Source organism: Vipera ursinii (assembly GCF_947247035.1).
Source record: "Vipera ursinii genome assembly, chromosome: 3".
Classification (NCBI taxonomy): Eukaryota; Metazoa; Chordata; class Lepidosauria; order Squamata; family Viperidae; genus Vipera; species Vipera ursinii.
In genome coordinates, this window is record NC_139516.1 from 166665488 (window position 1) to 166809666 (window position 144179).

The following is a 144179-nucleotide window of genomic DNA, read 5'->3' on the forward strand; positions in this document are numbered from 1 at the left end:
CTTTCACAAAACAAATTGCTAAACTGAAAGAGACCCACACTATAGGCTGTAACAAAATTGCTTAAATGACTTGTGATTACATGCCAGGAGGGGTGTTTGCAGAATATGATGAAAATATTCAAGGTGGCAGCCACGATGGTGTGATCAAAGATCCACTTGTTTTTATGTGTGTTGGATGTGTATGAAAATGGATGAAACTTTGATTGCAGCATCATAGTTGCCCTTTCTGATTTATTTTTTAACCATACTCTGCGAACGTGCCTACATGCCAGGAAATGTGTGAACGAGATAAATTTGCAAAACTTGTATATTCTGATTTTGGAGTCATTGGCTGGTTCCTTCAAAAGCCTCAGTTTTATAGAGCCCACAGTTACCTGGCCATGGATATGCTTCTGTCACCACGTCTGTTCTGAGATGCATTAATCTTGCAAGCAAAATGGCTGTCTGGTATATGAATAGTAGCTTCCTGCTCCAACCACCCATGTATTCCCACTCCCTCTATTACTTTCTCCATATATATACCTTCTAGAAGAAACCTCTTGTAAACATGAAAGTTATTTTTATATTAGATTATGCTGGTGATGAGAACAATCGCGACTGTATTTTATGTAATCAGAATGTTTTTATATTTTAAAGCTCGGAGGCATGATCTAATGGCAATAATAGACAAAGCATCTCATAGCTTAATATATATTTTAAGAATTTTACCAGGGCAGATATATTTTTGTTGTTGATACTTTTTACTGCATCGGTGAATAACTTGTCATTTTAGATTGTTTGCTATGATATACTATAAGTCTCATTTATTTAATTTTTTTAAAAAAATATATTTCTGCTCAGTTAAATTAAAACTTGATATTTTCATGTTTCAATGTCTTGCAACCAGGATGAGTAACATGATTTTCTTCTGTTGTTATTGTCTTCCAGCTCCCATCAGCGATAGCTAAGAAGGGTAATTGTGAGGGATATTGGGAGTTGCATTTGGGGGGGAAAAACGGGAGGGCCCAAGATAGACCACTCTGGCCTACAACCAGATAGTTTTCTGATTTCAAGTACTGCATGTTTTTCAGGGATTAAATATGAAGCAGAATTCTTACTTGTGGCTCCAATTAATGTTGCACAGGATAAGCATAGAATGTATCTTAATACTGTAATAATCCTTGTTTAATGCAGCAGAAGAGGCTCTTTTCAGAATAGAGGAAAAGAAGGGAGAATATATTGGAAAAAAAATCTGCTTTTCCTGATGCTTTTTTGACCACGGGAAACTATTTGAACATGATAATGCCTCCTAATGTATTGGTAAAAAAACAGCAGGGGGAAAGATTTGGATCTGGGAAATCTCTCTCTCTCTCTCTCTCTCTCTCTCTCTCTCTCTCTCACACACACACACACACACACACACACACACACACACACACACACACACACTATTAACATATAAATCTCAATTCTTCAGAACAGTGAGTAGACCCAAATTGCTGAGATTTCTGCTGAAGTGGTAAACTTAAGCCTAGCTGTTTAACTTTAATTCATATGTAGGGGATTTGTGTGATTGGATTATTCTTCTTCTAGGTAGAAAATTGTTTCACTATAAATGGTTTCTAACAATAGCATACTTATTCATAGTTTTTTATGTACAGCCAAGCACTAACTGATCATTTTCCTGAGAATTAAACCAAGTTTCTGTTATGGTTCTCTATGTTTAGTAGATATATTATGTATGCTTTATTCAATAGAACTTACGTATGACCATCACAGCACAAAACACATGTGGTATCAATTCAGAATAGCTCATTTATTTAAATTGTTAGCTTTTTAAATATACAAAAATATTATCTTTTTCCTGTAACCAACATTGAGAATGATGTAGGAAATCCCAGCTACTTTAATACACACATGCTATTTTCAGTTGATATTCTGCAATACACTTGGGTGCTGGATACTCAGTTCAAAGTTTCAGCTGTGGACAAGAGTAATTATACTTTGTTTGCTTCCCATGTATAATCTGTATTTTTTTAATGTAGTTTTTTCTGTTTCAGTTTTTCTCTGGTGCAGACTTGGTTCTGCTATTTTCAATATTATATTTATTCTCGACATTTGTTTTTAAATAAAATCTGTAAGAACTTCTTTTGTCTCTCCAGAAATGTATTTTAATTCCTGTGTGTTGGTAGAAGAGAAAGCAGTTTGTTTCTTTAAAAATGAAAAGTTACCTTCATGCTCTACAACCATAAATAATAGGGAAGAGGGAAGAGGGCTTTAAATGTTAATATTTCATAAGGATTCTACAGAAGGACAGTTAATGTGAACATTAACTAAATTTTATTATTTTGATTGCCAAAACCCAAAATATAATAAAGAGGCTATTTGGAGACAAAAGGTATGTTGATCTATTTATTTTATTTATTAAATGTATAAGGCCACCCACCTGTAATATAAAACAATTTAAAAATAGAAACAACAAGGGTCTGGAAATCTCTAAGAGAGCCATATATTGTATCCCAGGAAAAGGCTGGGTTTTAAGGGCTCTTTTAAATAAGGCCAGGAGAATCCCTGGTGAAATGTTCCTGAGGACTGGCATCGCAATAGAGAAGATATACTTCCTGGATCCCACCAGTAACATTGTTTGCATGATAGGATTTGGAGCATGCCAACTTCCTGATAATAAGAATGGGCAGAAACTACAGAAGGCAAATGATCCCTCAGATGACAGCTTCTATGTCATTTATAACAGAATTGGATACAATTCATAAATTGTAGGCTCATTTGTGATGCTTGAGGTATGTTTCCCTTCCTCTTTCAGAGTGGAAGTACAACAATATCAAATAGGGATTTGAGTCGTGTAAGTTGCATCTGTAATATAATATGGTCAGTTATCTTTTGTAATATGGCTGCTGGTTTTAGTTGATATTTGGAAGTATTTCTAATTAAGGGGCATATTGAGGGGTTGAATGGTTGGAGATCATGCCCTAAGTCTTATTTGTACTTGGCATATATTGTATTGTGTAGCTAATTTGTCTTTATGGAATTAGTAAATTAAGTAGTTTACTCTGGTTCAGCATTCCTATGGAATGTATGAGTTGACTTGTGGGAGTCTTATAAGCAACTTCTGTCTAAGATTTAATGCTGTTTATGTTGAATATGGAAACCTGTGATAAACTTCTAAGGAAATTTAATGGCATATATGTAGAACCCATTCTGATTTGGAATTCACAGCTATCAGAATTTTCATCTGGGAATTGTATACATGGACACCCCCCCCCCCCGTGTTTGCAGAGTTCTGTTCAAGATTCTCCTGCTCAACACTCACATGACCTGTATCCAGGAAAGAAAGGAATGTGGATTGGGTTGCATATTTAACTCACTTTTGGTGCCTTCTTCCTACTAAAAGCAGGAACAAGTTGGCATACTAGATCTATGCCTTTCAAAATTCAAAAGCAGCTAATTGCATTTCAGTCTTCATAGTCAGCATCTGCTATGTTCATATCCTAATAAGCAGGCATATACATAGAATGAAGGCTACTGCTAAGCTTGTAAGCCGCCCTGAGTCTTCGGAGAAGGGCGGGATATAAATGGAATTAAAATAAAATAAATAAATAAAAATCCTCAAATAGAATATTCTTTTTCTGCATTAATTCTGGCAAATGGAAATTAACAGATACAAGTTATTTCTATAAATGGATCTATAATAATTCCAACCAAGTAAAATATACAAAGTATTGCTTATAGGAATGTTAGTATTTTAATATATGCACACTCCATTTACAGTTGTTTAATTATAATCCCCATGTTAACGTTGAACACGCAATTGGCAGCAGAAACCCCAGACAAACCTTTCACAATAGGACAGAGATGGGGAGAAGAAACTATTCACAATATCCACTTGTTAGTATCTGGTACTATAAAATGTACACAAGCTTAAATGTTCTCAGAGGCTCATGGGTTAGCTTCATTGCTAAGTTTACAGGGAATCATGTAAAGAGAACAAGTTCTACTCTCAAGAAATCTGAAATACTTTTTTTTTTAAAAAAAATACATTTTTATTTAATAGTATGCTGTCTTCAGTTAAGAGAAATTGCAGCAGTTGCTCTAAAAACTAGGAGTTTTGAAGATCGTGTCGCCTGGAGATTAAGGGAACTAAAGTCCAAAACTCCATCAAGGATAATAGACATTCCCATTGTTTGTGCATAAGCACGTGAAAACATTGGGACGAACTTAGATGTCTTTAAGGCGGATCATTGGATCATTGGACCAGCAATAGCCGGACTTTGTGACCTCATAAATGCGTGCGCTCTAGTCCCGCCCACTAAGAGCCTATCCGTATAAAAGGTCCTCGGGGCTCTTCTCTGACTTCAGAGGAGGCTCCGGCAAGGGGCGAGAAAGGAGCGATCTTATCGCTGACGAGCGCAAAATTTTTTAAAAAGGAAGATTGGGGAATTTTCAGGTCAACCGCGGGACTGTAGTAAAAGGCTTCCTCGGCCTCTTACGCCTGGCACGGTATCGGAAGCGGGGAAGGCAAGTGTGAGAGTGAGGCCCAAGCCGCGGGACCCTTTCGGGTGGCTGTGCATGGGCGGAACAGGGGAATGTGCAGCAGCAGACATAAGCGTCACCCGAAGCCAGCAACATAGACAACGGCTTGGAAACGCACAGTTGCCAAGGCCAGGCGCGATGGCTCTGGTGACTTGGCTGATCGACGTCTATTGCAGGAGTTCCCGCCTTCGCAGTTTAGCAATTAAGTAACGTTGCGCGTTTTGTACATTTTCCAGGGCAAAGACCCTGAAATCGTAAATGTTCTTCCCATCAGTATTCTGGAGCCCATCACTGCTGGGATAAAAAGCTTTATATCTGAGGCAGAAAGCTTATTGTAGTTGCAGGATAATCTCTGTGTGTGTGTGTGTGTGTGTGAGAGAGAGAGAGAGAGAGAGCTTTAAGAAGGATGTACTCGCTGGAGTTAAAAGACAAAATCCCAGTGTTTTAGGAATACGTGAGTGGCAATTTCACTGCCCAAAGACGTTGGATACAGAATGGGTGGCAAATTCATTTTATATTTTCACATTTCTTGGAAGAGTTTTACCTCTCATGAACACTAATGGCTCTAAAGCAGTGGTTCCCAACCTTTTCTATACCCCGGACCCCTAGAACGCTTCTGATATATTCTCGCACCCCTTACATAATTCGTATATGCAATTTAACTATGCATATGCACTATAATTTTGAAAACCCAAGTTTTCGTATCATCTCACACCCGCAGGGGGTGTGAGCACCCCTGGTTAGGAACCCCTGCTATAAAGGGTACAAATATGGTCCTCTGCTCCAAGTTGTGGTTTATATATATATATATATATATACCAGAGTTAGCAGTTCTAAGAGCAGAATCAGAATGGGAAAAGAACATTTAAACCACTGCATTCAACTTTGCTCCAGGCAGAAATCCAAATGAAAAAGATCCTGACAGATTGCTCTCTAGTCTCTGCTTAAACACTTTCAATGAATTGGACCTCAAAACACTTTTGAGTGGTTTCATTGTCAAACTGTTCTTACAAGTAGGAAGTTTTTCCCCCCTATTCCAGGTCTTATCATCAGGGATGAAAGAGTACATTCCTATCCTTTCAGGTACTTGAAAATTTGCCATCATATCCCATCCACTTATTCCATCTTCTGAAGGCTAAACATTTATAGGCCTTGGTGAATTTCAGTCATTCTCTTGCAATGAAATGCTTGGCGTCATGCAGGTGTGCAACTGTCAATAAGCAGAAGTATAATTGGGCTGGTCTACCTTAAACATCTGATCAACTTCAGGGGAAATAACTTCTGGGCATGCACTGGGCATGCACTGTACGTGACAGGAACTACTTTTCCTGAGCCAAGGACCTTTATTGCTCTGCTGCATTGGTTAGAAGCAGGACACTGAAGTGTTTGAGCAAAAAGATTTGCATGAGTGCTTTGCTCAAATCTTCATCAAATCAAAGGACCTTTTCAACTATTCATTCAGCCCTACTTAATGTTCCATGTTCCTTTAATCTGCCTTTATAGGATTTTGTTTCTAGTTTATCCTCTTGACTTTTTGGAAACGATTCTTTTTTGTATGCATCCTTGTCAAAATAGAATAACTAGAATTTTGAGTCAGTGCAGAATAAAACTTATTTTCTGTGATTTGTACTTCTTTTCATGTAATCTAAAAATGCATTTGCTTTTTTTTTCTTCAGACCCATCATTCTACTGACTCATATTTATTTTCTAATAAACTACAGTTTCAAGATACTATTCACTATTGTCAGGTCAATTATTCCCTATCCTGTCTGTACCTGTGCATTTGTTTCCTGGATGAAAAGCTTTGCATTCATTCTCATTGAATGAATTCAATAAATAATTATTTTATTTACAGTCCATTTCTTTAACAAACTAAGCTTATTTTGAAATATCTTTCTTTGAATATTAGCTGTCCTTCCCAATTTCCTACCATTTTGAAATTTGATAAGTATTTCTACCATTTCTTCTGTCATGGTTTAGAGCACAGAGGCCCACACTTAACTAGCTTGCTATTGCAATATTGTGGAATATTTTGCCAAATGCTTTGCTGAAACCAAGAAAGTTTATGTCTGTAGTATTTCCTCACTCTGCTAATGAAGTTATCCCATCAAAATACTAAAATTAATTAAATTAATTAAAATTAATTAAATTAAATCCAGACTAAACTCTCAAAATTACTGCATTATTTTCAGGCCGCATATATAAAATTGCTTTATTATTGCTTTAGAACCTACTGTCAGATTGAATACTTTAATTCTTTTAGTCCTGTTTCTCTTTCTTAGAAGCATTTGCCTTATTAATTCTTCAATTCTATGTCCTCATCCTGCTCTTTAAGATGCCTGATGAAATCTATAATATCTTGCTGGAGAAGACTGAGCCAAAATAAGAAGTAACTAATTCTGTCATTTCATTATTATCTTTTAATATTTTTCCATCTTTGGTTTCTTTTTATTTTAAAGAGATCTGAGGTGATCTGTTTTGTTGTTTTAACATCCTTTGTCAAACTTCAACACTTTTTGAGTTAGTCATTCCTCTCAATCTCTACAATTTTATGCTCGCTTTGTACTCTCCTCCTTGATAGCCTGGCCCTCTTTTTTATATCCTATGTGGTGTTTTTTGGGGGAGGGGGGATTTCCAGTAATCTTTTTGTAGCCATAGTGGCTTCTGTTGTCTTTCGTTTTCAGTACCTTGAACTATTTGCAGCTGTACTTTTAGGAGAAAACTAGTATACTAATTTGTAGTTTCCCTTAAAACTCCAACATTACATGATTGCTTTCCTTTAATGTAGCTACTGTTTCATTTATCACAAACTTTTCCCTATCCCCCATTGGATAGTATGAAATCAATTTCATTTGATGCTCTTTTATCTTCAACTGCTCTTTAAAGGGAAAAAGTTTTCAGCAAAACAAAGCAGGAATTTCCTGGAAAATCCATGCTTGACAGAATTCGTCTTTCAACAGATACTGAGGCATTACAATCCTCTATCTATACAGTATTGTTCCATGTCTTATTATTGGACTATCTGCTGTTTCCTTTTAGAAGGCATAATCCACCTCCTTGGTTAAGGAGGTAATAGTAGATTGCAACAAGAGTATTGTTTTTATTTATTCCTCTGTTTAAAATCTGGATACTCTACACAAGTTAATTAATTAATTTGGGTTTCTAAGAACTTACAGAGCATCTTACGGTGCAATTTCTCCTCATTCATTCTATTGCTTTTCCTCTAGAATACATTTGATTTCTGTATTCCAATAAGACTCATCTCACCAGGTCTGTGATTATTGTCATATTTTGCTTCTTATGATAAAAAATCAAGCTTTTTCCATTCTTTATTTTTCATATTTTGCTTATTAGAACATAGGCCTTAAGTTTTACAAACATTTTCCTCTCATTTTTCACTTTCTGATTTAACTGATTTAACTACAACATCACTCACAAATCCTTTTAAATTGTATACCTTTATTTAATATCCTAACTTCACTGTTGTTTTTCTGGATTATTTAATGTCCTCCTGATTGAGTTCCATGTACTTCAGTTTCACATATTTTAACTGATTTATTTGCAATTAACAATTATTTGCCATTTATTTACTTGCAGTTTACTGCCATATTCAGTAGGCACCTATTCCTAAAACATGGGAATAAGATTGTACCAAAAGTAGTGAAACATTGATTTTAAAATTCTGATAGAGATTCCAGCTAAGCATACAAACTAAAAGCTTAAGTACTAATGGAATACTTAGTACTTAGACATAGTAGTGGAATTCTAAAGCCATTGAAGTTGGTCCTGCTGAATTGTCTCTTTTGTTTAATATTATATACAGTTTCAAGAAGTAACATATTCAGTTTAAATCTGATATAACTTTTGTAAATAATGTTCTGACATCAATCAGACAATCTGAGCAAACAGATTGTTTGAGAGCTACCTTATGTCTCATTATGACCTTTGAAATGATTTTTTGGATGATGACACAACAAATTTCCACCCAAAGTTGGTATGCACCAGGCTTTTTTTCTATCAATCAATTCAGTAGTCAGTAGAAGAGATGCATATAAATCCACATGAAGGCAACTTGACCGGATTTGATTCATAAATGCCTTTAGGATAAATCTTCAAGCTCTATAAAGGTGAATCCACAAATGCTACAAGGCTAGATTGATGTTTCCTGATTTGGTACCTTCCAAATATGTTGGACATTCAAGACCTGTAATCTTATAATCAACACCGGCAATGCTTACCCTAGGATTATAACAGTTAAAATTGAACACATCTGGTGCCATTGGATTGGGAGAGGCTGAAGTTGGGGTGCCCCAATCCTTTTTCATCCCTTTTCTTTCCTTTCAGTTGTGAGTTTGCAGTTTCATGTTCAACTGGCAACAATGCATACTGCAAAGCCCAGGATGGTGGTCCCATATGGTCTCAAGACTCTACTTGAAGGAGTGAGCAGAGCAGTTCTCAAAGCTAGTCCCTCCAACATCACTGAGTTTGCTGCTGAATATTTCAAAGAACTGATAGTTTTTCGAGAAGGTTTGTTTGTTTTTTTGTTTTAAAAGGTTAAATATTCATCAATATAAGCAAACCAACAATCACTCAAACAAGTGTGTCCTTATATTAGCTCTGATAGGAAATGTGTTTCGCATGTCAGTTTTGTACAAGCAGAGATTTAGGTTTATAAATTGATTGCCTTTCTCCGTCTTTTCTTTCCAGAACATCCTAATCTGGATATTAAAGAACTGGTGAGAGAATTTCATGTGATAAGAGGTATGAGATTAAAGTACTAAAAATGAATTGTTGCCAGGGTTGCACATTATTTAATGTAATGTTATTTAATTAAACATTATTTCATGTTTCTTTTGAGGGGAGATTTTAAAGAAAATGTAAATGTAATTTCTGACCCTGCGACTGAAAGTGGAAGACAAGGCTTTCCTCCCTGACATTGTTTTTACACTGAAAATCTTCCGTCCATCCATCCCGTTCATAACATCCATCCATAGATTATAAATCTGAAAAACCAAAGGTGACTTATATTTATGTGAATTAAATATAGCAGAAAAACACCTGATTTTAAAAAAAACCCAACTGGGTTTTCGTTTGAAATAGTAGTAATGTAAAATTCTTGATTCAATAGATTTGCGTATTTGCCAAAGCCTAATACTTTTGTTCATGGAAATGAGAGGCGAGAGATTGGGTAAGCAGTGAACGTAATTTTAGTGCAGTCCAGGAATGTCCTGAAGATTGGAACAATTTATTGACAGAATGTGAAAGGGTTAATAAGCAAAAGGAAAGATTTCAAGTTGCTACCAGGTCTGAGATTGTACTGTCTCAGTGTGGGAAATATGTGTTAGCATATTCCTCATCAGTCCACAGTTATCTGGCTGGGAGTTAGGGAGCTAGATGATTAAAACAGGGGAAGGATGCTAAGAATGCTTTCATTTGGATTCCATCACTGTGCAGGGGATCAAACTTGATGGCCTTGCTAAGCACCCTGCAAATCCAGCACTGTGATTCTTCTATGTTTCCAAGCAGTTTTTGAAAGCCTCTAGCTGTTCTGAATTTTTCATTTTGACTGCAACTCTGAAGTTGCTATGCACCCTCCCACATTTTTTTGAAAACTAATATTTTTACTTTAAGTAATATTTAGATGAGTATCTGGCATGCCGTAAAATAGGGACATCAAATCTTCCTTGCCAAGAATGTCCCTGGATTCTATATGGGCCCCGGAAGCATTCATCTGAAACAAAAAATGATTAATTAGGGCAGGTTCGAGTCCCACCAGGCTCAAGGTTGACTCAGCCTTCCATCCTTCCGAGGTAGGTAAAATGAGGACCCAGATTGTTGGGGGCAATTAAGCTGACTTTGTAATAATGCCGCTTGGGGGTGTGTGTGAAAGCCCTAATAAGCAGGCATATACATAGAATGAAGGCTACTGCTAAGCTTGTAAGCCGCCCTGAGTCTTCGGAGAAGGGCGGGATATAAATGGAATTAAAATAAAAAAAAAAAATAAAAATACAAAACTCCAAAAAAATTTAAATAGAAAAAACCAAAAACCTAGCAAAACACTAGAAAAGCACATTGAATAAGAAAAGAAAAGAAAAACTAACAACCCCTTGTTGAATACTGATTAATACAATTACTACAAAATTAATTTCTCATCCCTTGCGAAACAGGCCCAAAAGAATTTAAACTACTAAATCCATTTGCAAAGTTTAAAGAAATTTTTTTAAAAATAAGCTCCAAACATTTTGCAAGTTAATAAAGTACAAAAACCCTGTGGGGAAAACCTAACAACGATGTACATCAAAGCACTTCCAAGGACACACCGGGTTTCCATACAGAAAAGCAAAAATTATTCAAAACAACATAAATCAAAAGGAAGAGGAAAAAAACTCAGATAAAATCCAGCAATGGGTTAAGTTGGGTCAGCATTCAACCAGTCAGTCAACTTTTAAAGACAAAAAGCAAAGTGAAGCAATAAATTCAAAAAGTGAAAGTTAATACCCAGGCATGCTTAGAAAAGAAAATGCTGAAGGGAAATGGATGCCTGACTTTCTGACCGCTCCCAAAGGGAACGAATCTTCAAGACTCCCCTTCCCAGATGGGTCCATGGCTGTCCAAAATTTATCTGGCTCATTCCTAAGTGCTCTCATTCAAATTCAAGGAGCACCATTGCCAGCGAACCAATTCTGGCAGCAAAATCAGCAGATTGTTGGTGAGAGAGAGAATAATTCCTACCATGGGGCTTCTTTTTATCTCGTCGTGCATTTCTCACTTCACTTCTCAGCTTTCTACACTGCACGTATTCTCTTTTCTTGACTACTGTGCTGGTGACAGCTGCCTGGTTCCCACAAAACGCCAGGCAAAAATACATTTGGCTCCTTTGTGACTCAAGGTAGCTCTTTGGCACAGCATGCCTACTCACAACTTTTAGCCAGTTTACCCAATCAAATATTTCTGATTTACACAACACACAAAGCATAAATGAACTAAAAATAGCATGGTGATATGACAAATTAAACTAGTTTGTGGTCTATTGTGCCATGCAAAAATAGCACTTGCGATCTTGAATTTGTCTTTTACTCTATTTCTGATAGAAATTTCTGGATATTTTTACAGGATAGTCTGCATAATGCAGTAGCTTAAATAAAAAAAATGTTTTATAATTCTTTGATTGGCTAACCTTCATGTCTGCAGGCTGCCTTGCCTCTTTGCCTTTTTCCCTCTTCATAATTTTTTCAAAAAACAAAACAAAAACCCTCTCTCCCACCACCAGAGGGCCATCAAGTTAAGTTGATCCCAGATGTTTTCTCCTTTATCTTGTTCTGCTCCATCATATTATAAAATCACTTTCTCCAATTTGTTGCTCTTCAAATATGTTGAACTATAATTATAAATCCTCTCCTAGTTCAATGGATGGCAGTTATGAAAGTTGAACTCCAATACATTTGAGAAGGCAGCCAGTGGTAAAGGCTGTTTAAAATACACACAAACACGCACACGCACACACACACACACAAACACACACACACAAACACACACACAAACACACACACACACACAAACAAAAGCCACTGAGAACTATCTGAAATTTTAGGCATGATTTTCCACTCTGAAATCTTGTTTATAAGATATTTATCTTTGCTATAACTAAGTACTCATAATTGGGCTTAGACGTGGCAATACTTATGCTGGGTTAGATAGCAAGTCATTGATGTTTCTGTCTTAGCATGATGTAATTTGTAATAATCACTAATAATGGTTTAGTGACATTGTGAACTTCTTCATTTTAAGTTGAAGCCTGATTAAAGAAAACATGACAGTCGGCAGTGTGAACCTGGTTTATAAGTTGACCCATAGAAATGAGCAGAGCTTAAATGAATTATAACAAACTTTCTTATTGATTTCAATATTTTTCCTTAGTAAGACTAAATCTGAACCATAATTGAGAATTATAGCAGGTGGAAGTACCTAACTGACTCTAGCTGACCTTGAAAAAGCTAAGTAGGGTTGGCTTTGGTTAATAGTTGGATGAGAGACCAGGATGGATTAACGCTATGACAGACCACATCCATAATATTTCCAAGAAAAAACACAGGCATATCCTTGAGCTCACTAAGAGTTAGGACTTTAAAAGAAGCAATTAATATAATTAAAATTGAATTCCCCAGATGTGATTATCTTCAGTGTCCAAAATTTCTGGTCAGAATATGTTATGGTGATGGTTGAGAATTCTGGAAAGTAAAGATCCACATAGTGGGATCACGCCTAGGTTGGCAAAAGCTGTTTAGAATCAACTAAAAAAAACCCCTTTTGGACTCTCATTTCCCTCTTGCTGATAATATTAACACGTTCTCCTTTTGTCACACTATATAGCATATTTTTTCATATTTTTCTTTGTCATTTAATTTAGGAACATTTGAGTTGATTCAGCAAGTGCTTCCAGTATAGCTCGTTCTCCACTAACTTAGTGCCTTCTGAAAACAAAAGTACCTTTCCTTTTTGGGTATCACTCGTTTGCTTCAATTGGTGCTTCCAACTCTAGGTGATTAACCAAATCAATTCCAGGCTGTAAGCATTAGATTAGGAAGAGTGATTTAATGAGTGGGGGAATGGAATGATAGAAAATAATAAATTAAGGAGAGAGAAAATGCTGAGCAATTTTTGCAGGGCTATATTCATTGCTTATTTACCTTTTGGATTATCTAGTGGTTTTATTTTCTAGAAGGGTTTCCAAAATCCTTAACATCCTCAAAATGTGCAGTGTGTGTTTTGGGAATGATGCAAAAATAGGAAGGATCATTTATAAAGCATATACCTGTGATGTATTTTCTTCACATGAAAATAGCATTCAGTGCCTTTTCTTGGCAGGCGGATTGTAAATTTTCTTCAGCTGCTGATTTCCCCAACCAGAAATGTGTTATAGCGTATAAGTAGCTGTGATAGCCATCCTTAAATGTGAGGCATATGGAATGTGTGGCAAACCTAAACTTGGGGTCACAGGCCACAGACCATCATTGGTAAGAAATTCAGCCTCTCCCAACTCAGTAGATTTTGGCCGTGCTAGCTGAGATTTTTGGAAGTTGTAGTCCTAGCAATCTGGGGATGGATAGAGACTCCAACTGCAAAAGCATTCTTGAGAAATTCCTGGTTTTTTTGTCCAATCTGTGTTTAAATGTCTCCAGGGAAATATTTTTCCACCTGAAGCATAAAATTTTTCCACCTCAAGCACACAGGTAAAAACAAAATTCTTTTCTTTAAACAAAGCAGTCAATTTTGCCATCTCTGCTAACTCCATCAACTTTTGCAACCATTGTGGGAATCAAAGTATCCTTCCCTTTTTGTGCATAAAGTATTCTTGCTGCCATCAACATATATAACATCACAGAGGCACAATGTTATTTTGAAAGAATTTAGCATTTGTATTTGTCAATATAACCCCAGGTATTTCACTTTTTTCTCCACCTTAAAACCCTATATTTTAGTCAATATTTCATAATCCTGAGAGGTCATATTTTTAACAAGCATTGCTCTTTTCTGTCTATTTATTATGAAGTCCACTAAAGCTCCAAACTCATTTAATTTCTTCATCAGATATTCTATACTGGGTTTTGGATCTTGCAAAAATATAACTAAATTGCCAGCAAATGCTCTCATTTATAAACTTCCTTTTTGATATTTATACCTGCTATTTTCCCATCTTGCCTAATATCCCTTTTCAAAACTTCCAACACCAGAAAAATGAAATAAAAGCTGAAAGGGTGTATTATCCAAAGCATTGCAAAGGAGAAACTAACTGTAAAGCATAATTTACACAGGAAGAGCAAAGTTCAACAAAGGGCTGCAAATACAGGAGAAAATCTCAATCTTGCTCAGTAACTGAGAGCCCTTCTTCCTTAGCAAAGATATTCCTTGGATTAGTCTGGCTATAGTTGCTGGCTATAGCACCTTTCCCATATAGGTCTGTACTGAGCTCATCTCAGGTAAGTTTCCAAAACCCTATATAATATGCTATAGCAATTCCTCCTCCTCCTATTAATACACATTTCTTATTTATACTTCTTGTCCAATAGTTGTTACACATTTGTCTGTGGTAGCACCATCTTAGTCATCTGCCTCCCTGCTAGGCATCAGGCCTTGGCAAAGCAGTTCTAGAAGAAAAAAATAATCATCTGGAAGTAAACTGCAGGAGGAAATAACCAGTGAAATGGGAGGAGTTTTAAAAGCCTTCATACTAAAGCTAAAATTGCTGTTGACCAACTGTCAGAAAAGATAGAAAAGCACGGGGGAAAACTGAAGTCCACCATTTCAAGCTCCTCCTCTTCTGCAATAGCACAATGTATGGTTGGTCCAATAAATATGTAGGATCAATCTGTAACCTCTAATGACAGGACACAGTGAGAAGTTGTTGGTCAAGATGGAAAAACTCTTTTAAGGTTTCCAGGGCACATAGAATGTGAGGCTCCAAAGATGTTCCATTAAGAACTTTAAGAGGTTTCCTTATGCCAGATTATGGAATATAAACATTGTGGTGTTTTTCTTAACTGGCAATCTCTCTAGGTCAGTATTTCTCAACCTCAGCAAGGTTGACAGGTGTGGACTTCAACTCCCAGAATCCCGCAGCCAGCAAGTCAACACATCTAAAAATTGCTAAGGTTGAGAAACACTGCTCTAATTTTTAAAGAAGGTTTTTTTTCCAACCTACCTCTTAGTAATAGGCATTAAAAATCTTCTCTAGGAAAAAGTTTGCACTTGCAGCATCTTATTTTTCTGCTTACAGCTTTTCTATACAGCATTTGAACAGCTGGTGGTTAGATATCAAATCTCTTCCCATGTGGTTTTTTATGTATTTTGACTTCTTTTTAATGATGGAGGTTTAATTTTTGTTCGTGTTTACTTCTCTGCCATGCCACCCAGAGTCACCTTGCTTGAGTTGATTGGCCTTATAAGTGTATAAAAGGAATAATTTAACAAATATGCAAACTGAATATAGGAAATGGCCAGCCTGGCTTTGTGATGGATTATCACAAAAGCCTGCAGATAATTTCTCATCTGCAACCACAGGCCAATGTGTGCAGTTAGATGAACCGAGTAACCTCGGGGTCCACCAATCATGTACAGCCTTGGATTAACCACTTATTGCATGCTTTTCCTAGTGGCAGACAAAATGTAGATATTTGACTTCCAAAATTGACTTGGAAGTCAGTCACTTTCTTTGTGTTGATGAGGCTTTTTTTTACTCATTTCCTATTTGTCTTCCTGCAGTGGAGAGATGGGCAGAAGGACCAGGAGCAGCAACACAGATGCCCCGTTCTAAAAGGGCAGATGTTGGAGATGCATTTCGGCCAGATCTTGACACAATTCCAATTCATGATGAACCCAAACGGAAGGAGAAATCAACTGACACAGAAGAGGACCAGATAAGCGAAGAGTCTCATGAACTGAGCACCAAAACTACTCAATTCCCATCTATTGTTGACGAATTTGTAGAAAAGTCTGGGGATGACAAGGGAGCAGGACTTGCCTATATCCCGGCCGATCCAGCTCAGCTAGCAACACAAATGCTAGGTAATGTTGAAACGATGGGTACTGAGCCTGAGTTGAAGGATGTGGCCATCTCTGTGCAGACCCTTCCTACGTTGTCCCTCACTGCCAGCGAGGCAATGGCCGCGATGGCACTTGGCCAACCAGCTGCTCCAGAACCTGCCCCTGAGCCTGCCCCCAAGCCTGCCCCTGAGCCTGCCCCTGAGCCTGCCCCAGCAGAAGCAGAACCTGCTGAAGAAGAAGCAGAACCTGCCCCAGCAGAAGCAGGACCTGCTGAGGCAGAAGCAGAACCTGCTGAGGCAGAAGCAGAGCCTTCCCCAGCAGAAGCAGAACCTGCCCCAGAGGAAGCAGAGCCTGCCCCAGAGGAAGGGGAAGCTGCCCCAGAGGAAGGGGAAGTTGCCCCAGAGGAAGTAGAAAACAGAACCTCTGCACCTTCTCTCAGGGCTGGATCAGTCACTCAAAGTCAGAGCTCCGTCCAGGAGGAAGTAGCTACCTCGGGCAGCCAGGGGGAGCAGCCACCTGCTGACCTAGTAGAACAAGCTTCCTCAGATCCCTTGCAGGAAGGAGAGCCACCCCCGCCGCTACCACCACCGCCTCTTGATAAAGACCTGTTGCAGGCAGAGGGTTGCCCAAGTGAAATTGAGCTCACATCAGACATACACATCACACCCGTGGGTGATGATGACCCCAGCGCTGGTGGAGAGCCTGTACCACCACCTTATGTAGAGCAGTTTCCACAGCAGATAGTCATTCCTTTTGTAGACAAAGTAGCCTGTCTCTTAGATCCGCTAACGGCTTCACTAAATTCAGGCCAGTTTACTAGTATTCTAGATCCATCTGCAGATGATGCAGAATGTGACCCTGACAGAATGGATACTACAGAGCAACTGAAATCAACTGACCCAGGTTTTATTATGTCAGGTAAGAAAGTCAAGATATTTCTGAATCCTTCCTATTCCAGATTGTAATATTTTAGCTCTGTAAGTAGTAATCATTTCCATCTCCTTGGGTGCATTTATGTTGGTAAGAGCTGACAATAAATTAGCAGGAAAGGGGTTAGTTCTCCAGCTATAGCTGAACTAGAACTGCCAACAGTCCCAGCCATTACAGTTAATACTGAGGGTTGTTGGGTGTTGCAGTTCAGCAACATCTGGAAGGCTACAAGTTTCTCCACTCCTGCAATGTAGCTTTGGCCAAGAAAGTACCTCAAGGACTGGAACTTTACTTGTTTAAATGCAAATAGCCATGCCAGTGCAGGGTTGAAGTAAATGATGCTTACTTTTGTTTTGGGGTGTTACAGGCCCACAGGACTTGTCAGGCAGAATGTGCATGTGTGAAATTTTTGCCTGTGGGATCCTTCTAGATGTGCAGTGGATTGTGAATAAGTCCTAAAGTTTTCTTTGCACAAGTTTGCCCTAGTTTCCTGTTCCTGTATTATATTCTTTTTGTACAGAGACGGAGAAGCAGCATGGGATGAAATTCAGCAAGGGAACACTGGTATAGAAGATGCTTGGCCTTACATTTTCCTACCAGAAGACTTGCTCACAGTAAACTGCACAGCTTGAATCAAAATTGCATACATGCCCATGGCAGCTGGAGGAAAGTGAGGTGGTGACTGTGACTAATTTTTTAAAAACATAGTAGACTCAACTGTGGCGTTGACATGGTTTTTGCATTTAAAAGAAATGGTGGTGGTTGCCTTCGCTTGTCCCATTAGGTCCAATCTTCTCCAGATGCCTACAGAGGATGGAATAGTTGCTTTTTACTTAGAAACATGGGATTGTTGCAACTGGAGGCCTAGCTTTCCTCCCTGGCTGGACTTCTTCCAAACATTTTCTTGCCTCTGTAATAAGCTTCTAAGCCATCACTGTTCCCAGCTGGAGAATGATTAATGGTTTTTATCCATTGGCCTCTGATTGCAAAATCTCCCAAGAATCACGTTATGTTAGGTAGGTAGGTAAGAAACAAAAGCATGTTACAGAAGAGAGAATGCTGAAGGGTTAAAAGGATACTGAAGCTTGTCATGGATGTATTTTTTAATATCCTAAGCTGCCAATCATTTGAGTTGGAGTTTTATCATCCAACAGCTTTTGCATTGACTCACTGGAGCTGATGAAAATGAATTCATACAGGACCCTAAGGCTTCACCTGTGGGGCAAGCCTGTAAAATCTGACTGACTGATGTTATGCTGACAAAGGACTCTCACACATGTTGAATATTGGCAATTTGGCAATTTCTTGTAATTAATGAATGATTTGAATCAAAAATGTGCTCTGTGCATCTTTTTAAGCTGAACTGCAGCTTCATCACCACAAGGCACATTGCTATTGTCCATCTATTTTCAACATACCAAGGTGCAACTTTTTGCCTTTACACTCTCTTCTTTGTAACATGCTTCTTTGCGGCATAAAGTTGTTTGTAAAGATATGCATTATGACTGCAGTTCATACATCCTAGTAGATGGTCTTTCATGCCAGCAAATTTTTCTTTAAATTTTTATTTTATAGCCATGGCAACAAGCGAACCAGGACAGCCACCACCATATTCTAATGTGTGGACTCTCTATTGTCTAACTGATTTGAAACAACAAGGTCGTAAGTCACCACCACCTCCACCACCCCTTCCACCTGTTGGAACTGGTGCTACTGTTCCCCAAGCAACCCTATTCATATCTAGTGGTAAGGACCAACCGCAGTATCTACAGCCGCAGATGATACAACAAGGTCAACCACCACAAGTGTCCTCTCCAACTTATGTGATGATGGAAGATGGGAAGAAGGGAAATGCACCACCTTTCATTTTAGTGGGCTCTTCTGTTCAGAATAAACAGGACTGGAAACCTATCCCAGGCCATGCTGTTCTAACACAGCCGGACGCTAATGGTACTGTGAGGAGGTTCGCTACAATCCCCGTACCAGTCGCCAGGGCAGCAGATACAAAAACGGCCAACCCCAATTTTAACCCTGCACAAGATAGTGGCAGGCCTCCAACTCCAGTTTTTCTTTCAGTTGCCATACCTCTTGAAGATGTGATGAATGGGAAGATGGGCTCAGGAGCTGGGGATAAAGCAGCTTTTGCAGGCAGTTATGGTATAGCAGGAGAAATCACATTTACAACTGCCTCTCTACGCAGGACAGAATAGCAAAACGGTGAGTGGATGTTCAGGGTTTGGTAGAGGCCCTAAAAGCTTGATAATGCTTTAAACACACACCTTTCAAACCTGGTGTTTTTCAGATATGTAGCGTTCAATCTAACTGGTCCCATCAACATGGACAGTGAATATGGTTGGGATTAGATGAGAGATGAAACCTGACACATTTGTCTAAAGTGGGCTCATAAGATGTTTCTTGGTATAGTTGCTCTTCTGCCCATATGATATTCTTGATGGTTTGTAGCAACCACTCCCAGATATCATTCTAAGGGCACAAGCCAAAGATCAGTGTTAAGCAGAGCAAGCAGCTTTTATTTTCTTTTGCAACTGAATGGTACTTTTTTTCTTTGAGGGGGAGCAGGGATGCACAAGATTTGACAGGGTGCCGACACGGTATAATGTTGAGTTCCTTCATTTTTCTCTTCTTAGGGGCAAGGAATCAAGCAAGTGCAGCTGCTTTAAGATGAACAAATATCAAAATACAGTGAATTTAGAGATAATGCCTCTTTTCCAGAAAGAAAGTTATAAAAACATTTCTAATTTTATTTATATCCCCACTTTGTGTAAAAGAACGCAGGGCAGCATACGTAATGCTCCCTCCTCCTATTTTTCTGACAAGAATCCTGTCAGGTAGGCTGGGCCAAGAGAGACGGTCTAAAGCCACCTCAAGAGCATCCATTGGATCAGTGGACAACTGATCAGTGGATAGCTTTTAAGATGTGTGGATTTCAACTTCCCACCTGTATCTTAAAGTTGCCATGGTTGAGATTCCTGCAATAGATTAGTACTAAATTTCTTAAAATCTCATCTTATATATATAATTCATGGAAACAAACAAACCTAATGCTCTTGCCTCCTAATTTCCCCACAACTCTTAACTTGGGTTAATGAGAGACAAGAACCAGGGTTTCCCTACTCCTAGAGTCCAGGGGTAGGCAACCTCGGCTCTTTTATGATTCATGGACTTCAACTCCCAGAATTCCTGAGCCAGCTATGCTGGCTCAGGAATTCTGGGAGTTGAAGTCCATGAGTCATAAAAGAGCCAAGGTTGCCTACCCGTCCTAGACCATCTTTAACATTATTCTAATGGCTCACTAAAAACCCAAGAAGGATCATATTAAAATGTTCCTTGGGTTTGAAGGTGCATTGGTTTGCAACCTATTCAAGCAGCCATACTCTTTTCCTGATATCACAGGCTGCCTTCTCCAGCTGTGCTCTGAATGCAGGAAATAAATTTTGGTTGAGTTGCAGAAGAGTGCTCTATTTGGGCCTCTCTTCCCAGCCTTTTAAAACTTTGGCTAAATCTGCCTTCTTTCAATTAACAAACATGTGAGCTAGCTTTCAACAGCAGCACTTACATACAAACCCTTTTGGTGCATTTTTATCATTGCCTTCCTTTCCTTTCATGCATAGTGCTATTTATCAGAATTAATGGCAGACCCCTGAAAATCTGCTTGTTTCCAAGTTGTAATAATAAAGAAAGCTTGATTTTCCTGCCACTTACAGGTAAAAGAGAGAAATAGGGTTGTTTGTAAAATTGACTGAAAACCCCAGCTTATGGCATATTTCTGTACCATATTGATGGCAATAGTGTTCTCACACATTTATAGCACATTGAGGTTATGTCCAACTGGTGTGTGTTTGCTGTATTCAAAACATTCAAGCCATACTTGTTCAAAATCAGTACGTTTTTCCTGAAAATACAATTTGTGATTACTGATTTCAGGCTAACTATGAATCTTGTCATTCAGTAGCGTATGTTTTATATATATATGTATTAGACTGAAGATGTGGTACACTGGCTAAAAAGATACAATGGAAATTTGATTATAAAGCAGTGGTTTTTGAAGTTCAAAGCATTCCAAAACCACAATTAAGGTTTAGTAGGTTGAAATGAATGTTAGATGGAAGAAATGGTTTTTCACAAAGTGTTTGTTACTGTCATCAGCTAGACTGGTGGACCTAATTTTGCCTGTATAGTTCACTGAAACTGATAAAAAAATTTTGACAATATAAAACTTAATTTGTTCCTACCACAAATAAATGGTTGACAGCAGTAATGAGAAGATAGTGATAGTGACCTATTTAAAGTCATGAGTAGTAATCATGGGCTGATTAAAAGGAAAAATGCGTCCTGATTTCACTCCTCTTCTGCTCCTATTAGTCTAACTTGCTGAGAAGCAAACCTTGGATCCAACGTATTATGTGAAACTAAAACATTTATTAATATCTTCATAAGACATTTTTAAAAAGTCTGCAGCTTGTTCCCATCTTTTCCCCACTTGGAAGAAATGTCTCTAAGGAAATTTTTAAAGAGCCTTGGTGGAGCAGTGGGCTGATGCCTCCTTAAGTAACACCAGCTGCCTGCAATTAGTGCAGGTTCGCATCCCACCAGGCTCAAGGTTGACTCAGCCTTCCATCCTTCCGAGGTAGGTAAAATGAGGACCCAGATTGTTGGGGGCAATAAGCTGACTTTGTAATAATGCCGCTGGGGGGGGGGGGGCAAAAGCCCTAATAAGCAGGCATATACATAGAACGAAGGCTATTGCTAAACACATTGGTTTGTGCTTAAATTGTAAGCCGCCCTGAGTCTTCGGAGAAGGGCGGGATATAAATGGGATTTAAAAAATAAAAAATTGCAAATAGTTAACTACACATGTGAATAAGATTCCACCAGGAGCTTGTGAACCTCTACAATATATGTTCTACTGTGTACAATTACCAGCATTGTTATATCCCTGACTAAACAGATCTCCTTGCACCAATAATTCAGAACAGGCAGAGATTTGTTCCAAGCCCCTCCTTGTATATGCATTTACCTATAGTAAAAAAAACTACTTAAAGCTTAGTGAAGTACATCCTTTCATTTCATCTATCAGTAGATTTTCCACATTATAAAGTTGTGGATATCAGTGACTATTTTCACCAACTATACTAAGTCATAGCTTGTTTCTTCCATGGTTTGCAGAAAAGGCCATCATTCCTGGATTCCCATAGTACTCTAAGCCAAAACCTAATAAGCTGAATTATGGCTTAGTACAATTGAGAAACCCTGTATAGTAGGATAGGGTAACCTAAGAGCAGCCGTTGAAGTGCAACTCTGTTTACTTTTGGAGGCTATCCAAATTTGAACTACACACTCTTGTATGAAGGGTTTTGTCCTTTGTAAAATAAATTCATCCAAGCTTTTGAGCAGTATGAGAAAGCCTGAATGTTTCCAGGGGTTGTTGGATTCTAAATCCAATGACTATTATCTCGAGTCAAGACCAAATCTAAAGATGCTGCCTTTTTATGTATTTTTGTGAGAGGTAAGTGACAGCATTGATGCTTGATACTAGAAATGATGTATTTTTACAGTACTGTCCAGGAACCATTGCTAAATGTACTGAGCTGATGTTTTTTTCCTCCAGATTGAGAAGAGGTGCTGTCCAACATTTCACCCCAGAATGGAAAGCTGCATCTTTAATTTAAAATTAACTACTAGTACAAGCAATAAAAGCAGTACAATGAATCTGAATCTAAAGACATTTTTTCCCTATGGCTTAAGACTGGTAGCCAAGTAGCATAAAATTATAAACCAGGAGTTTCCTTAAGTTGATTTTCTATACAAACTGAAAATTTAAAAATGATTGCTAGCAAAAACATGGAACTTCAGACACCTTCAGCAGAAATATATTATTAGACCATTTATTAGATTGGTGGAAAGTTTTGAAGCCTTGTGTGTATATAATTTATCAGTAATACTTACAAAAAAATCTACTTTGAAGTAGCAAAATAGAAAACAGTGTTTCAGGAATGAGAAAAAAACCCCTAGATGGAACCAGAACACCAGAACAAAAAACCCTAGATGGAACCAGAACACCACTCTCAATGCCGTTGTTCCAACATTGGGCCAAGAGACAAAAAAGGGATTTTGCTTGTAATCTACTGAGAGCAAAGAATCAAACGGCACCTGTCACGACAGCAAAAGCCTTTATTTAATAGCAATAAAATATTCAGTTAACACTATTTCCAAACCATAGTTAAATTATACAAGACCAGCAGTCCCTCTGCAATTTCTGTACCCCATATTATACAAATATATAATTTCATAAAGGTTAAAGCACCTCAAACGGGCAAATTTGCTCTGTACAGTAGTCCCTCAAAGGCTTTTGAAATGTACACTCTTTCTTCTAGTTTGTTGTGGCACCATAGATCCAGGTGCTTCTCGTTTCTTTGTAATGTCCAAACTTAATCTCATAGAACACTTCTTTGTGTGGATAAGGATTGTGTGGCCTTCCAGAGGTCGAACCATAGCTCCCATCATTCTTGACTGCTCAACATGCTACCAGGGCTGAAGCCCAACAATATTCAGACAGCCTATATTAGTGCACTGCAGGTTTTTTTTTAAATACTTATCTTAGTTCAAATTAAACTTTTAAAGATTTAAATGGCTCTTAATTCCTTAAAAGATAGCATGGTAATAAAACATGAAAGAGAAAATAAAAAATATCCCACTAAATAGAAAAGACACTGCTAAGTGACTTTATGCATTAATCCAATTTTAGTTAAGTAGTAGTAGCTTGGTGCAGAGAGTAAAATATAAAATTATAAATGAATTACCTATGATCCTGTATTTTATTAATTAATGGAATACTGGCTTCAGGAAGTTGACTAATTCTTCCCCAAATTGTCATGCCTTTCTCATGCTTTAAGCCACAGAATATTGTTACAGATGATCATTTGTCACTGGGTTGAGAAGAAATGCCATGTTTTTCATTATATGCTATTATAATTATTATTCACCAAAGAGAAAGTCAAAATCAAAGGCATTTTTGTTTTCCATTTAACCTGTAATTGATCTTTAGTTCACAAATATGGGTAGCAGTCTCCCTCTCTCTCCCAAGTACACCAGTGATTAATCTATGTGCAAATACATCTTGCATTCTAGGGAGAACAGCCTTGAGCTACACTGCGGCAGGAGCACCAAAACGTATTCAGTTGCAACCTGTCCAATTTTAATTTTTTCCCCTAAGAATACAGGTATAAAGAAAACACTGAAAACTGATTTAAGACTTCTGTTAGGCTCAGAATTTCCAGCGCATTTTAATAGATATCGGGCAAGTTGAAGTAGTTTCTGTCCCAATAGTTGCCAGAATAAATCCAGTCATGTCCACCAGTGTGAGGATTAGGACCTTGATGAAACCACCTGAAAGAGAAAAACTGCTTATGGAAGGAAATGTGTATATTCTGTTTATGAGGAAATTTAAACTCCCATAAGCCCTGAATAACCAGAAAATTCACTAAATAATCGTCATCCTGATCCTTAAAAAGGCTTCCTGAACTACTTATTGCTATTGATCTGTTGAAACAAAGGTAAGGGAAAAGACAAAGGAAATCTGAGTGGCATTTATTTTTAAGGAAAATGTGCAAATGAACTAACGATGTATTGTGGTAAAGATAAAAAGCATTTGAGGTAGTCCTCATTTAGTAACTGCCTTGGATAGCAAATGATTGGAAATACAACAGTAATAAACTATAATTATAAATTTAATTTTCCAACCAAAGCAGGCATTTACAACAAAAGCTTTCAGTGTGAAACTGATTAAGGGCTGGTCAGTTTCAGGCACAGCAGCGGCCAGGGGGTTCTAATGAACTAATTAAGTCCATAGAGCTGAGCTTGTTAATTTTGGGTTAATGCTTTGTGGGAAGCCTGGACTGTGAAGAAAAGCAGCGCAGGAAAAGATAGCTTGTTTAAGTAAACTCTGCCTTGTGAGGAGGCAGGCAGGCAAGCAAGCAAGCAAGCAAGCAATAAATAAAAATAAAAAATAAAATAAAAAGTGAAATAAAAATAAACAGATAAAAAAGTTATTTAAGCACAGGACACTGTACTAGAGAACTTAATCTAAACAATCTTTGCAGTCTCTCAGTCACATGTTCACTTGATGACCACTTTGCTTAACAACTGAGTTGTAGGAACCAACTGAAATCACTAAAGGAGGGGACTACCTGTATTTTATCAAGCTGGTAGGGAGTGTGGGAAGGAGGATAGTTTGGCAAAAAGTCTGTTGTGGAAGAAGCTGGTTTTACTTTTCCTTCTTATCCACACACTTACCCAAAGAGCTAGAAGGGCAGGGCAAAATGTCAGCTCTGAAGCCAGAAGAGAGGCCACAGAAGCTTTGGAAACTGACTGAAAAAGCCCATCTCTTATCTTAGTCCCCCTTTAATCGTGGCATATATGAGACCAACTAGTGAATTTTAATCTAGTAATTCAGTGGAAACCAAAGAAGTGGGTGTCTTCTCACATTTGTGAGAACAGAATCTGGTTTCAATAAAAAATGCATCCGTTATTAAATAGAGAACTTGATAGGACAACAAAGATAATCCTCAGAAGAAATAGAAGGACTAGTCAATCGACAAAGAAAAGAGCTTCACAATAATCTCGGCTGAATGGAAAACAACCAAATTTGATAAAAGGAGCTTTATTCATACTTATGGCATCACTTGTTATTTTTTAGGCACCGCAAATAATTTTAAGTCTTCAATGCAAATCCAAACAGGTCAGCATATTAATAAAAATGCTATTAAAAGAGAGTCTGTGCCACTGGCTAACGTTTAGAAAAAAGCAAAACATAATACACTGAATTAACAAAGTATTAATAAACAGCTAAGAGTACAGCATGTCGAGAGAAATTCATGCCAACTTTTTAATATGGCAACATTTTTTTTAATATGAAGGCAAAGTCAGAAAGGCACATGAAGCTATTAAATTGAAATTAGGTTCTGACATGGAAATAAATAGAATAACATATAGAGGCAAAAATATGTTCAAGAGTGTCTATAATAGATTCCTAGTATATAAATCAGTCCATATACTAGAAAATAAAAAGAAGACATGCATTCAGCAACTGTATTGAAATTTAGATTCCTACCTTACTTCTTGATAAGCCTATTTAAACTTTCAGGATCAAACGCTGACCTGCAAGGTTTCTTGGTGCCAGGGGAGCTGAAGCACCAATGTCAACAACCACTGTGGTGGTTGTAACATGCTGCTTCAGCAATCATATTTTCTATTTTCAAGCCAGCAGCAGCACTGCACGTAACATACCCAGCATAATGTACAGTATTATGGACTGAAAGAAAAGGGCCAATTTCCCAGGCTTAATTCCAACATGTTTGTACAACGTCTGTAAACAGATACGCTCTGCAGCATTATGAAGGATTAAGAAATACCCTAAAAAAATACATATTAAGGAGTAAGCGTGCAAGTGGAATAAGCAGGGCTTTTGGAAACCTTAAAATGATAAAGCCATTAAATTTCTTTGCAGATGAGGGCACGAACCTTCGTTCCCGTCTCCCAGCCCAATTTCTCTAGAATACTTGGCCCTTTGCTGGAGATGACAAGAGAAACCTACAGCACAATCAAGTAGTCATGTTTTTGTGAATATCAACAATGAATCATTGTTTTAGTTGCCCCCTGACTCATTGTAATGACGGTGGACTTGTGTCCAAGCCTGAATTATATCATGCATCACGAAGAGTAGCACAAAGGCCACATTTTTGAAAATCATGATGAATGCTTCTCTTCACCAAAGTAAAAACCTAAGAGTATCTTCCACTGCAAAGGTAAAGAAAGGAAACTAATTTCAAAAGAAATGTTGAGTGCCAAGCGTGGCACTGAATTGCTAAAAAAAGCATTTGCCATATGATGTTACTTTCAGTTGTTTTGCAGTTAAAACTATTCATCCCGTTGTTCTTTGCACACAGCCAGGATTATCCTGATATATCAGTACTGTTTGCAAGCAGTTAACAGGCTGCTGAAGGATTGAAGGAACAGCAATATCACTTTCAAGTCCAAACTGAAGCCACTTCAAAAATGGAGCATGGGAAAGTATTGGAAAAAAAAAAGACGAATGGCCCCTCTTTGGTTCCCTAAAGATTTACTTATTTTCCCTTATTTTATATGGATCAATATATTTCATACATGGGGGTTTACCAGATAACTCTATGACTTTATCCTTGTAGCATCTCTGCAGAAAGAGATTTATGTTTCTGATTTTAAACTATGTGATCCTCCTAGATTTCTGGAGAAGATTCAGATACTGTTTTGTAGCCTTTTCTATTCCTTACTGCACAGAGGAAATATTAAGAGCTATCAGTCTGGTAACAACCCTAAACCAGATTTGAATAAAAATGCAATCTGACTGAAATATTTTATAATCTACTTTATCCATAACAGCAATATTAGAGCAAAGGCATGAGCAAATTGTGTTAACTGTATAACTGAATTTTTGAAAGAAATCTTAAACTTTGATTAATATTAAACTTAATATTGCATCTTCCTAGTGAAAAATGTAGGTAGTCCTTGCTTAAAGACTGCCTTATTCAGCAACTACTTGAAGTTACAATAGTGATGAAGAATAATTTTATGACCGATGCTCACATTTATGTCCCTTGTTGCATCCTCAGTCAGGTGATCAGGATTACAGTCAATATACATTATCCCGTGATTGACTTGTTGCTTTTCTACCTCTCTCTTTGCAAAGAGGAGTGTAGGGACTGGAGAGGAAGGGATTAAGAGAGAGTAAGTAGGCACACAATAGGGAATGCACTGGGCTGTTTGCCTAGTGTGCTGGTGGCTACCGATGCAACCACATTCCTTTCAATGTGTACTGTTTGTCTGCTTACTCTCTTATAATCCTTCTTCAATGAATGCTAATGCAAACATTAATTCTCTTCTTGTTAATTATCCCAGTATAGGGAGTGATTAGGGGGCACACAAAAGCCAAAAGTGTGAAACTAACTAGTTTTGTCAGTTTTGAGCCAGTATTGCTGGGTAAGTATTCAAGGGGCAATAGAACGGGGGAAAGGAAAGCATAGTCTGGTTGCTTAATATCCAATTTAAGTGACTGATTCACTTAACAATAGCACTGCTGATCTAAATGTGGTTGCTTAATTTGGACTACCTGTACCTCAGATGCTTAAATACACTGTTTAAATATAAAGAACATTACTGGAGTGGTACAGAGATTCAGAAGTGCCTCTTCCAAATACATGTGCAGCCACCTGAGCTCCGGCTGGTGTACCTGAATGCCAGGTCCATTGTTAATAAGGCTCCCCTTGTCCGGGATCTGGTTGAGGGTGAGCATGCGGACCTGGCTTGCATCACGGAGACTTGGTTGGGCCCAGAGGGTGGTATTCCTTTGGTTGATCTTTGCCCACCAGGTTTCTGGGTGCTACACCGGCCTCGGGCTCAAGGTAGGGGCGGGGGAGTGGCGGTAGTTATTAGGGAGACCTTGTGTCCGCGGGAGACCACCGTTCCCCAGATAGTCAGGTGTGAGTCTCTCTTTTTGAGATGTGGTCCTGGGGTGCAGTTGGGCTTGCTGCTGGTGTACCTTTCGCCTAGTCGCGCAGCAGCAGCCCTGCCTGAGCTACTCGACATCCTCTCGGGGTTGGTGATTGAGTTCCCCAAACTTATAGTTTTGGGAGACTTCAATCTACCATCCCTAGGAGGATCATCTGAGTTAGCTCGGGAGTTCATGGCTTCCATGACGGCCATGGACCTGACGCAAGTAATTCATGGACCGACTCATGTGGGAGGCCACACCCTTGACTTGGTTTTCTTATCTGGACGGTGATTAGATGATCTTGGTGGGGGCTCCCCAATTGTTATGCCCCTGTCATGGACTGATCATCATCTCCTGCGGCTGGTCTTCCGTTTTGCCACCCCCCGCCGTGGGTGTATGGAGCCAACTAGATGGTACCGCCCCAGGCGCTTAATGGATCCTGATAGGTTCCAGGCAGCGCTGGGGTCCCCACCTGCCTCCGTTGCTCACAACTCGGCGGATGCCTTAGTGGAAGCCTGGGAAAGGGCAGCCATGGAGGCACTTGACCGAGTTGTACCCTTGCGGCCCCTGACCTGGTGCAGATCCCAGCGAGCTCCATGGTTTTCCGCGGAGCTTCGGGAGATGAAGCGTCGGAGACAGGGCCAGAGAGCTGTTGGAGGTCCAGCCGATCCGAATCCGACCGATTGCGACTAAGAACCTATATTAGGTCTTATCTCACAGCGATAAGGGCGGCGAGGTCTAATTACTTCTCCGCCCTTATCACGTCCGCAGATAACTGCCCGACCGCCCTGTTTAGGGTGACCCGCTCCCTCATCAGGAGGTGAGGGAGGAACCCTTGCAGGGTCGTGCCGAGTTTAGTCAACATCTGTCGGACAAAATCGCTCGGATTCGGACCGGTCTGGACTCCAACTGGGCAGAGTCTGATGATCAGGACACGGGCGGTCTTGTCGATGTTATCTGGGAGGAGTTTGATTCTGTGACTCCGGAGGAAGTGGACAGGATTATGGGGAGGTTGAGCTCCACCACATGTTTATTGGACCCGTGCCCTTCCTGGCTGGTTTATGCGGCTCGGGAGGGGACACGAGGCTGGTTCCAGGCGGTTATATCTGCCTCTTTGAGTGAGGGTAGTTTCCCCGCCGTCTTGAAGGAGGCGGTGGTGAGACCTCTCCTCAAGAAGCCTGCCTTGGACCCAGCTGTGTTAAATAACTTTCGTCTGGTCTCCAACCTTCACTCTCTTCCTGTTGAGAGTGTGGTGGCGCATCAGCTCCCTCTGGTCCTGGATGAAGCGGATTATCTAGACCCGTACCAATCGGGTTTCAGGCCCGGGTACAGCACGGAGACGGCATTGGTCGCTCTGGTGAATGATCTCTGGAGGGCCCGGGACAGGGGATATTCCTCTGTCTTAGTCCTATTAGACCTCTCAGCGGCTTTCGATACCATCGACCATGGTATCCTGCTGCGGCGTCTCAGGAGATTGGGAGTGGGAGGCACAGTTTTTCAGTGGTTCTCCTCCTATCTCCTGGGACATTCGCAGTTGGTGTTGGCAGGGGGGCAGAGGTCGACCTCGAGGTCTCTCGTTTGTGGAGTTCCTCAGGGGTCGGTCCTCTTGCCTCTCCTGTTCAACATCTACATGAAACCACTGGGTGAGATCATTCGTGGTTTTGGAGTTGGGTATCATCAGTATGCTGATGATACCCAGCTTTTCATTTCGACCCCAAACCACCCCAGTGATGCCCTCGACGTGATGTCCCGTTGCCTGGAAGCGGTTCGGGTCTGGATGGGGAGGAACAGACTTCAACTCAACCCCATGGGGGGTGAGCTATTACCCCCCGTAGATAGGGCTCGCAACTTGGGAGTCCTCCTAGATTCGCGGCTTACTTTGGAAGACCATATAGTGGCTGTGACTAGGGGGGCCTTCGCCCAGGTTCGCCTGGTGTGCCAGTTGCGGCCCTATCTCGACCGGGATGCCCTGTGTACGGTCACTAATGCGTTCGTGACCTCTCGTTTGGACTACTGCAACGCTCTCTACATGGGGCTTCCCTTGAGGACCACTCGGAGGCTCCAACTGGTACAGAATGCAGCCGCGAGAGTTGTGTTCGGAGTCTCCCGATACTCCCATGTTACACCTCTGCTCCGCGAGCTGCATTGGCTGCCAGTTGTCTTCCGAGTGAGATTCAAGGTTTTGGTAATGGTTTTCAAGGCCCTACATGGCATGGGTCCGGAGTACCTCGGGGATCACCTGCTGCCGGCGTCAACTTCCCTCCGCCCTGTGCGTTCCCACAGAGAGGGCCTCCTCAGGGTGCCACCGGTCAGAGAATGTCGTCTGGTGGCCCCCAGGGGGAGGGCCTTCTCTGTGGGCGCCCCGGACCTATGGAATCAGTTGCTGGTTGAGCTCCGGACGGCACCTGACCTTCACTCCTTCCGACGCGATCTGAAGACCTATTTATTTGAACAAGCCGGCCTGGCCTGATGGGGGATGTGTTGGGGTTTTTTATTGTGGTTTTACATTATTATTTATTGTTTTAGCTCGGGCTCTGTATTTAATTCTCTTTTTAATTTTTGTACTTTGGATTTTATATGTGCCCTGTTCACCGCCCTGAGTCCTTCGAGAGAAGGGCAGTATACAAATATAATAAACTTAAACTTAAACATCATGGATTGAATACAGAATAAGATAAGTTTCCCAACAGAAAGCTCTTAAAGTGGTACCCAAATTTGTTATTTTAAGCAATACATTATGTAAGCAGATAGTCTTGTTACCCCCATAATCACAAATCAATTATAAATTAAAAACCAAATTTTAATTTGTATGATTGTGTACAATTACATAATCATACCAACTGTCCAAGCTCAATTTTATTTAATGGACTTCACAACTAAATAAGTGTTATTTTCTGATAAATGGCAATGAAATCCAAACTCTTCTCCATAGAATCTGAAATCCATTGAGATCCAATAAATTTAGATTTTACAAATTTTCGTAAATTCTTGAGTAATTTTACTAGTAAGTGATTGCGTATTGCTAACCAAAAAGCTAATTCTTTTCCTGAAAAATCAGAAGGTAATGCTAAATCAAACCTTTTGAAAGCTTTACATGAAGCAAGAGTTACTATACAAAGAAGCTCTGAATCAGATGAGCAGAATATTGGCCAGCTATTGTACACTCTTCAGTATACTCCGAGTATTGCCATTTTTTAGAATAATTCTAAGAGCGCAGCACCTCACAAGCAATTTATCTCTCAATGATAATATTAAGAAAATTTAAACAAGAGGCTACGTTCAAAGCAATTTTGTCCATTATCTTATCATGAACTTAATTCTGTTTACTAACCTTGTCTTCCAGTCTTCCTCTGATTTAGACCTGTTTTTACGAGCAGTTCTTTGTTTTTCTTCAAGCCTTTTCTTCTCTTCACTGGCTACATCTACCAAAAGTTTTTTTTTTAAAAAAAGGGGTGCGTGTAAAACAGGATGTATCAAATTATAATACAGTAGAATAATACTTGAGTGGTAGCAATATATAAATTTAGAAAGAGCCTTGGTGGAGCAGTGGGCTAATGCCTCCTTAAGTAACACCAGCTGCCTGCAATTAGTGCAGGTTCGCATCCCACCAGGCTCAAGGTTGACTCAGCCTTCCATCCTTCCCAGGTAGGTAAAATGAGGACCCAGATTGTTGGGGGCAATAAGCTGACTTTGTAATAATGCCGCTTGGGGTGTGTGAAAGCCCTAATAAGCAGGCATATACATAGAATGAAGGTTACTGCTAAGTTTGCAAAGCCGCCCTGAGTCTTCAGAGAAGGGCGGGATATAAATGGAATAAAAATAAAAATAAAATAAAATAAAAATTCAATGATAATAATAATTCATAAATAAATTTTTGATTAGTATAATTTATATAAGATTTCTGCATATTTCCACAAACTTTACTATGCAGCAGATTGATCAACAATAAATTAACCCTTTTATATTCTATGCTCCAAATAAATGAGTTGCCTAATTTGCAATATTTGGTATGTACTCCTCTTTTCAAGATTAAATAACAGCTTTTTTCCTTTATACATTTGCAATATTTTAGTATAATATGCATATTTGTTTATATAAAAGAATAATTTTAACAGCATTATTGTTACAAAAAAATTAAACAATCCCCAATACAAAATTCTGTTTTTCTGTTTTCATGAGAAAGGCAAGCTACAGCAATGTTTCTCCAAGTCGGCATCTTGACTCAAAAGCTGAACTCATCTTAACATTGCAAAGTTTGAAAAATACTGAAAATTTCACCAAGGCAGGCAACAGTTGTATCATTTAAATAGAATAAAAAAAAACAAGCTGCCTTATTGTGACCTGGAAAGATCCAATGCAAAATATTCTTAAACAAGGTTTCAGTTATTTTCTAATTAAAACTAGACATAAGGCTACTGCAAATTCTTTGCAGGGAATGTGTATAAGCATTTTTTTAAAAAAATAATTAAAGCAGTTGTTTTTTTTAGGCTTATGTAATTACTTCAGAAGTTGCTTCCAGCTGCCTCTGCCAAATGCATGTATGGGGAAACACCTAGAAGCAGCTGTGTGAATTCAAAAAAGATGTGGCTGTTTCAATTATTTGAAAAGAAGTGCCTTGTGTTCCAAAGCACAACTTTATTGTACTACTTTTTTATTTACTAACGCATGTGTATCAACAAGTTTTCTGTAAAACATGATTGCAACAATAGTCTTAAATATTTCAACATTCTTATGACAAGAAACTTTAAACCGAGGCTATTGAGTTACCTATTTCACCATTTTCCATAGCTCTTATATCTGGCCTTAGCCTGCAGTCAGTTTTGGGAATAATACTTTCCATTTCCTGATCCAATTCATTCAACATCATAGCAAAGGTAGTAAAGTTGTACATCTAAAAAATAAAATAAATAGCTTTAGAATGTTCCTTTTATAAAGAAATATTAGTTGTTAGTATGTTTGCAGCCTCAAAAGAAAGTATCCAATCAAATTGTTGATGAACCTTTTTCTATATTTCATTACATTAAAGTGGGCTAGAGCAGGGGTCCCTAACCCCTGGCCCACTATCAGGCCACGAGCCATTTGGAACCAGGCCACAGAAGCAGTAAGCAAGCTTGTGCACATCCCTACTTGCGCAAGCAGTGAGCGAGCACTACTCACGTAGAATCATCCCCTCCCCCCCCACCAGCCCGAAAAACTGGAAAGGCTGGGGAACACTGGGCTAAAGGAAGGAAGTGGGTCCTTGTTTGCTTGTTTATATTCTTTATTATTTTTACAAATAAGATGGCAAACATAACCAACATACTCTTCCTCCTCCTATTTTCCCTTCAACAACAACCCTGTGAGGTGAATTGGGCTGAGAAAGAATGACCAGCCCAAGGTCACCCAGCTGGCTTTCATGGCTACGGTGGGACTTGATTCATCGTCTGTAGCTTTCTAGCCTGGTGACTTAACCATTATACCAAACTGGCTCTCTGTTTCTACAGTACGCAATAAAATCAAAGGTATTGAAGAGGCACTTGAACCGTAGATATTAGATATATTAGATGAATATTAGATGAATCAGAAACTGGTAGCAAGCATTTACCAGAATGGGGGTGCCCTCTTAAAAGAAAAAAGTGGGTGGAGTTTTAACTGCTTTCAATTTGGAGAAAGAGCTTTTTGTATGCATTAGAACCCAAACAAAATATTTTCCCCTCTGACCCCCAGTTTTATTTATCTTTCAGAAAACTGCATCTTCATTGTTTTCACTCTGGAATTTGGCAACACAATTTTGGGAGCTCCATCAATAAGGTTCAAAAGTAACTCCTGGACTTCTCACAAGTAAAGAAGAATGGACTTTCTTGCATAAGCTGCTGTTACGATATTAAAAAAGTAGAATCCTAGTTAGTACTAAGAGGAAAGAAAAATAATTCAAGTGATAATCTTCAGGCAAATAGGCTACTAATGCAATTCTACTAGTCACTGCTTCCATTAAATAAAATAATTATGTTTAGGTTTTTTTCCACTTTCTTCACTGTGTACTTTCTGACGGTAAAACTGACAAAAATGTAGACCAATGTTTCCCAGCTGTGGCAACTTAAGATGTGTGGACTTCATGTTCCAAAATTGCCTGTCCAGTTTGCTGACTGGGGAATTCTGGGAGATGAAGTCCATATATAAATTGACCAAGGTTGAAAAATACTGATGTATACCATTGAGTGTAAGGCTCCTCTCACCTGTGTTGAGTTTGAAGGCCTTGGAGCTATTTTCCACAACAGCACACTTCCAGGGATCACACACATACTTTCACATTCTGGCAGGGGCATCTCATCCGGCTCATCAGAATTGCTTGTCTACAATATAGTGTGAAAAACAGCACATTCTACCCAGAAATAACATTTTAGTGCAGTTCTGTAAACATAATGCAGCTCTATGTACAACTATATAAAAAGGTAAAGGTTTCCCATGTTCAGTTGTGTCCGATTCTAAAGATTGGTGCTCATATCCATTTCCTAACCTAGGAAGCTAGCATTGTCCGAAGATGCTTCTGTGCTCATGTGGCTGGCATGACTATATGCTGAGGCACACGGAACACTGTTACCCTCCCACTGCTGTGGTATGTTTTTATCTATTTGCATGCTTTTGAACTGCTAGGTTGGCAGAAGCTGCGGCAAGAATGGGGGTTCACCCTGTAACTGGTGCTTGGGCCCAGCACCTTAACCACTAGGCCACCACACCCCTGTACAATTATATAAATAACTGCTAAAAGAGCATCTAGAACTTGATGTCTTAATTGTTTTATCGATACCATGTTTACAATGACAAACCTTTTAAGGCAAATGTGTAATAAAAATGAATAATTCTGAAGATTTGATAATAAGACCCCTCTGAGGAGGCATGTCCAAGTTTAGAGATGTTTCACTGGTTTGGTTGCACTATTGGATTATTCACTTTGCCTCTACTGGCAAATACTGTTGTGATTCAGGGTCAGCCTGTGGGTTCGGCAGTTGGGTCGGACGACTCAGAGGAGGAGGAGGAGGGGAGTGTTGAAGAGCTTGCTGATGATGGCCTTGAGGCTCTGCAGAGCCCTCAGCCAGGCCCCTCCCACCTGGTCACGATGGAGACCCAGCTGTGTGAGCCTGACAGCGTGGATGAAGATGACCCACAGCTGGCCCTGTTCAAGGACGCCCGACGCAGGAGGCAGTCAATCAGGAGTAAACAGAGGAAGGCAATGGGGCACCTCGGAAGGAGGCAGAGAGAAGCCACGCCCTGAACTGTATAAAAGGGGAATGCGTGGGAGGGCTGGTTTGCTGAAGGCAACCGCTTGAAAAGCTCCTGTTTCTTGGTTCGTGTCTTGTTTTGTTTGTTTTTGTATTCATAAATTTGGCAGGCTTAATTCCAGCCTCTTGCCTTCTTGTAAAAGGGGTTGTCCCTGCCTTTTCTGCAGGGCCGGTAGCAGGCTGGTACAGAACAAATACACAGGAAAACAAACAAGTTAGCAGAGAAGAAAAGGGTCCTCTTAATTAAGCAGGACTAACATCAAGGGGAGGCTAATGTCAAGTCCTTCCTATGGCCAGCAGAAAAAGCCAATGGACTGGCCATCAACAAGCTTCTGAAGAAGCCAGAGAAAGATAAGTCCCCGCCTTGGCAGTCAACTGAGAAATCAAGAGCAGATGAGGACTTTAAAAAACCCAAACCTGTGACTGACCCTTTCATTTTTTTCTGCCCTCCTAGGCATGCCCTAGAAAGGACATCTACTTCAATCAATTAGATAGCTGCTATGCTATTCCAATGCTAAAATTCTCCAAAACATATTATTTTAAAGTACTCCAAAATGCTAGTGGGATATACTTGCCTAATCTGAGAAAATGCAATTGAGAATAACCAACATATGTTTCAACAAGTATTTTGTCATGTTCTTCACCTACTTGAATTTGTTCTTTCACAATTCTTTCTTGCTTTCTAAACCATTTTGTTCTGCAGGTCCCAAACTAGAAATACCTGTCCTGCCTCATTTGCTTTTGAAGTGTTCGGTTCCGCCCAGGTTTTAATCAACAGCTTAAAAATACCTTTGCTTTAGTTTAATATATACTAGTTACTGGCTTTTCTACTTTTTTGGTAGTCATATTTATAAATAATTTAGAATAGCACCCAATTCTATTAAAATGTTACTCAACAAACATCAAGGCCTCAAATTTCAAACTGTACTCTTTTCTTCATGGAACTTCATATAACATGGTGAAAATTTTGTTATAATATAGCTTATAGAAGAGTTGGATATCTTTTTGCAATTGCTCATCTATAAAAAATCATGTACATACAATGCTTAATACTTCCCTTTCTCAAACAGCCAATTTCCATGACAAATTATTGCAACTAAGAATTTCAAAAATGGTTTACGATACAAGCCATGAGCTAAATACATAAAATGTTTGTATGTACCTAATTTTTTGAGTTTATAACTTCTTTACAGTCTCCGTGTATGAAAAAAAAACCTATACATTTATCATACTTCCTTTATATGAAATATTCAAAGTTAAATACCCTCAGTGATAATTTATATAGATCAAGTCATGGTACATTTAAGCTTTTGTAGTGGCAGATGAAAAAACAGTGTGCAGATGAAACTAGAAAACTTCAAAAGTTTCTAAAAGAACCTCAACTTTAAATCACATAAATTGAGTTGTGATATTCTGTATCTCTTCTGGCTACATAGTGCTTCAGGACCAAGCCAAAGCTTTTATTGCAGGTATTTTGCTCCAAAACTGTAGCAAGTTTTTATTTAACCATATTTGTCAAAGTAGGCAAGAATGTGTTCTTATTCCCCTGGAATCAGCAGAAATACTATTTGAAGGCAACAATACATTTCTATAGTTTTTCTGTATTTCCTTAGAATATCACTGACATGTGACCGATGACACAGGTACCAAGTGAACAATTGAGGAGCATTTAAAGTGAAAACACTCTGAATGGACATAAATAAATACCTGATTTGACTTGGAAACATACTGAAAATAGAAGCAGCCAAAAGTGAAGTTTGTTCTTAAAACGATACCATTGAAACCAAAAAGACTTAATGTTCAGCTTTTGGCTGGATTCTACCTTGGTAAATTAAAAATTACCTTTAGTTGGAATAAGTGTGTGTGATTGGTCCAAGGTCACCCAGTTCGCTTTCATGACCAAGGTGGGACTTGAACTCACAATCTCTTGCTTTATAGCTCAGTGCCTTAATCACTAGACCAAATCGGCTTTTTTCTGCATTATTTGACAAAACCCATAGCAGACATAGTCTGGGACTTTTAGAGTACTACAATCCCCTATCTTAAAAAGAAAAAAAAGAAACCCACAACTTTTAATGATAATCTATCTTGCAATAGTTAATCTATGATCAAAAGCAAATAACATTATAAATGTAATGGAAATAAAGAACCATTGCCTATTTTAAAATATTTCCAAGGATTTCTAAATTTATACTTTCTAGGTATTAAGCAAGCCATTCAAGCAACTAATCTGAATGATTATCTGAAGTTTATTAATGTGAATACTAGCATTCCTCTTACTTTTTTTATCTGTTGTTGTCTTTAGTCTTTTAATTTTATTGTCTGAATTATTTCATAGAAAAAATGTAAGCCAAGCTCCATGTCTGTCTGTCTATCATCTAATCGAATATGTTTGTATTTTACCCTATTGCTCAAAAGTCTTCTTCCTGGATATCGTGTCAAAAAGCCACCCATTCACCTAATTACAGTATTGGTACTGAATTCGCTGGCTTTCATGAAGAGTTCCAAACTAGTATTAAGTAGATTTTACGGTTATATCAAAAGTGGAAACTAGTCTGATGTTGGTTCATAAGTGAGAAATGTAAGTGAGATGAGAGGGAACTATGATAATGAAATCTCTAGTGATTATCTGAACTGGCTCATAGTGTGTGCTAGTCATTGGAACCCAAGAAAAGTTTTAACATATTTGGACCTTTTTGACAAAGTATAAAATTTATGGAATAATTTTCAAAATCATGCATATTTTCCAACAGTTAGTCCGGAACGGAATACTTATTCTTTCAATATTTAAAGAGAAATTACTGGTGCTACTCTATTTTTTAGTATTAATAATACCTGTTTATTGTTTTTCTTCTCTTCTGTGTTTTTCTTGTCATTCTTTTTGTAAGCTTCAAATGTAGTAAGATCGACACTGTACAAACACTCAGTCCATTTTCCGTAGAGTGCACAAAGTTTCTTTTTGCTGTCAAAACCCGCACCCCCCGAGAACAACTAAGTTTAGAAACAGTGTTTTTTGGATTAGCTATGTTACTATTTTGTACCAAATTTATTTATTTATTTATTTATTAGTTGAATTCAAGGTTAGTGTAATCATTTTAATTGTTTTTAATTTTTGTAACCTGTTGTATTGTTTTTAAAAAACCTTGTGAACCGCCCTGAGTCCTACGGGAGAAGGGCGGTATATAAGTCTAATAAAATAAAAATAAATAAATAAAATAAATATTCCCGAAGGACTCAGGGTGGTTCACAGGGCAGTTAAAACAGTACAAAAAAGAATAAAATAGAATTAAATTAGTACAAGCCCACAATTCATAATAACAATAAAATTAAAATTTTAAAATTAATTTATATAATTTAGTATAATTTAATTAAAATACTTTAAAATTTAAAATCCCTCAGTCCAGGCCAGACAGTTCGAATAACCAGGTTTTTACATAAAAATTACATAAAGCAGAAGCTACAGAATGTTTACAATACTGTATGTGAACCACATTACCAAACAATTTAAACCTTTGAAATATTTCTCTCCATATATTTTAGTAATACATGGTTTTATTTACCTTTTATCTTGAACGTAGCCTTCAACTTTGTGTAGTTCTTTTCCAAAAAGGCCACAGGGCTTGAAGTTTAGCATGCATTTTTCACCGGTTCTATGAAAGAAATATTAAACTTTTTAAAAAATAAAGAAAAAAGACCTTTACGGTACTTTGATTGTTGGGCATGGATAGTGGTTTTCTGATCTACTAGTGGTAACTATTTCTTTTTACAGTGACAACTTTGTTTATTGCTGTCTTGAAATTAAAGTTGTTGTTCTATTAATATTAAATTGTGAAGCAAACTTAATTGTCAAATCAAATAGTAAATTTCCAACTTACTTGTGATTGGTTATTTCCATATTTCCATATTGCTCAATCCAAAGTTTGCCTACAATAATGTTATGTACACAGCAAGTAGGATTTGTCCATGTATATGCCTCATTATGTCTGAAAAGGAAAATAAAAGCAATTAAGATTCATACAAGGCTTTTAAAATGACTATAATCTTAAAAAGTGCATAAATCAAGATATTAATTTATTCTTTCCTATTAGCAATATAACAGCGAATGTGATATCACTCTCACACAAATGTTGACAGTTTCCGTATAGCACAGATAATCCAGGAAAAAAAATCTACTGATATGAGGAGGTTGTTTTCTTAATATATTAATATAAATTCCTAAAAACATGGCAATTTCAGCATAGTTCAGTTATTTTCAAGCTAAAAACATCACTCTATGTAGTTTCTTGCTTGTCAAATATCATATATGCTTTACTATTATTTGTGTTCATACAATGGATTAAATTCCATTCATTCTGCATTGCTCGCAATTTCTAATTAGCCCAAGATTAATACTGACTAACTTACTCAAGAAGCTTTAGAGTTATTATTCCCTTTGGTTCTGCTTCAACACTCTTTCCCCAAAACTTGAGTTTAGGATAAATGGAACCATGAAATACAAAATCATTATTCAGTCCTTCAGCATAAAAAGCACTGATTGGTGGGTGATGACTAACTTGTTCCGAGATGAGTCTGAATCCAAGATCCTCTCTATGCAGGAGAATAAAGTGATAAACATAAAACATAAACATTTCCATATCAATTTTTAGCACACAAAAAAAATCAAAATTGTAATTATTACTGGAATATTTGAGGGCAAGCTATGTTTTCTTAATATACCAATAGTACTGAACTACACAGAAAAGACATAAAAGATAATTCCCAAATGAAGACTTTAACTAATCTAGCTACTAAGTAGGGAGTCAATACTTTAACACTGCATAAACCACACGTGGGCTAATTTTGTCTTTCCACTTCATGCCCAAGAAAGAATATCTGGAACAGTTTGAGAGTACATTACCTGACAAGTTCATATGTCTCTCCAAGTAATGGATTGAATGGCTTTCCTGTACGCTCCCACTGAGAGGCTACAGCCGAAACAGCAAAAGCAGCTACACACTGTTGAAAAAGCAATTTTGTAAGTTATTTCTACTGACTTTCACTAGAAGAAAATTATTTAGGCTACAGCTTTTGAAGCGTTAATTCTCATAAAGTGAAACCAGTCTTATTTGACTCATGCCCGGCTTCTAATGACTATAAAGACACAATCCGGTTCTCTTCTCATATGAAAAAGGTAGTGAGAAACATTTAAAATGTTAAAAAGATTAAATTATCATCATTGCTTTTTAAGAAGTTAAACAAATCTGCTTAAAGCTAAGTTGCAGGTCAGATATTCAGTAGCTTCATTTTTTAAATATCACTGTAAAGATCTCATTAAATTTTATTTCTTCAAATAGCCTCCACTTAAATTCGTAAGATTTTCTAGAAATAAACAACCCAGTTATTTTCCAACTCTTGAGATAGAAGTACCTTCATTCTTTCAACAGGGTCAGAGAGCAAGCTGGCTTTATGAATTAAGTATGTATGTTCCATGTACTCTGTCAATCGCTGTAGGAAACTCAGGGGCTCATTAAAAATTACTGGCATAGTGATCTTGGACAGCTCCTAGAAGAAATTTAAAAGAAATATTACAAAGTGTGTGTGGATGTTTATGTAACTACTACATTATTAATGTGTGAATAGTTTTGGTTTCCATATAAACGAAGTTAGATTATTAGCAAAAGAAGTAAACATGAACCTAGATATAAATTTATACCATTAATTTAAAGAAAAGCCAATATGGCTTGATAAGTATCATATTCAAGTCTAGAGAAAAGAATTGTATATCCATACTGAATCTGAAGATTATGATTCTGGACCACTGTACTCTGAGTTTGACTTCTTTCACAGGGTTTTTGCAGTGATAAAATGGATAAGCAAGAGAAGAACTGTGCATAGCATGAGGGCATGATAATGTGTACACTATATTATTGTAAAACCAAAGTTACACAAGAATGGAAAGATCAAGTCTTTATTAGTCTCTGCTTTACAGTGTCTAACAACTACTTGAGCAAATATTTAGGACTCTTCAATATGCAATAGTGCAACAAGTCAATAATGACTAGGTGACTTCCCTTATGAAGTACATTTATATATATATATATATATATATATATATATATATATATATATATATATATATATATATATATATATATATATATATATATATATATATATCCAAAATATTCTATTAACGTGCAAGAAGGTTATTTAAGATATTCAAACGACGTCTTGGCTGACAGTACAAATCTACAGTTTCTCAGTGATCTTGCCCGAAACTAATGAAAAAATGGGAGAAAATATATAACTGACCATAATCTTACTCTCATCTTTGCAGGAAAAAGCCACAGTGCCTAGTGGGTATATTAACTTTCGGAATAATTCTCTCCTTAGATCTCATTATGCTGCCAATTAGTCTTACTAAGTGGGCTTCCAATTCTTCCAGCAAGTTGCAAGAAACTCAATGAAAGGATCTTATTTTTCCAGAATATGGGAATCATTATCACCCTTCTTATGAATGTTGATTCAACACTGCATTTCTTCTAAAGTGATGTTTTCTAAACATGGAAAGATTAGAATCTGTGGCCTAAATTTCTACATTTCCTTGATAGTGGCATTTCCTCTACTCTACACCAAAGTGCCAAAACAAATGTACATTTCATATTTCACAAATTTATTTGGTTTTGGAAGAGTACACATACTAGAATTTTCCAATGATATCAGTGCTTTGGACATCTATATACATTCACAAAAAATGAAAGGATTTGACAGTGTGGTGGAGTAGGCTAGAAACACTTTAATGCATTCTAATTTATTTCAGAAATTCTGTGATTAAAACATAATGAAATCATAAATATGAATTTGTAATTAAAATAAAGCTCTGTTAAAAATCGCATTTACCTACCATTCCAATACACTTTCTCAAGATACTCCAAATACTGAAGTCATTTCTTGAAAACATTGGAGAGGGCAAGCTTGTCCTAGATTGGAGTGGAGGCAAGAAAGCTATTTAAGTCTTCAAAAATACACTTCCAGATTAATTACACAGAATATACTTTATACTATTTAAAATAAATCCTGAACACAGGCCTATGTACCTTAGCAGTAGAAGTTTTAACAACCCTTTTTCTTCCACATCTATTCACTCATAAGGAATAAATTCTCAAACCACAGTTATGCATCCTATTGTAAAATTTCCAACTGTGTGAAGCAAAAACGCACCCTTGGTTTTGAGACAAGGGAGATAACTGATTTGATGTGAGCCTTATTAGCTCTGGAGACCTCTTAGCCTTCTTTATGTGTGTATCAACTCCCAGAATTCTCAGTCTCTCTTGCTACCTAAAATTCTAGAAGCTGGTTTACACTATAGGAAGTTGTTCAAGTTGAATTACTTGTTTATAAAGATTTCCATCCCACTCAGCTCTTAGAAGAACCAATTGTTTACACATAAAAAGTATTCTAAAACTTGTGACAGATGCCAACATGTTTTTTTGTGCTACTGGAACCTCCCATGAACCTCCCTTTTGGTTCGCCTCCCCCCACCCCCCCAATTTTGGAAAGGTTATTAAGGGCTTAAACTAAATGTTTTAAAAACTCTGAGCTCCTTCAAAGCACTAAAACAGTGCTTCACCCCACCCAATTTTGGAATTCAACCTTTGACATAGTGTGCAAAGCTTTATAGAATATTTCAAAAAAGAAAACTGCCCACTCCTGAAGTGTGTGTTTACACACACACACACTTTTTTCATACATGTACATTTATAAAATCTCCAATACTAATCTGAAATTGTACAAAAAAAGGGCACTCATGGTCACTGTTCAATTGTTTCTTGCAAAAGTCACTCCAGAATACAGATGAGCTTTGAAGCATAACTCGTCATGCCCCTGCAAGATAACTGTGACCTTCCCCAGTTATAGCTTGAAGCAGAGAAGCCCAGAAAACTAGTTTCATGGAGCCCATAATGGTCAGAAAAAATGAACATGCATATTGTGCAGGCTGTAAAAGTTCTTTATGCCTCTAGCTCATTTTCAGAAAAGTTTCCTTTTTACATGCCTGTACTGAGTGACCTGGACCCCAAAACCTTCAATTTTTCGCAAATCAAGAAACACTGATTTTTGTATCACCAGAACTTCAAAAACCCATCACCATACTGATAAATGATTAATTTTTAATCAAGGATATGGCTGTGTAATCCCATGTTCAAATGTTTCATTCATTCAATTCTTTAGATAGATCTGGGCGAAACCACTACAAAGCTATCTTTCCAAGTTAAATTTATTTATTTAATTTATATGCTGCCCATCTCACTAATAGGGCAACTTGAGGCAGCTTATAGAGCAAAAAAGATAAATAGAAGAGCAATTAAAAATTCAAATTATGTATATTAAAAAATTTAAAACTATGCAACTGAAGAATTGAGAAGAATTTGGCCATAAGCCCTTATGACAGAGAAGACTACATCTGCAGAACTAATTTCCAAAACACATTAAATACCAAAATAACAGAATCATGGAGTTGGAAGGGACCTTAGTTTTCTAGTCCAACCTTCTGCCGAGGAACAAAGACTGAATGCTAAGAAAAACAAATAACCAACAATTGCATAAGCCAAGCACTCTTGAGTATATTAAAACAGAAGATAATCTTGAGGAACATATATACTTTTATTACTGTGTATGAAGAAATATCTCTAATTTAAAGGATAATTTATTCTATTTTTTTAGCTATTTGTCTTCAGGAATTGTATATACCATATTAATTAAGGTCACATTAATGAATTGCCTCCATATAATTCAAAAGATATTTCGTGCTTTGGGATATCACAGGAGAAATCTACTGTTATTCTGGTGGAGTGATCAAGCAATGTTCAGCCATAATGGAAATATATCAAACTAGACTGATGCCAGCTTTAAACAAAATATTGCCTAAGCCACGATTATTCCAAATATTTGAAGGGACCACATTTTTACACACTTTAAACTCCAGAATAGCATGCAAAAGGTCAAATTTCCTCCCTCAAATATGTCAGGGGGAAGAGGTACAGAAGATTTTCTATCATCTCTTTTAGAACTTCCACAATTATCTAAAACAGAACTGTAATACTCCGTCCCCCAAATTTTCAATTTTTTGCCAAACTCTCCAATATTTTTCTAGCCTTCTCAGCTAAGAAAAGCTTCAGAGAAAAAGTATTTATTCCCTCTGCTCCTTCAATTGCTTTTCTATCTCTTGTAGGGTCCAGCAACTGCAGAAAATCTACTTAGTCCCACTGACCCACTCCTAATATTTTACAAAAAGTAATTCCCAAGCCTCCTTAAGTTCAATACTTCAGCCCCAACCCTCAGCAAATGTCTTCTTTTGGTTGGTTTTTGCCCAATTACTAAAACAATCCCACTTACATTTTACTGAGCAATTACAACGAACAACAGCTTGCATTGTCACCTGCATCCTAGATGAGCACTAGGATCATTCTCAAACTATTCTTATCTCTAATAATTTCCTGCCTGCATGCTTCATTGCAGATGATGCATGTTCAAATTTTCATGTCACGTTTTGCATTGAGTAGCATAGGAGAAGCCAAGCTGCCAGAAGGAAAAAGCAAATTGATGGAAAATGTAGGAAGAATAGTTCCTGCAACCTTTGATTAGCAAAATTGTTAAGACTTCATTAGACTAAATAAAGAAAAAACCAACATCATTCCAAAAGTGAAGACAGAATTGATCAGTGAATGGCCTCTTTCAAAACTGCACAGAAATACACAAATTGTTTTTGGAAAAATTTAATCATGGGTTCTTAGGCATTATCATTAAAAAAAGCTTTTTATTTAATGTACGACATAAAATGTACAGGGCAGTCCCTTGTTACACCTGTGTTATTTGTGTCCAATCAAACTTTGTTCAAAGAATTTGACGGATACTGAAAAAACGTTTGAGATGTTTAGCCCTTGAAAAACATAAACAGTTCCAGGCTATGTGGGTAGAAGTCATAAAACCTATATTTAAACTGTGGAGTATCTTCTTATGAAAATGTCTTTCCCCTGTTTAGAGATTCTATCTTGAAAGAGTCTTTTATCTAATTTATGAATACTATATCTGTGGGGGGAAAAAGCAGTGGTCCTTTCACAGGATAGACCTGCATCCAGTAAAGATTTTGATCTACTTGAAGACAGGAAGTCCCTTTTATAGGACAAGTCCTTCATCCAGGATATCTGAAAGAAAATTCACAAGTGAGAGAAATGTTCTCCATTTCAGAAATAAGCTGTATGAAGATCATCAAAAGGAAAATTCCTTGCATTATTTCAAACTGTGGACCAACAAAAAGTATCTCTTATTTTTAGGATCATGTTTATAATGTTCCTTATTAGTATGAAATACAGGACAATATTTTACAGATGGATCTTTTTTATTCACTTCACTATTAGAATTCATGAGAAGATACTATAAAAGGAGCAAAATACTAAGAAAATGAATCATTTATAAATTTTAGCTGATAAAATGCCTTTCATTTTATATTAATTGCCCATGTCTAACTAGCACCAAAACAACTTTTGAGCTAAAGGTAGTTTGCTAACACAGAAACCACATGTGCATTTAAGGTGACAGAAAATGAAATGTTTTAACTTTGATTGCCTGTTTTAATATTTTTAATCTTATAGTTAATATTTATACTGCTATTTATACTGACATTGTAAGGTGCCCAGATTTGCTTGATAATGAGGTAGATGGCATATAAATTTAATAAATAAATAAACTATGAGATTATGGCTTCAATTTCAAGAAATACATTTTTTCATAATTAGTTTAGAGAAGACAACTGCCAGAAAAACAGTTGCAATACAGTAAAGGACACATATTACTTTTTAGTATAGAGAAAACAAGAAAAGGGACATGTCGTCCATTTAAAATTAATGCTTCAGAAATGCTTCATACTGAATTATTCCAAATATTTATGGCAGTTTCCCCATAACTGTTTGCAAAGCATTAAAAACAAGAATTGTGATAAAAATATTTCAAATTGGCTAGAATGTTTTGGCAAGCTAAATAATATGTTTAGACTATACTACATTGAGTTGATTGATTTGAACAAAAAGATGGCCCAAAGATGCTTTTTCATGAGGAAACTGGACTTTCTTTTTTCTCTTTGAAGATGTTTTGCTTCTCATCCAAGAAGCTTCTTCACCTCATTCTAGAAGCTGCTTGGATTAGAAGCGAAATGTTTTCAAAGAGAAAAAACAAAATCCAGTTGCCTCATGAAAAAGCACATTTGGGACAACCATGACCTGGATGACTGAGAATCTCCATGAACAACAAAAAGATGGAATATAAAAAAGCAAGGGAATGTTAAATTGCTAGTGTTCATGAAAACCGAGCAAAAAACATACAAATAATACCTAGTTTGGTAATGAAACACTCAGAAATTATTTTAAAACAAGCTTGGAGAACAAGCCACAGCCAAAAAACATTGTTAAGTTGCTTTAAAGCTTAATGGTCACAGAACTATGAAAATCTTGATAGGAGTGTCCTGTGGTGGGATATACAATAAATGAAATAAACAAATAAAGTAAGATAAACAGCAATGTATCCGCCATAAATTGAAGATCTGGTTTTAGGCAAATCTTTCTGCCTCTTTATATAATCACATTTGAATATTATTCCCATAAAAATGGGCCTCATCTTTTGATAGTAAAGGGCCACCTTCAATGTTTGGAAGGAGCAGAGAGCCACGGAGGGTGGGCATTGGGTGTGGGACTGTAATGCTGCAAATGGCTGGAAATATTTTTTTGTTTTCATAGCTTTGGGGAAAGTTGTAGAGTTGTATATTTGCTTTCTTAAGCTACTTCAGGATCATTTCATGGCTTACACTAAAGTTTTCATGTGCTTTTTGCCTCAAAATGCCAGTGACCCATATCATCAGCCATTGGAATCAAAGGGATCTTGGGGGTAACAGAAAAAGGGATTCAGATACCTCAGATGTTCTGGGATTGAAAGGCTCTTTAATATGTGAAACAGAACTATTATTGTTTTCTCATTATTACTGAACAGAACCTACTACAAAATGTTGCAATACAATGTTTTTAAACAAGTTGGTACCTGGTTACCTTTTTCAGGATATTTCATTTTATCCCTTTTTTTTCTTCTTCAACTGACAGAATTTGTGGCCATTGCCGAGTTTCTTTTTCCCCCTTTTCTGCAACTTTGGAAATCTTCATATTCTTCTGTTTCACTCATGCTCTTCAGGCCTCAATGGTAGTACTACTCAGAGAATAAACTTCTTAGTGTATAGACATGCCAAAAAGGCAAACTTCTGGTTTGGATCAAAATTAGGAATTTTGAATGAAAATTCCTTTGAAATAAGTGAAATTGGTAAGACACTGTTACCCACCAAGGGGAAAATACTTGTTTTGTTCCTCAGGATGGACATTAGATGCAGAGCATTAGCCAAACATGTTGATCATAATTTTGGTTTTGCAAATATTCCTGGTATTCTTAGCTTCTCCAACCATGTCCTTTCAATATTATATATGTACAGAGAAATAGAACATGAAAAGTATCTCAGTACCTTAGTAATAATCCAAGATTATATCAGTGACTCAGGAGGGTAAAAAAAGCACAGCAAAGCAAATCCTTCTTATGTTAATTTAGTTTTAGCTCCACTGTTGTTCATATCCAAGTCCATCTGGATCACATATTCACAGATAACACTTGCCGGATATCTTTTGCCTAATTGTGGTTTGAATGGCTATCTAACTCTGCTCAAAGCAACAATTTTATTCTTGGTTGAGTATGCTTACAGATCCTGGTCTGCTTAACCATGGCTTGAAATATTTGAACCTAGAATTCTATCTTGATTTATTCCCCTCACCTCTTGCTTATCTACAAAAATACTCAAGCAAGTCCAGTTTTAAAAACTGAAAACTTTATGTGGCTATTTCTTGCTTCTTCTTGAGTATAAGATTATCAGATCTTTCACCCTATAAAATATCAATTTTTATAGAACGCAAACTAATGATGCACAATTACAGATAACTATATAAAATACATATTGAGTTCCCATAAAAGAATGTCCACAACTAAATCCTCAAAAATATTCAGGGAAACACATGCTACAAACTATTCTACACATACACACAAAACTGATACAAAAAGGCTAACTTTACCCACTCAACTCCCAACCAAAAAGCCAAGCCAAAATAATTTATATATATAATTTTTACCTCCCAAAACACATTTAACAAATAAATCTAATTTAAAGAACCCAAAGGCATACACCATATATAACACAATTATCAGCCATATACATACTAAAAAAAAAACCCAGCTCATCAAACTCTAAATTATTCAAAGACTAAATTGACTTTTCCAGCTTTGGGGTATTTGGATATTAGTGGAACAAATAGATAGGAAGCCATTAAATGTGTTTGGTTTGTTGAGCTATCTGACTTGCTCAGCAAATCTTGGTGACAAATCCTTAGAATGATAAATATTACGTGTGATTTCTTCCACTGTTCCATTTCATTTTGCTCTGCACCCAGACCAATCATGACCAAGCTTTTCATTCTGATTCTTGTCTTAATCTAGGTTTGAGGTTTTTCGAAAGCTAATTGTCTTGCCTTCTAAACAGAATGGCTTGCTTCTCTGTTCATTTCACTTCACAAACCCTTTATTGCTGTGGCTCAAATGTAAAGAAACATCTTTATATGTTATAGTGCTAAGTTTTCTGATGGAGCCTAAACTCCTGTCAATGGCTGAGCTTCAAGATCCACTTTCCCCACCTCCAATTCTTCCCTTGAAATAATGTTGAAGAGAAAATCAGTCAATTCATCTGGTGTAGGGTGGAAATCCCCACAGAAAGTGCTGTAATCTACAGGAATCAAAAAAAACAGGAAAGCAGAAAGAACCTTATCTGTTCCACCATTAATTTAAGCAGATTTTGAGGGTGCATAAAAATTGTCTTCCCTAAAACCAAAAATGTCACCATTGCTAGGTCTCTCTTTTGCATGAAACATAAACAATACTACAGTTGTTGACATAACAGGTATTTATTACTTTTCATCAAAAATATGTTTAGAATTAAAACAAAATAGCTGCACACATGTGATAACATATCTTGCTTCCACCCAAGAACACAATTATAAATACCCCACCCCTATTACAAAACATTCAAATATTTATGCTACAAATGCAGCGTAATTAGATGACAAGACAAGCAACCCGTAGAAAAATCCCAAGATAACTAGAAACACTGAACAGCTTTATCTCCTTGGGGAAGTTTGCTTCAAAGCAAAATTTAGACTTGTTTTCCCACAGAGCCATGACAACTGACATCAATACGCATGCAGACATCAGTTCCCTGAGTGCTGCTAGATAAAGAGATTAAATGCTGCAAATATAGTTTGGAAGAGGACATTCACCATAATTGAAATTTTATGGTTCAATTTTACTTCTGAAGAAATATCCTAGCTCAGTGTTTTCAAAATGCTACCACAAGTCCATAAAAAACCAGTAGTAATCTTTAAGCATTTATAAATACAGAAGAAAAAAATGGGAAAGAAGTAAAATATGGGATAAGCTTAGAGATGTGAAAATGCAATGATCCAAAAGCATAATGAGAGACATCTGTAGTGGAAAGTAAAGAAGCCTCAGAGGAATAGGAAACAAGAGCCTGGAGGCTCCAATCACCTCTTGTTTACAATTTTGGCAACTGCATTTTACAATGTTTTATGGACACTTGCCAAATTAGGGCTTGTTTCTTATGCTTAAAACAACATTGAAATCAACACTGCTCGTTTGTGCAGAAAAAACAGCCAACTGACTTAAGGATCCTAGTAGTAATTTATTTAGCATTTTGTCAGGGGATGCAGGCATTTTAGGGACATCATTGGGAGAAACAATACAGGAAATTAAGGATGTTACTATTCAGTGATAATCAAGTGAGATAAGAAAAATTCCTGGCTTCATAACCATTTCAACTTGCTTGGGTTTAGAAATATTTATTCCTCCCTCTCCCCCAGCAATATTCAAGATCATCAATGAAGGAGTCAAAGTTTCAGTAAACACCTGTCTTTCTTTGTAGTTATACTGTCCTCTGAACAGAATGCATTACTGAGCCTACCCACAACTATTCAGATGTTAATAGATATGAGACTTAAGGTTAACTTGATTGCATATATTCTATTTTCATTATATAAGAAAAAAATCATTATAAAAAAGTAGAATAATGACAAGTATTCCTTTAAACTCTATGCAAATTGGAAGGGAAAAAGTACATGTATTAAGTTCTCTCTATAGTGAAACCTGAGAAATTAGGTATCTATTACATATAACTGAGGAACTAGTGTTCTTTGTTAGAGATAAAAACAACAGATGAAGGAGCAATACCTGAATGCAACTCCTCTACACACTTTTTGGCTCTTAATTGAAATTATTGGTTAGCTCCAATTGGTATAAACCTATGAAGGATATCAAGTAACTGAAAACTTAAAAAGCAGCACAGACACATTAAAAAAACATGAAGAAATAAAGAGACAGTATTGATTTTAACAAGGCTAATTTAAATGAATTAGAAACATGTATTGTTAAGAATTTCTCTATTTAGTTTGTGTTATGATAAAGTCATATCGTTCATTTAATATTTTTCCCCAATGTTCATAAAAAGAAAAATGTTCCTGTTAAGGTACAGTTGTTTTGTTATTCTCTGTTCTCCAGAGAAGAGGCAGCAGTATCCCCAATTATCTGTTAGAGGTATTAGATGAGCTTTTGTCACATAGCAATAGAAGCTACCTCTCAGGACACTAGGCAAAACCATACCTGTGTTTTTTTATGCCATTTGATAGAGTCTCTCGATTTTTATTTGCTTTTTCTTCAGACATGTTAGTTGTTATAGTGTCACTAGAGTCCTCGCTGCTTTCCAATGAGAAGCTAGTCACGGTTTCAAATCCAGTAAACGATTTTTCAGATTCTGAATCTACAAGATAGGCAAATGTGAATTTATTAAGCTTCAGGGTTAAGTCTTTCCCAAACTAATTAACAGAATCGACTTACACAGCAATGGTTGTTGCAGTCCTTACATTGTATGCTGTAGATAACAACCACTATGTAGGACAGAAAGACTGGCAGAACACAAACACGAACAACTAGCAGTCAGAAGACATGATGAAAATTCTTTTAATTTCACAACATATAGACAGATTTAACCATAGTTTCAATTGGGAAAATGTGACCATCGTAGACCAAGCCAAGTTCAAAAACACCAGGGAATTTCTAGAAGCCTGGCACTCTGACGAATCAGACATTAACAACATCTGTAGATTATGCAAAAGAGCCTTTCACCCAGCCCAAAAAGGAACAAAAAGACCCAAGCATCTCTCCACCAGCAATCAACACCCAGATTAGCATCGATTAATTCCAAGGTTAAGATCAGTCCAACAATCAAGTAAATAATAACTCAATCAAGAAACTGCCAAAGAAACCAACAGCAAACAGCCCAATCAAAGAATCTCTAAGATCACCCCCACTAAAACTGACAGGCAAGCCACTAGAACAGGGGTGTCAAACTGCCAGCCCACGGGCCAGACGCATCATCCAGAAGCTGCATCCACCTCATTGCCGGCAATGGCAAAACCATCCCGATATGTTGCGCGATGTCACGTCAAGTCGCGAGTTTGACATGTCTGCACTAGAATATAAACTGACAGCAAACAGCACTCCTTACAGCACTGATTATATTACCTAGTTTGGGTAATGAAATGTCTTCAAGAAAACAAGCTCAGAGAGCACCTCAACTACACTTAACAAACCAAGTATAAACTTTATGCTATATATTTAATTAAATATAGTTAGTGAAACTATTCTTCACTCATCTATTTAACAATGCCCCCCCCTTTTGTTACATTAAAAAAACACAACTTAAAAACAGCTGTCTGGAAATCTCTCTGGGAATATATCAAGATTTTCCAGGTTTCATAGTGGCCTAAAAAATTTCATATTGCCATGTCTTTGTTCTGAGGTGTGAATTACTGGCAAAGTAATATATTACACACACCTTAACAAACTCTTAGCATGTTAAATCTAAAAAACCCTTCTTTCAAATCTAACCAAAAAATCAGATTCTTTCATTCAAAAATTCATGAAGGTGCACATAATCAGTGTTTTCATTCCTCACCTTATTCCCTTTTTTCACAGAACAAAATGGTGCCTAAATGGACATCCTAAATAGCCACCAAAATGATAATAAGCAAAGAATAAGCCAAAAGAGGCAAGATATTTGGATTTTTCGCAACACAGAAAGTAACAGCAAGAGTAACATTTGAATCTGATAAATAATTCTATGAGGGTTACACAGATAAATTGTAGTAATGTATGAGATTTAGTAATCTAATCTAATAACAATATGCAAAATGTTATAACCTGTTTTATAAATTCATCCCCATTTCTTAATTTGGTGCCTGAGCCGGTACTTACCATACTTAGCTTTTGAATCTCTCATAAATTTCTTTTTCATTAAGCTCTTAATTTGCATTCAACAAATTGAAGAGGAATACAGACTATATATTGAGGTGTGTGTATCCATTATTAATATCTATATATGTCTACCAATCATAAATACATTGGTGCAATACATTTTGACATACTTACCTGATAAAGCATCATAGAACTGTTCCTCACTAAGGATGCTCAGGGGGGGTGACCCTTTGACTAGCGATTGCTCTAATTCATGGTGTTCAGTGGCTAGTGTTTCTAGAGCTTCAGATAAGATCTTATTTTTCTCTTGCTCATGCTCCAGTTTCAGATTCCTTACCTATAAGTAGAAACACATATGAATAAAATTTAATCGCTGCCAAGAATGTGAGACTAAAGGTTATTTCAAGAATAGGCTTCAGTTTACAACCAAACCATGTCAACAATCTTTAAAAAGCAAATTAAAAGGTAAAAAGTTATATCATTCAGTTGCTTTATGATTTTGTCACACTGCACTATTTCAGAACATTACAAAATAGAAATATTTAAGAAAAAGACTTGACTAGGTGAAAACTGACAACTAAAGTTAAAGCAATATGAAAAGTAATACATATTTGCAGTTTAATTATACATTTATTAACAGCTCTATGTAATGCACGGAACTACTATAATGAATTTCGGCATCCCTCTGCCCAAGCATTTATCTCATGCTTTCATAAAGCAGACATTTTGCACATTACCAATTTGTTAAAAAAAAGCACACCCACACTATTCTTCTAGTTTACAAACACAATTGTAAGCAATTGTTATTGGCCTTGAGTAACTCAATTCTCCCCTTCATGGATTACTGCCTTGTCGTGGCGAAGGGGCTTGCGTAATTCAATAAAGCTATGAGCTATGCCGTGCAGGGCCACCCAAGACGGACAGGTCATAGCAGAGAGTTTCCACTGGAGAAGGAAATGGCAACCCACTCCAGTATCTTTGCCATGAAAACCCTATGGACAGTAACAAAAGGCAAAACGATATGACGCTGGAAGATGAGCCCCTCAGGTCGGAAGGTGTCCAATATGCTACTGGGGAAGAGCAGAGGGCTAGTACTAGTAGTGCCAGAAGGAATGAAGCGACTGAGCCAAAGCCGAAAGGACGCTCAGCTGTGGATGTGTCTGGTGGTGAAAGGAAAGTCCGATGCTGTAAAGATTTTTTCTCCATAGGAACCTGGAATGTAAGATCCATGAATCAAGGCAAGCTGGATGTGCTCAAACAAGAGATGACAACACTGAACACTGACATCTTAGGAATCAGTGAACTAAAATGGACAGGAATGGGTGAATTTAATTCAGATGACCATCAGGTACTACTGCGGGCAAGAATCCCTCAGAAGAAATGGAATAGCCTTCATAGTCAATAAAAGAGTAGGAAAAGCAATACTGGGATACAATCCCCAAAATGACAGAATGATCTCAGTTCGAATCCAAGGCAAACCATTCAATATCACAGTAGTCCAAGCCTATGCCCCAACCACTGGTGCTGAAGAGGGTGAAATTGACCGGTTCTATGAAGCCCTACAGCACCTTATAGAACTAACACCAAAAAATGATGTCCTTATCATCATGGGGGATTGGAATGCTAAATTACGAAGCCAAAACATAACCGGAATAACAGGCAAGGTTGGCCTTGGAGTACAAAATGAAGCAGGGCACAGGCTGATAGAAATTTATTTATTTATTTATTTATTTATTTATTTATTTATTTATTTATTTATTTATTTATTGGATTTATATCCCGCCCTATCTCCCGAAGGACTCAGGGCGGCTAACAACAAAACATATAATAAGTACAGAAATTAAGATAAAAATAAAATTAAAATCATCTGTGCAATAAATTAAAATTAAAAACTAAAAATAAATTAGTCAAGAGAATACGATGGTCATAGCAAGCACTCTTTTCCAACAACCCAAGAGATGGCTCTACACATGGACATCACCAGACGGTCAACAAAGAAATCAGATTGACTATGTGCTCTGCAGCCAAAGATGGAGAAGCCGTCTGCTGCGGCTCCCAGCCACCCGGTGCGCGCGCACCTCTCCAAATGGAGAGTGGCACCGCCCGTTTGGAGAGGTGCCGAAAGTGGCAGCTTCGGAAACGGGCCGCTACAGCTTCCTCAAAGAGCGGCACCTCTGCCTGTTCGCGCGGAGGTACGCGCGCACCTCTCCAAAGGTTTGGAGAGGTGCGCGCGCACCTCCGGTCGTTCGGAGAGGTGCGCGCGCACCTCTCAGAATGGGCAGGGGCGCTGCTCTATGAGGAAGCTGCCGCGGCCCGTCTGCAAAGCTGCTGAAAGCGGCAGCTTTGCAGACGGGCCGTCGCCGTCGGGCAACCGGGAACCGGTTCCATCTCACTTTTTAAAAAAATGGCAACCGCGTGAGTCTGCGCATGCGCAAAAAACCGTTTTGCGCATGCGCAAAACTTTTTTTTGCGCATGCGTGTGCATGGACACACGCACGCGGCTCCCACTTTTTTAAATTTGTGATGGAACCGGTTCCCAGTGGCTCTTTTCCTTTTTTAGGTTGCCGATCCCTGCTCTATACAGTCAGTAAAAACAAGACCAGGAGCTGACTGTGGCTCAGACCATGAGCTTCTCATTGCAAAGTTTAGGCTTAAACTGAAGAAAGTAGGGAAAAGCACTAGGCCAGTCAGGTATGAATTAAATCATATCCCTGTTGAATATACAGTAGAGGCGACAAATAGATTTAAGGAATTAGATCTGATAGACAGAGTACCTGAAGAACTATGGACAGAGGTTCGCAACATTGTACAACAGGTAGCAACTAAAACCATCCCAAAGAAAAAGAAATGCAAGAAAGCAAAATGGCTGTCTGAGGAAGCTTTGCAAATAGCTGAGGAAAGGAGGGAAGCAAAAGGCAAGGGAGAAAAAGAAAGATACGCCCAATTGAATGCAGAATTCCAGAGAATAGCTAGAAGAGATAAGAATGCCTTCTTAAATGAACAGTGCAAAGAAATAGAAGAAAACGATAGAATAGGAGGACCAGAGATCTCTTCAAGAAAATTGGAAAGATGAAGGGAACGTTTCATGTAAAAATGGGCATGATAAAGGACCAAAATGGCAGGGACCCAACAGAGGCTGAAGAGATTAAGAAGAGGTGGCAAAATTACACAGAAGAACTATACAAGAATGAGCTTAACGTCCCTGATAACCACAATGAGGTGGTCACTGACCTCGAGCCAGACATCCTAGAATGTGAAGTGAAGTGGGCCTTAGAAAAACTGAGCAACAACAAAGCTAGTGGAGGTGACAGTATTCCAACTGAGCTATTTAAAATCTTAAAAGACGATGCAGTAAAAGTGCTACACTCAATTTGCCAGCAAATTTGGAAAACTCTACAGTGGCCACAGGATTGGAAAAGATCAGTTTACATTCCAATTCCAAAGAAAGGCAGTGCCAAAGAATGTTCAAACTATCGCACCATTGCACTCATTTCACATGCTAGTAAAATTATGCTTAAAATCCTACAAGCTAGACTCCAGCAGTATGTGGATCAAGAACTACCAGAAGTACAGGAAGGATTTCGAAGAGGCAGAGGAAATAGAGATCAAATTGCCAACATATGCTGGATCATGGAGAAAGCTAGGGAGTTCCAGAAAAACATCTACTTCTGTTTCACTGACTATGCTAAAGCCTTTGATTGTGTGGATCATAACAAACTGTGGCAAGTTCTTAAAGAGATGGGAGTACCAGACCATCTTATTTGTCTCTTGAGAAGCCTATATGTGGGTCAAGAAGCAACAGTGAGAACTTGACACGGAACCACTGATTGGTTCAAAATTGGGAAAGGAGTCCGGCAAGGCTGTATACTGTCGCCCTGCCTATTTAACATATATGCAGAGCACATCATGAGAAAGGCAGGGCTAGATGAATCAAAAGTTGGAATTAAGATTGCCGGGAGAAATATCAACAACCTAAGATATGCAGATGATACCACTCTAATGGCAGAAAGTGAAGAAGAACTAAAGAGCCTCTTGTTGCGGGTGAAGAAGGAGATCCGGCCCTCTCAATTCCTGGCAAATAGATGGGGAAGAAAGGGAGGTAGTGACAGATTTTATTTTCCTGGGCTCCAAGATCACTGCAGATGGGGACTGTAGCCAAGAAATTAAAAGACGCTTGCTTCTGGGGAGGAAAGCCATGGCAAATCTAGACAGCACACTAAAAAGCAGAGACATCACCCTGTCAACAAAAGTGCGTATAGTCAAGGCTATGGGGTCTTCCCAGTTGCAATGTATGGCAGTGAAAGCTGGACCATAAGAAAGGCTGAGTGCCAAAGAATTGAGTCCTTTGAACTATGGTGCTGGAGAAGACTGTTGCAAGTCCCTTGGACTGCAAGGTGATCAAACCGGTCAGTCCTAGAGGAGATCAACCCTGACTGCTCTTTAGAAGGCCAGGTCCTGAAGTTGAAACTCAAATACTTTGGCCACCTAATGAGAAGGAAGGGCTCACTGGAGAAGAGGCTAATGCTGGGAAAGGTTGAGGGCAAAAGAAGAAGGGGACGACAAAGAATGAGGTGGCTGGATGGAGTCACTGAAGCAGTAGGCGTGAGCTTAAATGGACTCCAGAAGATGGTAGAGGACAGGAAGGCCTGGAGGAACGTTGTCCATGGGGTTGCGATGGGTCGGACATGACTTCGCAGCTAAAAACAACAACAAACACAATTCTAAATAATCTTTTCATCACTCTGAGCTTGGGTAACAATTTTACTTGAAGATCAATTTCATAGACTAGGGCACTCGGCCAACCTACTGAATAGGCCTAACTTAGAATATACTACCCACAGGAAAATTTCCTGTCATTTAATTTGGATACTAAGAATATGGCTGCTTTCATATTCATAGCAAAGTCATTTTCTATCTAAACCATAACATCAAATAAATGATATTATCACTGAACATACTATATTTGAAAAAAAATCAATTTGTTTTGAATTCAGTTATCTAGTTTTTACTGACTTGAACCATATTATGCTAATATTGTAAATAAGCCTTATAACCTGGCAGTTAATTTCCATGCTATATTCAAAATATTGGTACTGATTTTTAAAACTGTCAAAAGGTAGCCTAACATATCATAGATATTTTAGGAGCTTCCGCTATGTGTGTCCTGTAGGGAAACCCTATTTTCAAATTCTTTTATACGCAACCCTAAAATAGCATTTTCCAAATGTTGGATCTTTTCTATAATAGTACCTTCTACGTTTGGAATTCCACAAGATCCACCTCTGACAGGCTTTGACAGTTTGGATTTATGCTGTTTCTACACATTTTAACAACACAACAGGTTTATTCATGATAAAATTTAAACATGCTTTAAAGCACGGGTGTCAAACTCCCTGCGTCATGTGAAGTGTTGCGACCTGCAACTTTGTTTTCATTGCTGGAGCTGGAGTGGGCATGGTCTCCATATGATGCAACCGGCCCATGGGCCGGCAATTTGACACCCCTGCTTTAAAGCCTGGCTTGCTTAAGAAGCAAAAGCCCTTGCCTTTGTTTATATAAATTAGCCTCATGTAGTTAACTATACAAAACATTTTTTATAACATTGTACCAAGCTATTCATTAAAAACTCAGGAAAATCTAGGGAGAACCTAGTTTGATGCCTACATTTTAACAACTAGAAAATAATTATTTTAAAATTAAAATGCCTTCACAGAAAAGACCTTTTCTATGTAGCCATTCATATTATGAAAACCATGATGAGAGACTGGAAGAATGAAAAGGAATTGAAACTCAACTGATGCTGATGAAGGAATTCAGAGTTGGAAAGACTCTCTTGAGTAAGACTGTGAGAAGCTGGCTTATAGGTCTTGGATAGTACTAGTTACAGATTTTTAATTTTTCTGTTCAAAGGCTATTATATAAGATGGCAAAAGTCAACAGCTCTGAGCTCATAGCAACGATTCAACTAGCACATCATAACAACTTCATTCATTCTCCAAACTACGATTTGCAGAATAGTGAATGAACACTGTGTTTGCATACACCTTTATTTTGTCCTCTTCCATATTCCCAGTGTACTTCATTTTCTAAATTAATCAATTAATCAGTTAATCAGTCACCCATGCACTTGTGACCTCTCGTCTAGACTACTGCAATGCTCTTTACATGGGGCTGCCCTTGAGAACCACTCGGAAGCTTCAGCTGGTACAGAGTGCAGCTGCACGAGTTCTTTTGGGGGTCTCCCGATACTCCCATACTACACCTCTGTTCCGTGAGCTGCACTTGCTTCCAGTTGCCTTCCGAGTGAAATTCAAGGTGCTGGTGATGACATACAAAGCCCTACATGGCATGGGTCCAGATTACCTGCGGGAGCACCTACTGCCGGCGTCAACGTCCCTCCGTCCGGTACGTTCCCACAGAGAGGGCCTCCTCAGGGTACCACCGGTCAGAGAATGTCGGCTGGTGACCCCCAGGGGGAGACCATTCTCTGTGGGTGCACCAATCCTTTGGAACCGCTTACCAGCTGAACTCTGGATGGCCCCTGACCTTCGCTCCTTCCGGCGTGACCTAAAAACTTATCTATTCGAACAAGCCGGCCTGGCCTGATGGATTTGGGTTTTTAAAATTATTTAACTAATGTATTCTTATTTTATTGCCCTGTACACCGCCCTGAGTCCTTCAGGAGAAGGGCGGTATATAAATCAAATAAATAAATAAATAAATAAATAAATAAATAAATAAATAAATAAATAAATAAATAAATAAATAAACAAACCTATAATTCACCATCAGATCTAAACCAATAAACTACATTTTGAGTTCTAACTTCAAATCAAGCTTGTAAACAAGGTCTGAACCTAGTTTCTATTCAGAAAGAATAGAAAACTGCAGCTTGATTAAATTAAAAATTAAGCTTTGAATGTGTGAAGACAACACATAATCCTCTTTATAATCCTTTTGATATAGCTACTGGAGTAACAGTTTTGTTTCCTACTTATAGCACTATTCTAATAATTTCCAACTGCTGCCACTGTCAACCTATTCTATAAAGCACTGAGCAGAAATAAGTCTATTTTCTGGCCAACAGTATGATGTTCTAAATATAGCAAGCATCCACCTAGTTTTCTCCATATGATCATATACCTGAATATATGATTCACTAAGGAGAAAACATGATATCCTTTAGTCACTGCTGCAGAAAAAAACTGATAACTAAGGTAAAGCAAGTTCAAATTCAAACTCACACTCTTGATTTTTTTAAAAAAGAATGGTTCTAATTTCTGTATAAAATAGTTACTAACTGTAGCAATTGTCCCTCCATTTCACTAAAGAGTGCAAGTAATATTAATTATACAATTACCAGCAAGAATAACAAACCAGACATTATGAATCCTGAATAAATTCTAGTACATTAGTGGTCAATCTGTTGGTGTGGATCTCCCATAGTGGCCATGTTAAGAGAGGTTTCTGGCATAAGTTCAAAAACTTCCATAAGATCCTAAATTGGCCATATCTGCTCTAGTAAATATTTTATTTCGTATTAGAGGAATCCTGACAAATAAGAACTTACAGTACTAATTATCCAATAAATTTCTGACAAATAACCTATAGTACTAAATATCCAATAAAATTCTGACAAATAGGAGCCTACAGTACTAAATATTCGACACAATAGCTAAAGAAAAAATCTGAGATTTTTTTTCTTTAGATATTGTATTAGATATTTAGAACTGTAGGTTACAAGAACATGTAACATTTTACTGTATATATGTCTTGCAAATGAATACCTTTTCATTTTTGTGTGGCTAAATGAAGGATTTCAAGTAGAAGTACTAAAAAGGGCAGTCTGACCATGGGAAAGCAGCTTATTGAAATAAACAAAGCTGGAACAGGTGCCCTGTAATTTGATAATAAAGTTCTGTATATCCATCCTGGGTGTGAAATATAAGATTAAAACAAAGCAATTTTCAAACAAACATGTCAGGTAATCCCAGAATTATCATTTTCTAGTAGACGATTATGGCATCTGAAATAGGCTCAAGACAAGCACAAGTTAAAATATTCCAAAGCAGATTTTTAAACATCCACATTTTCCAGATTATGACTTTCAATCTCATTCTGGAGACTAAATTAACAAAGATTCATTAGTAAAGTTAATACAAAGTCCAGTGAATACAGCTGGATTTCTGGGCAGATTACCATGTGAGTAGCAAAATTATTAGAGACCAGCAAGGCGTTATTCCTCTTTTCAGCCAACAACTGAAATAGAATAAAATTAATTCAGCTGTATACTCATAAACCTGTAATATTAACCACTGCTGCACCATTAGCTGATTTTTATTTCTAGGAAAAGTTTAAACAATGCAACAAATATATGATCAAACCTATATTTATGTATAAGTATTATTATAAAACAAAACTTGTATGCAACTTATTCTACATGTTGCTAATGAAATACAAATTGGACAAAAATGAAATGAAAAAAATAAAATGTGAGGTTATTCCTAGATACCTATATCCTTATGCCAGTATATCTTTTACAATCCTTGCTAAGTGTTGACAAAGATCCTTAAAGCATACAACAGTTAGAATTTATGCTAGGTAATACAATAAATACAATAACCCTACATAATACAATAAATCAGGATATTAAACATGGCTGAGATGCCTTCATTTGGTTTTATAGCTCAAATGTTTTTTCTGAGGTTTCTGAGAATTTCCTTTTTAAACCCTTAGTGCTTTTATGGGACCTTTTAACATATTCTAAACAATTATCCTAGAAGACAGGATTCTAAAAAGATTAATATATTAATTCTTTAAAAAGTTTAGAATGAGTGACACAAGAATATTGTATTTACATATTAGTACACTGAAACACCTATACCACATGGTCAGTTCTGCTTAGATTTCTATTCCATCTTAATTTTCTTAAATTTCAAGATTGTGTGCACGTTTTCCCTATTTTTCCCTACAACTTAACTCTGTGAAGTGTGTTGGACTGAAAGCATGATCTCTTGGTTTCTACTACAAAATAAAACAAAATGGCCTTTGTTTCCTACAATTTGAAAACAGGCTTTGGAATGCAAAGCATAAAAAAATCTGTAAAGGAAGTAACGAGAATTAATATATTGGATCATTTTCTGGTAAGCACTAAATTATGTTCAGAGGCACAGCATTTATGGTGAGTGCAATCTGAAAAGGATATATGCACATACTGTGAGAGTTTGTTGCCAGCTGTGGCTCCCCATCATATGTGCATAATCCAGTGTATAATCAATCTATCTGGGAAAACTTCTCAAATGTCCCGTCCTCCCCAAATGGTGAAAGAGAAGTATGTAGCCTTCACCAGGCTGTGGCTATTGAAAAAAAAGGTGAGTAGAGGTTTACATGCTTAGCCTTTTCTTACTACCTGAACTGCACCTCCTCGGATAATCATCCAGGTATCCCCTCTTATCCTTCCATCCAGAACCACACACCTGCACAGCAGTCCTGCATCTTTTCTCAAAAGACCATTCTTCCCATTCAGATGTCTTAACATCTGAAGTGTACCCCACTTGGGTTACAAAAATCTACATAACCATCAATTGGAAATAAATATTTAACATGTTCCTCTGCTGGTCATCTGGATATCTGCAGCTTGGATATAGTAGCCCACTACGAGGTTTATTGAAGGAATGGAACAAGTTGTGATCCCTATGTGACTGCCTTCCCTTTCTCTTGCATATTTACACCGCTTCACATAATGTAAAGAAAGACATGCTACCATTAGCATTGTAACAATAAGTATATCTATGTAAGATATTCTTTGTCAAAGAAATGGCTTTAAGACCTCAGATTTACAAGAAGCATACAATGAACATATTACCCAATATTTTTTTTTAGTGGCAAGAATACACTAAAAGAACTGTGGAGATTGAATATTTCCCCCCCCCCCAAATAGGCTCTTGCCTTTTGTCCAATTAGTATCTTCCAAATAAATCTATTTCCAAGAACTGTTATAACAATGACAGCAGGAAGTTAAAGATGAAAAGTCAATGCAGCAAGTGAAAAGAAACGCTAAAGCAAAATTTTGTGGATAAGTGATTACAGAAAACTAAAGTAGATTAAATTAAGCAGTAGCTTTTTAACAAGTAAAGTTGTCAGTACTTGTCATCCTTTGTTTCAATTTTCCAATCTGAGAAAAATGTTATTTCTCTGGAAAACCCTAGTAAACACAAATTATAAAGATTAAGATTACAATTCTAAACACATTTACTTCTCAAAGACCCCAAAATTACAGAAAAATGCTTTTGAAAGTAGATGGGCTTGTTACTTGGTTTTTCCGCTATAATTAGAATGAAGTGAAACTGTCAGATTTCCAGCTTTCACTTCGGTACCCCTTTCAGACTTTTTTTTTTAACCGTGATAAAATTCAGTTTCTGGGGCGATTGCATCTATATACAATTTTATACATGTACAGCTTTCAAAACCTAATTAGTATAGTTCAACTCTACAGCCCCAATACACCTGACAGCCTATTTATCACTATCAATATATTCTTATAGTAATATGACCAAATGATCAGTGCCAATGTTGAGTTTGTCTTGAAAATATCATTCAGTTCTACTTCAAAAGGAGATGAAGAACATGATCTTATGTTAACCAACACAGCATATCATGAAGCAGCCAGAGCACTCTTAAGTGTCTCTTTGTTACAATTCTGAAGCTTTCTTTGCAGCCAATTACTTGATTTTATGGCACATTTTGACTGTAAACCACGTGTTAAGACTGTATACAATTTATGAAAACTGTGTCAGTTTATAAAAAAAAAAGATTATCACTCCAATGAGAAGAGGAATTCCAAAGTCAAAGAAAATCCGGGAAGGCAGCTACCGTATTAACTTTCAAGCAGTTATATGACACCAAAACCAGTAAATTAGCCCCTCAGTTTTAACACGACCTTCAAGGACAGGAAAAGACGACCAGAACTTTTCCAAATAAACACGGAAGGCCTCCGAATGAGGTTAGTCCCCAAGTCTATAGCTTCGTTTCCCCCCTCCCTGTCCTACCGCAAAGTAGGACGCCAAGGCGGACTTGCCGTCCTTCCCCAGCACGCAAATAACCGCGTCACAACACCCACCCGGCCAGTATCCCCTCCTCCGACTCCGTCAGGACATTGCTGACCCTGTGGGCAGCCCGGCGGGGGTCTCTTTTTGCTCCCCGCCCTCGCCGCTTTCTCCCTTCGCTTCTCCTCTCCAGCCGACCCTGCCGCTGCTCCCGGGACCGGCACCTCTGCAGGGTGTATCGCGAGAGCAAAACAAGGCCGGATGCGCTGCTCTCCGGCGGCAGAAGACGGAGGTGGGGGGTGGTAGAAGGCTGAAGTAGGGTCCAGACGCGCGGTTTTTGCCCTTAAGCGAGGAAGGACGGGTGTTGTTACAATTCTGAAGCTTTCAGAATCCTGGCGCCATTCCAGCTTAATTAGGATGCCTGCCGTTGTACCAAGCAGCCGGTAAAGCCCGGAGCCGGCCCCGGCCCTGGCCCTCAACTGCCGCTTGGGCGATGCCAGGCGGTCCCTGCTCCTTCGAGAGTTGTTGGCACGCGCGGGCAGAGCTCGACGCTCTTAAGAACTTTTCAGTCCCCAAGGACAATAAACAACGGCCGGATGCATCGAAGAAATTGGATGCCTTAAGCCTCGTCACTCAGTTAACCCAGTTCGGACAGAAATATTTCTGCCGGGTCCTAAAGGATATAATATACAGACGTAGCAAACCGCATGGAAGCACCTGCCTTCTGAAGAAGAATTGCCCGCGTCTCCCTTAAAGGGACCCAAAGACATTCGTTTTAGGAGCGCCAGAGGTCTTCTCCCCACTAACTGATTTGCGGCGGACAGCAAGCCGACTGGAACAACTTGTTTCTGAATATGGTTTATTTTAAGGTTATTTTAAGAGTTGGCCACATCAGCACCGTATTGTGGAACTCTAGCATAAGCACACACAGATATATGATGTTTTTCAAGCAGTACCATAGATTCATTGGGTCTGGTATGTATGTAATCCAATGAATCTACCTGGGAATGTATGTATGTAGTCTGTCTGTGTCTGTCTGTCTGTCTGTCTTGGCGTATTCGGGTCTTTTCCCGTGTAGGATTGAGGGTGTCTTGGCGACGTTTTGACGAGGTCCCACTCGTTATCTTCAGGCTGGTGTCTTCGGTTTTGTGCAAAACCGAAGACAGCAGCCTGAAGATGAAGAGTGGGACCTCGTCGAAACGTTGCCAAGACACCCTCAATCCTATATGGGAAAAGACCCGAATATGCCAAGACCTACATACCTATACCCATGAAAATCTATGAAAACACACACACACACACACACACACACACACACACACACACACACACACACACACATATATACTGCTCAAAAAAATAAAGGGAACACTTAAACAACACAATGTACTGTATTTAATAGTAGGATGTCTTATCTTGTGTTCCCTTTATTTTTTTGAGCAGTATACATACATATATATACAAAGACACACACACATAGATACATATACATACACACACACACACACACATCTTAAAAAGTGAAAAACTACAACAGCATAAAGTATGACAATATGGTAAACAATTACAATTTTATGTATAATTATCTAATGCAAACATTTTAGAATGTGCATACATATATGGGAGATTTTATACACACACATATATGTATAAAACACACACACACACATATACATAGACACATGTACACTGTATATATAAATGCACAGCAACCTCCTCACACCTACTATGATGGATGCCCTGTGATCATCTGATCATCATTTGCAAACTTCTCTGCCAGCTGCTCCAGAAAGTCAAAATGATTGTGCACAGAAAGGTGTTCCTGTGCTGGGGTAGAAAAATGAAGCAAAGATCTTGAAAAGCCAAGCTTCATTTCTCTAGTCCACTGAAGGAATTCCCTTGTATGCCTGTGGAGTGTGGGGGCTGGTGGAAAGAACTCCAGTGCTGAGCTGGTGAAATGGAAGCAGGAATCCTGAAGATATGAACTTCATTGTTCCATCCCAGTTTCTCTTCCCCACAGGGAGGAAAGAAGAAATCCTGCACCAGGCTGGAAAAAGGAAGCAGAGATTGTGAAGATCCAAGCTTCATTCCTTCAACCTAGTGGAGGAATTCACTTCTATGCATGGAGAGGAGAAGAACTCCTGCACTGAGTTGGAGAAATGAAATGGGGATGCATCCCACCACAGGAGTCCTCTTCTGAGCATGGAGGGAAACTGCTTGTCCTCCTTTGGCTGGCAGATGTTTCACTCTGTCCTCTTAACTATTGTAATTGGGAGACCTGGGCTCTGTCCACTTAAAGATGGCTTTATTCAAACCCAACATTCCAGTCCTAATTGTAGTCACAAGTGGACAACTACCTGTAATTCTTTTTTCCATTCATCATTTAGCTTTTGCATATTAAATTGATTTATCAATAACAAATATCTCTGAAAATGATTAGTAGATTTTTTCAGTTTTAAAAGATTTAACTAGTTGTTCTAGTATCTTGCCTATCAGAAGCTCAAAATACTGCTGGTCCAGACAGTGTTGTTAATAAGTGTCTGCAATTGATAGTGAATACACACACATTTTGTATTGGGAATTGCATAGAATAATTGACATTCATTCCCAGGAAGATTCATTGGATTACATACCAGACCCAATGAATCTATGGTACTGCTTGAAAAACTAATTACTCTCGGATTTAAGAGTTGTTCAGCCAAACAACACTTAAGATTGCTTAGGAAAACAAGCACAATGAGACAAAAACTAGTTCTGCACACTATCCTAAATGTTTCAATAAATTCCATTACATTCAACGGGTTTACTCCATAGTACATTGTAACTGCTTACAAAACTCATTATTTTTGTTGTATGCTATTTTTCTGTAGTATTTTTAAAATTCATTTTCTGAGATAAAATCTTATCTAGCATTCCCTCCCCCCACTTTTTTTTAAAAAGGCACTAACATCAAGGCAAGGTCAACAGGAAGGGCTATGCTACAGAAAGACATCAAGGAAAAGTGCCCATGTATATCCAATATATACATTAATGGGTACGAATAGCAAGAGCTGGCTTAATTACACATTTTAAAATGGATCTTAACCACATCTATATTTAGCATATGCAATCCTATGAAACATTATACAGAAATATGAACATGAGATTCTGCCCAATTTTTTTCACCTTAATGGTAGCAGAAAACCAAAGGCACTACAATTTAACAGATGGACATTTTCCTATAGCAGCTGGAGCTAAAGACAGATACCTCTGATGTGATCAGGCTGACAGTGGCAAGGCTAATGCAAATCAAGGATCCAATATGCCACCAGGAATTCAAGATAAAAAAATGACACCAGCAAATGGCTCAAGATAACAAGAATAGTGAGGCAGGACAGTGTACAAGAGTAGGAGAAACCTACATATGCACTACATTACCTTTACACTATTGATCTTAAGTTTACTGTGGAGGCACAGCATAACTGACTTCACTCATTTGTGAATCCACAAGAAAAACAAAGAGAAAGTAAACTGCATGCTGGGAGATATATCATCCCCACAGCCGACTTTACAAAATGATAGCATAATTACTTCCCTTTGGTACAGAAATTAACTCCCAACTCCACTGACAGGAGGATACCTTACATTTTGTTCTCCATACATTCTACTTTCTTTTTCATTTGCCTTCCTTCAGTAACTCTTCAGTACATATTTTCCCTCCTCTAACCATACAGCCTTGACATAATCTATATAAAGACTTCATTAGTACAGTCTTAACATTTATTTCCAACAGCAGATTCAAGCCTTAGAAGTATATGTATAATACCTAACTAAAAATATGCTTGCAACAGTTTGATGACACATGATTTACACTGTAGACTTATCATACATATTTATATAGTATGTACTGTGCCTGCTTTATGGAACAGCCTCTGCCTTAAGATTTAGTTGTTCCCAACCTTCTTGGCCTCTCAAAGGCTGCTAAACTTGTTTTTTTCTTAGGCATTAGGACCAGCAAGTTGTTTTTCTATTTTTTTTCTTTTTGTACTGCATTATTTCAATAGGTTATGGAGGTTTTAATCCTGCTTTTGTATGGATTGTTTGCTACCCAGGGTAATGTATTTAAGATGGGCAACTACATATTGTTATTTATTTGCAATTATGCATAAATTATTCCGGCTTACCACACACAACTATTTCCCTAATTTGCTTTTAACAGGGTATACATTCATATTTTTCCTACTCCAGCTTTTATGGGCTCACAATGAATTCACTGTATAAACTGCATTGTCATGTACTCAGCAATGCAATTTGCAGTGAACGCAAGCTTTCTCATTTTCACATCCAAATTATTCACATAAAATCAAAGCTCAACATGCATCTATTACAGGATGATGAATTCAGTTATTACTTTAAAATCAAACCATATCCACTGAAACTAAGCTTATAAAAAAACCCCTTTATTTAAATCTGTGATTTATAGGACTACGTACATTTTTATCATTGTGTTTCAAAAAGTATATACTAGAGCAGACATGTCAAACTCGCGACGTCACGTGACGTCGTACAACGTATCGGGATGGTTTTGCCATTGCCAGCAATGGGGTGGGCGGGGCTTCCGGATGATGCATCCGGCCCGCGGGCTGGCAGTTTGACACCCTTGTACTAGAGCAAGAAAAGTTCAGAAAAATCAACCAAAAGTATCATTGAACTATTAATTTCCTATGAGGAACTGCAAGTATTTGGGACTATTTAGAAGAAGAAAAAAACTCCTTCATTTGTAAGATAATGAATATAATAAGACATATTTAAAATTATGCATGGTGTGTGGGAAGTGGAGAAAGAAATTTATATAGCTCTAAGACTATAAATCACAATTTTCCAATGAAATCAAATGAAGTAAAATTGAAGACAAACAATAGAGGTATTATTTCACACAGCATACTTCAAACTGTAGAATCACGACTAGAAGAATATGCAAGGGGAACCATTAACTTATATAGCTTTTGTGGAGGATCATGAGCCGCGTAATTAATTTGCTCCAAAATGACCATAGAGCTCTGAAAGTTGTTATCTCTTAACCCTTTACCTTCAATTTCTAACTTTGTACCCATCCAATTTTAATCAATTTTCTAGGAAGTCCTTTATCAATGAGTTATTATTATAAAATTGCTCTGCTATGTTTCCAAACATTTGGGAAAGTTTCCCAGTCTCTGATCTTGAAGAATTTTTATTTAATGCTCCCCATACGTATTAGTCTACAATCCCATTATCTAAATGGCTAATAATCAGTTCAAAACAGCAGGAGGGCGCTGTTTGGAAAAACTTAACTTATTGCAGTACAACATTATTTAAAAACACAATAATAAGAGTTACCAGAGTGCAGAGCTGGAATGAAAGAAAAAGAGCTTGTGTAAATAATGCTTCTATTCTTGGTTTATAGATAACTGTGAATGTTCTGACCCATAAAAAGTATGGCATACCCCTTCTTGCCTAGTGAAGAGTTTGATGCAGTTACTTAGGGTTTCACAAGTTTCTCTTGCTGTTTTAGAGATTTCTTCAGCTCTCTTGAGAATCAAAGTAGGTAGTCCTAAAAAAGAAGCATAAAGGCATTACGTTTTCCAACTGTTGTTTGCACTTGTATTCTATATAAAATAGTACTTGACTATCCCATAGAAGCAGAAGGTAGCAATGTACTGTACTGTCCCACTCTGAGAGTTATACAGAATATACTTGAGAAAGGAGACGTTTTGAATAGATTAATTTTAGTCTGAATTAGGAGAAAATGTTTTATTAATAGGTAAAATCTGCAACTGTACAACAACTGAGTTCACAAGTTGTCTTGTCTTGTGCTTTGCTTAACAAGGTTTATTGAATAAGCAGCAACTAATCAGGTGTATGCCACAAACACTAAGCCAAGCACCAAATTAAATCACATCATGGTTTAGCACACGGGTGTCAAACTTGCCACGTCATGTGATGTGTCGCAATGTATGGTGACTTTTTTTGCATTGCCGGAGCTGAGGTGGGTGCGGTGTCTGTATGATGCAACCGGCCTGCGGGCCGGCAGTTTGACACCCTGGTTTAGCGTAACGTAGCCCATATCATACTAACCAAGTACTTGTGACACCTTATTTGAGTTTAGACTGATTTGTTTTGTTTATCCAGGAACAAATGTTTCTTTTGATTTATTCTTATTAATAAAAGTTCCTTTTTGAATAAAAATATGTCTTAATAAAAATATGTTTCAAGTAAGTCTACTGAAACATTAACGGATGCAGTACAAGTATCAGTTCCAAACAGGGATTACTGAACATTTAAATCCATTTCAGCTCTGACTTGGGAATCAAGTTTTCCATTTATTTGTACAATATCTTGAATTTAGATTCTTTGGGCTGCAATCCATGTAACGAAAACACACTTTCCTGTTATTTTTATATCACCAAGATTCTCCCATACATTTTATTAAATAATGAATTTAATTTGGTATAGGTAAGATAGATGTGTTTCCTTGCTATTTAATTCCATTTAGTTGCACATTTTATAAATTATGAGATATAAAAAGCTGTAACTGTCATTTTCATAAGATGTTCTATTCTATGAGCAATGCAAAAATCTTGAGCCTTTGACAAGTGGAGTCTTTTATAATATATTTGAAACTTACATTCTCAGCGGTCCTCTTCTTTCTACATTACATTGCATAATATTTTTAAGAGTTTATTATTCAAATCTTCACAGTAAATTAAAATCTCATGGAGTAGCATGAGATTCAGTAATATTATTTCTTGAAACAAGTCTAGAACATTGTAGAATATTGAAGCAAATTTATCTATTCTGACTTTTGTAAGTGGAAATATTAGGATCCTCTTGGATAGTAGCAGTAACAAACTTTTTCACATTCATTATTTAGCCATGAACAAGCCATGTTGTGTTTAGCATTTGAAAAAGGCTTTCTGTAACCTGAAGGAACATTTATGAACAACTCCCTTCAGAAGCAGATCTTAGCTGCCTCTGTTGTGAGTCTTGCAAACACCACAAATACTTTAACAATTTGGGGGGGATGATGAGTTTTCATGATATATAAAGCACCTCTATTGAAAGTACTGCACAGCCTGATGAAAATGAAAAACGAAAACAATTATGTACACCTGCACTTTCCTGTTAATAGTTAACAAATTATGATTGGCTGTATTGTGAACCAGCAATTCTGACTGGTTCTAAATCATGATTTTTCTCTGGTTTGTTATTTCTGAAACACGTAGTCCTAACTTATATGACATAGTCAACAAACTGTGAGAGGCTCACCGCTTGTTAGCTATAGTTAATTATAGGCATTTGAATTTGATCATGCTATTTGGGCTTTATTTTATAGCTCAGTATGACATGTCAATGTGATTATAAAATTATATGAAAAATGATACATATTATCTATATGATTATGAGACTAAATAAAAAGACAGCGATACAGAAACTTCTCAATTAACTGTTTACCAATGATTATAGCCTAATCAAGACATTTTGGAGGCCAGAACAGTAGTGACTTATGTTTATCAACAAACAAGTTTCCCAACTGGATTTAAATATTTTTCAGATGAACATGTGTAGTTGCTTTTCGATTAAAAAAATTACCTTGGGGGTTATCAGATGGAGTAATCATAGATTGGAAACTGGATATTTCTTTATCTAGTCGTTGATGGCAAGACTGTGCAATCTGGAGAGGGAAGACAAAAAGGATTTAGCATATTACATAAAAGCTTCATATAAGCATAATAAATAATGAATGAGGTGGGAGGACAGTTCCAGAAGCAGAGGAAGCGACTCAAGATGGCATGCATTATAATAAATTTCTGCCAAACCAGGAAACACATTGAAGACTTTAAGTTTTAATTAATCAGTAAATAGCAATTAGGGATTATTCTTTTCCTTATGCTTCAATCCTGAATTGTATTCCAGTTTGAGTAATTTTTTATATTTGCTATAATCACCTTGAAGAATCAGAATATTTGATCACTGATTTCCAATAACCTTTTTAGACACTGTATTATCTGCCAACATCATCCAAAAGTTGATGGCATCTTGAAAACATTTGAAAGTTGAGGGAAAAGCTTTTATGCGTAAATTTGTATATCTGAAAGTTTTCCTGCTGCAAATGTCTGCACTGAATGTATCTAAGTATTTATGTCTCCAGAAACACTAACATTGAACTGACATCATGCTGTAACTCTCATGCTAAGTGAGCTGGCTAATATAATGCCAAAATTAGGTTACAATTTCTTCTACTATGGTCATTTTAGACTTTAGAGATACCTATCTTGGAACGGCATAATTCCAGATGACCACTAGATGGCAGGAAAGTGATACGGAAAACTGTTTTCAGGGAGTAAAAATTATACATGCTCTTAATTTCTGAATAAGATATCATTACTCGTGTAGCGTTACCCTCTCAGAGGCCACCAAAGCCCAGGCCTTCACAGCCCTGCTCCCCTCTGTCAAGCTCTGCAGCTGCGCTCTCTAGGTGTTAGTAAAGTGTCTCTTCTAGCAGAAGCTCACAGGAAGTGAGGAGGTGGCAGACTCTTGTCCTCAAAAGGGGCTATCAGGAACAAAGATTGCCAGCCCCTAGCCCCGATAGTCAATATGTGGTGGTGTTTAACAACTCCAGGCAGTCATAGCAGTCAATGATTTCCCAGTGGCCGTTTGGAAACCAGTGGGGTGGGGGGGAAACCCAGCTCCAGGCAGCGATAGGAACACAAACAAAGGTAGTCAACCTTCTGCAGTAACAGCTTGTCCCTCAGGGCAACTCCTCACAATGTCTAAAACTTGCACAAGCAGCAATAGTCAAAATTCGGATGGCCACTAGTCTCCAAAGCAGCAACCACCAGCCTCTCCTCCTCTTCTGTTCTTGCTTGCAGCCTCAGGTCTCGTAGGTGTCAAACCCCTTCCCCCCTGTCCTTTATTATTAAAATCTGAATTTAGCAACCCCAGCAACTTTCTCTCTCCTCACTCTTTCCCTTGCCTCTGCTTGGGATATCCCCCCTGCAAAAGAAAGCAGTAAAATTCCACCTTCTCACTCTCTCTCACTCTCCTCGTCCCCGCTCCTTTACATAAAGGGATCAACTTAAAACCTGCAACCCCTCTTCGACTTCATTTGCCCCTCTCCAACAAACAGCAACAACAACACCCTCACCTACCCCCTTTCTTTCCTCCTTTTTCTTTCCTCCCGCCTGATCCCCTGCCATGCCTGAGCTTCCCTCTCCCCAGCCAGGCTCCTGCAAAGCCCTTAAGCCAGCCAGCCCTGCTACATTCATAAAAAACATGTCTACTACAGGTAGTCCTCAACTTACAACCGGTCACTTAGCAACACTTAAAGAATATGATAATGAACAACTTTATTAAGGTTCAAGATTTAAGCAGGAGGGATGAGCTCCCTCTTCTGGCTAGAAGTAGCAAAAACCAAACAAAGTAACCAATATAGGGTACCCGTCTTGTATTCCACTGAATGCCAGAATTGTTTATTACCTGCCTTTATTATTTTTACAATAAATTGCAGTATCCCCCCAATTATGTGGTTGTGATTCAGGACTTGACAACTAGCTCACAGTTAGAACAGTTGCAGTGTCCTGTGGACACTTGGCTGCCATTTGCAATCTTTCCTGCTGACTTCCAGCAAGCAAAGCCAATGGAGAAGCTGGCAGGAGGTTGCAAATGGCGATCAAGTGACATTGAGCTTAATGACCACATGTGATCTGCTTAGTGACCACAACTGGAATTGCAGGAACTGCTGTTGTAAAATTGGAGTGGTCACGTGATGTTGTGTTTTATGACCACACAGCTTTGTGGTGGAGGAGTTTCCAGTTCCAATTATTGAAGTTAACTAAGGATTACTTGTATGTAGTTTAGCTTTTTAGCCATGTAAGACCAAGGGAAGAAATTCTAGAATCTGGCCCTGCCACTAAAAATGTATTTCTGTAAAAGCCTGATGATGTGCTGATGGACAGTACAACCATATATTAAAGACCACAGTCTTAGAGCTGAAGCCAAGCCCTTTGAAGTCAGAGTATAATAGTGAAAAAATATGTCCAGAATTTTTCCCTGTATTCAACCTTCTCTTCAAAGCATTGGTGTATTAATCTAAAATGTCATTTTAGAGGTAACACTCAAAATATTATTGGCTTTGCCAAACTACAGCTTCTACATCCACATCTGAAAAATTTACTTAGGACTTGAAAACTCATACTATAAAGCTATTTTGCACATAACTGGGTTTACTGTTTTATCTATATGCAGGGCTTTTTTCCTCATAGAACGCTCAGAACGGAGTTCCGGCACCTTTTTTGAATGGAACCTTGTAGGGTAGGCAAGGCGGGTTGTATGACATGTGTGAGTTCCGGCACCTTTTTCTTTTACAAAAAAAGCACTGTCTATATGCATTATGTTCTACTACTACTATGCTGATATTTCATATGGGAAGAAATCCAGAATTCTACACATATAATTCTATACATTGTCAGACTAGGCAAACCTGATGCTTGTCAAATATTTTGATCTATAGCTCCCAGAGTCTTTCACTAGGTTGCTTGAAATAAATAAAAAAGCTTCTTCTTTCTTACTTTTAGGGAGTCTTGTAATTCAGCAATAGATGTTGCATCAATTTCTTCCTCATCATCACTTTGTTGTTCTTGAGTACAGTAGTGTGTGCTGTATGCTGAATGGTCTTCTATTGCGTGTATCCAATTCTGAAATAAAGTGGGACACAAAATATCAGTTTAGCTAGAACATACATGTGTGATATATGATACCTTTTATAGACTGAAGGACACAACTGATCTCTGAGTATGTTCCAAATGCCTCATTCCAAGATGTCTCAGGACAAAGACTGATTTTGAATTAATTTTTTTGCTCAATGATAATTTTCCCTATATTTAATTTTTTTCCTTTTTTGCTCACTTAAAATTTTAGAGGCAACTTCTGCACAGTGCTGGGGGTTCCTGTGAAACTTAAATTCAATTCAACTCTGGCCTAGAAGTTAAGCATCCATGATATTTACAAAACATAAACCATAATGGCTCTTGTCTATACGCATCTGCAGGCAACAAAGTATGAATGCAAAACATCAGATAGTTGCGACAAATGTATTCTGATAAATTTGAGTTACTGAAGATTGGTTCCCTTTTATGAAAGACGGGAAAAGTGCTAACATCATATGGACCAGCATATTTTATGCTATTTTTTATTGCAGGTTTTACTTGGTCAATTAAAAAATTCAACACACATTCAATGGAACTTTATTTTATAAGTTAACTAGAATTTGTTGAAGAGGCACTTACTTCTCTTGTCTCTTGACTTGCCTTTGGAACTTTAAAACTGTGAACTGTATTATCAAAGCACTTGATGGAGAAAAGGCAGCCATCTGCATTTTTTACCTTCAGTAAAAACCAGACAGCAGATATATAGACTGAATAGATGCATCCTATGCTTATTTGCAAAAGATGCAAAACAATTGCCTGGACAATTAATAAAGCATTATAGTTAAGCTTAGCTTTGTTTCAACATGCCTAGATTTTCTGTGTAGTTGCTCAAGTAAAGAAAATGATCAGCATTAAAAATAAAAATGAAATGTTATAAAAAAAACAAACTGTAATTTCTATTTATCACCCACTTGACTGTGCATGCTAACAATTTCTCTTTGGAAAAATATGAAATAAAAATGGGTTAATACTTTAAACTTTTAAAAGACTCTTCTCTCCCGCACTAAAAAGTTACAACCAGAAATTCTAGTTCAACCCTTCCCTTCCGCCCACCAGACAGATTACAAATGCGAAATCCAGAACTCTACCCATGGACAGGATGCATTAAGTGAAACAACATGTATTTAGGGTTGTAAATCCAATTCAACAAAAGCTCACATATGTGGGTGTGTGCCTGCAGGAAAGGAGGATTACAGAACAAAATATTAGAACTGAATATTCAGTATCCTGGGAATTTGAATGTTAAAAAATAAGCATAACTGCAAAGGTTATCTGTATCTGTACTGTAGTCAGGAAACAATATATATACAATTTCTACTGGACAAAAGCAAATGCTTCAGTTGTTCCCTTTCCGTTATTTGCAAAAGCAAAATAGAAAAATTGGGCAATATGCCATTGGCATACTGTATTGGCATACTCTAATATAAAAAAAAACCATGCATAACTAATTTGATTATACTGATTGCAATACTGGTGTTCCTGTCTCAACCTTCTGTCTCTGTACTGCAAGTTTTGATTTGATGAAGTATAAATAAATTCTGAAACGTACATTTTGTACATTTAAAACATTATGGCTGCTATAACATTGGGAATCATAATATTCATTACCAGATGATAATCCACCTGAAACAACACTTTATCTAAAAAGCTATACAGTCAATAAAAGTTATTCTCAAATTCATTCTACATTTTCTCGTAAAGTTTAAGTCGATCACAAATAGAAATAATAACAGTGTAAAACCAAACACCAGATATTATAATATGCTTGGAAGGTAGTTCTGGCTAAAAATTAAATTGCTCCGCATATATAATTTAACTATTTGAACCTGACCTAAATCGGCAACACTAATCCATTTTATTCGCACATAAAAAATATTTCTAAGTGTGCTTACCGTGCAAATGGCTTGCGTTAAGTGCTTGCATCCTTGACGATAATTAGTGTTTCCAGCATCAGCCCTTCCCAAGGAGCAAAAGATAGGAAGATGGGAGGAAGTAAGTAGTTGATCACAATTTTCAGTATTCCATTTTTTGAGATGAAATTTTACACTTACTGTTTTTGATACCAGGAGAGGACGCCATGTTCTAGGACCACCCAATATGGCTTCCATCCAAAAAATCTTGAACTCTTCAAAAATAATTTTAAAAATCAACATAAAATTATCTATTTTTCATAGCTAGTAATGTTTGCAGTAGTCAAAGCCCATCACACAATTTAGTTATAAGAGACAATAAGAAGAGCAAGTAAGATCATACTAATGCAGGTATATTGCTACTTGATTTACATTTTCTCAAAGGATAGAAATTTTGCAACCACTTGCTTACTTGCAAAATTAATATCTAGTCAAACTAAGAAGGCAATATGGGCTTCTGGGATCTACAGGATTGAAACCGAGTAATCTAAATGGCAAGGGTTTTTTTTTCTTAAGGAATAAAGTCTTTGGTCTCAATTATGTAATGATTGGCAATGCTGTGGGAATAATGCTTATCCTACTTCAAATTTTATATACATTATTTTAACTCAGGAAAAGTTGTTTGCAATATAAAAGGCAATTTTCTCAGGCAACTTGCCTGGAGGGACTACCAATAATGAAAGGCAATGCTAGAGTTTAAATCCATATAAAATCTGTAACTCCCCTCTTAAAGAAAGACAAAACTAGGTTGGAATGATCTGCCCTTGAGCTATTTTTTGCTTTTCCAATCGCAGAGGAACATGTTAATCATTTGGAGTCTCTCAAGCTGCTACAATTAATGATTTGCCAGCTCATGTGCCCTTTCGGTCACGACAACGTTCGAATTTTCAAATATTTCAAGTATGTCTTCTTTTGGAAGTTTTTGGTAGCAAATGCTAATAGTTAATTCTACTGTCATTTAGCTCTTACAGACCCAAAGTTGATGATAAGACCCTGGTTTCTGGAACAGTAGCAAGTTCCAATTTTCATTCAATATAAAATTAAGAAGCAAAGTTTCAAACTATGTGTATTACATACAATTGCTTCAACTGGTGATGATGCATAAATAATTGTAGCAGCCTAGTTCAAACTTGCAGTAGTCAGCAGATTACTCAGTTTAGTTGAGTCCCACTTAGTGGGCTGGGAGGAAGGAAAATCCAGATTCAGGCAGAGATTCAAACACAAAGCTCACTGGTGAATTTAGCTGCTATCTCCCTGAATCATCTACTTAACAAGAATTGAACAGAAACCTTGAACTTCTTGAGGCAAATGCAATTATAAAACACACAGTGCGGAGAAAAATATATAAAGAATTCATCATGGATAATTTAACTATTAAGCCTGCTTCTGCATCTATGTCCTCTCTGAAAAGTGCTGCTTTAGCAAACGCAAGTTGCCCAGGTTATTGATAAATATTCTCTATTTCTTTTGACATTAACATAGAAAACCCATTGACTCTGTCTCAGCTTAAAAAGAAAGGTATGATATTAAAGTTTTAGAATAAATCTTGAATATTAAAACAACAGTGGAGGGAGAAAGCTAGGCACCTTCCAGAGTAGTCCTTCATATCGTTTCAGGATCTTGTTGGTCACCTATAAAAGAAGAAAGATGTCAAGATTCATGTTTATAAAGAGTAATTGTAGTTTTAAGAGATGATCTGCGGTACCCACCTTTGCAATGCCCCCTCCAAGCACCTGTTTCATTTCTGCACCTTGGGCTAAAGCAAGAGGTGTCTGACCTGTTTAACAAAGTAGATTGATTTATCTTCACAGATCGGAATCAGAATCAATATGGCAACAACAGCACAGAAGCTGTTTTAACAGAAAACAGTTTTTTAATAATGTTTTAAATACAAACATAGGTTACTTGTAGGTGTCTGCAACAAGCCACAAGGATGTCAAAATGGCAGTGCATCATGTCACGGTCACACAAATGATGCAATTACATACTTGTGTCATGATGTCTGCTACAGGTACATAAGTTGTATCATTAGCATGATGATGTTGTGATACGTCATCACTGTCCCTCTTGCCCTTCTACAGATGGCTGCTCTTCTGCCTTGATGCAGAAGTTAAATGACATTTTATCTCAATCACCTCTTAAATATCTCCAAAGTATCACACAAACATACCACTGTACAATTTTAGTATCTGAGAGGTTTCAGATATCAGATAAAGTAAACAGCAAAATTTGTTTCAGCAAGATCAAAATGTATTTAATAGAATGTAAACAATTAAAAGCCAGTTTGGTGTAGTGGTCAAGGTTCCAGGTCAGAAACTGGGAGAGCGTGAATTCTAGTCCCACCTTAGGCTGAAAGCCAGCTGGGTGACCTTGAACTAGTCACTTTATTTCAGCCTTAGCAAGGAAAACAATGGCAAACCGCTTCTGAGAAATCTTGCCAAGAAAACTGCAGGGATTTATCCAGGCACTCTTGGAGAATCAGATACAATTGAACAGGGGGAAAAAAAACCCTACTTAGTCCACAGGCATTGAGGTGGGGGATAAATTGCACAAATAAAAACTGAGCACATGTGCGGAATCGAAACACAGGCCCCAAACCAATAATAAAGCTCAGTGTAGTATTTATTGAATAGTGGGACTCTTGCGGACACAAGGATGGACTCGTATTTATGTATTTCAGAAAGGAGGAGAAAATGATAGTCATGCTCGACTTACAACAGTTCACTTAGTGACTGTTTGAAGTTACAACAACACTGAAAACAGTGATTTATTTTTCACATCTACGACTGTTGCAGCATCCCCATGGTCATGTGATCAAAATTTGGCCACTTAGCAATTGACTCATATTTATGACTGTTGCAATATCCTGGGGTCAAGTGATCCCTTTTAGAGACCTCCTGGCAAGCAAAGTCATGGGAAAGACAGATTCACTTAACAACTGTGGCAGGAAAGGTCATAAAGTGGGGCATAATTTACTTAACAAATGTCTTACTTAGCCACAGAAATTTTGGGCTCAATTGTAGTTGTAAGTTGAGAACTAGCTGTATAAGTAATACAATCACAATTAACAAACCTCAAATTACTTGCCCAACCTTCTACTGTTACTATCTTCAAGAAAGTATAGTTTTAATAAAAATAATCAGTTACATTGCCACAGGAGCTTTGATAAAATTTACTAAAATTCAGGCATTTTAAGATTGACTTTTTAATGTTCCGTTTATCTTTTTGTTTTGCCAATACGTTTTTACTCGTCTAAGAATTTGTTTTCCTCAAACACGGTTTCATAAGTGTAAAAGGATTAATAGGAATTTGTGTTTAGCAACATCTGCTAGTTATTTACCAAATTTAATTTCACACTGATTAACATAGTATAATACAAAGCTGCATTTTTTTTTACAATGCAAAATATGTATAATTGGCTCAATTGTAAGCAATATACTTTTATTTCTATTTGCTTTACTTTTAAATTACAGGGGACAGCCGAACTCATTAAATGAAGGCATGTTACGTACCATTTTTGTTCTTTATACTAGTATCTGCTCCACATTTTAGGAGCTTCAAAGCACAGTGCTTATGGGCACGATATGCTGCGCAATGCAGTGGCGTGTTTCCCATCTGATCAGTACAGTTGATGTCAGGAGGATTTGATCTGTTTAACTACAGAGAGTTATAAAAACATGACTTATTAAAGTGATACACTTTCAGAGTGCTCTGTTCAGACACCCTAGGGACAACCCACCAGGATTAGAAGCAAAAAATCTCAATTAGCCCTCTTGATTCATTCCACTAGGTTTCACCTCTCTAGTTTTCATTAGGCATTTAAGCATTATATTTCAAAGTAAGGTGATATAGTATACCAGTGCAGCAAGTTTTCCAGTTTCTCCTTCTCGTGCAGCTTGGAGGAGGAGTTCCTCTAGCTTTCTTTCTTGAGTCCTTTCCACAGCTAAAAAAATAATTATCAATTGAAACAATATCAGGGTTTTGGACTGCGGGCTTTCAGAAAACAATAAACCACTTCAATAGTTATCATAGAAGTAGGCAGTTGGATTCTACTCTTAAAGTTTGTTTTCCTTGGTAATAGTAGCTGTAGGATCAGTACAATGGTGAACTACATGATTTGCATACATGAACTCTCAAACTCGTATCTCAGTATTTTCAACTGTACAAACAACTTATTAGCAGTGCTTGGGGAGCTCTGGACCAATTCTTATGTTGCACCTTGGGTTACGTGGATGCGTATCCTGAGCCGATGTTTTTAAGTGCTCAGTTGACCACCAAGGAAACAACCTTGTATGCAATATATGCAAATTACTGCCACCACAACCTGACAAAACCACATGCTTCTCTTCTTGGTATCACTCACATCATATTGTGAAACTCAATAGCAGTTTCAAACTATTAATGTTAGTGACATATGAATTTCCAAACTACAAGGGAAAATGTAAAGGAAGGCAAAACTGAGCAGTCCCCGTCAGTAGTTGCCTGCAGAGAAATCTTAACTATAGGCAGTAATATTGAGTAGGAAAAGAACTGGCATCAATTAGACACTGTATTATAGTTGTGAAATTATTTAATCGGTTACCTGTTTTCCCACATTAGAATGTGATCTTTATGTGAATACACAACAGCAGTGCCACTAGACATGGTGTGATCCTAAGTCACATTTATTTATGCACCCCCTCCTGCCAATACAAAATTTGTGGGTTTTTTTTAGAGAACCACACCCTCACAAGGGTTTAAGCTACACTAATGTATATAAACAGGAAGCAAACCACACATTCACACTGATGTTACCTAGTTGGGTAATGAAATGTCTCAAGCCAACAACCTGGCTCAAAGAGTACCAAGAACTTCACCATTTTAGAATGACTGGAAGAAAGACAGTGTCAGCATCTCCAAATTTGATGCCCAAGGTCACTGCTTATTCATTGTCAGCCTGAAGCTAGACCTACAGTTAATGTTTGCTTTTCCTTTTTGTACATTTATAACTCTTCAAACCTTCCCTGTGAAGTTAGAACTTCCTTTAGATTACAATACACTATCTACATGTAGTTCATATTTTCAATCTCCATATTTCTCCTGGGGACCTGCATGCTTTTGGCCAGCAGGAAATCTGATAATGCTGGATTTGTCAATTGATGGAAAAGCCTCCTATTAGATATGTAAAACTAACTTGTGTAACAAGCCGAACAACTTCAGTTTCCTTTACATCCATGGTGTCCATGGATTCACCTACATTAGGTAAAGGTAAAGGTTCCCCTGCACATGCGTGCTAGTCGTTTCCGACTCTAGGGGCCGGTGATCATCTCCGTTTCAAAGCCAAAGAGCCAGCGTTTGTTCAAGGACGTCTCCGTGGTCATGTGGCCGGCATGACTAGATGTCAAAGGCGCATGGAACGGTTACCTTCCCACTGTAGTGGTCCCTATTTTTCTACTTGCATTTTTACGTGCTTTCGAACTGCTAGGTGGGCAGAAGCTGGGACAAGTAACAGGCGCTCACTCTGCTACGCGGCACTCGGGATTCGACCCGCCAAACTGCCGACCTTCTGATCGACAAGCTCAGCGTCCTAACCCACTGATGCCCCGCGTCACCTACATTACTGCAACAGTAAACAAACAGATCCCTTTCCTAGCTAAGGGAAAGGATCTGAGTAAAGATGCCATACGCATAGAACATATCTGCTATTATGCTTACATTTTGTTACTTATATGTCATACAATAAAGGCTAGAGGATTCTTAAGATAATTACAGACTGAAGAATCTCTGTACTTTCATACATTCTGACATCAATCATCTAATCTTAGATCATGCTGCCAAGGAGTATTAGTTTTTTAATCACAAACACATGGAAACATGAATGACAGTGGACAGGAGCAGAGCATGTGGCTAATAAATAGACGTTTATGTGAATATATATTTTGGTGCTGAAAGGGAGAAGATGGTGCTACACAGGATGATGTAATGCAAACTCCGTTTCCAAATACCTTTCAGTAACCAGTCCTCAGTCATCTTACCCAATTATTATCTAAGGAAAAAAGCCCTTTTCTGTACTGAATGATGAAATTGAGTTAAATAGCTTTAACAAGCCCTACTAGAATTTTAGTTCCAATTATCTCAAATTCATACATGATACAGAATAGATACCTTCCAGCATCTCTCTTATTTCTTTATCATGGGTAACTTCTTTTGCAGTTTGTCCATTCCCATTTACAATGAAAGTATCAGCATCATATTCTAAAAGCAGCATAACCACCTCCTGAAAGACAAGTTTAGCATCCATTATCTTTTATCTTGCTTCACATATTTCTTTTCAAAGAAATTAGCCATTTAGAAGAGGCTAAACAGCAATAGAGTTTGTTTTCACTTAGTAGGTTATATAAATCCACACTGGTTTTTTATTTAACAAACCTGATTACTGATTCCATAATTTAAAACTGTGTGAATCAAGCCACACATTCACTTCTAAGTGCTACATGCTAGGTTTAAATCAGAAAGTTGGTGAATGAAATATCTAATAAACAGGAAAGACTCAGGGTAAAATAGCAGAATTCTGAATTTTAGCTACATATGAGAATGAACTCATTGCTTTTACCTTGCGTCCTGTGAAGGATGCACGATGCAGTGGAGTGTCTCCCATATCATTTAGCACATTTACATCAGCACCAGCCTGTTAAGAGAGATTGTTTGAAAGGAGCATCTGGCATTCAAGGTAGCTATCAATAAAAATCTGGCTTTTAGTGACATGATACAGATAGCCCATGATATACAATCATAATGGAGCATGCCCACTACATTTGTATATTTGCAATGGTTGTAAAATAGGTTGCAGAAGCCCTGGTGGTGCAGTGGTTAGAATGCAGTATTGCAGGCAAACTCTGCCCACAGCTTGGAGTTTGATCCTAATGGGGTTAAGGTTGACTCAGCCTTCCATCCTTCCAAAGTCAATGAGGACCCAGATTGTTGGGAGCAATATGCTGACATTGTAATCAGTGTATATATCTAAATTCTACTGCTATTGTTTATGTAAGCAACCTGATTTTATCAACCTTTTTGCAGCAGTCATTCAGTGAATCACCATGGTCCTTAAGCAAACAGCAAGCCAATCAACAGTTTGCTACGGATGTGATTTTGCTGAAAACTGGAAGTGCTGGTTTTTGGTAAAATTGTCATAAAATGTGGTCATGTGGTTGTGGGATGCTGCAAATAGCTATAAATGAGGATGTGTTGCTGAGTGCCCAAAGTTTGGTCATGTGACCACATAGGTCATAAGTCCCCTTTTCAGTCAGTTATAATTGTGAATGTCGCTAAGCAGCTGGTCATAAATCAAGGATTATTGGTAGATCAATGCTCTTTGGAAAATCTTTCTTAAGGTAACAAATGACCTCAAACAGAGGTTTCATGTAGACGTTAAATTTTAGTGGGGAGGGTGGTGAAGCTTCAGGCACTCCACGCAACTTTCTTCATAGCATAACTTTCTGAACTGTTTATCTTAAAAAAAACTTTTTAGGTTTTGGTTATCCATTCAGGGTACTTGGTATCTAATCAAATCTGTCACATTTGCATCTCCATTTTTACTGCATGTAGATATTAAATATTGGAGATAATAAGCTGTTATACCTCCAACAAATCCTTGACAACACTGGTATGTCCAAAATAGCATGCAAGATGAAGAGGTGTCCAGCCAAAGTTAGATTTGCTTCTTCCTGGGTATACACAAGTGAAAAAAACCTTGTTAGATCACCCTTTTTACCAATATGCCACCAGGATTTGGATATTACTGTTTACATGCACTTTCACAAACAGGATGCAAAACTAGCAGTGAAGTCAACATTCACAACAAAATACTATTCAGCACCTGAAAATCAAAAGGAAATTGAAAGGATTTTTATGGTAATTGTCTCAAAATTAATCAACAACTGGACATTAGGAGATCACAATAGCAAAACGTTAAATAGATCAATACAGGAAACTAGCTCTCTGTACTGTTCAGTCTAAGATAAAATCAGGTAATCTAGGTGGTCATGAGTCAAGTATTATGATATAAAAATTATTAATTGGCATATCTGACTAAAACGAAATAATAACCAACCTGCCTCATAATGTGACGAGAATAAAATTGAAGCAAGCAATATTTGGAATGTAAATTTTAGAAATGTAAGGAAAGTACTTCTTTTCATAGTTAAACTGCACTTCCATCAGATGCGGTCACTAATTTAGACTAATTTAAAAGTGATTGGACAAACATATGACCAATCTGGCTATTACTACCTACCAATCTGTTTGGCTGCAGTATCATCTAAATTAAAGGTAACACGTCTTAAATAAAAGCTTTCAGTAAGCAGCAGTCAAAGGCTACATAGGTAGTCCTTGACACATGACTGTTCATTTAATAACAGTTCAAAACTATGATGGCCTTGGGAAAATGTATTTATGACCTGTCCTCACACTTAGGACCATCATATCAACCCTATGGTCAGTTGATCATAATTCAGGGGTTTGGTAACTGACTCCACATTACAGGACTGGTTGTAGCATCCTGTAGTCGTGGGGTCATGATTTGTCAACAGAAATTCCAATCCCAATTGTGATTGAAAGTCAAGGACTACCTGTATTCGCCTACTCATGTCTGTATGCTCCCTGAATGCATCTGGTTCACTGCAATGGTGAACAGAATACCAAATTACATGGCCTGCAGATTCAGCAGAGTTCTTCTTACACTGTCAGGACCCACCCCAATCCACGTCTTAGGAAAACAAAAACTCTTGGAGTCAGTTCTAGTCCAAAAGGAATTTTTACTAGGACATGTTTGGTTGTGGAAATACAAGACAGGACCTGGTATTGTTTTACAGATTGAAACTTTATAAAGAGTTCCCGGTTCAACTCCCGTTCCCTCAACCCCATTTGGTCAGCCCCCCATCATTTACTTCGTGCCTCCTGTCCTTGAGGTGCTCACAGTCCTTGGGTCTGCTTGCCCCCACCTGGTCTCCATATATGTTTCACCCTGACTTGGACCTCCTCCCCACCCCAACCCCACCACTCATCATGCATTAACTTTTAAAGATCTCCAGAGTATAGGGCTGCTGCAGCAGCCATAACTTCAAAACCGGGTCATAAGTAGGGGGTCTGTTATAACTTCAGAGGGCTGCTTTGTTAACACTTAATACAGCGTGAAGACTACCTGCACTATAACAAGATATCTGGCCTGCACCATTCAGATTTAGATTTGCTATGGACTTGTACAATTGTTTTACTTTTAATAAATAGGATATTATAGCAGGCTTCTTCCAAAAGTACAAAACATACATAACCCCTCCCACTCCCTAGCCTTAATAATGGCATTTCTACATAAGCCAGGTAATCTTTTAAGGTAGTTTATACCAACCTTTGCAATTTATATTAAAAATAATCTCTCCTTTTTTCATGTTTTCCAATAGCTGTCGAACTTCTTCACTTTTACCATTTCTAGCATCGTGCAGAAGCTGCTGCTCTGCTTCTGTGTTCATCTTTGCTAAAACACAAATATTACTTTATTTAATCTCTCAGATGTATAATATCCCAAATGTTGTTTAAGGCTACTAAGAATTACAAAGAACAACAGAAGAATTAAAACTTCAAATATAGAAAGAGCATACCTAATAATTAAAACATCAGTCTCAGAGACAACATGAACTAGAACAGGAAGGCTGTGAAAAGTCAGCCCAAACTGAATCGTCTTCACTTGGCACAGAAAACTACTATTCTAGTTTCTGTAGTCTAGAATTAACCAAAAATCATAACCCAAAGAATAATTTCTTACAGATAACAAACTGGGATCCAAAAAAACAACCCCTTTGATGGCGAGCAGGTACTCGCAGATTCAGAAAATTATGTTCCTGTTCGCTTCCGGAGTGCTGTTTTAGAATTCATGAGTTTTTAAAAATGCTTTTGTTATTTTATGAACACAGGATCATCTAATCGTTTATTGTGAATGCTATTCATCAGATATCTAATATTAATTTTAAACAATTGTGTTAGTGTTATCACAACATTTTAATTAGCTTCTCATTCAGCCAGCAGAGCTAATCTTTTGAATAACTTGTAGTGTATCTGAAAGTAATACTGGTCATGAGAATACTGGTCATGAGAAAAGGCTCAGAGACTTCTTATGAGTTGTATTAGAAGGGCTTATATCCAAACATTCTCTAAAACATTGCTAATAAAAAGCTTTTTATCAGCAATGCAATTTATCAGCAATTCATAAATTCTATCCAAATTAATAAAAGGCTAATTCAAATTCTACAGAGTCTGACACAGAACTGGCAAGCTAATGATATTGATCACAAATCAATATAAAAAACACAGGATAGTTCTTTTTAGCCTTTAAAACATTTTCAGAGAATAGTATGGCATGAATTCTCAACGGTTAGGTTAACAAAGAAGTGCCATTAAAGGTTTCAAAGGTGACAACCAACATCATGAATTGTATCTAGATGTTTATTAGGATGCAGGGCAGCTTATGAATACCAAGCTATGCCATAACTACTTCTGAACTAACTCTAGTTTCTGGATAATTTTCAGTGGTAGGACCATGGTTGCCATCTGCAATTCCAGAAAGACCCAAATCCAAGAAGTCCCCCAATTTGCATTCTAGTTGTACATGGGGAGTGTAACCTATATATGTTGAAAAGTATAAAATCCCCAGAATCAGGCTTCCCAAATTCCAAGCCACTTGTACTTGCTAAGTTTGAGCTAAAGGCCAAACATTGTATAGATCCAGTTGGGTATCTGTAGCATCTGGGTTTTCCTAGCAACATGGTGAGCAATTCCACCATTAGCTTCATCAAGCTCTGGGATTTAAAGACAAGACCTTTTGGCAGTTATTGCCCCCAAAAGGCCTGTACACTGATCTGGGGAAGGGAGAGTGGCAGAATCTCAAGGAGCTCTGGGATATGAAATGGCAGAAACTTAAAGAGTGTCAGTGGCAATAATGAGAAATGACTATGACTAAATGAAGACATGAGCCCAGCTCCAGCTAACACTGTGATAATAAAGACAGCAGCTCTTTGTTCTTATTGATAAAGCGAAAGATTACATTTCAACAAAATATCTTCCGTCAGGGGAAAAGGACCTGTTTTAATTTTTATTGCAAATGCAAAATATTGCACATATCACAAGCAGCATTTAGTAGGAAACCATCAGAAAACATCAAACATCCAGCTTATCTTACATATGAATTTGTCATAATTGCAAAACATTAAAACCCTGTTCCTTTGGCAGAGCTTGGAAGGTCTGTCAATTAACTGGCATGCCAGCAGATGATGTCACTGTTTTTTTCCAAATGCTTAAAATCTATTGTAGTTTTATATTTTCTATGCTAGAAGGTTAATCTTTTGCTAGTTTTAAAATGGGGTGGTGGTGGTAAATAACTTTCTGAATTTCAGGAGAATTAAAATTCTTACGTGAATTAGCAAGTGAAATTGAATGACTTCTATAACCTGTACTTTCTGTTCCCTGACCTACAATTAAACATTGCCTTTTATTTCAAAACATGACTTGGGGCATACTTGTAAACTCCCAAATCAGCACTAAAGGTAACACAGGGCACAGGAAATGTCTTGCAAACTCAGTGGCATAATGAATACCTCATTGTTATTCATTTGTGGACTTCACATTGTACCTGCTCTAAATTTCTTAAGTAATGTCTTTTGTCTGGACATACTAACAAAACAGCTTTTGCTTTATACTACCCTCCTATAAGGAGCAGCATTTTGTTTACCCTCCAAATTCAATTTTGAAAGTTAAGAGTGGGTAATGCCCCCTCTGCTGTAAATAAAACAAATTTCTGGTAAAAGCAATCCACTAGAAGTCTTAACAGCTTCTGTATGTTGCAAGAGAATTTTGCAACTTTAAGATACATGGACTTCAACTCCCAGAATTCCATTGTAAGAGAATCATTTTGTGCTTCAAAAGCAGGGCTGCTAGCTTTATCTTCCGTCAGTGTGGGAAGTTTCATCACTTGACTAATCCCGTGAATTCCTGCAGTCTTCACAATGAAGAAACACTGAATATAAAAAGAGGCTGACTCCACTTGCAAATGCTGAATCCAAAGCAATTAGAGAGCGGTTCTGATGAAATCCGTTCATGTCTACTTAACATTTTGCTTGTAATATCATCCAGCACAAATACAAAAAGAGACGGAATTCAATTAGTTTGTACTTAATGCTGCTTTGATGTTAGCTTTTGCCACAAAAGAATGCATTTCATTATCGTGTAGGTAAATTATACCAATACAATGTCAGGTCAAAATATTTAATTTCATCTAAAGTAATTTCAGGGAAGGAAATTAGATGATTGAAATCACATTTTATTCTAAAACTATGTTATTCAATCAACTTGTGATATATCACTTACATCAGCGTATGCAGTGTCCGTAGGGAATACGAAAGACATATGGTTTTCTAAGATGATGGCATCTGAATTCGTTCTTTGAGGCATCTACATCCAGAAGCAAGAGACACGCATAGGACAAATGTAGGGGGAAACACCGCCTACCGACAATTCTTGCGCTCGAAGTTTAACTAAAAGGGAAGGAAGGAGGGAGGGAAGAGAACTAGTTATTTTAAGCCAGGTTGTCTTCAAACTTGGCCCTTTTATGACTTGTGGACTTCAACTCCCAGAATTCCTCAGCCAGCAAAGCTGGCTGAGGAATTCTGGGAGTTGAAGTCCACAAGTCATAAAAGGGCCAAGTTTGAAGACCCCTGTTTTAAGCTAAACTTTACTAGCTGTACTATGGCCCAAAAAGTTTTCACGAGCAATTTGCCAAACAGCTGAGACGGTTTAGAGCAGCAATGATAACAGGAGCGCTTTCCGGTTATGGAAAAAAACCGGCAAGGCTACCTTCCCCCATGCAGAGTCCCCCAGAAGCCGCCGGGTTTTGGTCGGCAATCCGAAGCCGGGGAGCAAATTACCGCTTGCACGCAGCCTCTCACTCGGGCTTATGGAAAACCGCTAAGAAGAAGACGACGCGAGGTCTGGCTTGCTCGTCAGGCGTTGGCAGGGTTGAGCTCTATATCCCAGGCAAACAAGCGGGATTAAAAACAAACAAAAAAAAACCCTATCCCGTTCCGGCAAGAAGCGCTCGCCGAGGCAAACGCTCCCCTGTTTGGGGCGCAAGCCCGTCCAGCCGCTAGGCTCGAGGCGTTCGGGGCTGCCCGACCGCGCGCCGCAAATATTTCCCCACGCTCCCTTCATACGTTTTTATTTACGGTCCTGCTCTCTTGTCAGACGGATAGGCCGCCCCAATCCAACACGATTTCCGCTCACCGCTTCGGGCGGCGCCAGCCCCCCCCAACAATTCTGCCGGGCCAACCGAGGATTCCTCCGACCGGGACACCGCTGCTCGTTTTGGACACCCTCCTCCCCCTTGTCCCGCCCCCTCCCGGTCTTTTATAGTTTACCCTCCGCTACACGTGACTTCGCGGCCCGGAGGATTCCCGGCCACTCCTTCCCCGGCCGCTGAAGGGAGCCGTCAGAGAAAGCGGCGAGGGCCAAGCTCCACCTAGCGCAGGGGTAGGCAACCTCGGCTCTTTTATCACTCAGGGACTTCAACTCCCAGAATGCCTGAGTCAGCATAGCTGACTCAGGCATTCTGGGAGTTGAAGTCCCTGAGTGATAAAAGAGCCGAGGTTGCCTACCCCTGACCTAGCTGACTCAGGCATTCTGGGAGTTGAAGTCCCTGAGTGATTAAAGGGCCGAGGTTGCCTACCCCTGACCTAGCGGCAAGCCAAGTAAGGCAATTCGCCCTGTTGCCCGACTTCTCCCGTGGGAACCACCAACTTTTTCACAGGAAATAGCCCACTTTCGGTAAGCGGGTCCCTTGGCACTTCAGTACCCCTCGACTTGTAACGGTTCACTTAGTGACAGTTCGAAGTTACAAGGCACTGGAAAAAAGTGACTTACGACTGTTTTTCACACATTCACCACTGTTGTAGCATCCCTACGGTCGTGCAATCCAAAGTTAGATGCTTGGGAACTGACTCACATCGACGACAGTTGCAGTGTCCTGGAGTCATGCACAATCACCTTTTACAACCCTCTGACAAGCAAAGTCAATGGGAGAACCAGATTCACTTAACAACTGCAGTGGTTCACTTAACAACTGTGGCAAGAAAGGTTGTAAAACGGGGGAAAAATTACTTAACTAATGGGGTAAAAATTACTTAACTAATGTTTCACTTAGCAACAAAAATGTTGGTCTCAATTGTGGTCGAGGATTCTGCCAGTCTCTTTAAGATCAAGATGTCTGAAGTACAAACAGCATAGAAAATGGCTTGTTTACATGTAAGGATATAAATGATGCCTTCATTTCCCTAAAAATCACTTTCTTGTTCAATAACATAAATAAAAATGGGAATAATTTAGTGAAAAGACTACACCAGTATTAAAAATGGGATAATGAATGACAATATGTTTAATGGGTATTACAGAGCTTTGGGGGAGAACAAATTGCTGCTATGGTTAGAAATAAATGGAAATTTGATTGCATAACCTTGCTCATAACTGGTCTGTGTAGTTTCAGCACTGGAATCAGTCTTCTAAATATTGAGACTTAAACTACAAGGGAAATAATTTTGCAACAATTCCATGATAAGGCTGGGACTCAGCTGAAGCATTAATGTATTAAAAAGGGTTGTTGATAACTTAGTCATAGAATCATATGTCAGGATGTTGAAACAAAGTAATTTTAATTTTTCATCAGGTAGTCTTGCAAAGTAGGTCAGGAAAAATTGTTCAGGCTTAGACTAGCATATCTCATGAAGGCCATATTTAATTTAAGGCAACTATTTGCAAATTAAAATGATGCCTAAGAGTAATGCATTTAATTTTTTAATATGTGATGCTTGAATTATGTCATTTATATTTATATCATTCATATCAATTCATAAATGATTTTAATAGCACATACATTTTAACTGAATTATTTTAACTGAAATAGTTAAAATAATGGCAGCCTTTGTTTAAATTACAATTTCCACAATTCCTGACAATTTGGACAGAATAACTGGCTGAAGGGTGGATAGATGGAGCCCAACCAACTTTTAAGAGCAAGATTCCACATGGATGAACTATAAGGATTATATTTGCAGCTTTGAATAGGTCTTTATAAATATTGGAGTAAAAATAATTGTGCACTGCAGGCAGCTTATACAACCTTGCATGTTTCATATTGCCTTTCATGTTAATTCTTATCTTAACCCAAAATCAAGTACAACTTACTTATATTATTTCTTCTATATTTATGCTTATTGCTGGCTTTTGCAACATATACATTTTTTCTTATCTATTGTTTGTCCTTGGCTTTGATCAGATGCAGGGAAAAAAAGTGTGATCATAAAGACATTCCAATTGGTCTTATGGGTTGCTTGCATTCTGACAACCTGGTTTCCCTGCAATCCCTAGAAGTATTTTTTGTCCTCATGAGCCTTGGCATCAGTGTGGATTTGTTGTCAGAAAGCCTCATGGAAGGTCAAACTGGAGTTTACATTCACCCATAGTCCCATACTATTATTCTGGGTACCTGCATCCTCTTGTTCCAAATGGGGTTAACTGCTGGTCCTGGTCTTGAACAGCAGATAACAGTTGTGCCTCAGTTGGCCTTTGCACAGCTTTGTATTGTGCACTAGTTGTGTCTGTTCCTGGACCAGGGGGTCGTCCTTAGTCACTGGTATCTTAACTACCAGCCTATTGGATTACTGCAATATGTATATGGAGCTATCCTTGAATATTTGAAAGCCTCAGCTGGTGCAAAATGCAGCTGTGGAGGTAGTTGTGGGTGCGATTGCTCAGGACATGCAACACCTCTGTTCCCTGAGCTACACTGGTTACCAGTATGCTTCTGGGTGAAATTCTGGTAGCTGCATTTAAAGTTCATGATTGGGGGCTGGGTTATGTGCAGACCATCTCTCCTCAGAGATGTCTACCCATCCTGTTAGATCTGGCAGGAAAGGCATGCCTTGGGTCCTGTCTGTTAAGAGTTACATCTGGCAAAACTCAGGAAGAAAAGTGTGTTTTCGGCTCTAGTGTCCACCTTTTGGAATATCAAACTCCGAGATTAGTTTTGTCCTGACTTTGCTGGTCTTTTTCAAGGCATTAAAATTTCGGCTTTGCCATCTAGCCTAGGACCCTGACAGTATGGATGAAGCTGTTTCCTGGTTAATTTCAATCAAGGACACCATGAATGTCCTAGAATGTCTATTATGAAATTTTATGCTACAAAATTGATTTTTTAAAAAAAAAATTGGTTGTTTTACTGTTTTTAATTATTAGCAGGCTAGTCATGTATAAAAGATGGGTGACAATATACATTTAATAAATATTTAGAGCAATTTAATTTTGCCTTGTCACATTAAACCAAAAATATTTAGTAAGCCGGACTTAAACTGACTATGGGTTAATCACCTATGGTTTCTATTTTCTACAGGTAGTCCTTGGGTTACTGGAATCAGAATGGTAACTGGAATCAGAATTTCTGTCCCCAGCATTGTAGTTGTAAAATGTGACACCATGTGACTAAATCACTTAGCATCAGCAATCCCTGCAGTCCTCATTGCCATCTTTAAGCAGGGATCATGGATTTTTAAATGAGGCTCTCATTGCAATTTGCAATTTCTCACTGGCTTCTAAGAAGCAATCAATGGAAAGCTGGTTGGATATTGCAAGTCCCAGGCAGCTTTCATGTAGGTTGACAATTAAGTGTCATTTCCCCAGGTGGGGGAAATGGTCTGTAGCACTGTGGGCAGGGTTTCTGAGGCATTGTATACCATAGATGGGGGAGCTAAGGTGCCGTGAAGGCAAGGAAAAGGACGGGAAAAGGACGGCCAGTTCAAATAGTTGCTGAATGAGCAGTCATTAACCTAGAACTAATTGTACATTCTTCCATTACATTAATCCAGACTAAATCTTTTGTAGACTCTAGTTTGGAGAGGTATGTGGATTTTGAAGAAAGAGTTCTATTTCAACATAAGATAATAAAACTGTATTTTAAATGTAGTGAAATATAAGGAACAGGAAATGTTCCTCTGAGAATAAGATCAGTAGTCTTAAATTTGATAAATTAATAAATAATAATCTTTCAAAGTTTTTGGAAGAGCAATTCCACAGGTGGAAAAATAGTGTGTGAATGTGAATATGTAAAAGATGAACACATGTCAGGAAGATGAACACATTATCTATTATGTAGAATGCTGTACTTCTTGCCTAAAATTTTAGCAAGCTCTTTCCATTGGAAAATAATTAATTCATATCAAAAGTCAGCTAAATACTTGGATATTATTTCAGATATCTGAATAACTAATTCCACCATCTAGATCTAAGAAAAGTAAAAATAAAAAAATCCTTGTGCATAAATTGTGGAAGCTGCATTTCACATACACTGTAATATTTAGCTACATTCATGATCAATGGCCATTTATTCAGGTGCTATATTATCAGGTATGTATAAATGAACAAATGTATATAATTTAACACTGAAGAACATAAATGATCATTTAAGCAAATATTTATCAACAACACATGGAGACGTCCACAGAATTTCTACACAATTCTACAGATTCAATGATTGTATATTCTGATCTGATTATATGGCTAGTTCCACATAACAATAGAGAAAGTTTCTGTACCATTTATTTATTACTAAGGATATCACTGGAGCTTTGTATTAGGCAAAGTTGTTTTAATTCGCATATAGATGTGACTCTTCAGTGTTATTTATTTGTAAAGGCATATGCATGCAGGCAGAAAGACGGTTTGTTACTTCGGGTTCTATTGCATAGCTTAAAGATGTTTTTTCTACTCAGCACATTTTAAAAAATTGCTCCTCACTGCAGTGAAATAAGTGGATTTTAAAAAAATAAATAAGATGGTATACCTTTTTTAATGAAAGCAAAAACAATACCCCTTGAAAAATAAAATAAAAAGGTCAATATAATCTTTTTAATTGATTTTAAGTTTTGTAATTTGTATTGTTTTTAAAAAACCTTGTGAACCGCCCTGACTCCTATGGGAGAAGGGCGATATATAAATTGAATGAATGAATGAATGAACAAACAAACAAACAAACAAACAAATAAATAAAAACATGAAAGAAACCAGCATATTCTGCTAATTCAGAGTGGTCCTTACTCTTAACTGTTTAGTTTCCAAACTTGCACCATCACCAACTAGAGCAGGGGTAGGCAACCTTGGCTCTTTTATGACTTGTGGATTTCAATACCCAGAATTCCTGAACCAGCCATGCTGACTCAGGAATTCTGGGAGTTGAAGTCCACAAGTCATAAAAGAACAAGGTTGCCTACCCCTGAACTAGAGTATTCCAAACCAATGTGGGGGGGGGGGAACAACTGCTCTCTTTTAACCATTAGTTCAAATAGCAATATAGAAAGAATTTAGGGATTTATTTTTTATTATAACATGCTTTGCATTTTCATTTACATCTATTTTCACTGCCTGTAAGCTGCGTAGGGTAGATATTTGTCCTGAGAATAAGTAACTGTAATACTTAGGTTTAGCAAGAGTAAAATCAAGTTATATCAGTTTATTAAATTCTTTTCATGCGGTTTGGTCTATTAGTTCTATACTATCTGGCTTAAGAGTTCTTTGCAATTGAATTTTTTTTGTAGAAAGGTTTTCATAACTGATTCTAGAAAAGTATACTCTCTTCTTTTGGCATTTGTAAAATTTTTGTGTTCCCGTTATATTTCCTTCTTACTCAAGCCAAGTGCAAACTCACGTCCATATTCTTGCTCAGAAAACTACATTTACCTTCTTACGCCCATCATGTCGCACATCATCCCTAGTTAAGTGAACCGTGGACCCCCAGCAGGGCTGCCGGGTGTTTTTCTATAAAAGGCAAGAATTGATGTTCAAATAAACCCAGATTCTACATATCCTCCCCCAACACATCAGTTTTAAACTATGTTACTCTTATCCATTTGATATATACAGTATAATGTAACGTATAGAAAAATAGATTTTTAATTAAAAACCTGGAAACCCAGATAGGCATCCAAACTCCAGATCTGGATTTAAAAACTCAGCACCGGCAACCCTACGCTCCTCCACTTTGTGCCACCAACTAGCCGACCTCGATTTACGAACGCAGTCCCTTTCTCACAATTATCCGCCCCAAGCCCGAAGACCCCCAAAGCGTGTCGGAAGCTTCCCAGACGCTCTCGTCTCCGCTTTGCTCGCAGGGGTTTCCTCAGTTGAAATGGGGGAGAAAGCGGAGAGCTTCAATCGCACCACTGCGCGTGCGTAGAGTGCAAACACAACTCATCCGGCTTTGCCCTTCCGAGGATCTGTGGAGTTCCGTAGAACTTACCCACCTTTCGTCAGAGGAATGGCGGCGGCGAGCGACCCGGAAACAACGCAAAAGCAAGTAAGTACGGTAGTCCTCGGCTTCATGTGATAGGAAAGTGGTGGTGAGTTCCTAGGAAGTTGGTTAAGTGGGGAATTGAAGCAATAGGCACTTACTGTCCGTGTTCTGAAGTACACTGTCTTGGAACAGGGAAGTCATAATTAGCTATATCATCGTTAGTAGTTTTCAAAACATCTATCCTTATTAAACATAGGTAATCCACTGAATGTATGGAATCTGTCAGCTTATTCATTAACTGGTGAATTCTTTGTGTGAATGGGGCTAATCATAATTTACCTGTGGAGAACTTGACAACCTAAATACATGGATACACTGTATAAATGTTTCCTGAAGAAAAAAATCCTATCCAATGTGTAGTGTTTTGTTACCTGTTCTGCTACAGCAATTCTTTTCAGCATGACTTATATTACTTGCTGCAGATGGTTTACACCAGGGGTCTTCAAACTTGGCCCTTTTATGACTTGTGGACTTCAACTCCCAGAATTCCTCAGTCAGGCATGCTGGCTGAGGAATTCTGGGAGTTGAAGTCCACAAGTCATAAAAGGGCCAAGTGTGAAGACTCCTGGTTTACACTATTCCATTAAATCAAATAAACCAATACCAAATGGTAATAATAAAACACTCTGTACAGTTCTCCATCCACCATGGTGTCCACAGTGTAATGTCATCTTAGATAATAAAAGCTCTATGAAACAATTCTTAATATGCCTGATATATTGAAGGAATAAAGCTGCAAACGTGCTCTCTTACCAAGAAAAAGTGCTATCCCTCTGTCCATCCGTTGGCAGAAGATCATCCCATCGCAGAATTTACTGTCCGTGTTATTGATCCCTATTGTGCATCTATTCCCTTTGTTTTGATTCATGGTTGAATGGTGACATTCAGATTTCAGTAGTGTAAAGCAATTGGTTAAACTCTCTAATTTGGCTTCTCTCTCCCTTTGTGAAGATCACTGCCCAGAAGGAATAGAATAGGAATAGAAATAGAATGTAGACCTTGGAGATCTTCTAGTCCAGCCCCTTGCTCAAGCAGGAGAACCTATACCAGTGATGGTGAACCTTTTAGACACCGAGTGCCCAAAACCCACCTGGCCTGCCCCCGCTCCATTCCCACTCCCACCCCGCCCGCCAGCAGGGCCACCCACTGCCTCTACAGTCCGCCGCGGATCGCCCAGGCAGCCCTGCATTGCCATGACAGCCACACCCAGCATCATCTGCGCATGATGGGGCATGAGGGTGGAGTCTTGTCCCTACTGCCTGGCTGCCATGTCCTTGACTGTGCTGCTCTGCACAGGCCGCGCCCTGGGGTGACTCTCCTTGGGGGGGCGCAGGGGGAGGCAGGGCTGGGGCAATGGCGTGTGTGTGTGCCACAGAGAGGGCTCTGAGTGCCACCTTTGACACATGTGCCATAGGTTTGCCACCACTGACCTATACCATCTCAGACAAGTGGCCGTCTAGCCTATTTTTAAAAATTTCCAGTGATGGAGCGCCTATGATTTCTGGGGGCAAGCTATTCCACTGGTTAATTGTCCTCACTGTCAGGAAGTTTCTCCTTAATTCCAGTTGCTTCTCTCTTTGATCAGTTTCCAACCATTGTTTCTTGTCCTGCCCTCTAGTGCTTTGGTGAATAACACGACCCCACTCTTCTTTGTAGCATGTCTTCCCTATTTCTTCTTTTCTTTAGTCAAACCCAAGTCCTGCAGCCGTTCTTTGTATGTTTTAGTCTCCAGGCCTTTGGTCATCTTAGTTGCTCTTCTCTGAATTTTTTCCAAACTGTCAACATCTTTTTTGTGATATGGTGACTAAAATTGGTTGCAGTATGCCAGATGTGGTCTTACTAGGGTTTTATAAAGCGGTACTAATACCTTGCGTGATCTTGATTCTATGCCTCTGTTTATACAACCCAGGATTTTATTAACATCAAATATTTAAATTCTGAGTCTGATTTATATATGGCTGGATTGCTAGATCCTGTTGTAGCTGATCTTTATGTTGGGAGCTTTTTCATATTTCTAATAAAAGCAAATTATATATCTGAGCTTTTTACACTTCCACTGCAAACACCTCAGAGTTTCTAGAGAGATATTGATTTCCATTCTCTATAATGGTAAACCATTTCTGAAAAATCTTGTCAAGAAAACTGGAGGGACTTGTCTTAGAGAATTGTACACAATTGAACAGAAGGGAAAAAAGGGGTTCAAAGTAAAATAAAATATATAACATCATTTTTTGTAGACCGAAGAAATTGAAGCTCTGTCAGCTATCTATGGCGATGAATGGTGCGTTGTTGATGAAGATGAGAAAATTTTTTGTATTAAGATTAGTGATTGCTCAGCACAGCCAAAGTGGACTCTCAATTTGCAGGTAAGTTTATAGTTATATAATTGGGTCTATAGTTTGAAAGTAGACGTCATCAGAGTAGAAGGTTTTTCTTTGTAGGTTTTTTTTTCTTTCTCTAGAACAGTTTTAATGTTGGGTAAAGTTGTTTCTTTTAAAAGTTGCTAATAATGCATACAGTTCTCCAGAGAGTTGGGAAGGGGGAGAATTAAATGTCCTTTACGCTGCTGGAGCAACATCTTGTTGATATTAAGAAAGTTGATGAACTCTTGAGATCTGTGCCTGTTTATACAAAAACAAGTTGCACTTTCTTTATTGTATAGGACTGTATAGTCTAAGACTACATCTTTTTGTGTACTTTTATAATGTTACAGAATTTCAGAATTGATCTTATGGATATTTTTCCCAGCTCTTTTTAAAGAAGATACTACTGCTGGTTGATTATTAAAATCTTGCAGGTGATTCTGCCTCCTGAATATCCAACTTCAGCACCACCTATTTATCAGCTTAAGTAAGTACATGCTTTCCAGAAATATATCATTTTAATAATAGACAACTCTTAATTATAACCCTCCCCAAATAATTTTGTTATGCTGTAACAGAAACACTAAAATATTTTCATTTTTTAGCTTGCCTACATAAAAGCCATGGCTGTTTTATTGCCAGACGTCAGTAGCTGATACTATGAGTCTTATAAAAAGTGCTAGTCGTTTCCGACTCTAGGGGCCGATGCTCATCTCCTTTTTAAAGCCGAAGAGCCAGTGCTTGTCCGAGGACGTCTCCGTGGTCATGGGGCCGGCATGACTAGACACCAAAGGCGCACGGAACGCTGTTACCTTCCCACCGTAGTGGTCCCTATTTTTCTACTTGCATTTTTACGTGCTTTCGAACTGCTAGGTTGGCAGAAGCTGGGACGAGTAAGAGGCGCTCACTCTGTTACGTGGCACTCGGGATTCGGCCCGCCAAACTGCCGACCTTCTGATCGACAGGCTCAGTGTCCTAACCCACTGAGCTACCGCATCCCTTATGAGTCTTATATATAATTTCTGTTTGAGGTATTTTTTTAATAATTGCCATTTTGTTTTGCTTTCAATTTGTTTGTATTTTATGTTGTGCTACTTTTATTTTGGATTGTATTATTTGTTGGATCTGTTGTTAATTTCTGCTTGTCAGTTTGTAGGTTGTGAATATGGGGCATATAAACACAGTGAATGAGTAAGGAAATTCATATTGTTTAAAGAGTTGGGAGGAAAAGAAAGTAAAGACAAAGGATGCACTTACGTAGAATTGACATCAAAAAGACCCAAATAAAAAGATTTTAAACAATTGTTCAAAAAAATATAATGGGTACCTCACACAATCTCAGAGAGGGAACATTCCAAAGTGCAGATACCAACTGAGAAGATGTGCATCCATATCTCCAGTGTCTCATTATCAGGGTTCTTGATTATCAGATTGATTTCTTAAGAGAAAGAGAAGTTATGTGATCCCCTTATGAAATTAATTAATTTAATTAATTTCAGTCTAAAAATGGTATTGATCACACTAGTGCAGGGGTGTCAAACTGCCGGCCCGCGGGCCAGAGCGTCACGGAGAAACCGCGCACATCCCATTTTTGGCAATGGGAAAAAGTTCCGATATGTTGCGCAACGTCACGTGATATGAGTTTGACATGCCTGCTCTAGTGGATGTTTGCTAGCAAGATTTAGATGGAGAATGTATAACCTCTTCTTAACCTTTCAGTGACATTAAATATCATCAACCATGGTATTTGTGTGTGTGTGTGTGTGTGTGTGTGGGTTTGCTTGTGAGTATAGAGTATAGAGGATTGGAAACGTTGGTGCATGGATCTTTTGTTTTCTGAGTGGGCAATCCTAATCAATTGTGAATAGAGAGGGTCAAACCCTTGTATAGTCCAGAGTGGGGTACTCAGGAATTGGCTTTTCTGTTTTTACATATGAAATTGCAGGGAGAGGTCATCCAATAATTCAGGATGTCGAATAGTGAGTAGGTAATATGATCAAGCTTACCTCTCATACTGGGCATGCAGTGGAAGATGTGTCAAGGAGAGAGCCTTTGCTCAGCTTCAACTAGTGTGCAAGTTTGGCCTTTCCAGGATCAGCTGATAATGGTGACAATAGTTTATGCACCTAATCTCTTGGTTAGATTACTGCAAATCACGCTTCATGGGGTTTCCCTGAAGGCAAGTTGGAAGGAGCATGGCACTGAATGTAGCTACCTGCATGATGATTAGAAATAATCGATTTAGTAGAATTGTATCAATTTTGTTGGGAGTGCACTGATAGCCAGTAAGCATTCAGATGCAGTTTAAAGTGTTGGTTACCCTTTATGGCTTGGCTTCTCATTACCTTTATTACTATCTCATCTGGATAAATTCTGTCTGCCCAACACATTTAGACCGGGGGTGGTGGTGGTGGTGGTGGGGATCTTGTAAGTTCCTTTCCCTTGAGACGTGAAGGTGGTAGAAACTCCAAAGCAGACTCTCGGTCATAACCTCCTTGCTCTGAAATAGTATACTTCCCATGGTCAATTTGGCCCCCTCCTCCTGTCATTTTACAAAAATGTGTTTTTCCAAAGAGCCGTTGGTAGAGGGGTGTTATCTGACTGGAAGCAGTTGCTGATGGGGCACTGACAGTTTAGGTTAGACTTTCTGAAGTTCAGCCACTTTAAGATATATGGATCATCTCCCAGAATTTCCCAGCCTTCAGCTCTGTGAGTTGAAGTCCACACGTCTTAAAAGTTGCTGAAGTTGAGAACCACTGATTCATTCTATGGCAAGGCTAGATGTGAGAGTGTTCTTATTCTGTATTTTACTCTGTTAACGTTAGGCTACTTAGAAACCTTTTTTTTTTACTTAAACATACATGCTCTCCAATTCATTGTAGAACTTAGAATGAATTGGGGAGCACATGTGTAATAATAATAATAACATGTAATAATTATGCTCCATACAATATAAACCCAAAATTTAAGCATACATGTTTAATAATTATACTGTAACTATACTTATTAATAACTTGGAAATTTTATGGTACATAAACAGGATATGGTTTAGAGATCAATAGAAACTGGCATGTTCATTATGTTCCAGTGCTCCTTGGATTTTACAAAAGGAATATGCAGAACTGGCAAATCATCTAGAAGAAATCTATGTGTAAGTAGTACATATTTCTATCCTGTTTTAATGTACAGTTTAAAAATGTACAGTATTTGTGTTTTTAAAAATCTAAATACTCATAATTCCAGCAGGTGGCAGTAAAACGCAAAAAGTATAGTAAAACACATCTATTTCCTGAAAATTTAGATAATTAGATTTTATACCGGAAGAATGGGCCTCTTTTCTTTCATGATCAGGATTACTTTAAAAAAAATGTTTCAGCTTCAGAGATCTACATGATCAAAATGTATGTCAGTTAAATTTTGTACATTTCTACAACAAATTGCTTTTGCAAGCCCTCTTAATGTTACATAGTGATAATTGCAGCACAACTGTGCCTTCCAAAGCTTCTAGTTAGTTAAACCCATGTTGAGAGTTCTGAATAGTCTCATTTTGGGGAAGACCTGTGGTTGAATGACATGGGTGCTGATTGGTGTTCCCCATTTGGATCATTACTGTACATAAAAGTGATTATCTGGGAGAAAGTTTAGAGAAAACAAAATTGGAATTTTTCACGAGGTCAGTTTCACTGATGCTTTGAGGGCATTATTCTGTGATATAGGATTTTTCGCGTGCAGTTCTTATTTTTAAAGTAAAAGGTTCTTGATATATCGTCTGTAATTGACTTATTTCAGGCAGAACATTGGTGAAAGCATTCTTTATTTGTGGGTGGAGAAGATACGTGAGGTTTTGACAGAAAAATCCCAGTCATCTGAATCAGGTAATATATGATGGCCTCCTGATATAGCAGGAAATTGGCATGTAATTGAAAATAAGTAGAAAATATTTATGGACAAAATGAAATGTAGTAATATGAGGGGCATTATGGCAGCATAGTAAATGGGCCAAACTCTTTCACTTTGAAATGTTTGCTATCTTGCCTGTCCACTTACCTATATTTTAGTTTCTATATATGATTTGCATAGTGTCATTTTAGTATTGACTTAGGGCAGAGGTAGGCAACCTCGGCTCTTTTATGACTCATGGACTTCAATTCCCAGAATTCCTGAGTCAGTTTAGCTTAGCTGACTCAAGAATTCTGGGAGTTGAAATCTATGAGTCATAAAAGAGCCGAGGTTGCCTACCCCTGACATAGGGTCATGTTTATGTGCATGTTGTCAGTGTTGCAGCTTTATATTTCAGTGAGTGAGCAGGTGAAATATGCAAGCTTTATGAATTGGATAGATAGAGAAAGACAGATGAAATGTTGCTTTATTTCAGGTTTGGTAGAAAACATAGAAGTGTCAGGAAAATAGTACAAACACCCTGTAAATCTTTAAATATAAAAATTACATAAATATATATTTGGCAAAATAGCATAGAAATAGAATTTTTAATATTGATTTCTTTAAAGCTCTTGCCACTGAAATACTGTAAGTATTAACTAGTACTGATTTTTTACCAGTAGGCCCAGATTATAAAAAGATTACAGAAGAAACAGATGTGGACTATGAAGAAGAATTTGCACTGGAAAATCAACCTCTTCCAGATTGTACAGCTATAATGTTGAATTTTGTTCTGTCTGAAAAAAAAGGTAATATTGCTATTGCTATTTCAGTTAAGTTTATATAACAATAAAGAGCAAAAGCAACTCAAGGGAATTGATAACATGAAGCTCTTACAAAGAGAATGAGTGTCAAGTTTCCGACGTATGGGCTTTTCAAGTGACTCTGAGGCATTGTTTGCCTTAAAAGTCCTTTATTAGCCTAATACACCGGCAAATGCTTGCTCGAAGGAAGCTGGAATCTGAAATCTCAGCCCCTTGCACAATATATTAAAACACAATTCTCCACCTTTCTAATTTTGTCATTAATCATATTCTCCAATTAATTTAAAGAATCAGTTTCCCTTCCACCACCAAAGCCTTATCTTCTTTAGAGAGACAAATGGCCTTGAAAATGCATTCCTACTCTTCCCTCCTCCCAACTTTAAACTAAAGCAATACACAAGTCTTAAAGCAATACACAAGTTTAACATATGAAATAGTTACTTCTTCATCTCTTGTCAAGCAATAACATTCTATGTTAGCAGCGTTGACAATGAGATCATAACAACATAGAAGTTGCTCTATATTAAGATAGTCACTGGTTCATCTAGCTTTGTAAAGTTAACACAGATTGCCTTGATCATTAGGTAATGAGAGTGCTTTTTTCTTTTTCAATAATGGGATGGACATGGACCTCCTACTTGTCAAACATATGTTTTATCATTGTACAAAGGTGTGACAGGGCCATGCAGTTTCATATGTCAGATATCAATATCTGAATTGGGGAAAGTGTTGAAATAAATACTGCTTTGGGTTCTGCAGCCTTGACTGCAAAGGATTCTAACATGCATATGCATATACTATACATATACAGTTGCTTATATTTCCATAGCTCAAATATTTGTTAAGACTGCAATGCTTTGGTTTTGATTTCTAGAAGATGCACAGGGCTCTAAGCAAATATGTCAGTTTCTGGGGTCCCAGTTGAAACGAGAAAGGAACAAATAACAGAATTCCAAGATGAAGGAATCTTAGTTCCTTAACCTAGTTATCTTGGTTCTTTGTAAATAGTACAGTGAGATAGTAATTTGATTCGATTATATCAGTTAAGTGTGAATTTTTACTTCTACAGTCTGTCTCTCTGCATTCTTCTGTCTTGTTTCCTAGTTTGATGCAACCCATGCTTTGCATCTGGCTGAAAAACAGGATTAAAGTCTTGAAAGCAATAAGCATAGAAAAAAAGAAATAATTATTTATTGTTAAGATTTAAAGAGCCCAGGGATAATATTTGTGAAGAGGAGAAACAGGTTAACCAGAAGCATTCAAAATTCTATTTGAAATAGGTAGAAAATTCAGTAAGCCATCCTTGCATAAAATCTGACTTTTTCAATTTTCAGATGAAGAGTTAACTCCAATTTATCATGGGAACCCAATTACAGACCGAAGAAGCACATTTCAGGCACATTTAGCACCTGTTGTGTGCCTCAAACAGGTTAGTAAACCCTGCTTTCAAACAATCATATCATTATGTTTTCCAATAGTTTATACATAAGGGTTGAGCATATTCATATCTATACATTAATTGAAAGAACATAAAACTGCTTGATAACTTTCTTAATTTGCAGAGCTTGCTATCCCATTCAGTGGAATGTAATTGATTCATCTAGACGTTTACATACAGTAGAGATTCTGATTTTATTTTTTGACTTTAATGTCTGTAAACAGTAGTATGTTACAGTAGCTGTTTTTCTCAGGTTGAGTGATCGTACGGGTAAGTTGTTATGAAGAAGGATTTTCTGATCATGTGGATTTGGAAACAGGGCCATGCTGCTGCAGAAAAATAAGTATTTTATCCATGCATTATGTTGATTGATGAACAACTGGAAGTGAAAATAGCACTTGGGTATTTTGCTTGTAGGGACGTGGTGGCTCAGTGGGTTAGGATGCTGAGCTTGTCGATCAGAAGGTCGGCAGTTTGGCAGGTCGAATCCCGAGTGCCGCATAGCAGAGTGAGCGCCTGTTACTCGTCCCAGCTTCTGCCAACCTAGCAGTTCGAAAGCACGTAAAAATGCAAGTAGAAAAATAGGGACCACTACGATGGGAAGGTAACAGCGTTCCGTGCGCCTTTGGCATCTAGTCATGCTGGCCACATGACCACGGAGACGTCCTCGGACAAACGCTGGCTCTTCAGCTTTGAAACGGAGATGAGCACCAGCCCCTAGAGTCGGAAACGACTAGCATGCATGTGCGGGGGAACCTTTACCTTTACCTTTTTATTTTGCTTGTACCTATGCAAATGTGTGGGAAATGTGGTATCAAGAAAGGACATCTTGGTGCATTATAAATTTAGCTTACTCTCTGGCAACTTGCACTATCTATAGCAGTTTTTTAAAATGAACGGAAGATTTGATATAGGCTGAAACAAGATCAGAATGAGGCTGGAGAAGGCTGAAAGCATGCTAAGACATGGATCATAGAGAAGAATGATGGATAAGAAATGAGAGAGGAGAAAATAATTGTCTGGGATATTAAGAGGCTTGATACTACTGAAACAAATACTAAATTCCTGGACTAACTCATGGACAAGCAAAGGAAACCAGTAAGAAACTTCTATTGTCTTATAAAAGATATCAGCCTGTGGAATGGGTAGGATAATAAGACTGAATGAAGGACTGGGAATAAAGAACTGTTTCTGAATGCTATGGGAGACACAACATCGTGGCAAAGTATTCATGAAGGCAGAGTATGACATCTGCTTTAGTGTGCACCAATTAAGATAGAACTTCTTTCCAAGTGGGTTAATGTATAAGATGACATATCAAAAATAAACATTTAGGCACTGCCTGCTAATTAGAGAATTATTTTGAGACAGCTCACCATGACTATCCATCTGCTTTTTCTCCAAAACTCATCTTGGCTATGGAAAACCAACTTATAACTAACATCTGAGCTACTTTTGTATTACAGTAACCACTCTTTAATATTAAGCAATTTTTGTCTGTTCTGTGAAAATAGAGTTGTATTATTTTTAGTGCTGGTCTGGTATCTGGATTGCAATAGTCACACAGATCAGAGAACAGCATGGGTGGGCAGATAAAATATACGTATGAAGCTCCTATTGGTTAGAAATGAGTGGTCCCTGGTTCTTCTCAGGTTGTTGGACCTCAGTGCCCATTATCCATAACTATTGTGATTAAGGTTGTTATTGATTGGACTCTACCAATATCTGGAAGACTATGGATTGCCTATTTGTGGGGCCTATTTGTTTTGGTATAGGTTCCATTACACTCAACGTTTTTCATACACTGTGCTTTTCTTAATGCATGTTTCTCATGATCCAATTTTATGTGTGTTGTGGAACATTTTTGTTATGTACAAATGAACCACTAGGCCAGGGGTCAGCAACCTGAAACAGTGAAAGAGCCACTCGGAACCGGCTCCCTCACAAAAGGAAAAACTGGGAGCCACAAAAAATGTGTGCGCATGCATATACATGCGTGCATGCGCAGAACAGGGTTTGACTGAAGAGTGGAGCCAAGGCAAGATATGCACCTACCCTGTCCCCTCCGCTCTCATTCTCTCACGTTTTGTTTGGAAAAGCTTCTCTCTTGCTCTCATTCATTTGAAAGGCCAGCCGCGGTGCCTCCATTGACTTCTATGGGGATGCTTGGCAATGAAGGGGCCGATTGAAACCGCTCCCGGTAGTGCTGCTACTGCTAAATTTTCCACTTGCTGCTTGGTTCTGATGAAACCGGAAAACCTCCGGATGACACTGCTGGGGGTGGAGGAGGCTGCCCGGGTTCGGCCGTAGCAGAAGCCGACAGTAGCGGTGGACGTGGCGGCGAGAGAGACGCTGGAGGTCTGCCGCATCTCCGTCAGCCCCCGCCTCCCCCTCAGAAACAAATTTCTGGGCCACCCCCCATGGCAGCAGCGGGCCCCAAGGGCTGAGCAATCATTCCGGCGATGGCTGCTGCTGTTGGGGTGGCCTAGTGCACTCACTGAGAGATGCTGCAGGTGCGCCAGGCCGGCGTGGTAGCCGCTGTGCTCTCCGTCTTTGGCCCAAAGAAAGAGGACACACAAACACACACACAGAACTCTCTCTCCCCGGCACGCCCCATCTGACCGACCCACTCACCTTTCCAATTCAAGCTTCGCAAGGTGTTTTTTTTCCATGAGAAGTTTGAATTGATTGGTTGAACTTTTTTAGTCCCACTTTTTTTTTTTGGACTGCACATGGCAGAGGTGAAAGAGCCGCATGAGGCTCCGGAGCTGCAGGTTGCAGACCTTTGCACTAGGCAATCATAGCATTGTTTATTTAGCCACATTTAGCCACATTGTTCTCCTTTTTCGCTTGTCTTGGCTTTTAGTTAAGATCAAGTGTACGAAGAGGGATATACTGTATATAGGAAATATGAGCTACACTTCAGCAGTGTTCTCACTGACATAGTAAGAGACTTTGCTTTTAAATAATAGAAATACCACAAAAAATAAACATTGAATATGTATTTTGATGACTCTAGAGGAATGACTTTTTTCTTTTAAATTAAATGCTGTTACCTTGCTAGACATGTCTTCTCAAGCTCATAGAGCTTAATATTGTTTTGCTTAAAGTGGTATTAATTATGCATTGTTTATTAAAATAGTTTCTTTACACATCCTTTATTATATAGGGAAATGTAATCTCTGATAAGAATAATACAGTTGTTACTATATTTGAAGGGAGACAGGAAAAAGATAACTTAAAAATTACAGCCTAATTATTTACTGAAATCTTTTGTGACTAATGCTGACAATTGAAACAAATGTGTTAGAGAAGACACATTTATTACTACAAGCTAACCCAATGGATTCTGTAATTTATTAGACAGGATGCAAGCAAAATTATAATATTTCAGTCCTATACATTTTGATTTCTTAGAAGAAAGGCACTGCAAATATAATGATTTAAGAATCACTAATCAGATTTAAAGCAGACATTGATTTTTTTTAAAGTGTATACTTAATTTATCCTAAATCTAGACCCAACCCAACAATTTGAAATATGAATGTTGACTACCAAAGATCACATATTGATTAAAGCTGCTAATTTAATTAGTATGATTTCATATTTATGTTCAAGGACCATTTGACTTTCTATAAATTTAGTGATTTTTTGCAGCATCTGATGAGAATTGATTTTATTATTTTGATGACAACATTGGTAATTTTATTTTCTACCATTTAATGTGGAATCTGAAAGCTGCTCTATTTTCTATGTATATGATCACCATAAATTTATATTTTGTTTTTACAACTCTCTCCACAATTTTTTGTTCTACATTTTTACCTGCTTGATTTCTTTATCGCTAATGCTTATTTAATATAATAATAAATGCCTTGCATCCTAAATTCCTACTCAGTTCAGTTAAGGAGGAAGTTACTTCGGGGCATTTGCCAGCTCCCTGTTGCCTATTCTATCATCTGTTCCTAAGGATTTACCAAATATTAAAAGCAGAGTTCCCTAAAGGAGTAACTCTGTGATATCTTTTCTATTGAAGGAAAAAAAGTTAGAATTCAAGTTTATGTTTCTGCCTCAATTGTCAGCCTTGACTGATTCTCAAAACAGCTAGAAAGTACAATCTATTTTAAGAGAAAGAAAGTGTGTTGGTTAAAATATGCCTTCTATATTCTCCAATCAAAGTTGCATTTAATTGTATTCAAATATGCAAGAATTAAGCATCAATAAGGAGTTTGCAAGAGCTCCAAGTAAAGCATATAAATCCTAATTATTGTCTGAAACTTTTTCTTCCAAGGTGAAAATTGTTCTTGCTGAGTTGTACAAAAATAAGAAAATAGCCAGTGCTACTCACAACATATATGCTTACAGGTGAGTAGCTGCAAAATAATGAAGAGGATAAAAATCTACTAATGAATGTTCTGTCTCTTGGATCAGACCTAGTAGAATTGCATGTGATTATTCATGGATTATTCATGGATTTTAGAGAATTTTATAAAAGCAGTAGATTGATAAGCAAACATTATGATATAGAATTAAGATACATATTTGCATTGTGATCTAGAATTATTTTTATTTTAAGAATATACTGTGAAGACAAGCAGACTTTTTTACAAGATTGTGAAGATGATGGTGAAACAGCAGCAGGGGGCCGTCTTCTCCATCTTATGCAGGTGAAAGGAATCAGTTAGTAACAAGATATTTTTCATTCTTTGTAGCCATAACATTATAATCAGGAGATTCATAGCCATAGCATTATAATCGCACAAACTTTTGTCAATGGATACATGCAAATACAGCATATTTGAGATTATTATTTGTCATTTAGAATAGTTTGACGAATGACCAAAGGGTGAAAATACAGACAAGAGACCAATAATATTTGATATATTGAATGAAAATATTACTAACTTCCACAGTCATAAAGTGGCAATTGATGTTTAAAGTTTTATCTTTAACTTTTTCTTGCCTTTGATTCATATCACTGCCTTGTCAGGATGAATAATTTTAGAATGAAGTAATATCCAGCTTTTCGAATCATTTCTTTGTGGACTATAAATCCATCATCCAGAACAAAATGGTAATTACAATATCTGAAAAAAACTTAGGTCAGAAAGGCAATGCTAAATTGTAAGTAAGATCTAGGTTTGCCTTGCCTTGGTGGAAGAGTACAGCAAATACGAAGCATCTAACCATCTTGTCAGTTGTTGCTGATGGTCTGATAGGATAAACAGAAGTTTAAAGTTACAGGAAAGAACATTGAACTTATCAACTTCCTTCTTCTTTTACCTATTAGAGAGCAGAAGCTCTACTTTCAGAAGTTTTTCTCTAGAACTAATATCAAATTTGCATGGCACCTGAAAGTGGATATCTAGTTAAACTGTGATTTAATGGCATCAACCAGAACTATGAAGATGGCTTGCTTCAAGTTGTGGGTCGATGCTGGAAATGTATATTTTTCTAGAATTATATTTTGCAGGTAGTATGGGTTGAGTTAACAATTAACAAAGGCTTATTGTATGTAACAAAGTGAATCTGATAGTTGTAAATCATCTTCTAAATATGAATATGTAATTTTTTTTAATATAGATCCTGAATGTCCATAATGTTTTGGTGGTGGTGTCCCGCTGGTATGGTGGTATCCTTCTAGGGCCAGATCGTTTCAAACACATCAACAATTGTGCCAGAAATATACTTGTGGAGCAGAATTACACTAACCTATCTGTAAGTTTTTAGTAAAATATCTATAGCAGTAGATTTCTTCTCATATGTTTCTTTTGACATGGGTAGGGTAGAGCAGAAATGAATGCCTAACATCATTGACGATGAATGTTATCTACAATAGTATCCTGTAAATGAATTTAATAAAGTGTTTTTATTTAAGAAAAAAATATGCAAACTTCTTTGTACGTTTTTCTCATTTAAACAATTATAAACCTTTTATTACTTTTATAACCAATTTTTACCCAATACAAATAATTTTAAATAATTTATATAAATAAAACTTTCTCCAAAGCATTCTTGAAAGAGGGATAAAGTAAGTGTAATAGAATATTAATTTTAGGTAATTAACTCTGTCTATATGCTAGTAGTGTTACGAAAAGCATGTGATCTGTGTAAAAAAGTAACAGTTAATTAGATATGTTTATCTGTCTTTTTTTTATAATTCTCTAGCAAAATCCATCTAAGCCTCTTGGAAAGAAGAAAGGAATGAGAAAAGACAAGAAGAAAGCAGAACATTGATGTATTTTGCAGAATTACATATCCGTATTTCAGCTTTCAACTGTCACCACTCAGGATTCTGTATTCTAAACCTTTTGTTCCAAAAGTGTAGAAACACTTTGCAGTAATAAAAAACATTCTTCGTAAGAAAACTCAAGCCACTGAAGCAGTAGCAGCAGACCCAGAAAACACCTTCAATTTGTTCACTATTTCAGCCGCTCAAGAATCAAAGTCTCTCAATATAATATAAGCTTCCCTCTGAATTTAGTCTTTGATTTCTTAAAAAAGCAATAAACGAGAAAGACAGAACTTTACTATCTTCTCTTTGTCGTTCTGGGGTAAACATTTTGATAATGTATGGTAGTAAGAATCTGTTGTACCAAGCAGTCTTGAATGTCTTCGATAACCCTCTCTTATGCCAAGGGTCAATTTTGCTTCACACAGCAATTTCATCTCTTACTTTTCCTATTGCTTGACTATGAGAATTAAGTTTTCACCAAATTTCCTCAGATGATTGAAATCTCATTCCCACAAACGGTGGCTATTGAGAGGGTAGAAGACTGGATATTCCTGGGTTACATGAAACGGGTACATAATTACTACCATGTTTCCCCGTAAGTAAAACCTACCCCGAAAATAGGCCCTAGCTTGATTTTCGGGGGTGGGCCTAATATAAACCCTACCCCCCCAAAAGCTGTAGTTTTGGGATGAGGCACACGCCTAAAAATCAAGCTAGGGCAGGGGTGGAAGTTACCATTGCAGCCAGGCCTCCCATGGATCGACACTTGCTTCACCGGCCTACTTCTGCAGCCGAAGGAGCAGCTTCATTCTGCAGTTGAGGAGGGAGCTCAGGCCTGCATTTTGCAATCAGAGGCCTTTCTGGAAGGCCTTTGCAGCTGAGAACCGAGCTGTAGCCTTTGCAAAATGCAGGCCTGAACCCCATCCTCAGCTGCGGAATGAAGCTGCTGCTTTGGCCACAGAAGAAGTGGACCAGCTAGGCAGGACTGTTGTCCCCCCAAAAAATAAGACCTGGCGCCTCTTGGTGTCAAAAAAAGACCGGGTCTTATTTTCCAGGAAACACGGTATCTCTGGAAGTTAATTTAGTATCACTTTAAGCAAGGCCAAGACATAGCATTAAGGCATTTTGTTCACTATATTGGTAAACTTGGATGTTTACTTTTGAAATAGAACTATGAAAGAATGAATGTAATGCATTTGAGATGTTGAGATTATCATTTCCTAAATGATAATAGCTTTTCTTATTCAACATAATTTTCATAATGACATTGGTATTACGCTGTCCACATAAGAGAAACTAAAATACTTGATAATTTTATGTGTCTTTTTCTTGGAGATGACAAAATATAGGTAGTCCTTGACTTAACAACCACAATTGAGGTCCATAATTTATGTTGCTAAGTGAGAAATTTGTTAAATGAGTTTTGTCCCACTTTATTACTTTTCTTGCCACATTTGTTAAATGAATCATTGCAGTTGTTAAATTAGTATCATGGTATGACGCTGTGACACTGCAGCAGTCAAAAATATGAACCATTTGTCAAGTATCCGAATGTAAATCACGTTGACCATGGGGATGCTGCAAAGGTCATATGTGTGAAAAATGGTCATAAGTCACTTTTTAAAGTGCCGTTGTAACTTCAAATGGATACTAAACAAACCGTTGTAAGTTGAGGACTATCTGTATTTTAGTCTGAATTTATTTTTTTAATTTCTGATGTAGTCACGCAAAGTGTTATAGACACAGTCATATTGAATACAATAGATCAGATTTTTATTTATGACACGTTTTCTCAAATCAGAGAAAAGTAATCTTGATAGTCTTCAACTACCAGAGTATAAAACTACCTCTGACCGTAACTACATTTTTAAAAAATATATATTAAAATGTCTGATTTTTTTTCAATACTCTTCAACTTTGAATGAAATATAACTGTTCTCAGGAGTCAAAAACAACTCTTGCAAAGAATCATTTACAGAATCAGAATTGAGAACAATAAAGACATTTAGCACCCTACGTTGCTATCAAGCAATTTGCGAAATTTCAATTCTTGTAATTTGAAAGCATTGTAATAGCTCTTAAATTGTGTAATCTAAAATGGAGCCAGAGATTAAGGAGCAACTACTGGAGGTGTTGAAATACCCCAAAGTAAATTAGGGTGGGGAGAAGGGGAGGGAAGAGAAAACAGTTATCTTTTGTTCTAGATTGCTGCAACCAGGGAAGTTTTATTAATGACCCCTGTCTTAGAGCAACACTGTTAATAGCTACCAATACATTGATGGAGAAGCCCTTGCCTTTGAGAGCAGCTTGCAAAAGAAATAAGACTGATATTTTGCTTGCATAAAGCAGCCAAGGCAGGGTGGATTTCCAACTACATAATTCTTGCTTTGGATAATGTGCGCATCTTATATTATCTGCCTAAATGTGTATCAGCTTTCTGACATAGGTATTTATAGTGCTGGGCTAGGACTCTTTACCCTATGGCACAACTCTCCAATTGGCCTTGGATTGATTCTTGCTAGTCTCACTTTCTCGGCCTTATCTTTGTGACTGTGGGTGAGTGAGTGTGTCTTCAAGTCAGTGTTGACTCCTGGTCACTGCCTGGATTAGTCCCTGCAGTTGTCTCCAAGGTCACTCAGCTGACTTTGTGCCTAAATTGGGATTAGAACTCAACAGTCACTTGGTTTCTAGCCTTGTGCCTTATCCCTGCACCAAACTGGCTCTCAGTGTAATCTATTTATAGTTGATGTGATTATAAAAATGGAACACACACACACACACACACACACACACACACACACAAATATACCATGTAGTGAACTCCTTAGAGAATAAGTCCCCTTCAAGCAACTTCGTGGATATGCCTATGTCATGTTTTGGCAGAATTACGGAAATAATACAGAAAAAAGCTGCTTCTAGGAAGCTTTTCAACTTCACATGATAGCCTCCAGCCCTAATACTCTCTACAGGCCTCCCATCTGAATATTAATGAGGTCTGTCTGCTTAGCATCTCAACCTAGACAAGATTAGCCAGGTGCTGTGACCTGCTGTGGCCTGGGCTAAAAAAAGGTGAATGTATACATGTAAATAAATAGCAAGAATATGCAGCTCTTCAGATCCCTTGCTGAAAACATATTTCAGAATTGGGTTGGTCATATACAACAACCACACTTATGGGTGTCTTTCTAAAGAAGCTGCAGTTTTGCTTGGCTTGCACTGTAGCTGTGCACTGTAAGGAAAATAAACCTTTTCAGTTAAGGAAATGCTGAGTTAGTGGCCACACCTGTTCAGAGATACCTTGCCCCATCCTGCTGATGCCTTCTAAACAATCGAGTATTTTCCTGGGATTGCACAACTAGCATATAGCTTCTTTAAGTAGATACCTCTGCCTTACAGTGCTTCAAAGTGCTGCATATCCCTAATAAATTGCTATTGCAGGTTTTTTTTTAAAAGGCTATTATACATGCAAAAACTTGCCTTCAAAGGACCCTGCTTGTCCTAATAAAGGGAAATGATTAATTACTCAACAAATCTTATGAATTAGAGGACACTTGCTCCATTTGCTTATCTTTAGTATGCAAAGCTGCATAAACCTGCTCTCAGACAAACAGCTACTGAGAGACCCTATAGTTATGAATCTTGCATTTATAATTCTGACTCTTGCTATGAATCAGCTATGAATCTTGCTTTTCACTTTTGGATTTACATTCTATTTAGGCTATGAACTCTTTGGGGAGCGAACCAGTTTTGTAGCTATATTTTCATTTTTAGAGGAACAATTATGGAAGAATAGAGAAAATGATTAGATGGTATGGATATCCAGTACTTCAAGTTTGATTCCAAAAAGATGCTTTACAGAGCATAGAAGTGTGAACCTGGGCCTACCTGCCATCCTTTAAAGCAGCTATACCTTTTTTTAAGATCGATAGGCAGCTGCATAAGGCAGCTACACAATCTGGGGAAAAAATATGGCTGCTTTAAAGACTTGGTGATAAGCCAAATCAATGGGGAAGCCGGATTCATTTAACAACCATGTTACTAACTTAGCAACTGCAGTGATTCACTTAACAACTGAGCAAGAAAGATCATAAAATGGGGCAAAAGTCACTTAACAAATGTCTCACTTAGCAACAGAAATTTTGGGCTCAATTGTGGTCGAAAATCAAGGACTACTTGCATTATTTATCAGAAATTATCAATTCCCAAACAGTTTGTCTTTCCTGATAAAAAAAAATCCCATAGATGCTCAGTTTTAGCACTGAGAAATGTGGTCTTTCTGTCCCACTTCCCAAAGTTGCATGGTGTTTCAAGCCAGTCTTACACTTGGCTAAATTCTTGGGCTTGAAACAGGAAAGCTCTTTGAGATTGTGCATACTAGATAATATTGGGATACTAGTCACACTGGAATAAGGTAGTGGTTGTTATGAGTTGGTCAAGGAAGCTTCCACAGGAGCCTCCATTTTATGTCATCAATAACATCCTTATAGGGTAGGTTGGGCCAAGAGTGACTGTCAAAGTCATCAATTTTAGAGAGTTTTCATAGATGAGAGAGGGCTTAAGTCAGAGTCTATCCACTCCAAGTCCAAACTCCTTAACCGCTACACCACACTGGCTTTCTTCCTGGTAAGGAATCTACAGGTCCTTCATTCAGACCACAAATTCTTGTTTGGCTTCAATGTGGCAAACAGATTTCATTATGATCTTAAATCTAGTTGGACAACAGGCTCTGTCTTGCACAATTATTTTGAACACAACAAACTGTACCTTATCTTTTGTTGCAAGTTAAAAAGGGAATCTAGTTGGACAACAGGCTCTGTCTTGCAAAAGTATTTTGAACACAGCAAACTGTACCTTCTCCTTTGCTGCAAGTTAAAAACGGAAACTTCTTGTCCCTTGTCACATGTGGGATTAAATAATGTAAATAGTTAGAGGAGGCATCCAAACAGAGTTGTGATGGCTGAGTCTTATTAGCATTTTCTTCAAGTAAACTAAAAGGCAAATACACTTCAGACCCCAGCTTTGATTACCATCATTTGCATTATAGATCTAACAGTTCCAATTTCCTCATATTGATTTAGTGTGAAATGAATACATACATACATGCCCACCTATTCCACTTTGTTTCAGCTTGAAATTAGTGTATTTGCAGAAATAGATATTATTTTTGTTTCTTAAGAAAAAGTTTCAAACAATGAATAGAGACAAAGGTATTGAAAGGTCTATTTTTGGTTAGATTATCAATCTTTCAAACAAATGAATATGCCCCAAGAGAACCTAGAAAAGGGTCTGCCATCTCTTATTAACTGGCTTAGCAGACTGAATACATGAATAATTCAGCTAGGAGAGCCTTTTATTTTTTTTCATGATAAAGTATCACCAGGTCTCTGAAGAATTAATACTGAATCATGAAATGCTGGAAAGGGTGTGCGTATGTCCAGTCTCAATTCCTCTAGGAACTGTGGCAGTCCATCCATACATGCATTGATACATACCCATCATGTGATTCCTTTCTGAGATAAGAAATATTATGCAAAAAGGTAGAAGGGAAATAAAAACAGGAAGCCAAAGTAATGAATGGCATGAGGTAAGAACAGGAAGCATAGCTAAAAGTAGTTTACAGCAACACCCTACCTCTCTCCACTTTCCATCTTTGCAAACCAATCTTGCTTTCCCCATGTACCTCTTCACAGATTCTTTTTTATTCGTTTGCTGTAGCAATAAGGGAGATTAAATATGTTTTCCCTCAGTAACTTTTAGCCCCTGAGTAACTATCAACTAGCTTTTTCTTTTTTGGGGGCAGTTACTGTACTAATATAGTACAGATGCTCAGTTTGAGATATAGAGCAGGGGTGTCAAACTCAATTTCATTGAGGGCCGCATCAGCATTGTGGTTACCCTCAGGGGGCCGGGTGGGTATGGCCAGGGTGTGTGTGGCCTACTGGGTGGACGTGGCTAGAGTGTGTATGGCCTACTGAGTGGGCATGGCCAGCTCTACATCGTTCGCATCAAGGGTGCCTATGGGGGCCTGGGCAGGAGTGGGACAGATCTGAGGGTCTCTGGCAGAAGGGGGGTCTCTGGGCCAGGGCCAATGCAGTGGGGGCCGTTCCCTCACTGTTGCCAGGATGGCTTCACGGGCCACATGAAACCACTTCGCGGGCCATATCCGGCCCCCGGGCCTTGTGTTTGACATGTCTGAGTATCGTTTTCATAAGGAAACAGGTTACATGTCATAATGGCTCAGTCTCTGGAATGTGCTGGAACCTCCCCTTGAGAAGTTTTATCTTCAGTGGCAAATTGGTCAATGTTCCAGGTTGAAAGGAGCCACAGAAATACAAACACAGTTAGTGAGAGTCGAGTTTCTGATGCACGTATGCAACATCACCCCTTTTAATTTCAGAATTTCAAAATTATAACTTCCACTTCAGCACAGATATAATCATGAAATACAAGGATCTGGCGGAGTCAGGGAAACTGTGTGAATGCAGTAAAACAGTTTTTGGTTATTTGTGTTGTCTTCCTTTCTATTTAACATAAATCTGAGAGGAATGATGTTTATCTGCTATATTTTACCACTGACAATATCAGATTGGCTAAAGTTCTGGCTTGTGTGGTTTTAACTAAGAACTAGGTGCATCTACAGATTTAGTTGCACAGATGTTCTGCCACGATATTGCTGGCTGGGATTTTGAAAAATGGTGTCCACCACCCCAAGATGGCATCAGAGTGGGGAAAGCTAAAATTTGTTCATATCTTTATGCCTCCTGGAAAGACTTGGTAAAACAGAAAAAGAACTTTTTCATTTGGCCTGGAGAGTTGAGCATAGGTTCTACTTTAATATGGTGTTGACAGAATAAAACTGTCTACTGGATCTTGTCATTCCAGGCAAATCTATATGAGCTTATTCAATCCCTCTGTATTCGGTTGTACCTGTTATTGATAAATGTGCGTGCATATGCAACTTGTAAAAAAGCTATATATTATTTGTGCAAATAATATACATATAATATAATATATATAAAGTTCTGGAAGGAATTTCCATTTTTTATTCAAGATGGGGCAATAACATCTCTCATCGAAAATTTCCTGCGATGGAGAAAATCTATTAACAAAGACAGTGCTGGACATATACATTAAGCTCTGCAGTCCTAGGTTTTTGAGTTGCAAAAAACCCCAGCAACCACTAGAGTCAGGTGATAATAGAATTTGAAATAATGAATGAATGCATCAATAAAAGGCAATAGTCAGGCTTTCTACATCCTTCTGCTACCCTCTAGTGGTTAAATGCAACACTGCAGATACTGTTCACTACTCAAATATTAAATGTCAAAGTTATAGAATTGTATCTGCTTCTAAAATATTAGTAAGCCGGCAGGATAGACAGGAGATAACTATTGAAAACTGCTTCTGGCACAACACTGTCTTTATAAAGATACCTATCTAGCTAAAATCTGAATTATTCAGTATACCCATCCACTGGTTTTAATTCCTGGCCTTCTTATTTCAATATTGTGCAATCATGATTTATTGTAATATTCTTCAGTCTATTTTTACTCACATTTGGAATTTATTTCCTTATTGCTTTATTTGCTTTAGTAAATCCTCAAACTAAATGCAAGGTAAAAGGTTCTAAAAAATACAATAAACGAGACCCTTTAAGAGAAAGGAAAAAAAAGTTCATTCAAACAAAACATTCTTTTTCTTCTGGTAGCTCCCTATCATCCTGCCTCCCTCTTCAAAAACAAAACAAAACAAAAACATGAGAATGAACATTTTGCAAATGTTAGTGACGGGGAAAAAAACAAAAGCTAGACTTGGCCAATAGTATGTACTGACTCCAAATAGAATTCAGAAGTCGAATTAACACATCACTCTAAGGTCTAATGTGTTTAATGTTTTGACTAAACAAGACCACTAAGGTAAAGGTAAAGGTTCCCCCGCACAGAAGCTGGGACGAATAACAGGAGCTCACTCTGCTACGCGGCACTCGGGATTCAACCCGCCAAACTGCCGATCTTCTGATTGACAAGCTCAGCGTCCTAACCCACTGAGCCACCGCGTCCCTTATAAACAAGACCACTATGGCTAGTTAAAACAAAACATGGATTACTATGAAATAGAAATTAAATCAGAAGATTGTTAAACTTTAATCTTGGTTTTCCTGTACCCCGAAGCAGATATTTTCCCCTAATCTATATACTCTCTCTTCAAATTATTTCAGATAAGACTGACAAATAATGAGAATAATTTAGACTGTTACAAGAGAAGGTGGAAAGTATTTTCAATATTGCACACAATTTTGGACATTATTTTTATCATATTATCTGACTCCTTTTTAATATTCCACTTTTTTCTCCTAATGTATAGATACTTTTGGTGACATTTTGTTTAAAATGTTTTTTAAAACTCTTTGAAATGAAAATACGCTTGGATGAGAAATATACCTTTTGTTGTCAATGATGCTTCTTCACCTGCTGGCATCACTCTGGCCACTAGGGGTCAATGTTGTTCCACAGTAGTCAGTAGAGTTGCAAGAGACCTGTGATAAGAGGGAGTCTTGGGAGTCTATTGTCCAATAGCAAATAGAGAGATAACATCCTTTACAGGACGCTTGTGAATTAACGGGAACGACAAATTAATTTATACAAACAGGACACATATATGAAGTTAGGAGCATCGTGATTTCTGCCTTATAAGACACTATTTTGGAATACTAATCTTTAAGATTTGAGGGCATGGCTCAGTTGCTAATTTTTTGGCAACCTTCTCATTGCAGTAATATTTAGCTACTGTCAAAGTCAATGAAGTCTATGAAGAAAGATATTTACTACAGATAAGGACACAATTGCTATTCGTGCAGAGTATAAATGGAAACCCTAGTCTTTCCAATTACCGGTATGTTGTGCTAACATTGCTAATCATCAGTCATGTTGTTGGAATCTATTCGCAACTGAAGGGATTCAGCTCCTTGCATCCTCAACATGCTAAGAGCAATAATGGCTATATTTAAACTTACTAGTCCATAGTTTAATTCAATTCACAATCCAAGCAACCTTAAAATTTAGCAGGTGTGCAAAACCAGCCAAACTCAGATCCCATCTGAAGAATATGTATCTACATTGTGCAGCAGGCATTCACCCCTTAGTTGATGGTGAAGGTAATATTTACACAGTATGATAGAAGGGAACAAGGAAATCAATTATGGAAAGTCTACAGTGGAAAGAATGTAAAAAAAATGGTTCTTCCTATATAGAAAATGTGAATATAAAGAAGGATATAATTAGGGATAATATTTAGAGTAAAATGTTAATTTCGTTTATCTCAGAGTAAGTTTTTTTCTACCTAGCTAAATTTTATTTCTAAAAAAAATTCAGAAAATTATACTGACATTTGTTCTGGATTAAGATATAGTGTAAATCAGACATGTCAAACTTGGAACTTTTCCCCCATTGCCGGCAATGGAGTGGGCGCGGTTTCCTTGTGATGTATCGGGCCTGTGGGCTGGCAGTTTGATACCCCTGGTGTAAAGCTTCTGTTGTATCATCAGACTGATGATAATATGTAGGGATTATCACATTCAGAGCTTCTCCATTTTTTTCTTGGCAACTCCTTGTAGAAGATTGTCAATGACTTCTTTTAACTCCTTCCTTCCATTTTTCTCTGTTTCATGTAAAAGTGTTTTCAAGTCAACCCTTAAATTGTCTTTTCTATAATAAAGTTGACTTCTAGGCATCTCCGCCAATTCCATTGGCTTAACCAACCATACCTCTCTTGTGGATAGTGTCAAGCTTTTCCACTTTTGAGCATATAATAATCTTGCTGCAGTTGTCATATATAAAAACAAAGTTCCATGACATTTTTTTAGCTGTTTGTCCATTAATCCCCAAAGAAAAGTTTCTGGTTTCAGTTGTACATTTGTTTTTAAACTCTTCTGAATTAGTGCTTTTATTTGTATCCAATTTTTTTTTGCTTTTTTACATGTCCATCATACATGATAAAAGGTCCTTTCATGTTGTTCACATTTCCAGCATAGATTCCATGTATCTTTATATATTCTAGACAATTTCCTCTGGTGACAAATACCAATGGCACATCATCAAATTCTCTTTAAGGCTGGAACATAATGTACATTTCAATCCTTTCAACTGCATATTTTTCCATTGATCAATTTGTATATCATAGCCAACATTTTAGCCCACTTTATCATATGTTTGTTCACTTTTTCTTCTGTCACAATTTTCAACAAATGTTTATACATTTTAGCATCAAAATGAATGATATTGATTCTATTCCAAACACAGCCTTGCATTGTTTAAGCCATATCTTTTATCCATTTTAAACCTTTCCGATAATTGTACACAAGAAAACCAATGACAAATATACCCTTCTGTTGTCATATCTTCTGTTGGTTTTATTTTGCAGAATATCCTAGTACACCACAGTAAGTTAACCACTTATGTTTAGTTATCGTTTCTCATCTATAAAATGCTTCTTGTGCTGAGAGAGTCAATGAATTATTTTTGACTCTAAAAGCTCAAACTCCACTCAACCCGTATGAGTGACTGGACTCCCTTTCAATTTCTGACCAGGCTGGGTGAAGCATTACTTTTCCATCCCTGCCCACACTACTCCCATTCCCCTTATTAAAACATCCTTGCATTGCAACCAGAACATTTCTGTTTTGTTTCTATGAACCTATTGCATCCGCTTTTCCTTATTATGAAATTTCCAGCCCTACAGAAGAAGATCTGAATGAAAGAAAAATGTGTATCGCTTTGATTATGGTAGCAAGAGGCAAAAATAGTACCGTAAAGGCGGGTGGGTGGGTGGGGGTGGGGTGTCTATGGAGATTCTCAGTTGTCCAAGTGATGGTTATCCCAAAGGTGCTTACTGTCAAAAGACAACTGTTTTGTTTGAAGACATCCAAGAAGCTTCAGTCAGAGTGGAAGAAGCTTCTTGGATGAGAAGCGAAACGTCTTCAAGCAAAACAAGAAAGTCCAGTTGTCTTTTGAAAGAAAGCACCTTTCGGACATGCTGGGGGAGGGAGGGAGAGGAAAAAGAAAGGGCCTGCACTGGTGTCAAAGGAGATACCATGAGAAGAGATGTGAAGGCATGCATATTTATTTATTATTTTATGTATTTTATTAGACTTATATACCGCCGTTCTCCCGTAGGACTCAGGGCGGTTCACAAGGTTTTTTTAAAAACAATACAGCAAATTACAAAAATTAAAAACAATTAAAATGATTACATTATCCTTGAAATAGAAACCCCAATTAAAATACAATTAAAACCCCAGTTAATACTCTCAGTCCAGGCCAGAAAGCTCGAAGAGCCAGGTCTTCAGGTCCCGGCAGAATGAGCGAAGGTCAGGGGCAGTCCTAAGCTCTACAGGCAGCTGGTTCCAAAGGGCCAGCGCACCCACAGAGAAGGCCCTCCCCCTGGGTATTGTCCGCCAGCAATCTTTTACCGGCGGTACCCTGAGAAGACCCTCCCTGTGGGAGCGCACAGGACGAAGGGAGCTTGAAGCCGGCAGCAGGTGTTCCCTCAGATATCCCGGACCCAAGCCATTAAGGGCTTTATATCACCAGCACCTTGAATCTCACCCGGAGGGCAATGTGCGAACAAGTGGGGAAGCAAATGAAAGTCATTTGGGGTGAGAGGGAAGAGTCACTGAAAGGAAAAGGCAGGCATTGGCAGATGAGTCCACAGAAGGAGCTGGCCAGCAAGACTTGCCTTCTCTTTGCAGGGATAGGAAGGGCAAGAAACAAAGGAATAACCCATCAGGTCTGAGTCCCAGCCTGGTCCCATTAACATCCCGCTACAGTCTAGACTTGAGTTTCTGGCATTCCTTTAAAAAACAGCCAAGAACACCATTTGACTCCAGGGTTGGTTTGCTCTTAATAGAAAACCTCCAACTCAGTTATGGATTTCCAAAGGTAGTGTTGGGCAAGACACCTTATCTCAGACTATCCTAACCCTGCAGGAGAGTTATGAATGCAATTATCAGTTCTCAGAAAGAAAATGATGGTATAACTAAGTGAAATCGATATGGATATTATTCCACTTAAAGGCAATGCTCAGGAAATACACTTCTGAGGGAATTTGCAAACTCTGAAATGGGTTAATCATCTGAACATCAGTAACTTCCCAGATATTCCCAATGGGAATTTCAATGTCAGACAAAATGCAAAAGTGGGTAACTATGTGATCCATGCAATTTCTGCTAACAGGAAAAAGAGGTAAATCTAGAAATTTACTGAATACAGAAACAATAGACAGTAGCACTTTGGATTCTAGCAAATTTATGACACCATAAACTCTCTTGGACCAGCGTCCTCTTGAATGGCTGTTTGAAGTCTGTAAGTTTAGAACAGGGCTTTTTAACCAGTGGTACGGGTACCACCTGTGGTACATTGGCACCTAGCATGTGGTACGCAACCATCCTAGAAAAGTAGCTGGGGAGGGGAATGAGCTGAACTGGTGGTAGCACCGCACAAGCCTGAGCGAGAGATGGCTGGAGCTGCACGGCTGTCAGGGCTCAGTGGAAGCCCCAGGATCAGCACCAGGCTCCTGCTGGAGCTCGGCGCTGATCCTGGTGCTTCTGCTGAGCCCAGAAGAAGCGCCAATCAGCTGGAATGTTGCAGCATCTCCAGGGTCTTGTGATTTACATTCAGATGCTTGGCAACTGATTCATATTTATGATGGTCACAATGTCCCAGGGTCATGTGAAGTGACCAAAACCTGCTGCAACCACCTAGCAGAGGGGGGAATCAAAACCAAACACCCCCCCACCCCCACTGCCAATCCTCAACAGAAATGCTCACAACAATGAAAACCTTAGGACAGGAGGAAGAGCGCCACCGGGTGGGCAGGCAAGTGTTTTGCTCAGCTGTGGATGGGGGGGGCACTTTTTCAGTGCCATTGTAACTTTGAACAGTCACTAAGTGAACTGTTGTAAGTTGAGGACTACCTGTACTTCATCACCTTTTCTCTTTTTCTTTTTGGTCATCAAATTTTTGACACTTTGCTAGGCAACTGGTGGTACTCGGATATTGCCATATCCTAAAAGTGGTACAATGGGTGAAAAAGTTGAAAAGCCCTGGTTTAGAAGATGCTTGTTGGTGCAAGGAGTGCAAGGAAAATCTGAAAAGGTTGGGAAGAAAAAAATTATCAAGTCCAACATGATAAGATTTATTAGGTACAAGTGGCTTTTATACAAACATCCTGGCATAATATTAGGATCTAGAAAGCTCACTGCTTTGATCAGATCATAGGGGATAGAACTGACATTAATATATTGCAACTAATTGTTTACAAAATGGCTGAGGCCAAGATTGAAATGTTTCTCCACTGGTTATTAATAATGTTAATTTCTGTGCTATTAATGTTTAATTTATGCCCATGTATTCTTTTGTGATGGGACGCGGTGGCTCAGTGGGTTAGGATGCTGATCTTGTCGATCAGAAGGTCGGCAGTTTGGCGGGCCGAATCTTGAGTGCCGCGTAGCAGAGTGAGCTTCTGTTACTTGTCCCAGCTTCTGCCAACCTAGCAGTTTGAAAGCACGTAAAAATGCAAGTAGAAAAATAGGGACCACTACGGTGGGAAGATAACAGCATTCCGTGTTCCTTTGGCATCTAGTCATGCTGGCCACATGACCACGGAGACGTTCTTGGAAAAGTGCTGGCTCTTCGGCTTTGAAACGGAGATGAGCACCGGCCCCTAGAGTTGGAAACGACTAGCACGCATGTGCGGGGGAACCTTTACCTTTACCTTTATTCTTTTGTGCCCATTTATTCTTTTGCATGGACCAGGGCTTTCCTAACTTGGCAACATTATAACCTGTAGACTTCAACTCCCAGAATTCCTCAGCCAGCATGGGAGGAATTCTGGGAGCTGAAGTCCACAAGTCTTAAAGTTAAAATTGCCAGTTTGGAGAACCCTGGTTTAGAGACTGAATTCTTTGAATGTAGAAGCGCTTTGTTGGAAAATAGAGCTTATATTTGGAAGAAGAGCAATCTTCTTCAAATCATGTTAATGTTTAATTTGTACTCTTGTATTCAAGATGTTATGACTACACTTATTAGATTTTACAGTAGCGTTACATCTACATCCTGATTTGTGTTTTTAAACCAGTTCTTGCTAATAGAGTCTTATTTTAGATTAGGATATTGTCCATATACAATGATGAGTTAAAGGTTGACAACGGGAAACTATACCTTTTCAGGATAGATTAGCAATAATACTATGGGATACTGGTATTATTAGTGATATAATAGATAGTTATCAGTAGTTCTCTAGATACATTTGAAAGAAAAATCTACTTTCTCAGATCAGAAACTGAGTGAATATATATATATATATATATATATATATATATATATATATATATATATATATATATATATATATATATATATATATATATATATATATATATATATATATTCCATCTGCTGTTATAGGAATTTACGCTTTTAAAACTTTTTAAAATTATATGATTTGTAAGATGTGTCTTTTAAAATGGGATTTATTCTAATAAAACACTATTTGCTTTAATGGTCAAATTGTTCTTATCATGAATTGCTCACCTTGTTGCTATAGGACTGTTTTATCAATGAAAAAAGGGTAGAGATCTATAAATAAATAATTTGGGAGTGGGGGTAGATCCCCTCCTACTTTCCCCAATTATATCCATTTTCTTATAACAAGTTATCATCCTGTATTCCAACGGCAATCCTTCTGAGCTCAAGATGACCTGGCAATATACATTGGTCTTAGACTGTCATCTTTGTTGGATCAAACAACTAATTGTTTGAGGCAGATGCCTCTTCTTAATGCTGCACAGTACCAAGTGGTACTGACTTTACAAGAAAATACTTAGCTTAAACAGACACCTCTTAGAGATTCTGATCTGTCAGGAAGTCACCATTTCTTCCAGTTACTCCTGCCACCCTGAGAAAAACAGCTGTATTTTCCTGAGAGTGTCATTATTTCCTGAATAATTTTAAAACCACAGTTGCAGACGGCTCTTACAAGACTCTTTTCAGCCCTTGGTGCATCCCAATGGTTGACTAGAGAGATTCGCATAACCTTAACTGTAGTGGCACGAACAACATAACCACTGTAATAATTCATTTAGAATGATGACACCTGAGACCTAATTTAAAAGTCCTCCCTGAATATTGTTCTCACATTCAAGCCTCAAGGCTGCCGCAAACAGACCTGTGAAATCCGAAGAACTATAGTGAGCCTAATTGAATTGGACTCCAATGGAGCATTGAGGTAGCCTGGCGGAGCTCCAGGGAATTTATATTGTCTATACCGTATCAGAATCACAGCTTGAACTGAATAACTGGTTACATTCAATCATGTTACTGTAACTCAGGCTTGAGCAAAAGGAAGCCTTAGCTATCAGCAAGGCTATACGGCAAACAATTTCGAATCACTTTAAACCCGGTTGGCAACTACTTTGCCAATTATGGGGCCCATTGGGAGAGGCATGTGCGAGGGCTCAGGACTAAATGATTTATGTCAAGCACCTCTGTTTCAGAGGCATATGTGGGAACCTGCAAAGGAGGTGCTTGTGTGGCTAATTATTTCTCCTAAGAATACTTTAGCCAAGGTAATTTGTGCTTGCAGATGAGTCATAGGCAGGAGAAAAAGACAAGGGGGAAAGAGAGGCTGTGGTGAAACGCTGTGCCCAGAGGGAGAAAAGGGCCCTCTTTGGAAATGCTAAAGCTACCAGATAACAATGTTGAGCAAAGGCTCAAATTTGCCCTGAAAAAAGGGAAAGTGAGAGGAGAATAATGCATCTCAAGAGGAACGCTGGAATTTAAAATGATTTCCTGCATAATGTCCTTGATAGTGTGGCCATTCATGGAAAGGAGGAAGACTAGGATATAATGGAGCAGTTGATGTGGGATGCTATTTCTGGAATAAAGGGAGAAATAGCATTTTGAACACTTAGGGCTCATCCTCACGTCTCCTTATCCAAGGAACAATCTGCCCTGGGAACATTTTTTATATGGTACATCACAATATTGCTTTCATCTCACTTCCCAGCCTTCCTTCCTTCCTTCCTTCCTTCCTTCCTTCCTTCCTTCCTTCCTTCCTTCCTTCCTTCCTTCCTTCCTTCCTTCCTTCCTTCTTTCCTTCTGCCAGGAGATGACGGTGTGAATCCAGAGTAGTTGTTTGGATGCCTAAGACTGCTAATTCATTTGGTTCATGCTTGCATGCTTATCCAGAAGTACACTACAGGGGGTGAAGTAGCTCCACATTCAGAAAGGCTGATGGTGTTCTTCAGCATCATCTGGGACTTTTACCTTTCACCAATGTCACCTCACATTTGGGGTGTCATATTTGGGCATGTCCAGCATGTCCAGTTGGGTTCATATTTCTGTATGAAATGCCATCCCAGCCCATAACTGAGGTGGCTTAGAGTTGTCTTTATCCGGCCCAGTTTTAAAGTTTCCCCTATTATCCTAGCTCAACGTTTGCCACGGTCATGTTCTAACACACTTGATCAATTGTTCAGGTGGGACCTGCCTAGTTTATATTGACTGCTTTCTGTGTGGCATGTCTTCTCCTATCTTGATGCTAAGAACTATCCTCTGCAGCCATTTGGATTGGACTGCAGAAGAGACAGTGGCATCTGCCTGCGAAATACCTGACCAGCACTTTCCAAACCACAGGATGTATGGGATTTGCCTTCTTTTGGGACCTATTTTGTAAAATAAGAGTTTGGGGCTCTTTGTGCTGTCCCTGTGCTTGGAAAATAGGATTTAGTGCTCTCTCCAAGGGTGCCAGTTCTATGCTGCACAGAAAGTGAATTTAAAGCAAGGGAAAAAACTGGGATAAGTCAGCAAATGAGTCACATCAGTGAGTACATCACAACCTTTCTCCTGCTTCTCCTGAAAAGGTTTCTTTTTCTGCTTTTACTGGTGTGTTTGTGTGTGGGGGTAAATACCGTCTTGCCTATTCCACGAGCTACATCTAGGCACTGTCCATCATAGCCAACACTGATATTTCCTTGCAGCACTAGTCATGGGCACCCCAGACTAATTATTTTAATAAAGTTCAAAATACCCACATCCAAAAATAGCTTGGTGGAGAAGTTCCAGGCATAGAGGAGAGTGTGCATTGGCTGGAGGGTTCTTCAACTCCAAACTCCACACCAATGACCTCTCCTCCAAGCATTTCAGTGTCCATGAGCAGTTAATTAGGCATGTTGACTGGTGGATAAATCCACCATTTAAAGCATCTGCCTTCCCTTCCCTGGTTCTGTCCCATCACATGTGAACAAGACTTGACTGATGGTGATTTTTCCCCACCAGCAAATTTTGCTGAATAGGAAGAGTATCCTATTGAGAATCCATCAATTCCTTTCGTTTCGTCATCCTGCATTAACACTGCGAGAACAGTATCCTCGTTGGCTTTATTGGTACAAAACAAATTTTGACTGCTGGGGCCATATATTTTATGGACTTCTGCCAGCTCTAAGACTGATGGATTATACTACCTGTGCCCTTATTCTTAGAAGTTTACTAACTTCATTAAATTTCACACACACACCCCAAAAAAAAAGAAAAGAAAAAAAGAGAAAGCAATACCCTTCTTCTGTGCTTTTTGGATTTGGCTAAATAGCCTCTAGAGTCCACTGGGCAATGGGAGTTATTGCATATTCGATAACCTATGGCAAGGCACCCACAACATTTACTTTCAGATTAGGAACATTTCTACAAGTGGCAGACACAGAGCGAAATTTATAGAACAACCTGCCAATGAATTATTACCTTTATGATTGCTGTCAACTTTCTACTCTGGAATCAACTTTTTAAAAATAATTTTATTCAGGTTTTTAATAAACATAGTAGAACGTAGGCTAAACTAGAAGAAAAAAAAGTGCAGAAAGTGCAGAAAAAAGGCTTAGTGTCTCTCTTGGCTCCTGGCACTCAAAGCTGTTTTACATCTCCTTGGGAGGAGCTGCCCTTCAGAGGACTCATGGGCAATCTCCCATTCTCTCCTTCTCCAGACAGGACCGGCTGACTCACCAGTTTCATTCTACAGGTTATTCTGCTTGTTCAAGGAAATGTTCATGGAAATGTCTTTAGTCAGCTATGACTCATAGCAGAAACCTACCGTGGAATTAACTTCTGATAATTTTATACTATATTATGTGTAAATTACAGGCAGAACAGGCAGAGTGGCCCTACATAAAATGTATACTTCAGCTAATTTGTGCTAAAATATAGGAAAGGAACAATCATAAAACACCACTGAATGAAATGGTATACAGATTTTTGTAATATACCTACTGTACATGAATGAAATAAGGCTCTCCTCCACCCAGTTTTTAGTTATTCTGTCTCTCAAGATATAATTTATTATTAATTTATAATTTATAACTCAAGCACTGGAAAAGAATTAGGTTAAGTTCAGCCAGTCTTCATTTAGTTACCACAATTGGGACAGACAACTTGGTTCTTAAATGAAACAATTGCTGAGTGAAACCACAATTATGCTCACAGCTTTACTTCAGCTTTCTTTTGCTTTACAGACCAGCAAAGACCGTAAATGTGAGGACTTGTCACAATGTTATTTTTCATCACCATTGCAACTGCGAAGGGTCACAAATGAGGCAGCACTAAACAAGGACTACCTGCAGCCATGTTGTTATACGATAAAGCCCTAGACTTATACTTCCATCATGCTGGTCTAGTCAACAAATGAAACAGAAGTTGGAAAATGTTATTGCTATATATGCTAAATCTCCAGAAAACATAATAATATAATCTTTCCTCGGATTCCTCTGGGAACATTAATTGTCAAACAGTGGATTTGCCTTGGGTAAGTGCCAAAAGGCATTTGACATCAATTTAGAAATGTCTTTTTTTCTTCTAAAGATTTAGTACAGCTACTGGCAGCAAAATCATATCTGACCCTGAAGAATACAATTGCAATTCTGCCTCTTGGAGAAAATTGAATGTCAGATAAGCAGCGGGGTGCAAAAGCAGTTCAGGTAGTCCTGTTTAGAAGTGCAGACACACCCAATTCATATGGTTACCCTTAGAAAAAGAGCAGAGATTTGTGTGAGGTCCAAAAGGTGATTCCTACTCCATAGATCAGATATACTACTGCTGCTGCTACTACTACTACTACTACTACTACTACTACTACTACTACTAATAATAATAATAATAATAATAATAATAATAATAATAATAATAATCTGTGCTCACTGCCATAAAATGCTGTGTATTTTTACCTTGAACAGCAAAACATTAGACAGAGCATGAGATAGAAGTTTATCTTTACCATATCAAGAATAGGAAAAGGTGTGTGTGGGGTGGGTGGGTGGGGAGGCAGCAAAGCCCTAGTAGCAAAGTCAGAGACTTTCTCTTTTCAGAAACAGTATTACTATTAGTCACCATTTTTCATGTAACAGTAATCCTGAACTCCAGAAAAAGTTGTACAGGTAGTCTTTGACTTACAACCACAACAGAGCCCAAAATTTCTCTTGTTAAGTGAGACATTTGTTAATTGAATTTTGCCCCATTTTATGCCTCAGTTGTTAAGTGAATCCGTTTAACATCAATACCTGGGAAGATTCTAGAAAAGATAAAAAAAATAGATCTGCAAACAATTAGAGGCCAACAAAGTTATAACTAGTAGCCAGCATGGGTTTATTAAAATCAGATCATGCCAAACCAATCTTATTTCATTCTTCGACAAGTGACTAAACTAATAGACCAGCGAAATGCTGTGGACATAGTATACTTAGACTTCAGTAAGGCATTTGATAAGGTAGACCACAACCTACTCCTTGGTAAGCTAGAAAAAGGTGGAATGGACAACATCACCACCAGATGGATCTGTAGCTCGCTGGCAAACCATACTCAGTGAGTAGTCCTCAATGGCACTACATCTACACAGAGAGCTGTAAGCGGTGGGGTACCACAAGGTTCTGTCTTAGGCCCAGTACTCTTCAATATCATCCTCAATGGCTTAGATGAGGGAAATGAAGGGGAACTCATCAAATTTGCAGATGACACCAAACTGGCAGGAGTAGCCAACACCCCAGAAGACAAACTCAGGATCCAAAAAGATCTTGACAAACTTGAACAATGGTCCCTATCCAACAAAATAAGTTTCAATGTGGAGAAAAACAAAGTTTTACATTTCGGTAGGAAAAATCAAAGGTACAAGTACAGATTGGGCAAGACCTGGTTCAAAAACAGTAACTGTGAGAGGGACCTTGGTATTAGTACCGCTTTATAAAACCTAGTGAGACCACAACTGGAATACTGCAGTCAACTTTGGTCATCATATCACAAAAAAGATGTTGAGAGTTTGGAAAAAATTCAGAGAAGAGCAACTAAGATGGCTTCCCCATTGACTTTGCTTGTCAAAAGGTCGCAAAAGGGGATCACATGACCTTGGGGCACAGCAATGGTCTTAGCTATGAACCAGTTGCCAAGTGCCTGAATTTTGATTGGATGACTATGGGGATGCTGCAAAGGTTGGAACTGTGGGAAAACGGTCATAAGTTACATTTTTCAGTGCCGTTGTAATGTTCAATGGTCACTAAATGAACAGTTGTTAAGTCAAGGACTACCTGCATCTAGGAGCAAGCAGACTAGCATTCCTGGGCTTCAAAAAGGCAGACAGTCCTCTTTTAAAGACATCTAATCCTATGTTTCAGCAGTCTGAGTATTTGCAACCAAGTAGAGTCCGAAAGTGGGTAAGGATAGTCTCTGCCATTCCCACCTGCAGCATATCTGTATTTGTAAGTTGCTGTTTGTTCAAAGTCTTAAAATGTGCTATGGTTTCATTTGGAAACAGGGACCAGATGGAACTCAACCTCATCATTTATTTTGTGCAGCATCAAGCTCATTGCTACTTTTTACACATGACAAGAGCAAAGGTAATTGATGAATGCAGTGCGTTGATCTTTTCTGGGATTTCACTTGCTTGCTTCCCCTGTGTTGTTTCTTGAATCTACTCCTTTGCATGACTGAGCTTTGCTGATCACAAGGGCTGAGCTGATTGGAAACACATGTGGGTTACATAGCAAAGGTTACCTTTGACCTCAAGCTATTTCTCCATGGGAGCATTTAATTTTCTGTAACCTAAAGAATTGTTAATGGAATGTACTTTGCTTGGGGCAAACTCCACCGACATAGATCAGATGTGTTTCATTTCAGCCTACGCACAGAATAGGACATTGATCCATTTTGCTCTACATCTGGATTTTTTTAAATGCAGCAGTGGAATTTGCTCCCCAATGACTGCTCCTAATCAAGACTTCTGAGCAGAGGAATAAAAGGTAACATATGTATGCACCCACTCACAAATCTTTCAGCTTAAGTTTCAATAAATTGGTAGTGGCTAAAAAAGGGAAAATCAGGTAAAAGAAGCTGACAGGGTGATTCCTTATGATGCCTGCATCTTATATAAAACAATCCCACTTTGGCATATTATTTCCCCATAAATTGCATTTGCAAACATAATTGTAGCCTTCTTCAGACATTCAACTGAGCTTTAAAAGGGCTTTAAATTAAGTAGTGAACAGGAGGCATATATTGGTCCTGCTGTTTTCCCTATACCGAACTTACATGCATTCAGCCAGAAGCTACAAGAAAAATTGTACTTACAGTTATTTAAATCTGAGTACAGTTTTCAGTAGGATCCAGAATAATATTGCATCATTGAGGCCTAAGTTCCCATTTCAGTTCCAGCCAATGTGACATGACCTCTCTTTAATGTGCCAGCTGAATGCCAGAGAAGGGTGGAGAATGGTGGGGAGATGAAGACTGCATGTCTAGATTCTTCTCAGTTTCAAAGTTTCCATGTATTCAGCTGAAAAATCAGAAAAGGCTCTTATGAATCTTTTTTAATAGATTGGATACATGTACTTTATATTTGCTTTAGTAGCAGCAAATAAAAATTATGTTCAAGTATAATGTGTGTTTTCCACTTCCAAACCTCTATCCTGCCCCAAATTAATTACTTCATTTTATACAGCCATTATAAGAAATATTTTGTAAGAAAAAACATAAAAATAATCTTATCATCAAAACACACGCTAAAATTAATGTGGAAAAGCAGAATCAAAAGCTTCTGGGAAAAAAGTAAGTGGGCAGAGAAGAACCTGAGACTAAGATGGATCACAGGGACAAGTTTCAGAATGGCAATGATATAAGTCAGAAAAGCAAACAATTGCTCTTAAGGAATGGCAGCATCCTTAGAATAGAGACATTCCTTTGGTCCTGAAGTTTAGGGAAGGAAAGCATAACATGAAACCCTGTAGTCATGTCAGACCTTGGTGATCTTTCTACATCTACGGCCAAATTGTAATTTTAATGCAAAAATTATATGGAAAAAAAATACATTTACTGTTTTATTTGGGTTGCTGCCAAGGTACCTCTGAAAATGATTCACAATCTTATACAGTAATACAATTTTGTGATCATTTACTGAAAATCTACATCTTGTGAAAACCTTATATAGGAAACACAAAATCTTGTATTAGTTAACAATCTTGCAAGAGTCTGGGATAGTAATAATAAGAAGCAAGAAGATTGCACAGACCTGATTAGATGATAAAGTAGCAACAATGGTGTACTGGAAGATCTGCAAGAAATACCATTTGCTTGCAAGCGAGAACTGGTGGGATCATAAAATAGAGAAAGTCATAGAAAATGAAGAAGCTAAAGTGATCTGGGACTTTTGAATTCAAACAGACAGGCATCTGTTGCATAACATGCCAGACTTAACAACTGTCAATAAGAAAGACAATAAAGTCTGGATGGTGGATGTGGCAGTACTCCGAGATAGTAGAATAGAAGAGAAGGAAATGGAAGTATAACAAAATATAAAGACCTGAAAATAGAAATGGAATGACTATGGCAAATGAAAGCAAAGTTAGTACCAATAATAATGGGTGCAATCCCAGAACATCTGGAGCACCATTTGAACACCACTGGCATTGACAAATTCACCATCAGTCAATTGCAAAAGGCAGCTTTACTCAGAACAGCTTACATCTTGCAATGGTATCTGTAACACCATCAAACATCCATATCTGCCTATCCGAGATCCTTGGAAAGGACTCAATAGGTAGACAAAAATGCCAAATCCAGTCTGAACATCTGGCTGATTGTGCAACAAACCATAATAACACTTAAGATCCCTCCAAAGGAAAAACCCCTCCTTTTGGAATTTAGATATTGAGCAACAAATAGTAGAAAGTGAAGAGACTATCCAGTAGATGTTAATGAAGAACAAGGAGTAAAAAAATGAAATTATTGAAGAACTTCAACCACTAATCAAATCAGCATCAATTCTACAAAATCCTTGAAAATGGAGGAGAATCAGCCATTTAAAAAACTGATGAAGAAAAGCCCCTAAAATTTTGAACAAGTATGTGGGAAAACAACAGGTGTCATTATAGGAATACAACATGGATTAAGCAAACTGAAAACATAGTGAAAGTCCCCAGCACGTAAGACATAAGGACAACTGAGGAAATGAAAGCAATCAAAGAATGGAAAGCAACTGTAGTGCTCCTGGACCAGATGAGTGCCATCGATTCTGGCTAAAATCACTGACAATGTACGCTTGAGATTGGCATATCAAATAAACAGAGTTTGGGAAGCACCAGAAAATGAAGAATGGTTAAAAACTGGCAAGATCTCTCTAATTCAGAAGGACAAGGAAAAGGGAAATAAGCCTGGAAACTACAGATAACCCATTTGCAACAATACATAAACTATTTATGGGCATAGTTGCAAATCAAGTTATTAACGACCTGAAAAAAGAATGATTTACTCCTGTAGATCAAAAGGATGCTGCAAAAAATTGAAGGGAACAAAGGACCAGTTATTGATTGATAAATTGGTTTTAAAAATTGTCAATCAAGAACAGTTCTTGAAAACATCAAAGATGAAGGCTGAGTATAGAAAAGAAACAATTGAAAACTGATCTGTAAATTGGAAGAACAAGCCAGTGCACAGTTAATCCTTGCAGAAGGAAAAGCTGGTAAAAAAACAAACCCCAGATGGAATAGGTTAAATCAGGAGTGCTAAAGAAAGAAACTGAAGGCTTTATTTTAGCATCTCAAGAATAGATTTTGCCAACTAATTGCATGAAAGTGAAAATTCAATATGTAGCAAACAACAACAGATGTTGCCTTTGTAGAGAACAGGATGAAACTATGGACGTTTTGATCAGTGGTTGCAGCAAAAATTCACAAACTGTCTACAACCAATGTCATGACTGAGTTTTCAGAATTATTCATTGGAAACTTTGCTAGAGGTTTGGATCTGAATGTAATAAAAACTCCTGAGACCATCAAGTTGAGAAGGTTTTGGAAAATGAGGGGGTTAAGTCTTATGGGACTTTAAGATCCAAAGAGATAGGTATCTTGCTCATAACATGCCTGATATATAAAAAAAGAAAGTCTGGTTCATTGCTGTTGCAATTCTGGGTGATGCTAGGACTGAGGAAAAATAATTGGAAAAAATCATGAAATACCAGGACCTGCAGACTGAAGCTGAACACTTATGGAAAAAGAAATCCATTGCTATACCAATCGTGATTGGATTCCACAGGGCAATACCTAAAGCACTTCCTTGATATCTAGAAATATTGAATTTATCACAACTGAATATGCTAAATTTACAAAAAAAACCACCCTGCTTGGAACTGCCTACCGTATTTTCTGGCGTATAAGACGACTGGATGTATAAGACGACCCCCCAACTTTTGAGATGATTTTCATGGGTTAAAAAGTCTTATACGCCGGAAAATACGGTATATTCTGATGACAACTTAATAATTCTTAGATTCTTGATTAGGACTTGAATTATTAAGTGTCCACCAGTCTTAGGCTATGAATCTAAGTAGAGATTACCCACACATAATAATAAGATTCTGAGGATTTCATTTAAGGTGGTTACAGATATTCTTGTACTCATGGAAATTGCAGATTCCTATTCAGGATACTTATAAACAGTAAAAATCAGTAATTCTTTGAAAATTCCCATAGTCAGTATAAAACACAGCAGGTTTATTTATTTATGCTTTAATACTTTCAGGATCCAGATATTGTATGTCAAAATGACTATGCAACTGCTGCTTAGTTATTCAAATTCATGTAACTGAGAGGTTCTGACAGGCCAATCTTTTTAAAAATTCATGATTTTTTAAATTTAATGACTTATTTGTCAGTTAATTTTTTTCACTGCATTTTAGAAGTTGTGATTCTCTAAGAGGGTTAGTTTTATCTTTAAAAAAACTAGAAACGTTCCCTACAACCAGTGGTGGGATTCAAATATGTGAACAGCCGGTTCTCTGTGTGGATGCCGCTTCCAGAAGTCCATTCTGGGGCTGGGAAACAAAAAAATAGCTACCAGTTCTGCCAAACTGGTGTGAACTGGCTGAATCCCACCGTTGCATACAACCACTGAATGCCCACAAAGAAGGTATCATTGATCTAGTAAAATATTTAATAGTACCTATAAGTTATGAATGTGTTCATTTCAGCATACTGAGATTTTCTGAAAAATTTCAAGCAAGATATGAGGAAACAGGTAGAGACTATCAACCTTGAGAAATAGATTCATGTAACAAAATAAAATATGTGCAGTGTGCTTGCAATATAAATACACTATACTTATATATAATCAGGGCTTTTTTCCTCATAGAACACTCAGAACGGAGTTCCGGCACCTTTTTTTGATGGAACCTTGTAGGGTAGACAAGGCGGGTTGTATGATATGTGTGAGTTCCAGCACCTTTTTCTTTTACAAAAAAAGCACTGTATATAATGCTAGAGTTAGCCTTATAATCAGTTGCAGATCAGTGACGGTTTCAAATGTTTTTCAAGACAGAACTGAAATACTGCATACAGCAACAGGAAAAACCCTTAATACTTTGTCTCTCCCAAAAAACTTTCCAGCAGATTTTTCTCTTTGATTCCCTGCAGTATAAACCAAATTATGGCAAATGAGATTCTGATCTTGCAGCTCTTATGCAAGGAAGTTCTCTCTCTTTCTCTTATTTGATTCCAGGCAAGTATGATGGTGCCGAGTAGTGACGCGGAAGAAACTGAATTAAATTGGTAGCCTGGGGTGTTCCAATTATTCAGGTGACTTTAGGGAACTCAGTACCAGATTTTTATATTAAAAGGTGAAGATCTCACCTGTGTAAATAATGAAGGGAGCGATTAAATTTTGTTCCAGCAGAGACCTTGTCGCTCAGAGATCTTGTTAATGGCAGTTGAACTGGTAAATAATTTATCAAAGTCCATAGTGAATAAATATATACCTCCATCCACACAACTTTATCCAGATCCCCAACCGGGCAATAAATTGTTTTTCCCCCCTTCTCTCCTCCTCCTCCTCCTCCTCCTCCTCCTCCTCCTCCTCCTCCTCCTCCTCCTCCTCCTCCTCCTCCTCCTCCTCCTCTTCTTCTTCTTCTTCTTCTTCTTCTTCTTCTTCTTCTTCTTCTTCTTCTTCTTCTTCTTCTTCTTCTTCTTCTTCTTCTTCTTCTTCTTCTTCAAATCTATAGCAGTCTATGGAATATGTCTTCCTATTAACTTGTGCCTGAAACCTTTATAGTAACAGTACTAATGGTTCAACCTGCACAGAGTTTTTAGTCTTCAGCATGCAGTGGAGAGAATTTTTCAATTATTTATGCCTATTAAAGTCAAGCTGATGGGCCCGGTTAGACTATTTCTGATGCATGGGAGCAATGAGGTAATACTCGTGTTTAAGCAGGAAATATGTCAGGTTCACAGAAAAAGTTGCTGCAAACCTATGGTACAGTATATATTTAACAAAGTGTATGTTTGTATGTGAACTGAAGCAGGAACAGCAACCTATGGTCCTGGATAATGATCGGAACAAATTATACACATACAAAGAATTGTTTTGTAATAAGAAGAGACAGCAGGAAGGGATGCAGGTAGCCTCAGCGGAGCAAGAATGAATGAGAAATCCAGTCAATCAAAAGATTTATATGCATTTATTCAGTTCACATATTCCAAAGTTGGCGGTGAATTGGAATGCTTGCATGTACCCCCAAATCACACTGAATGTGGTGATGCATTTCATAGCTAAAGAGAACAATATGGGGGGATGCCAAAATTATATATAGACACACACACACACAGAGACACAGACACACACACACGTGTGGGTGTGTGCATATTATTTTGGCATTTCGCCCCCCCTGTTGTTATCGTTAGCTGTGAAATGTATACATGTATGATGCCAGAATTTCTTAAGGAACCATCCTTTAATTTAATATGGCTTAGAATAAATTCTAGGTCTACAAAAAGTCAGGCTAATCATTCATCTTTAGCCCAACATTGTCCACTCTGACTAAAAGCATTATCTTGGGGTTTCAGGGCAAACCAGAGATTGGAGCCAAAACCATCTATAAACTTCCATTGCATTATATGTCTTCCTGCATTCCAACCCCTGATCAATCTCGCTTTGGCATGGAAATTAGCCAGGATCAGGTTCTTGGATGGGAAACATCTAGGAAATTCTGGGGCTGTAAAGCTCAGCTGAAAAGCCTAAAAATATCCTAGGGAAAGGCAATGGGAAATTGCTTTTGTATTGCTGCCAAGCAATACATGGAATAGCCTATGTAGTCACATAAAAATGGCATTTGTGGGAAAAGAAAGTGTGAAAAATAATCAAGTTGTCAAGAATCACCTTATAGGGGAGATAGGTGGCATAAAAATTTAATAAATAAATAAAATAAGTAAAGCTGAGATCTGCACCTGCACAATCAAAACCCCAAACTTTAAAAAAATGCAAGGTGTGTTTAAACAGGGGCAGGACTTTAATTGCACATAATGGCTGCTATCTGAATATTTTTGACGTCCTGAGAATGACCTGCACCAGCTGACCTCTGTGTTAAGAATGGGAATAGTTACAAAAGCCTCACATTATCATCATTACTTGAAGGCTTGTCTTTTCCCAAGTATCTCTACTCATCCAACTTGATCTAGCAGAATGGACAGATCTATTTCAGATCTATTTCACCTTCTCCCCTCAGGATGCCACTATAGAGTATTGCATGCCGAAACAATCAGACATAAAGATAGCCTCCCCACCCCCACCCCAGGGCCATCACTCTGCTGAACGCTTAATTCCCACAGCATTGTCTCATTTCTCATCTTCTCATCTTTCTTACTATCTTCTGTTGGTTTCTTATGATTTATTAATTGTTGTTTGTAACTTATGATTAATGCAGTGCTTTTTTTGTAAAAGAAAAAGGTGCCGGAACTCACACATGTCATACAACCTGCCTTGCCTACTCTACAAGGTTCCATCCAAAAAAGGTGCCGGAACTCCGTTCTGAGCGTTCTATGAGAAAAAAAGCCCTGGATTAATGACTGTAACTATGATTTATGACCTATGATCTATTACTTGCTGTTTATATGTCCACACTTGACCAATAAACATGGCAATATCAGAAACATTTTTTTTAAAAAGTCTTGTCTTTATTCAATATTTGGTTCATGCTAAGTAAGCATGCATGTCAGAGCTAGGCTCAAACAAGTCTCACGATTCCACGTTTCAGAATTTCTACGATGAAACTGTTTAACTATAACTAGTGGTGGGATTCAGATATGTGAACAATCAGTTCTCTGTGTGGATGCCGCTTCCAGAAGTCCATTCTGGGCCTGGACAACAAAAAATTAGCTACCAGTTCTGCCGAACCGGTGCAAACCGGTTGAATCCCACCACTGACTATAACTATCTCGTTCTGATTTTAGAACAGAGACAGCTTTAGCATCCCTAGTAGATTACTACATCAGGAGTGCGAAAGAAAGAATTCAGCCTACCTTGTTTCGTTGAACACTCATTCCAAGTATTTTTTCTGATTTACCTAGTAAAGAAGAGTTTTGGTGGGCTTTGTTTTACAAGGTGTCTGATTGTCAGTTTTCTTGGAATATTGATTTCTCAAGCTGGTTTTGGGAACATCTTCTTGACATCCTTTCCTATGATGGCTCACCAGGTTTAATCCTGCCCTGACAAAAGCTAAATGGTAGTTAAAAGGGCCAGCTATCCATGTATGGTCATCATATATCAGTGATATATTCTCTCCCTCTCTCAGTCTTTCCCATATAATTCCAAGATAGCTGGTGATATTAAGAACTGAAAATTGATAGTAACGGTGGCTGGAGGGAGGTTAGAAACTGAAATTTAATTGAGACAAACCAGAAATGCTCCTGATGTTGGGGATACGAGCAGGTGATTTTGGGGGGAACATAGATTCTCAGCTAGCACTGGTTTGAATTGATCATTTCTCCCACTTACCACAAAATTAGATGTTTTGGCAATGGGGGGTGGGTGGGTGAGTAAGATGAAATTGTACAGAGGAGAAGAGAAGCAAAACAGCTGTTGTTTCTTTCAACCAGAAAACCCTGGATTTATTGGTTTTTCTTTTTAATGTTGAGAAACTCCTATTATAGTGGACATAGGTTGAGTATCTACAAAAAAGAATAATGAGTTTTTTCCTTTGTCTTGGAGAGTAACTGAATCATCGGGACTTTTTTCCTTTTCCTTTTAGGAATAGCTTGCAAAACCTAAACAATGTTTTATTAGAAGCAGATGAAAAGATGTCCCTTATTCTTTGTTTCTCTTTTCTCCCCTGGGAAGATGAAGAGCATTCCTACATGGTCTGAACACTCAGAAACAATTTCTGTTGAATGCAGCAAAACTCACTCCCAATTAATTAAATCTGTTTATGAATCAGCAAAATGATCAAAATATTAAAAGTTCATTTATCTTCCATTTATTGAATCAAATGTATTATTTGCTTTAGTGGATTTTTTTTTGCTCCCTAGAGAGGAGGCATATGTGTCTGTTATACCTGTTAAACCCAATAAATCCAAATTTATGGAATTTGCATGATTGATTGATTGAATGAAAGTACATCCTTCTGTGATCTCAAGAGTCTCATTAGGCTATAAGGAAAAGAAAGAAAGAAAGAAAGAAAGAAAGAAAGAAAGAAAGAAAGATCGAAAAAAGAAACACTATAAGAAAAGAATAAAAAACTTGATAATTATGAACATCACAAAAGCAAACTTAAAAAACAAAAAACTAAATACAGTGGTACTTTGGTACTTACTGTATGGTGCAGCAGGTGAAAGTCACTGGAGTGCACCCTAGGGGAAAAAACAAAACAGTTTTTAACAACTTCTGAAAGCCATCAAGGAAAGGGCTAGCCTTAACTGCATCAGGAGACCATTTCACCTCAGCATGGCCACTGACAAACAGCACCTTCTAATCTTGGCTCCTTTTCCATCCTGGCAGTATGGGGGGGTCATTCCTCCTTCAGTGCTCTAGGGCAGTGTTTCTCTACCTTGGCAACCTCAAGCATGCTGACTGAGGAATTCTGGGAGTTGAGGCCCACACATCTTAAAGTTGCCTAGGTTTAGAAATGCTGATTTAGTAAGTCTTGCATCTATAGGTTGCAGGTGTTGGCTCTGCAGGTATCCAGTGCCAAGCCACATAGAGGCTTGTAAGGTAAAACAAGCATTTTAATTTTTACTCAGAACTGAATCAGTAACCAATGAAGAACCTACAGCATCTGAAATCCATTAACACAGTAGTTTGAATGAGGTGTTACTTCTGAATAATCTTTAAAGGCAGCCTCATTACTTTGCAGTAGTCTATCCAGATGAAAATGAAGTGTGACTTATTTTAGCATGACCTCCTGCACCAACTAAGGCTACGACTGATACACCAGCCAAAGCCAAAGGCCATTTTCCCACAGCCCATGTATCGTTCAAGCAGGCACTTTGGGCCACTTTTAAAGGTGACAGTGGGAGTATTTTACTTTCAGATTTTCAAGATTGATGTCAGCTTTACTAGGTAGACTGAACAGGCAACACAATCAGATAAGCTGCTTCTACTTTATTGTAAAGTTACATTAACAGCATCTTGCAATCTGAAAGTACAATTCTCCCACTGTCACCTTTACAGCCTGATAACTTAGAGAAGATCCCTCCTGAGTTCCCATATATTTCTTTAGATTTAATTGAAATGTGAGACATTTGGGAATCTGCAGACCACTGGAGGGGTTAATTCTTACAGTGGAGGATAGGATATTCAACTATCCCTCTTGGCCATTAATTAAGTGTGCGAGGACATCACAATTTATTTTATGCATTTGTTTGGAATTTTCCTCTCCTTTGAAAAAAGTGTAAGACAAATTCTTTTTCCATCCAGTTGTATGAGTAGTGATGGGATGAAAAAAGGTTTTCTCTCCATGATACTGAATAGGTTTCCTAAACAATAAAGGCTTGGTGAGTGAGTCAAAACATGAAAGCATGTCATGTTCTTCCTTAAAAATCTGGAGCACCTTCTAGCTGGCTCCTCAAACTCTGCAGAGTTGCTGGAATTCTACTCTGCAAGGGCAGAGGAGGCCAATACTGTAGGTGTGGTAAATATCAGAGGTGCATTTTAATTTATGTCACCTTTCTTGTACACATTCTTTGATGCTGTTGTCAAGGCATATTCTTCTTAGTTTTCTCTTTATACTGATGTAAAGACTATCCCTGCCAGAATGAGAATATCAGATCATTGTACCAGCAGACTTTTTTTTCCCCAAGAGTGTGGCCAGGAGTTTGGCTTGTGAAAGAGAAGTCGGGATTGAATCTACTCCATCAGCATTTATAACTTGAAAGGAGACCATTACAGCTATTTAAGGAACCTTGCATACTCTTACAGCCCGATTCATTATGACCTCATGTGCCAATGGGTCATCTCCAGTAAAACTGTAGCTAATGGATTACAAAAGTGGAGGAGTGGAGATAGGCATTATTAAGGCTGGATTTTGTAATTAATTTTTCAAGTTAATTAAAATGTCCAAAAGCACAATAAAACTGCAGGAAAAAAAAATCTGGCAAGGGAATGGCAGCCTGTCTGATTAATGCAAGTCAACTGTCTTTTGAGGGTAATAGTAATAATGATGAGATTATGGATATGGAAGAAGCAGCTAAAGAGATGTGAGATGCATGTGGAATACAAACTGTGTCCTAGTTACTATTTTATGGTGCACAATGGATCTTATTAAGGAGGAATAGCAGTAAGAATTACCACTGAATTGCTCCATAAAAGTATTGTGTAATTAACAGTGCTGCACTAGCAGCTGGAGCACTACCTCCCATTGATATTCCATATCCTCGATTTACTTTCAGTCTTTAACTAAAATATGTGAGTTTTCAGTACAATTGCAGACAGCTTGAAAAATATGTTGAATTTTTAGTTAATGGTAACACTTCGGGAAAAAAGAGAGACACATACTATACTTCTCATATGGAATACTATGCTCTGGTGCACAAACCAAAATGCTTGTGTTAGGTGATGAAATCAAAGGAAAATTTCTTGCTGGTTTTAATATGGACAGGATCTGTCAAATGAGGCATTCATGAATGATGCAAGATAACTGGTGACTGATGTGTTCTCCTCTTTCATGCTCTCTACCTCGTGATTATTCTTGGGTCAGCAGTATGGAATTAATTCTATTTGTTTTATTTATTTATACTGCATACTTGTACTGCTGGAAGTCTGCTAAACGTTTGGAGGAAGTGGCTAATTACTCTATAGTCTGACACAGTAATCAGCAAGGTTAGTCATCACTTCCTTCATTTAGCACAGGGGTCTTCAAACTTGGCTCTTTTATGACTTGTGAACTTCAACTCCCAGAATTCCTCAGCCAAGCACACTGGCTGAGGAATTCTGGGAGTTGAAGTCCACAAGTCATAAAAGGGCTAAGTTTGAAGACCCCTGATTTAGCACAATGTCTGTGAAACTGTTGACATATTGAGGGGGGGGCTGACACAAAGGCAATGAAAGAACTTAACTGAGTACCCAGAAATTAAAAGTAAAAGTTAGTTGGGCAGGGAAAGGTTTATAAGGGCTTTCTTCGCATCTATGAATATATATGGTAACTGTCACATAATGCAAGGGATTAGTGTGCATGTGGATAATAATGAAAATGATGATAGTCTAAAGGTAAAGGTAAAGGTTCCCCCGCACATGTGTGCTGGTCGTTTCCGACTCTAGGGGCCGGTGCTCATCTCCGT

The 144179-nt window shown here is 38.0% G+C and overlaps 4 protein-coding genes and 1 long non-coding RNA gene across 13 annotated transcripts in view; 3 read left to right on the forward strand and 2 right to left on the reverse strand.

The window, feature by feature from the left end:
- The window catches only part of TTC39C (tetratricopeptide repeat domain 39C), a 51313-nt gene extending 49186 nt beyond the window's left edge, over window positions 1–2127 (forward strand). The window contains exon 14 of the mRNA XM_083357594.1: window positions 1–2127. This exon is cut by the window's left edge and continues 4428 nt beyond it. The gene's annotated coding sequence lies outside the window, so the exon portion shown is untranslated.
- Window positions 2128–8834: 6707 nt separating this feature from the next.
- CABYR (calcium binding tyrosine phosphorylation regulated) lies at window positions 8835–22770 on the forward strand. Its single transcript, XM_083359983.1, has 5 exons — window positions 8835–9054; window positions 9235–9288; window positions 15787–16986; window positions 19075–19215; window positions 22628–22770. Exons 1-4 carry the CDS (start codon window positions 8907–8909, stop codon window positions 19206–19208), a joined length of 1536 nt encoding a protein of 511 aa, XP_083216109.1. The 5' UTR covers window positions 8835–8906; the 3' UTR covers window positions 19209–19215; window positions 22628–22770.
- Window positions 22771–23172: 402 nt separating this feature from the next.
- OSBPL1A (oxysterol binding protein like 1A) lies at window positions 23173–90385 on the reverse strand. 7 transcript variants are annotated; one of them, XM_083359980.1, is made up of 30 exons: window positions 90147–90385; window positions 89862–89959; window positions 89305–89388; window positions 86297–86422; window positions 84532–84617; window positions 83507–83581; window positions 83059–83170; window positions 80772–80857; window positions 80427–80571; window positions 78624–78691; window positions 78501–78545; window positions 77056–77129; window positions 76897–76960; window positions 75584–75679; window positions 74867–74992; window positions 71889–71970; window positions 69743–69849; window positions 53410–53572; window positions 51583–51739; window positions 42686–42761; window positions 41209–41343; window positions 40700–40797; window positions 40207–40389; window positions 39678–39785; window positions 39363–39452; window positions 38638–38764; window positions 34759–34875; window positions 33311–33434; window positions 31875–31965; window positions 23173–24405 (listed from the first exon to the last, which is right to left on the reverse strand). In XM_083359980.1, the coding sequence occupies exons 4-30, from the start codon at window positions 86415–86417 to the stop codon at window positions 24303–24305; spliced, it is 2859 nt and encodes a 952-aa protein (XP_083216106.1). In that variant the 5' UTR covers window positions 86418–86422; window positions 89305–89388; window positions 89862–89959; window positions 90147–90385; the 3' UTR covers window positions 23173–24302. The 7 variants fall into 7 exon arrangements, with proteins under 7 accessions (XP_083216106.1, XP_083216103.1, XP_083216105.1 ...); XM_083359977.1 differs by having other exon boundaries at window positions 89367–89471; XM_083359979.1 differs by lacking the exon at window positions 89862–89959 and having other exon boundaries at window positions 89367–89471; window positions 90217–90385.
- Window positions 45575–51566, reverse strand: LOC310638712. Its single transcript, XR_014492164.1, has 2 exons — window positions 47874–51566; window positions 45575–45983 (listed from the first exon to the last, which is right to left on the reverse strand). It is a non-coding gene; the product is annotated as an uncharacterized lncRNA (long non-coding RNA).
- Window positions 90386–96192: 5807 nt separating the features above from the next.
- On the forward strand, window positions 96193–111354 carry IMPACT (impact RWD domain protein). 3 transcript variants are annotated; one of them, XR_014492079.1, is made up of 11 exons: window positions 96193–96328; window positions 98563–98691; window positions 99123–99175; window positions 101777–101839; window positions 102478–102563; window positions 103248–103376; window positions 104726–104820; window positions 109121–109194; window positions 109406–109509; window positions 110413–110547; window positions 110998–111354. XR_014492079.1 is itself a non-coding variant. In XM_083359153.1 (11 exons), exons 1-11 carry the CDS (start codon window positions 96290–96292, stop codon window positions 111064–111066), a joined length of 963 nt encoding a protein of 320 aa, XP_083215279.1. In that variant the 5' UTR covers window positions 96193–96289; the 3' UTR covers window positions 111067–111354. The 3 variants fall into 3 exon arrangements, 2 of the variants coding, with proteins under 2 accessions (XP_083215279.1, XP_083215280.1); XM_083359153.1 differs by having other exon boundaries at window positions 109406–109496; XM_083359154.1 differs by having other exon boundaries at window positions 103251–103376; window positions 109406–109496.
- Window positions 111355–144179: the final 32825 nt, after the last annotated feature.

Excerpts from the sequence above, each read along its gene's own strand:
- CABYR (XM_083359983.1), top strand. The coding sequence starts at position 8,907 with ATGCATACTGCAAAGCCCAGGATGGTGGTCCCATATGGTCTCAAGACT. Across the intron at positions 9,289-15,786 it reads AGAATTTCATGTGATAAGAG|TGGAGAGATGGGCAGAAGGA; the intron begins GTATGAGATTAA and ends GTCTTCCTGCAG. Across the intron at positions 16,987-19,074 it reads CCCAGGTTTTATTATGTCAG|TTGCCATACCTCTTGAAGAT; the intron begins GTAAGAAAGTCA and ends TTTTTCTTTCAG.
- OSBPL1A (XM_083359976.1), bottom strand. The coding sequence starts at position 89,388 with ATGCCTCAAAGAACGAATTCAGATGCCATCATCTTAGAAAACCATATG. Across the intron at positions 39,786-40,206 it reads ATAACTCTAAAGCTTCTTGA|ACATAATGAGGCATATACAT; the intron begins GTAAGTTAGTCA and ends TTTCCTTTTCAG. Across the intron at positions 34,876-38,637 it reads AGAAGAAAAACAATAAACAG|ACAAGCAATTCTGATGAGCC; the intron begins GTATTATTAATA and ends ACTATATTGTAG.
- IMPACT (XM_083359153.1), top strand. The coding sequence starts at position 96,290 with ATGGCGGCGGCGAGCGACCCGGAAACAACGCAAAAGCAA. Across the intron at positions 99,176-101,776 it reads CCACCTATTTATCAGCTTAA|TGCTCCTTGGATTTTACAAA; the intron begins GTAAGTACATGC and ends ATTATGTTCCAG. Across the intron at positions 109,195-109,405 it reads CACAACATATATGCTTACAG|AATATACTGTGAAGACAAGC; the intron begins GTGAGTAGCTGC and ends TTTTATTTTAAG.